This window comes from Mus musculus, chromosome 15 (assembly GCF_000001635.26).
Source record: "Mus musculus strain C57BL/6J chromosome 15, GRCm38.p6 C57BL/6J".
Lineage (NCBI taxonomy): Eukaryota > Metazoa > Chordata > Mammalia > Rodentia > Muridae > Mus > Mus musculus.
In genome coordinates, this window is record NC_000081.6 from 41,219,781 (window position 1) to 41,363,959 (window position 144,179).

Genomic DNA, 144,179 nt, shown 5'->3' on the forward strand with positions numbered 1-144,179 from the left:
CATTAGAGGAATCTGAGCCCAGACAAAATACTTGGGATGCCTTTAATTCTTCTTACAATAATGTCCTTGCAACATAGAAGCAGCCCTAGTCCACAATTTATTCTTAAATTTATATTATTTGATTATTCACAGTATTTTAAGGCAAACTTACAACACACACTCAACACATAGTAGAATGATTTTTCACATTGATTCCCCAACAGAAAGAGGAATTTAAACAATGAACTCAAAATGTAATCACAACTGCTAAGGAAGCAGATGAGAGACCTTCGCACTCTGGAATAGCCCCCAGAACTAACAGAATATATAAATAGCTAAGTGTGTTCATGCAGTTAATAGTTTGCTTGTTCTGAATTAATTGCCCAGTCCAGGTCATATAAGAAGAAATACATGGTTGATTGTAAGGGTCCACTCTTTGCCAAAGAATGATACCACAGACTCAAATAGTATGTAAAAACAAGGTGTATTTTTTCTGCAGAAATCCAGCATGTGGGGGTCCCTCATTCCAAGACAAATGGGCTTGCAGGCCTGACTTAAAGCACATTAAGGGAATTCTGGGGTAGGTGGGCTTTGTCTTATTCTATCTCTAGTGAGAATTAGTGCATTAGTGAGAAGTGGGGAAAGTACAGAACAAGAGTTCAATCTGTAGCTGACTGTGGACAATCAATTGAGATAACTCAATACCTTCCTACCAGCCTGTCTCATCCCTCTTATCCCCAACCCCTTTTCAGTCATGAGTCATCTTGAATCCTTGAGATGTTTCTATGGGTTAGTATTGTTTGACAGTCATCAATTGGACAGTGGAAATCCATTCTTTAACAAACATATTTAAAGCATTGATTATGCAGGGACCGCAGGTCAAGGCCAACATCAGTAGGATAAGAGGACCGGTTAGGGCAGAGACAAGGGTGGTCAGCCAAGGAGAACAGTTGAAGAGGGACATATACCCACCTTGAGACTGTTCTCTTTCTATTCTTCTGAACTGTAGTCTTTTTCTGACTAAGGTCATGGACTCTTTGACCACCTCTGAGTGGTCAACATAGAAACCAACACTCCTCACCTAAGGCTTCACAGAGTCTTCTCTGCTGCACAGTCTAGGCCTCTTCTGTTCTGTAAGACTGTTTCTGCCAGGGAGGATAGGGAATCCTGCAGAGATATGATGGACTTTTCCATCTCCTATGTATCTGCATCTATTGCCATCGATAAGACTTTGTAATTTTTATCTTGGAGTATTAGGGCTGAGGCCTCTACATTAGCAGCTCTGGCCATCCCTATGCCAAGACGAGAACATACTAACACAGTGGAAATGGCCACTCTTTTACTCGGTTGTTTGGAGGTGCTAGCTGGTTGATGACATCCTCCCCAGAGCAATAAGTCATTCTATGTACAAGCTGTACTAGAACACAAAAATCCTCAGTTGTATTTACAACCAGGCCATAAATGCATGAAGTAAGCCCCAAAGTACAAGCCCGCCAAATACTCTCTGGGGGAAACATGTATCCTACAATGGTAGGAGTTACAGTGCAGTTGCAGAGGTGAGAATAGGCTGAGGGTACCTTATTTCCAATACAGAATCCTGTTATTGACTATAGAATCAGCTTACTTCTGTCTGGTTGCTAGCATCTACATTGAGTACTATCTGAAGTTTGTGAATAGTCTCCAGGGATAGCTATTCCTTCATAGTAGAGAGGCTGAGCATTTAAGCATAACCAACAGTCCTGTGCTAAGTCCGGGTGGGAGGAGTTAAGAGCCTGGAAAGTGACTTATAATAATTACAGGGTCCTGACATGGGTGATGAAGTGAGTAATGCAGGAGGTGGAACCATTTTAGGGAGCAGTTGGTTACATGAAGTGAGACCTTGCTGGGGCGAAAGGGTGGTGGATACTGAGGAGGGAGTGATGGTGGGCAGACTTTGTCACATGGTTCAAAGCAATGGGGCTTAGGGGAAGGAGAAGATTTCTAAACCTGGCAGACAGCAGGCCAGAGTTGCTTCTGGACCCTATGGTGGGCTTCCAAGGATTTTAAAAACTTATGTTAATCACCTGGAGGTTAGGCAGCACATAAGGGGGACTCCCATATAGAATCTCAATGGAGTGAGACCTAAAGTGTAGGGGACAGTCCTGGTCCTATATAAGGCATAAGGTAGGAGAGATACCCAGTCACTGCCAGTTTCAAGAGTTAATTTGGTCAAGGCCTCCTTCAGGGTCTGAATCATCCTCTCTAAATGCCTTGAACTCTGGGGTCTATATGTACAATGTAATTTCTAGTTGGTCCCCAGAGCCTGTGCTAGAGACTGAGTTACTTGAGAAATGAATGCTGGCCTATTGTCAGACTCAAGCAGGGTAGGCAATCCATACCTGGGTATAATGTCTTGTAGAAGCTTTGTCATTGTGTCATTTTCTTTGTAGGATAGGCTTCTACCCATCCTGAAAAAGGATCTGTAAAAACTAGCAAATACTTATATCTGTTGGTTCCTGGTTTTATTTCTGTATGATCTATTTCCCAATTAGCCCCTGGCTATTGACCTCTGATTCTGATTCCAGGAGCTGCTCCTGTATTGGGGCTTGGGGGGTTCACAGCCTAGCAAGTGTGAGATTACCCGATCAACCAAATGTCCTAATTCAAATATTTTGTGCATTTCCCCTCACAGCAATCCCTTCAGTTTTCAGTGTTCCAGGTGTGAAGCCTGATGAATCTGATGGATGGGTTGCTTAGCAAACTTCTTAGGTAGGATGGTGCAGCCTTCAGGGGTTAGCAACCATCTGTCTTTTCTGTAAACTCTTTGGCATTTCACCTGATCTCATTTGCCTTCAGCAGTATATTCAGGGATGATTGGGAGTGTAGGGAGTGTCAAAGCTACTAGGATTTTGGCAGTAGATGCTTGTGGCTTTATTGTTTAGCCTACTCCCTTGGGCTATTTCTGATGTGCCTTTCTGATACCTGGGGCAATGAACTATGGCTACATTGAGAGAAAGCCATAATGCTTCCAATAAAGCAAGTATTTCTTCCTTATTTTTGACGGTTTTTCCATCAGTAGTCAATAATCCCCTCTCTTGGTATATGGACCCATGCACATGAGCCAAATAATAGAGTCCAAGGTCACTACAGCTGCCCCAGCTTACCTGATTCCATTTCGGATGAAGCTGCTCCTATCTGTGAAGTAGATACACTTCAAGTCTGACCAAAGTATGTCAGTCAAATCTAGTCTGATGTTCTAGATGTGCCCTAGAACTACAGAGCAAGCATGCTGCATGTCTGAAGATGGGTCAAGTAGCAGAGTGGCTGGGTTTGGGGCAGATGACGGGTTATATCTTATTCAAAGGGGATTCAAAAGAAAAGCCAGAAAGTGCACCAGTCTGACATTGAACAGCCACTGGCTGGGTGACTTCTTGAGGGTCCCCTCAACAGCACTGGGGGTGGTGATAACAAGTTCCTGCCCCATGGTTATGTTGCCAGCATCCTTGACTAGCAGAGCAGTGGCAGCTATAATCTGGAGGCAGGCTATTCATCCTTTGACCACCAGTTCCAGTTTCTTAGATAAATAACTCACAGTCTTTTCCAAGGTTCCAAAGCTAGGGTGAGCACTCCCTTTGCAATCCCCTTTCTGTCATCTGCATACAAGTGGGGAAGGTTTGTGAATGTCTGGGAGGGCCAAGGCTAGCATCTCCAATAAGGTTCTTTTCAGAGTCTTAAAAGCCATGTCCATCTCAGGGATCCATTCTATTTTGTCTTCCTGGCTTTATATAAAGGTTTGGCTATGTCAGTGAACCTTTACCCAAAGTCTACAAAACCCAGCAGATCCCAGAAATTCCCACAATTGTCTTTGGTTGATAGAATTGGGATACTAAGGATGGTTTGCTTCCGGGAATCCAACAACATGTACTACCCCCCTTAAGTATGTATTCCAGATAGGTGACATCAAGTTGACAAAGCTGGGCCTTAGCAGACACTCAATAGCCAAGATGACTCAGCCCAAGTAGCCTTCTGGTATGAGTTCAAGTCAAGAGTTGCAATCAGGATATCATCTAAATACTGGAGCATGGTTATTTGGGGGTTGGTTCACCAGAAGCCACCCAAATGCTTATGCAGTACCGTTTTAAAGATAGTGGATGAATTCTTGAATACTTGAGGTAGGTGTGTCTAAGTCTGTTGTTCATTGAGCCTCTCTCTGAGTCTTGACATTCAAAGGCAAATAGAGGCTGGCTTTTGGGTTTCAGGGGCAGGCTGAAGAAGGCATCCTTTAGGTCAAGTACTGTGAATGTTGTGCACTCAAGGAGGGAAGCTGCTCAGCAGGGTCTATGGTTTTGGAACTGTGGGATGGATGTCTTTCACCTGCTTATTTACCTCCCTTAAATCCTGCACAGGCCAATAGTCATTAGAATGGGGCTTTGTGATCTGAAGGAAATCAGATCAGGATTGTCAGGGAATCAGAATCCCTGCCTCCCAGAGTCTATTAATGTGAAGGGTGATCCCTTATGGCTTCTCTGGGAATTGGATATTGCCTGATTCATCCTGGGATAGCCCCAGATTTGAACTGAATTAGAACTGGAGCTCCATCTGGGGCGAGTCCCTTTGGATTTGTTTTCTGTCCACACCTTTGTGACTTCTACTAGGAACTTTTGGAGTAACATGCTTGGAGATGGAACTGGCTGAGGGAATAGTTTGTATTCCACTTCTGGGACCAAGGTCAGAACATGGATAAGGCCATTATTATCCAGCACTTATATTCCCTCTGAGTCAAAATGGATTTGGGGTCCCATTTTGGTGAGGATACAGCTTTAACTTGAGTGAGTATCCCATTAGCTCCCAGAACCAATTTCTGGGCAGCTCCCACAATTCTCTTTTTCTCCTATATTGTGAAGAGGACTTGGAACAACTGCTGACAGTCATTCCAGGTGGGCAAGTGAGTCAGCATGATTGAATATATCAGACTTGAGAGAGCTGATGGTCTATCTGAAAATGATGGGCTCTGCAATTTCCAGTTTTAAAGAAAATTATTGAAAAAATGGCACATACATCATGAACTGTCTCCCCTGAGCATCTGGGGATCCTATAGTCATGAGTGGGCCTTTTGGGCAGTCTGGTCCCAAGTGTGAGGTGAACTCCAAGTAGAGTCAGGAAATCAGGGGAGAAAGGGATTGCTCCTCCCTATGGCTATAAAGGTTGGTCAGGGAAAGTAGTGGCAGAATCCATAACATAGGAAGAAGGACAGAGATCCTTCTCAGTAGCAGAAAGGGGAGAACAAGACAGGTGGCCTAGGCTGATCTTCCTTTAGAGGAAGAAGGGAGGGTTTGGGGAGGCTAGTAACAAAAATGGTCTCATCCAAACAGGAGGCCACATGATGATATGTCACTTGGCCTGGGTGACCCCTGGTCTCATGAATTACAGCCTTTACCCTGTAAATGATGGGGAGATGAAAAGTTCCCTCCTTAGGCCATCCTACTTTATAGGTGGGCCACTGGTTCCTACAAAAGATGATGAACAACAGGGATAAACAACCAGACCTGAGTCTTTTGCGACTCAGTGAAAGTCCTTAAAATGGTACAGGACCAAGCCCAGTGGGGTGCTCTATGCCTGTCCCATCCTAGAAATTAAAGAAAAATGTGCATGAGAGGACAAAAGTACAAACAGAGTACACATGGACAAACACAGAAGGATGTTCCCAGGGAAAAAGAGAGCCAAAAGAAAAGGTTATCTCAGAAGGTTTGTAGAATCCAAAATAAATTCAAGACCACCTAGTCCCTTCTCCCTCTGAAGGGACTTTCCAAACTATACTAGCAGACCACGTGCAGAGCCAGATAAGGAAGCTGACTGACTAAACAATGATGAGAGACTAGGCCAAAGGTCACCCTTTGCAAACCACCAATGCCTGAAAGGGCTACTTGCTAAACCAATCAGAATAATCCAGCTAGCCCTGTTGCCTAAATCTGCCCCTTACAAGGTATAAAAAGTGTGTTCTTTGTTTGATCGGGGTCTCTCCTCTTGCCTCCATGCTGAGGGGGGGTCCCCAATGCTTTGGATCAATTAAAAACCTCTTGCAGTTTGCAGCAATGTTAGTCTCTGTGGTCTTTGTGAGTGAGGGTTTTTTGGCCAACTCCAACATTTGGTGCATTGGCCGGGGAAGATCCTCCTCAGGAGGACCCAGACACAGTGAATCAGAGGACTGCTCGAGCAAGGTAAAATGGGATCCCTATCTGACTGTTTCTGTCTGTCTGTCCGTCTGTTTGTCTTGTTCACTTGTGTGTCCTCCACTAGACCACCTTCTGATTCTGTTTTGCTTTCGGTTTGTCTGATAGTTGCCAGCTGCGGCAACGGGAGATGCAGAGGATGCTCTGGTCTCCTGCTGGGAGGAAGACTCTGAGAGGGTCTGTCTCCATCTGGGCAGGGGAAGTAATCATCCCCTGCCATCTGATTCGGTTTTTATTTTGTGGTGGTCCCCTGGAGGATGTTTTCTGTTGTGTGTCTTGTGTGCCTTGGTGTGTCTCTGTGTTCGGACTTGGACTGACAACTGTTTTGAGAATCATGGGACAGACATTACCCATCCCTCTGGGCCTGCCCTTTTCTCCTATCCACAGGTCTCCTACCTATTGGTACTTAAGCCCTCCGGGAAAAGTCTAAGAAGAAAATCCTGTCAGACCCTGATACTGACCTCCTCCTTTCAGATCCTCAGCCGCCACAGTCCTTGGAACACCAACGTGGTGGACCATCAGCCCCACCCGCAGACCCCACACCACCTTGGGCAGCCCTGCCCCCTTTCCTATCCCCCTCACGCTCACCTTTGGGCTGTGCCACACGTGCGACTTGGAACAAGGCGTTCACTGCCACAGTGCTTAGGGGTGAGCCTGTTCCCCATGCTGCTGTTGACCGCTGTGGGCTGCCAGAGCTCCCCAGCCACAAGGCCCCGCCTTGCCCAACTGAGAAGAAAGGTAGAGAATTCTCTTAGAGGCTAGGAAGAATGTCCGGGATGTGGATGGGAGGCCCTCTCAACTGCCTATGGACATGGACGACGCTGGCTTCATGGAAGATAGGGAGCACCTGAAAGTCTACCGCTCTAATGGTGGGTCTCCACCAATCTGACCAAGGTAATAGGAAGTTACAGAAGTTAGACCAATTGCAGGACAAGTTGGTAAGAGAGTTGTGCAGATTGATAAGAAAGTACAGAGGAGGAGAAATGAAGGAAGGAAAGAAAGTGCTGCTAAGAAGTGAGCTAAGAAATGAAGGAGGAGAAAGATTAAACCCATAGAGAATCTAGGCAAGGAGATCTCGAGGGTAAGGAAGAGCAAAGCTTCAGCAGACTTAGGAGAGATGGATGACAGTGGCTAATGGAGAGATTAGAGAGGGGAGAGACAGGCAAGAAGGGTTGCTATATAGAAATAGGAAGCATGATTGGCAGAAGGACAAAGCACACGTGGTGAGACACACAGACAAGCTGACAAAGACAGAGACCAGAGTCAGAATCAGAGATGTGCCATGAGACAGAAGAATAAACCAGGGCAGAGGCAAACTATGGGAGAGGATGGGTCACAGGATGGGGATGTGATAATTGGATAACCTTCAAAGGAAGCAAAGATAAGAAGGAGGAACAAGGGTATGGAGAGGGAGGGAGAGAGAGAGAGAGAGAGAGAGAGAGAGAGAGAGAAAGAAACAGGAGCAAAGAGAGGTAAATAACAAAGACTAGAGCAGAGCCTGGCAAGGTGGCACATGCTGATAATGCTAGCACTTGGGAAAGATAAGCAGAAGGAACAAGAAGCCAGGGAATTAAAAAGGGATGGGACAAGAGAGAAACTTGCATAAAATACTGGCCACAGTAGTCAGGGAAACTAGAGAGATTAGTAAGACAGTATTAGGCAACCACAGGCTAAAGATCAATGTGCTCACTGTAAAGAAAAAGGGCACTGGGCGAGAGACTGCCCCAAGAAGAAGAGGGGTCCCCTCGTTAGCAAACCCTTCCACCTGTTTGTGGCTGAGAATTAAGTGATAGCAAAAGGGGTGCTTACACAGAAGCTGGGTCCTTGGAAGATGACGGTGGCCTACCTGTCAAAGAAGCTAGATATAGTAGCTGCTGTTGCAATGTAGGTCCTGCATGACACATTACCAGACTGTTGCTCAACTCTGATAGAGTCATTTGCTGGCCCCCACCCCCGAAAATCTTAACTCAGCTACCCTGCTCCTAGACCCAGTCATAGAGCCCTCTGTCAATGACTGTCAGCAAGTTCTTGCCTAGGCACATGGGTGACATAAAGATCTGACAGACCAGACATTACCTGGTTCACATATGGGAGCAGCTATCTAGAAGGGAGACATGTTGGAGCAGCTGTGATAGACGGACACTGTCTTAGTCAGAGTTTCTATTCCTGCACAAACATCATGACCAAGAAGCAGTTGAGGAGGAAAGGGTTTGTTTGGCTTACACTTCCATACTGCTGTTTATCACCAAGGGAGTCAGGACTGGAACTCAAGCAGGTCAGAAAGCAGGAGCTGATGCAGAGGCCATGGAGGGATGTTCTTTACTGGCTTGCTTCCCCTGGCTTGCTCAGCCTGTTCTCTTATAGAACCCAAGACTACCATCCCAAACCACTAATTGAGAAAATGCCTTACAGCTTGATCTCATGGAGGTATTTCCCCAACTGAAACTCCTTTCTCTGTGATAACTCCAGCTGTGTCAAGTTGACACAAAACTAGCCAGTACAGACACCAAGTTATCTGGGCAAAGGTCCTGCCAGAGGACACACTGGCCCAAAAAGTGGAACTGATTGCCCTCACTAAGGCCTTGGAATTAGGAAAAGGAAAAATACTCAACAAAAATAGCAGATACACTTTTGCCACAGCCCATGTTCATGGCCATATATCAATGGAGGGATCTACTGACATCAGAAGGAAAAGAAATTAAGAACAAAGAGGAAATACTGGCTCTCCATGACCATGACAAGGTAAATACCATCCACTTTCTAGTCACCAGAAGGGAGAGGCACTGTGATAGCAAGGGACAGCAACATGGCAGACAGAGAGGCACAAGCGGTTGCAGTCATGGCCCTGCCGGTGCTCCTGGCAACAGAGCCTGAAGAACCCATCCCTGAGCTTGCCTACACGGCAGAGGACTTAGCCCTCATTTACAAGGATTCCATTCACCAGTTCAACAAAAATAAGTGACTGTGGTACACCTCCAGGGGAAAGAAAAATACTGCCACAAATACAAGCAGAGGCTATGATCAAACAGATGCACCAGTGGACTCATTCAGGGGTAAGCAAGCTCATCCAGACATTTTCCAAGACTAAGTGCCGTGTACCAGGTTTAAAACACCTTGTGGAGTAGGTGGTGCACAAGTGTGTGCCCTGTCAAAAAGTCAATGTCTGCTGCACCATGGTAGATCCAGGTAAGAGGTACTGGGGAGACAGACCTGGTGTCTACTGGGAGGTAGACTATACTGAGGAAAATATGAGTATAAATACCTTCTGGCTTTTGTGGATACATTCTTGAGATGGGTCGAAGCTTTTCTCTATAAAAATGAGACTGCTCAAATGGTCATCAAGAAGATTATTGAAGAAAATTTTCCAAGGTTCAGAGTGCCAAAAGCAATAGTGTCAGATAATGGCCCTGCCTATGTTGCCCAGGTAAGTCAGGGAAAGGCCAAGTATTTAGAGGTCGAATGGAAATTACATTGTGTGTACAGACCTCAGAGCTCAGGACAGGTAGAAAGGATGAATAGAACCCTAAAAGATACCTTGACAAAATTGAACATGGAGACTGGTGCAGACTGGGTGGTGCTCCTCCCCCTTGCCCTATTTAGAGCCAGAACTACTCTCTCTCTATTCAGTCTTACTCCTTTTGAGATTCTTTATGGGGCTCCCACGCCCCTCACTGATGATTTATTGGTAGGATTAATATGGTAAAAAATGGCTATCTTGCCGAAAGCAACCTACAGATTCAATGCAATGCCCATCAAAATTCCAACTCAATTCATCAGTGTTAAAAAGGGCAATTTGCAAATTCATCTGGAATAACAAAAAACCTAGGATAGCACAAACTATTCTCAATGATAAAAGAACCTCTCCTGGAATCACCATGCCTGACCTCAACCTGTACTACAGAGCAACTGTGATAAAAACTGCATGGTACTGGTATAGCAATAGACAGGGAGATCAATGGAATAGAATTGAAGACCCAGAAATGAACCCACACACCTGTGGTCACTTGATCTTTGACAAGGGAGCTAAAATTATCCAGTGGAAAAAAGACAGCATTTTCAACAAATGGTGCTGGCACAACTGGCAGTTATCTAGCCATACCTCCTTCCTTTTTTTTTTTTTTTTTTTCCATTGATCAGCACCAAGTTCAATTAGGGGTACCCAGACATGCATGGCTGTGGGACAGTCCACAATAAGGGTTCAAAATCACTGAAGGAAGACTCCAGACTCAGGTAGTATGCAAAAACAAAGTGTGTTTATTCTGCAGAAACAACCAGAATGGAGGAAGTGTGGGGGAGGAGGTTACTCAACCATTCTTCAAAATTGCAACCCCAGACAAAGGTGCACAGGACTTCTTATAGAGAACTGGAGGAATTTTCTAGGATTGGGTAAACACTAATGTGATTGGTAGGGGCCAAAGCAGTGACATTAGTACATTTTTGATTGGCTACTATGTTAGTTCTTCTATTTTTAGAGTGTGGATTAGGTAATCTAAAATTTCACTGATGGGTGCTGAGGAGGTTACATGGATCAGCTTCTGATTGTCTTGTGCCAGGTGGTTAGTGATGTGCATTTCTATGTCTTGAACATTTAACCACAGATTAAGATAGGGCTGCCTACCACAGATGGCCCATTCTGAGATAAGTTATTTTCCTATTCTTGTGGGTTATCTCGAGGCTGTTCTTTGGGAGGAGGTCTTATGACCTTGTTTCTGGAATTTATGGTCTGTTTCTGAAGCTGGTGACCTATGACCTAATTCCTGATATTTAAGGTCCATTCCTGGAGCAGGTGGCTTATAGCCTAGTTCATGGGAATGGTGACTTTATTTTGAAATAAGTCCTGGTCCTAAAATGAAGACAAATGGAGTTTATGTGATCTTTCCACACTGCCTGCATGGGCAATCTATCGCTAGCTACACACACAAAGAAGAGTGACTGCTCTGTCCTTCCCAGCCATCAACTGCCAATACCCACTTATTAGTTAATAGACCTTGGGAGACACTTCTGTCCTTGATATAGTTTCCACTGGTTTGAGTCTGAGAAGGTTTGTGTAGGTAATTTCAGTTGTGTGTTCATGTGCACAATGGCTATGTCATGTCCAGAAGAAAACATTTCCCAGCTGTCTTCCCCCATCCTCTGACTCTTGCATTCAATACAACGATTATTATGAAGAGTAGAAGTTGTTGGCTTATAGAAAATTCTCCTAGGTCCTGCCCAACAGCTTGTTAGCCACCTGCCAAACTGGAATTATAAGAGAGACTGCTCTCTCTCTACACTCCCTCTCATCTTCTCCCTCTACCTCTCCTCCCTCTCCCTCTTCCTCCCCTTTCTTCTCCCTCTTCCTCTCTCTATCTCCTAGTCTCTCTCTCCCTCTCTTTCCCTCTCTGTCTCTCTCTCTCTCTCTCCCTTGCTGTCTGTCTCTCTCTCTGAGTCTCTCTCTCTCTCTCTCTCCCTCTCTGCCTGTCTGTCTCTGTCTCTCAGTCTCTCTGTCTCTCTCTCTCTGTCTCTGTCTCTCTCTCTCGTTCTCAGCCAGCCTCTTCTCTGCTCTTTCTGTTTTTTTTTCTGTTTCTTTCCTTTCTCTGCCTCTACCTCTTTTCCATGTCCTCAATAAACTTCCTTTTATACTAAGCCTGTTGTACGAGAGATGACTCAGTATGGGCCAAGATGTACCTTCCCTCCACAGTATACCACCAATTTATAAAACACAACAGAAGCTGTTAAGTTGATTCCCTCTGAATGTTCTCATAAACATCTCAGAAACCACAACAATACCCCAAGTCTTGAGCAGACCTTGAGGTCTCTTGTGCTACTTGCCAACTTTTCTTGACTCTTGCAAAATTATCCTGCCTTGTAGCCTTCTGTGTTCTCCCATATACTGCTTCATTAAAGTGAAGAAGAAATGGGTTGATCTCCCTGATGGATCTCCCTTGCACCAACATTTCTGGCAAAGCAGAAAATCCAAAAACCAATAAAGTATGCAGTTGGGAGAATAAGCTATTCTTTCAGGCAACATTGAACAGAATGGAATCTAAGCATAATACAAACATTTAACTGACAGGGTACACATGCAGACAGATACATAGAATATCTAAACTGAAAGGGATTTCTAAAAATTTATTTTAGCTGCAGAAATAATCTCTGAAATAAAAGCATATGTTGCTGTATATAACAAGTTCTTACACCTTTTCCATTGCTAACCCTTCATCTCTTTCAATGTTTTTCATATGTATAAAGAGTTGGTAGTAGAAGTAACTATAGATGGACACACGCTTATTAATAAGCAGTCCTTGGAGAACAAGACCAGCTCTAATCCTCCTCTGTTCTCTGCCCTCTGAAGCCACTGGTAGATTGCTGGTAGTTCAGCCAACTTCTGGCCCATTTGTTTCTGATCCATGACACTTTCTTGCTTGAAAATTGAAAGATTGAATTTGGACATGATGTCTCATGATCCAGCCTACTATATCTGTGTTCTACACTACACTTATAAGAAAACCCCTGCTAACATTAGGCTGTTTTGTCTTCCACTGCTTCTAGTGCAGGTGAACAGCCATGGCTGTGATCACACCCTAGGTCTCTTCCTTCCTGATGAACTCAGGCAGCTCAGCCTTGGCCCAGTTGGCTCTAAACTTTCTTTCACTTTAACTCAGAAAAGCTGACCTTTAACACACATAAACTGACCTTCCTTTCTGTGAGCGTTGACTTTAGAAAATGTGTAATTAAAAACTCTTTCTCTGTCCCCTTGAGGTGTAAATCTTCTCAGAAGACTATTACCAGTTACATAACCCAGGAATGTCTTTGTCAAAGACCTAGGAAGCATTTTCTTTGAAATGTCAGCATGAAAGAACAGCACACCCCTATCTCCCAGTCTCCATGGGAGGGTGGAAGCCCAATTTCCATGGATGCCAATTAGCAAACACAGATGGCCTAATCACAGAGAAAAGCATTTGCAAATTCAGGAATAACTCCATGTGCTCAATACATCCTATTGATCAATCTCTCTGCTAATGGGTTGTGGGAGGGGAGTGCTTGCCCTCCAGTAGTTTTCCACCCGCTCATTCCTGTGCTTGCAAGCCCTTCTGCCTTTGGTGTTACTGAAATTGAGCTCCTTTTCTGTTTTATTGCAGTGGTCTGAATTAAGTTATCTTTGCCTGCCTTTGTGCACTGGGATGGTTGCTTGTATATTCTTTCACCCCATTTTAAATCTTACATTCTTTTTGCTCTGCTGGCTGAGACAATGAAGTGGAATGCACCAATCTCTGATATTTCTCTTGACTCAACTTTAAGGAGGTGGTACTGACCCTAAGGGCCCTAAGAAAAATAAAAACATAACAAATTCTAACTTCTTCAAATGAGAAAATAAAACCTAATTTAGCAGAGTCCTCCTACACTACCCCATCCTATACTTTGGTGTAATACCCAGTTCTACAAAGCTGACATATCCTATATACTGCCAATTATGGATCTGAAGCAAATTTCTCTTGGGTGTCACATTCTTCCTGACTTTTCCTTAGTTGGTCTCCACTGTGGCAAAATTCACAAGGCTCCACGGGAGACATGTTCTCACTCAAAAAGGCCACATCTGTCAAAGGGAGTAGGAAACCATGGACTCTGAGCTGAAAAGCATTTAGCACTGAGTCTCTGATTTTGGGGCCGAGCACACTGTTCCTCTATACAAAGACAGGTTTTTTTTCTTTTCCTCCAAGTCTTTGTGTGACTATGGAAAATGGGAATAAGCCTTCCATCCTAATGATGCCTCATGTTTGAAAGAAAACTACCTGGGCCCATAATAGAATGGTGGTTCAAAGATACTTCTTCCTTCAAGGCTTGATGGAAAGTTCTCTTTCTTTGATAAGTATATGTAGAAGCATTTTGGGTCCTTTCATTGGAGGTCAAGCTCAAGTTCTACTTCAACATTCCTCTTAAACACCAATTCTGTAAGTGAAAAAAGGTAACTCTGGTAGCCCAAGGATATAGACAATGTCTCTTGAAAGTATAACGTAAAAACAAAATTCTAAGCCCAGGCTTGGGAATGTGACCTCTGTGACTTTATGCTCCAAGGTATGCTAATCATAAAACAGATGGAAACATTCCTCCACCTACCCGCTTCCTGGGTTCAAAGAGTGTTCATTCAAAGAATGTGCTATTGTTAGGGGCTCTTAGAAACTGTCTTGAGAGATAACCTGAACAATTACCAGGTATTCCTTGTGACTCTTGTGACTTTGCACTTCCTTGTGACTCTTAACTGGTATCTTTGGTATTTTCCAACAACGCCCTCCCCACTTCCTTGAGTTGTGGTTTCTTCTTTTAAATACCCCCTTACCCAGCTACTCAGGGTGCCACAGTCCTCTACCCCTGCGTGATGTATGACCGTGGGCCTGAGAGCACTCTTGAATAAAAGTCCTCTTTCAGTTTGCAGCAAGACCATTTCTTGTGAGTTATTTGGGGTGTTGCCTCTCCTGAGTCAGAACGTGGGGGAGTCCTCACGTTGTGGGTCTTTCACTCTCTTTAGACTTTAGAATCTCCTCACACACCAGATCATCAGCATAGGATTGTGTTTATAAAACTAGAGCCATTGCTTCTCAGTAAGAAGAGAACAGCATTGTACCTATTCATCAGACTGGCCCAGGATGTCTGTTTGGGCAAGAGAGAAGTTGTTAGTCTTTTTTTTTTTCCTTTCAATTTTTTTATTAGGTATATATTTCATTTACATTTCCAATGCTATCCCAAAAGTCCTCCACACGCTTCCCCCCCCCACTCCCCCATCCACCCACTCCCACTTCTTGGCCGTGGCATTCCTCTGTACTGAGGCATATAATGTTTGCAAGACCAATGGACCTCTCTTTCCACTGATGGCTGACTAGGCCATCTTCTGATACATATGCAGATAGAGACATGAGCTCCGGGGGGTACTGGTTAGTTCATATTGTTGTTCCACTTATAGGGTTGCAGATCCCTTTAGCTCCTTGGTTACTTTCTCTAGCTCCTCCATTGGGGGCCCTGTGATCCATCCAATAGCTGACTGTGAGCATCCACTTCTGTGTTTGTTAGGCCCTGGCATAGTCTCACAAGAGACAGCTCTATCTGCGTCCTTTCAGCAAAATCTTGCTAGTGTATGCAATGGTGTGAGTTGTTAGTCTTAATGCGATAATAACATTTAAAGGGTTATTTACCACTCAGTTGTGGTGGTAAATAACAATGATCCAGGACAAATGAAATTTTACATTGATATGTGACTTACTATGGTTCAACATTTAATAAAGTCTTATCAATAACACCATAGTGTTTACTGAGAAATGATGAGGAATAGGAGAGGGGAAGATGATAGAATAGAAATTTCAATATGTTTGTTGTATCTGTGGCCAAGTTTATCCTGGACTTGCATTTCTATGTATGTGTTGTTACAAGCTTGTTTTTAATGAAAAAAGTGAGACCATAATGCAGACCCTATGTATTTCCTTTAGAGGTAAGCACATTGTCATCTAAAGGAATTTTAGGTCCATATAGATTGTAATGTGGGAATGTGTGATCTTACAGAACATAAGATGACCACTGAAAGACCTTGCAAGAATAGCACTCTGGGGATCTTCCACTAGAAGGTTGTGACAAACACTCCCTTTCTAGAATGATCCAGCAAAACAAGCTTTACAAGAAAGCCCTGACACAAGGCAGGTCCAGATAATGACAAAGAATGTTTCTGTTCCCTCTTCTGGTGACTAAGACCTCACCTCACTCAGGGCCATCAAGGTCATGAAACACTTGCCTCTCTGGAAGGGAGGTGCTAATTACCATTTCTTTCTTTTTTTTTTTTTTATTAGGTATTTTCCTCGTTTACATTTTCAATGCTATCCCAAAGGTTCCCCATACCCACCCCCCCAATCCCCTACCCACCCACTGCCCCTTTTTGGCCCTGGCGTCCCCCTGTACTGGGGCATATAAAGTTTGCAAGTCCAATGGGCCTCTCTTTGCAGTGATGACCGACTAGGCCATCTTTTGATACATATGCAGCTAAAGACAAGAGCTCCCGGGTACTGGTTAGTTCATATTGTTGTTCCACCTATAGGGTTGCAGTTCCATTTAGCTCCTTGGGTAATTTCTCTAGCTCCTCCATTGGGGGCCATGTGACCCATCCAATAGCTGACTGTGATCATCCACTTCTGTGTTTGCTAGGCCCCGGCATAGTCTCACAAGAGAGAGCTATATCTGGGTCCTTTCAGCAAAATCTTGCTAGTGTATGCAATGGTGTCAGCATTTGGAAGCTGATTATGGGATGGATCCCTGCATATGGCAATCACTAGATGGTCCATCCTTTCGTCACAGCTCCAAATTTAATTACCATTTCTAAAGGGGGTAAATGAAAAGGTCAGCTCGGGCCAACATTGAGCTTAAACCAACTCATGTTGTTATCAAGGCCTACCCTTAAACTGTATAAAAAGTGTGTGCTTAGGAGAATCGGGGTTGCCTCTGCCCCATTTTCAGGATGACCTCAGCATGCGGGATCAAGAAACCTCTTGCTTGTTGCATCAATCTCGGTCTCTGTGTTTCTGTGAGTGGGATATCCTGGATGTAAGGTTCTTTGGTTCTTACAGTAACATGACCTTCGCAAGATTTGGGTTGGCATTGATAGTCCTGTGGATTCTTATGTTGACTAAGGATAGGGCATATGTCTTTCATCTAAGAAACAGTAATTTTCAAAAGAGATATTATAACACTATTTGACTGTGCCCTGTAATAAAAACCCACTAAGAGCAGACTCTATAAACTGTCCCCAAGAGATAGATAATTTTCTCGATAGTGTGATCTCACACTTCTTTTATTATTTTTTTTTCCATTTTGTTTAAATCAATTTAATTCTTTTGTTTATTTTGGTAGTAGAGATTGAAGTCAGGTCCTGGTCCATGACATGCTCACACTCTACCACTAACCAATATTCTCAAACACATTCTCATTTTATATTCTTCCTATTTATTCTCTATGTTATAATCTAGAAGTGTAAAATTATAACTTTACCATCTTTAAAAATGTACTTGCAAGTTTGCCTTCTTTTATACTCCACTCTAATAAATCATTTCCCTGATGAGATACAAAGAATATTGGGTATTTCATAAATTCAAGCTTCTTTCTATAAGATTTCATCTTATAGTCAATCTTTTGGGCTTCCACACTATTGATAGCACAATTCACTTTTCAGCTTAACAAGTAATATACTCTATTATAGTATATAATATGGAATTATACAGTATACATTTTATAATTTGTAAAAATTGTTACAGACTTTTTCTGGGAACAGTTTACACTCTCTCTCTCTCTCTCTCTCTCTCTCTCTCTCACACACACACACACACACACACACACACACACATAGAAGAGTCAATGAGAGACATCACTGAAGTCCAACTTGGTGAACCAATAAGCTTTGTTGAGATTATGTGGTTGGAGATTACTTACATGAACATAAATGACTCAAAGACCTCATCTCCCAAGTCCACCCCAGCTCACAAAAGCTGAAAACCTGTAGCTCATTGCACAACTTTCAGGCAGTTTGACAAGTTGGAAGTTATTATTCCCCATTGGCTTGGTTAATTGAAGCCTTTTCCAGGTAACTTAACTAGTTTATGCAACTTTAAGGCTGCTTGTTGGTTCTCTGCTTCTTCTAAGGCAGCTGAGTATATCTGAGAGTAACGGTAATAATCTTTATTGTTTACTCTTGGGGAGGGAGGAGCCTAATAAATCTGGTCAGTTTCAGGGACTTGCTAGAACTATTTTGAGTTGTTCACTTCTTGTCTTAATGAGCTTCCCTGCAGGATAGAATGTTTCAATCTCAGAGGAAGTAGACTGTTTTTTCTTTTAGTAGGTCTTCCTCACTATCTAGATATTTTAAATATTCATTACTTATGCATAAAGTTAAGTTTACTAAGATATTATTGAATCTTAGTTGGCCCTTTATTAATTTTCTTGGTATCATAAGGTTCATTGATCTATTGTTTCAAAATTCCCATTCTGTTCAAGAACATTGTATTTCTTTGTATCTTGGAAGCCTTGTCAGTCACATATGTTCCTTTTTCATATTGCTTGGCTATTATCTCAGTAATTGGTTTCCTTTATTTATTTATTTATTTATTTATTTATTTATTTACAGTTTGGATGATCATTTTTCTAATTACAATCTCTGAAGGGTATATCTCAAATCTGTCACTCAATCAGAAACATTTACATTGTTGCTTTTCTTTTGCCCTTCTAGTGTAGGGTTAAGATCATAGATGCCCTTTCCTCTCATTTGTTTCATGCTACTTCCCCTTGTGTTCCAGTCTGTTCACTTGTCATCTTATTGCCTATTTCAGAGTCACTGTTATTAAGATTTTCCTTTAAGATGACTTTATGTAATCTATGACCTGTTATCTGGGGAGTCAACAGCTCAGAGTGTGCTACATTATGCTACATTTCATCAAGGTTCTGTTCTTTTTGCACACCAAACATGGACACACATAGCTGCCTCACTTCCCTGGTATTGTGTACATTCTTTGGTTGAATGTCCATGTTTGTTTCATTCTTCCCCTACAGATGCTAAGGTACGAAGGAAGCTTGAAGTATGATGACCTGTCACAATCAGGATGCTTTAACTCTGTACATTGTTTAATACATTTAAAATATATTAAATGCTGGTATATGCATATATGTTGCTTTTTAATAATACATTAAATTTTATTACAAATATATTTAAAAATGTCAAGTTTCTATGGCCCACTGATGGGCCTTATTGAGCAGCAATTCCAAGTAAGACATGCTTATTCTGTCTTCCCAACTGAATTTTGTATTAGAGTGTCATGATAGATACATCAGTATCTTCAAATATGTGAGCAGACCTGTGATGAATGCATGCCACTGATGGAGAAATGATCAAACCAAATGACTATAATTTGAATTAAGAAAATAAAATCAAGCTAACAAAAAAGAAATGGACAAAAGAATTCAGAGTATACTGGAAAATGAAATTGCTCCATCTTTTAATTATTACTTATATGAAGTGAAAACAATGAGAATGAGATCTACTTTAGGGTGTCTGTCCTGAAACTATTATACAAGTAGTAAATATCAGAACAAGAAAAAAGACCATTTAGTAGGCTTCTATTTTATGTGATCCCTCAGGTCACCTGTTGCCGAGGGCTAGCTTCAACAGGTCAGGTACTGAGGGGAATGTGTGGAGGTGGCAACTAATCACTCCACAGGTGTATTTTTCTGAGGGAACAAAATTTAATTCTCTGGGACACACACACTCACTCACTCACTCGGTGGATGAAGCAAGGCTCCAATAAGTTTATTTTAATGTTTATTCCTTTTATTACCACCAAAGACAAAAATTCTCTGTGTAAGAAAAAAAAATCACCTCATAGCCACAAGTTACTTATTCTCCAAAAACAATCACCACAAACATATATTCTTCAAACCTAAATTAAAATCATTACAAAGAGCAAAATTACAACATGATTACTGATTATATATTCTTAATTTGAAACCCACACCTAAGTGAACACATCCAATCTATCTTTCTGTCCGTAAATTCATCCTAAACCCAAAGCAGTAATTCTTTTATCATTGCTTCACAAAGTTTAAGCCAGCCAAGTCTATTACAGCTATTTTTTCCTATGTTAGCGGACACAGTTTATATTTACCAAGAAACAGATCATTTATCTTACATTTTGTTTTTCAAACCTTATTTAGCTAAATTGGCTAGTCATCTATTCTGTCTTTTTGAACTCATAATAGGATCATTTATTCTTCGTTCCTAACCCTGCCTTTTCATGGAATACACCAAAACCTTTAACCATACTCTTAGATCACAAGATCAAGCATTTCAGAAACAAGCTGCAATGAACGTTTTCTTTGATCATTAACCTGTCTCAAAGCGATTTTCATTTTCCACAAGTACAACTTGGTGCCTGTAATACATAAATGCTCAGTGTATTCCTTTTCTAGCCTGTACAGCCCTCGCGACTCTACAAGGAGGGGACACATTTGACTCTGTGTTGTATTTTTCTGTCAAAGCGACTTAAAGCATCCCCTGAACCTTTCGTATCAAGCACCACAGCTTCATAAAAAGATTGGAATCAAGTCAGGGATTCTTTAAAGTCATCAATTCATTTAAACCGCATTATTCTATGAAAGTTCATCCTCATATTGATCTGCAGGAAAATGACCCACCAGAGTGAGTTGTGTTCCATCAAGCAATCACAGCAGACTCTAGGCAGTGAGGGTCTCCCCATGCCAATTCACACCATGCTAGATAGAGTAGGAATATAGCAATGACAAACATGAGAAGGCACAGCAGCAGAAGCAATCCAGGGATGACCCCTGCCCTCACCTACTACCCCATCCCACCCGATCCCCAAGGCTGTTCCTCTCTGAGGTAGTGTTGCAGGATATTTAATCACACTGACATTGTGTTGTTTAGTGGGAAAAAAAAAACTGTTTCTAGTTGTGCTGTGCCTCAGTGCCAGCACTTGTTTTTCTGTTCATTGTAAACAGGATTAAATAAAGTTAACCATAGGTCAAGCATGGACCAAGAACCAGTTGAGAGGGAGTGAACACAGGAAAAAACTATAGCGAGGAAAGGAAGTCAGGAGGATGGGTAGAGAAATACACAGGAAGTAGAACGATGGGGCATTAAGCTTGTGGGGCATTTGAGACAGAATGGAGAAGGAGAATGTTTTTTGGGGGATGAAGGTCAGCTGGGTTCTTTCTCTGCCTCTTTGAGATAGCAGGCTTTCACTTCAGCATCTGGTAAAACTGGACATTTGAGATTTTGTTAAAAACAAAATCCCAGCTGTGCAAAATGGTGGACTGTCTCCAAGATTCTCCCCTGCCCACCATAGTTCCTCCTGCATGGCATCCCCCAAACTTTATTATTTTTTCAGTTATCAAGGTAAGCTCATGACAGCTTCCACCTATTAAGGAACACTTAAATATCTATCATTGTAAGACTCTGGTGAGTCTTAACTTACCAGAAGCCCCTGAGTGAACAATGTGGAGATAGGAATCTGTACAAAAGCAAGAGAAATTTCATTTAATCCAGCATGCTGGGGTCATCCTGCACATGGGAAGATAGTGACCATGTGCAGGCTATCCAGCGAGATTTTATACAGTTCTCAGGGTCCCTGCCATTAGGCACAATGTGATTGGCAGAACACTGTGACTTTTAAAACTGGTCTGTAGGGAATGAGGTGGCAAGGACTTCCCTTGCCTGAAGGTAGGCATCAGTCTGTCCTATGGAATGCTTCCTCACCTGCAGGTCTGTCCCTACCCGCATGTTGTCTGAGGAATGTTAATTAGCCACTCTCTTCCAGAGGGGAAAATGTTCCATGTTCTACACAAAATTCTTGAGCTGACCTTTTCAGCATCATTTTATAGGGATGACACTCCAATTCCTAATTCTGAAATTAATTAAAATTCTCAAAATAATGATTATTTGGAAGACTTTATGTTGATAATGAAATCATTTGAAACTTCTTCTGAAGTGAAAGAAGGAAAAATTCTGCATCCAACCTGAAGGTTGTCTGTTCCCCTTGACCCAAGTAAGGAAGTTTTGTCAGTCTTCTGGATTGTCTGATGCGTGCTAAGTGCTTCCTAAGACTTGAATGGCAGGAAATTAGTACTGATAAGAAAAAAATTTTTTTAACATTTTCTTTCCTTTTCTCCTTTTAATCTTTTCATATAAACTACTTGATAAAGTAAATACCTAGCAGTTAAGGATCATGGTGTTTGCCCAGAAAGTAGTGTCAGGGTAATTAGGCTTTTGGTTGTGGTGGTGGTTTTGTTTGTTTGTTTTAAAAAGTTATGCTGAGTAGCTTGGTGTTCTTATGGGACCCTAACAATAGGAGCGTGCTGTCACTGACGTTTTGCCTGGTTGTAGGACCCTTCTTCTGGGTTGCATTGTCTAGCCTTGATGTGATGGTAGGTGCTTGGTCTTATTGGAGCTTGTTATGCCATGTTTGGATTATGTCTCTGGGAGGTCTTTTCTTTCTGAGGGAGGCTAAGTAGGGGTGAATCTGGGGCAGAGGAAAGGGAGTGGGGAAGAGAACATGAAGGGGACAGTCTGGATGTAATCTATGTGAGAATAAAAAACGTTAAAAATTAAAAAACAAAGGATAGTGTATTCATCTACATATTGTTTATGAAATTGCTTGTGAAATACCAAATAACCACAATAGATAGCCAGAAAAAATTATTAGGAAAAAACTTTAATTTAAATACTGCCTTTGGTGGGTCAAGAAACACCAGTTCTATATTTTTTTCCTTAGAGAATAGAAGATGAATTCCTTTTAAAAATTTGAGCTCTTTTATCTTTCTCAGCAATAAGTAAAAAGGCATTCCTTTATACTACTAACCATGCAAATCCTTCCATTCCTTAGACTGTAGTTACTGGCATCTAAGAGTAAAATGTGCAGGAGAACCACTTGTTTAAGGAAAGGTAGAGAAGTATTATTCCTGGTTTGATGGAAAAACACTCTTAGACCAGTCTTTGGCCATAGTGATAAGTGGTTTATTTTCTACATTTCAGTCTTCTCTGTCTCTGTCTCTGTCTCTGTCTCTGTCTCTGTCTCTGTCTCTGTCTCTGTCTCTGTCTCTCTCTCTCTCTCTCAATAGATCTTGCCTAAAGTTTATGTGTAAAGACACCATAGGGCACTGAATATCTACAATTAGTGTGTAGGTAGGTTGTGTCACAGCTGTCCATTTGTCTTCATATTGGCAGACCTAAGCCTTTTCTATGGGCTCTTCAAAGAGGTCTGGGCACCTTTGGGAGACAGAGAAGAAGCCTGGATCTACATTGGAATTGTGCCCTTTGTGTTGGTTTAAACCTCGGGTATTGGCTGACAGAGTCCAGGACCCTCGGCCCTGTGGCTTTGAATCCATTTCCTGAGCTTGTTTACAGCTGGGGGCCCCTCGGCATCTTGGGTTTAATCAACTTAGGCTTCTCGAGGGTCCTGACGGCCTCTGCGAATTCACTCAATGCCTTTATGTTGTTTGTCTGCATCTTTTTCAGACTTTTCTTGATGTGTTTCTTGTCAAGGCACATTTTCTTCAGGAACATGGAGTCAAACCCTTAAGTGATTGGTATCTTTGTGACTGGAGTTTCTTAATATTATTTCTGCACCATTTGCAGGATTGGTTGTGTGTGGTATGGTGCTTGGACTTTGCCATGTCCTCAGTGTAAGCCATAGCTTCCAAAGTACCTGGAACTAGAAGAGAAAGGGTAACATCTCCTTTTAAATTGGTGAATATTTAATTCATCAGGACATAGTTTCCTTATCAGCCACTGGTTAAAGTGGATCTGTCAGCCACTCATTAGCCATTCTGCACTTCAATGGCTATTTAATGATGTCAGGAATCAACGCTCACTTTGTTGTAGGTATTAAGCCATGATTCTCTAAGGACGAACTTAAAGAATCTACATAAAGCCCTTAGGGCAAAACTGGCAGAGAGACATTTCTATAGACCTTAGTTATCTTTGTACACTTTAATATTATTAATCACACTATTTATTATTATTATAATTTCTATTATAATCGCTAAGTCAGCGTCCCTAAATACATTTAGATAGTAATAAAGATTTCTACTTATTATATTCTCTAAAATGTTGATTGATGTTAATTCATTTCTTTATCTAGTTTTCAAAAAACTGGGTTTCTCCTTTACTGATATCTTTAAGTCTCTACCTATCCCTCAGCATCGTCTCATTCCTCCCCTTTGGGTCCTTCTTTCCTCTCTTTCTACAGTTAAGTATGTTTATCTTGTTTATATTGATTTTGAGCTGGATGTTTTATTCCTCCTGTGGTTTCGCTCCAGGAGTTCTGAATTTCACATTTGAAGCAGTTGGCACAGAAACTCAAACTAAACAAAGTTCCTTTTCTTGCTCCAGATATGCTTACAATTTATACTTTCTTGTGTTTTGGCAATCAAGCTTTTGCATCAATTCTCTGTCAAGAGGACAAATACAATGGCTGTGGATTCAGAAAATTGAGGCCCAGAAAGGCTGACCAAGTGCTCCTCTGCCAACTTAGAGTGCATATGGAAACTGCTGCTGGGCTTCAAACAAGCACTGCCCAGTTCTTTCAGATCTACTAATTTTCAAATATAAATTAGAATACTGAAAGCTTTTACAAAACATACAAACAGTTAAGTGGTAATAACTTATCTGTAAACACTATAGCACCTCAAAATATGTATAAGACCTGCAAAACACTTGTCTTGACACATAAGATGATGGCAAAACATCATCAATTTTGTGAAATTTTTAGCAGGGTTCCCAAATGAATTAATGAAGATGCACAGAAAGTACTTAGCAAAGTGTTGTAAAAGAGTGAGAGATCAGGTGTCCGCCTGGCTTGGGAGGCGGCCTCAGCCTCAGCAGCAGCGGTCGCCATCTTGGTTCCGGGACTCAGCAGAACTTAGGAAATTAGTCTGAACAGGTTAGAGGTGCGCCAGAGAACCGGACAGCTTCTGGGACGGGCGGAAGCACAGAGCCGCTGAGGCAGCAGCCTGGGCGGGCCGCAGACAACCAGCCACCATCCGGACCAGAGGACAGGTGTCCGCCTGGCTTGGGAGGCGGCCTCAGCCTCAGCAGCAGCGGTCGCCATCTTGGTTCCGGGACTCAGCAGAACTTAGGAAATTAGTCTGAACAGGTTAGAGGTGCGCCAGAGAACCGGACAGCTTCTGGGACGGGCAGAAGCACAGAGCTGCTAAGGCAGCACTCTTGGCGGGCCACAGACAGCCGGCCACCGTCCGGACCAGAGGACAGGTGTCCGCCTGGCTCGGGAGACGGCCTCAGCCTCAGGAGCAGCGGTCACCATCTTGGTTCCAGGACTCCCTGGAACTTAGGATTTTAGTCTGCACAGGTGAGAGTCTGCACCACAGAAGCTGACAGCTTCTGGGAACTGCCAAAGCAACACAGCTTCTGAGAGAGGCCCTGTTTTGGGCCTTCTTCTTCGACCAGGAGGAGGTCCAAAAACAAGATATCTGCGCACCTTCCCTGTAAGAAAGCTTGCCAGCAGAGAGTGCTCTGACCACTGAAACTCAGAGGAGAGAATCTGTCTCCCAGGTCTGCTGAGAGACAGTAACAGAATCACCAGAAGAACAATCTCTAAACAGAGTCAACTATAACTACTAACTCCAGAGATTACCAGATGGCAAAAGGTAAACGTAGGAATCCTACTAACAGGAACCAAGACCACTCACCATCATCAGAACCCAGCACTCCCACTTCGCCCAGTCCAGGGCACCCCAACACACCCGAAAACCTAGACCTAGATTTAAAAGCATATCTCATGATGATGGTAGAGGACATCAAGAAGGACTTTAATAAATCACTTAAAGAAATACAGGAGAACACTGCTAAAGAGTTACAAGTCCTTAAAGAAAAACAGGAAAACACAATCAAACAGGTAGAAGTTCTTACAGAAAAAGAGGAAAAAACATACAAACAGGTGATGGAAATGAACAAAACCATACTAGACCTAAAAATGGAAGTAGAAACAATAAAGAAAACTCAAAGTGAGGCAACACTGGAGATAGAAACCCTAGGAAAGAAATCTGGAACCATAGATTTGAGCATCAGCAACAGAATACAAGAGATGGAAGAGAGAATCTCAGGTGCAGAAGATTCCATAGAGAACATCGGCACAACAATCAAAGAAAATGGAAAATGCAAAAAGATCCTAACTCAAAATATCCAGGAAATCCAGGACACAATGAGAAGACCAAACCTACAGATAATAGGAGTGGATGAGAATGAAGATTTTCAACTCAAAGGACCAGCAAACATCTTCAACAAAATTATTGAAGAAAACTTCCCAAATATAAAGAAAGAGATACCTATGAACATACAAGAAGCCTACAGAACTCCAAATAGACTGGACCAGAAAAGAAATTCCTCCCGACACATAATAATCAGAACAACAAATGCACTAAATAAAGATAGAATACTAAAAGCGGTAAGGGAAAAAGGTCAAGTAACATACAAAGGCAAGCCTATCAGAATTACACCAGATTTTTCACCAGAGACTATGAAAGCCAGAAGAGCCTGGACAGATGTTATACAGACACTAAGAGAACACAAATTCCAGCCCAGGCTACTATACCCAGCCAAACTCTCAATTACCATAGATGGAGAAACCAAAGTATTCCACGACAAAACCAAATTCACACATTATCTCTCCACGAATCCAGCCCTTCAAAGGTTAATAACAGAAAAAAACCAATACAAGAACGGGAACAATGCCCTAGAAAAAACAAGAAGGTAATCCCTCAACAAACCTAAAAGAAGACAGCCACAAGAACAGAATGCCAACTTTAACAACAAAAATAACAGGAAGCAACAATTACTTTTCCTTAATATCTCTTAACATCAATGGTCTCAACTCCCCAATAAAAAGACATAGACTAACAAACTGGCTACACAAACAAGACCCAACATTTTGCTGTTTACAGGAGACACATCTCAGAGAAAAAGATAGACACTACCTCAGAATAAAAGGCTGGAAAACAAGCAAATGGTATGAAGAAACAAGCTGGAGTAGCCATCCTAATATCTGATAAGATTGACTTCCAACCCAAAGTCATCAAAAAAGACAAGGAGGGGCACTTTGTTCTCATCAAAGGTAAAATCCTCCAAGAGGAACTCTCAATTCTGAATATCTATGCTCCAAATACAAGGGCAGCCACATTCATTAAAGAAACTTTAGTAAAGCTCAAAGCACACATTGCACCTCACACAATAATAGTGGGAGACTTCAACACACCACTTTCACCAATGGACAGATCATGGAAACAGAAACTAAACAGGGACACACTGAAACTAACAGAAGTGATGAAACAAATGGATCTGACAGATATCTACAGAACATTTTATCCTAAAACAAAAGGATATACCTTCTTCTCAGCACCTCATGGTACCTTCTCCAAAATTGACCACATAATAGGTCACAAAACAGGCCTCAACAGATTCAAAAATATTGAAATTGTCCCATGTATCCTATCAGATCACCATGCACTAAGGCTGATCTTCAATAACAAAAAAAATAACAGAAAGCCAACACTCACGTGGAAACTGAACAACACTCTTCTCAATGATACCTTGGTCAAGGAAGGAATAAAGAAAGAAATTAAAGACTTTTTAGAGTTTAATGAAAATGAAGCCACAACGTACCCAAACCTTTGGGACACAATGAAAGCATTTCTAAGAGGGAAACTCATAGCTCTGAGTGCCTCCAAGAAGAAACGGGAGAGAGCACATACTAGCAGCTTGACAACACATCTAAAAGCTCTAGAAAAAAAGGAAGCAAATTCACCCAAGAGGAGTAGACGGCAGGAAATAATCAAACTCAGGGGTGAAATCAACCAAGTGGAAACAAGAAGAACTATTCAAAGAATTAACCAAACGAGGAGTTGGTTCTTTGAGAAAATCAACAAGATAGATAAACCCTTAGCTAGACTCACTAGAGGGCACAGAGACAAAATCCTAATTAACAAAATCAGAACTGAAAAGGGAGACATAACAACAGATCCTGAAGAAATCCAAAACACCATCAGATCCTTCTACAAAAGGCTATACTCAACAAAACTGGAAAACCTGGACGAAATGGACAAATTTCTGGACAGATACCAGGTACCAAAGTTGAATCAGGATCAAGTTGACCTTCTAAACAGTCCCATATCCCCTAAAGAAATAGAAGCAGTTATAAATAGTCTCCCAGCCAAAAAAAGCCCAGGACCAGACGGGTTTAGTGCAGAGTTCTATCAGACCTTCAAAGAAGATCTAATTCCAGTTCTGCACAAACTTTTTCACAAGATAGAAGTAGAAAGTACTCTACCCAACTCATTTTATGAAGCCACTATTACTCTGATACCTAAACCACAGAAAGATCCAACAAAGATAGAGAACTTCAGACCAATTTCTCTTATGAATATCGATGCAAAAATCCTCAATAAAATTCTCGCTAACCGAATCCAAGAACACATTAAAGCAATCATCCATCCTGACCAAGTAGGTTTTATTCCAGGGATGCAGGGATGGTTTAATATACGAAAATCCATCAATGTAATCCACTATATAAACAAACTCAAAGACAAAAACCACATGATCATCTCGTTGGATGCAGAAAAAGCATTTGACAAGATCCAACACCCATTCATGATAAAAGTTCTGGAAAGATCAGGAATTCAAGGCCCATACCTAAACATGATAAAAGCAATCTACAGCAAACCAGTAGCCAACATCAAAGTAAATGGAGAGAAGCTGGAAGCAATCCCACTAAAATCAGGGACTAGACAAGGCTGCCCACTTTCTCCCTACCTTTTCAACATAGTACTTGAAGTATTAGCCAGAGCAATTCGACAACAAAAGGAGATCAAGGGGATACAAATTGGAAAGGAGGAAGTCAAAATATCACTTTTTGCAGATGATATGATAGTATATATAAGTGACCCTAAAAATTCCACCAGAGAACTCCTAAACCTGATAAACAGCTTCGGTGAAGTAGCTGGATATAAAATTAACTCAAACAAGTCAATGGCCTTTCTCTACACAAAGAATAAACAGGCTGAGAAAGAAATTAGGGAAACAACACCCTTCTCAATAGTCACAAATAATATAAAATATCTCGGCGTGACTCTAACTAAGGAAGTGAAAGATCTGTATGATAAAAACTTCAAGTCTCTGAAGAAAGAAATTAAAGAAGATCTCAGAAGATGGAAAGATCCCCCATGCTCATGGATTGGCAGGATCAATATTGTAAAAATGGCTATCTTGCCAAAAGCAATCTACAGATTCAATGCAATCCCCATCAAAATTCCAACTCAATTCTTCAACGAATTAGAAGGAGCAATTTGCAAATTCATCTGGAATAACAAAAAACCTAGGATAGCAAAAATTCTTCTCAAGGATAAAAGAACCTCTGGTGGAATCACCATGCCTGACCTAAAGCTTTACTACAGAGCAATTGTGGTAAAAACTGCATGGTACTGGTATAGAGACAGACAAGTAGACCAATGGAATAGAATTGAAGACCCAGAAATGAACCCACACACCTATGGTCACTTGATCTTCGACAAGGGAGCTAAAACCATCCAGTGGAAGAAAGACAGCATTTTCAACAAATGGTGCTGGCACAACTGGTTGTTATCATGTAGAAGAATGCGAATCGATCCATACTTATCTCCTTGTACTAAGGTCAAATCTAAATGGATCAAAGAACTTCACATAAAACCAGAGACACTGAAACTTATAGAGGAGAAAGTGGGGAAAAGCCTTGAAGATATGGGCACAGGGGGAAAATTCCTGAACAGAACAGCAATGGCTTGTGCTGTAAGATCGAGAATTGACAAATGGGACCTAATGAAACTCCAAAGTTTCTGCAAGGCAAAAGACACCGTCAATAAGACAAAGAGACCACCAACAGATTGGGAAAGGATCTTTACCTATCCTAAATCAGATAGGGGACTAATATCCAACATATATAAAGAACTCAAGAAGGTGGACTTCAGAAAATCAAACAACCCCATTAAAAAATGGGGCTCAGAACTGAACAAAGAATTCTCACCTGAGGAATACCGAATGGCAGAGAAGCACCTGAAAAAATGTTCAACATCCTTAATCATCAGGGAAATGCAAATCAAAACAACCCTGAGATTCCACCTCACACCAGTCAGAATGTCTAAGATCAAAAACTCAGGTGACAGCAGATGCTGGCGAGGATGTGGAGAAAGAGGAACACTCCTCCATTGTTGGTGGGATTGCAGGCTTGTACAACCACTCTGGAAATCCGTCTGGCGGTTCCTCAGAAAATTGGACATAGTACTACCGGAGGATCCAGCAATACCTCTCCTGGGCATATATCCAGAAGATGCCCCAACTGGTAAGAAGGACACATGCTCCACTATGTTCATAGCAGCCTTATTTATAATAGCCAGAAGCTGGAAAGAACCCAGATGCCCCTCAACAGAGGAATGGATACAGAAAATGTGGTACATCTACACAATGGAGTACTACTCACCTATTAAAAAGAATGAATTTATGAAATTCCTAGCCAAATGGATGGACCTGGAGGGCATCATCCTGAGTGAGGTAACACATTCACAAAGGAACTCACACAATATGTACTCACTGATAAGTGGATATTAGCCCAAAACCTAGGATACCCAAGATATAAGATACAATTTCCTAAACACATGAAACTCAAGAAAAATGAAGACTGAAGTGTGGACACTATGCCCCTCCTTAGAAGTGGGAACAAAACACCCTTGGAAGGAGTTACAGAGACAAAGTTTGGAGCTGAGATGAAAGGATGGACCATGTAGAGACTGCCTTATCCAGGGATCCACCCCATAATCAGCATCCAAACGCTGACACCATTGCATACACTAGCAAGATTTTATCGAAAGGACCCAGATGTAGCTGTCTCTTGTGAGACTATGCCGGGGCCTAGCAAACACAGAAGGGGATGCCCAGAGTCAGCTAATGGATGGATCACAGGGCTCCCAATGGAGGAGCTAGAGAAAGTACCCAAGGAGCTAAAGGGATCTACAACCCTATAGGTGGATCAACATTATGAACTAACCAGTACCCCGGAGCTCTTGACTCTAGCTGCATATGTATCAAAAGATGGCCTAGTTGGCCATCACTGGAAAGAGAGGCCCATTGGACACACAAACTTTATATGCCCCAGTACAGGGGAACGCCAGGGCCAAAAAGGGGGAGTGGGCGGGTAGGGGAGTGGGGGTGGGTGGGTATGGGGGACTTTTGGTATAGCATTGGAAATGTAAATGAGCTAAATACCTAATAAAAAATGGAAAGAAAAAAAATAGAGTGAGAGATCAAGGTAGGCTCCTTGATTGACCGGCCCATATATTCTATGGCAATGTTATTGCTATGTGCTCACTGCAATAGAAGTTCCCAGAATCCTTTGCAGTTAAAATAAAACCAACAGAATTTCAGTGGAACTAATAGTTCCCTATATTCTACCCAATGTAAAGTTTTTCCATGTTTCTTTTCCTTCCTTCCTGGCTGATCAAAATTGAAGCAAATTTCTTCAGTATTAGAGTTTAATGACCTCTTAAGATATCATGCTAGCCTGCTGAGAAATAAAAGATTGTTGTGTTAACAACATGACTAAATGTGCTTTAGATAGTATTGCCACAGTAAGACTTAAAAATTTCTAATGGCAAATTGATTTTATTTTAAAACTTATTAATAGTTTCTTGTGGGATGTAAATCCATGCCAGGAAGTTTGGTAAGGTAGATCAGGTCGAGTCCTGGAGACTCAGTGGGCTCACACTTGAGGCTTAGTTGACTCCCAGCTCTCCGCCAAACTCTTGACTTGAAACACACGTGCCAGGCTTCTCACATAAAAGAGACATAACCATAGGTCATGTAGGCTCAAGCCAGAGGTCTCCATGCTAATGTGGTAACTAGAGGTCCGGAGGACACAGCCAATATGTTTTCCTTCCCAGACATTCTTCCCTGCAAAAGTTATTTAATATCAAGCCCACCCTGAGAAGTGGGATATAGTTTTATACATCCATTTTCCATTATGACAATAAATGCCTTAAAACCTTGGACTGCCTTTTTGTATCTTGATCCACCATGGAGATGACCTTTGCCTACAGAGCTGCCATCTAATTCTCCTGTAGAAGGCTTCTCTACACTCTTGGCCATGAAGCCTGTTGCTGCCAGTCAAGCCAAGGACTATCCCCATGTGACCCGCTGGAGCTTCCCCCAACTCCCAGAAACAGACTAGACTCAGTCTTGGGCACCCACTCCATTCTTAGCTCTTCTGAGACTCCCAGTGATGCCTGGGTGTCCAAGAGTCTGAGAACCCCACGGCCCAGACCCAGAGACCTCCCACCACTACCCTGAACCAGCTCAGGATTTCCCACATCTCAGACTGTGCTTTCCTAACCCTGGAGCAGTGTGTCATGGTGTTTCCCTATGGGCCAACACCCGATGGTATGTGCAGTCAAACTCCCATATCCTGCTTCCCCAAGCAGCCATACCCCATGTCTGAGCGGACACAGGACCCACAACCCTACAGTTTTTTATATAGAAGAGCTATCTGTTTATTCCAGTATGAAACATTTTATCTGCCCTTTTCCTAATCAGAGGAAATTCTAATTTCTCATTATTTCATTCACCCCACTTCTCAGGGTGGGCTTGATATTAAATTACTTTTGCAGGGAAGAATGTCTGGGGAGGAAAACATATTGTCTGTGTCCTCCGGACCTCTAGTTACCACATTAGCATGGAGACCTCTGGCTTGAGCCTACATGACCTGTGGTTATGTCTCTTTTATGTGAGAAACCTGGCACGTGTGTTTCAAGTCAAGAGTTTGACGGAGAGCTGGATGGACATGTGATGGACAACTAGCCTGTTTACATGTTCTGGCTATTGTGAATAGAGCAGCAATGCACACACCTCAGAAGGAGGAAATAGAATTCTTTAGGCATATGCCCAGAAGAGGTTTATTTGAGTCATATAGTAGATCTAATTTAGTTTTCTGAGTAACCACTATGCTGGTTTCTAAAGTAGTGACTCCAGTTTGTCTTCCCACCACCAGGACATGAGAGTTCTGCTTTCCCTAGATCTTCACCAGCCTTTATTTTCTTTTCTTTTCTCAACCTTAACGTTTTCTGACTGGGGTGAAATGATTAAAGAATCAACATTCTGGAATATTATATTCTAAAGTCTTTCAGTTCCTAACTCTTTCTTCTCAGTGATTACCAAATGATGTCAACCATAGCAAGATTCAAGTTTCTCTAAACTATTTATTCATAAGTCTTATTTTTAAAAGGTAGGTACAGTAAACATATACATTTCCAGTGCTTCCATAGTAATCAGTTTTCTTTCATATTACTATGGCTTGGAAATTTTACTCTTTTTGTTACCTATATTTCAAGCTTAAATTTCAAATGATGCTAAAATAAAGTCAATCATAAAGAATACACTGTCCTCTTCACCTGGGATTTTTTTTATTATTCTAGTTATAGTTCTAATGATGTAATATAAAGAACTGATTGGCTAGTAGGGTTCATATCATCAGCCTGTTTGGACATAATATAAATAATCAATTTCAATTAGGGAAATCAATGATAATGTCTGAAATATTTTAATATTAAAAGTATCCAAATGATTTCACTTTTCATATTTCAAATGATTATTTCAACTCTCTTGATATTTTTCAGTTACTGTCTTCACAAAATGTCAATGACTTTTTATTTTTTTGGACATCATCTCATTATGATGTTGCCCAAATTAGCTTCAAACTCATGATCTGCTAGCTTTAATTCTACAAGTCTAAAAACTTTTAAACATCCAATTGATAACCTTTTAAGACAACAGAGAGAAACCCAAAGTTAAACAGAGAACAAAGAAGAGGGACTATGCATTCCTTAAAATTATTACAATGAAATATTGAATGAAAGAATAATATGAAAAAAATAACATTTACATGATCTGGTAAAGCAGTGTAGATTACAGAATGCTTCAATGCTCAAGACAGGTGTTTCCATCTGTTTCTGACAAATCAGTTAATGAGCAAGGAAATGAGGTTGAACACAGGAGTGTGAGGCTGGAGGTATGGCTGAGCAAGACACTGGTTGATACCCAGCACTGACATGGTGGCTCACAACCATCTGTTAATTCAGTTCCATGGGATCTGACTGTCTGTTTTGTCCTCTCTGGGCACCAGGTATTTATGTGATACACGTTATGCTTTCAGGCAAAATACTCATACATATAAGGTCAATATAAAAAAGAAAAAGATAAAATAGGGCTGATGTGTACAAATTATACTTTCCTGTCTGAAATAGAGTAGACAAGATGTCTATAAGACTGATATTCCTTCCTACAACAGTAGAGTCTAGTCACTCACTGGGCCATCCAAAGGTTGTTTTGTAGAAGAAAAATATATCTGTTAAACAATAAAATCAAATGGTCTGTATTTTTTACCGAAATGGTTTTTCTGATGTATTCTTGTTATTACTAGAATTTCAGCACAAACTTGAGTTACTATGGTGTGATGAAACACTATGATTAAAGCAACTTGGAGAGGAAAGCAGTTATTTGACTTATGCTTCAACATCACTGAAGGACTACTGCCTACTGACTTTACCCTTATGGCTTGTTTGGCCTATTTTCTTATAGCACCCAGAGTCCAGGGGTGTTCCCACTCACAATGGGCTGGGCTCTTTCCCATCTATCACTGATTAAGAAAATGCCCTACAGGCTTGCTTATAGGCTGATCCTATGGAGGCATTTTCTCACTTGAGGCTCTTTCCTTTTTAGCTTGTAACAAACTGACACAAAACAGCCAGCACGATGTGTAAATAGTGGCACTGAGCGACATCATTTAATATGTGCATGTATGTGTACACATATACACACACCATACACATCTCTGATGTCTTAGCTAAAGTGAGCAAACCATAGAATTCATCTGTGTTGAATTCTAAGCATCAAAAATATTGACAACTAAAGTCATAATTCCCAGTCATGCCTTGTGTTCACACTGGTAAGTAGAAAGCCTTCTGAACTTTGCAGAATAGTGCAGATCTTTCAAGTCTTTGGGGGATCTTTTGAGTCTGAAATAAAAATCCTTTAGACAAAAATGACTCCCACAGCAATAAACCTCTGCCCTTGAAAAATCAATGTATTATTAATTCTTGAAAGTTTCAAAGTCTTCAAAAACCAAATCTATGAAGCTGTCATTTCCTGTTACTCAGGTCAAGACATAAATCATATTACAAGTGCTGATCAATTTTTGAATTTTAAGTAATACCTAAATAATAAAAAAACCTTTTACTTTCTAAAGAAAGTCCAAATTTCAAATTGCATTATAATTTCACAGGTAGTGTCTTATTTTTGATTAATAATGGAGAAAATATAGTCATTTGTGGGGGGAAAAGTCACTTATGCCCAACTAACAAGGTATATAACTCATTCATTCAAGGTGAAGAATTTTTCTGGTCTTTCCTGATAGGTTAGTATTGTTTTCAGTGACCTTAGTTTCAAACTGGTCACCTGAATAGCATTACTTTATTTAATAAAGAAATAATACAAAAGAAGTAACAGTTTCATGATCTGGTAAAACCGTATCCAATACAGAATGTTTCAACTCTCAGGCTCAAGACAGATGTTTCAGTCAGATCAGTCAATGAGCAAGAACATGAGGTTGAACAGAAAAGTGACATGGTGTGAGGCTAAAGATATAGCTGAACAATTTAGAGTATTTGTTGATCTCCCAAGGACTCTGGTTGATACCCAGCTATCACCCATGGTACACAGCTATCTATAAGTTCAGTTCCATGGGATCTGACTCTGTTTTGTCTTCTCTGGGCACCAGGTACTCATGTGATACACATACATGCATATTACATACATATATACTTCCAGATAAAACACTCTATTCATATAAATATACCTTGTACTTTTCTCATATAGAGCTGATGTGTGCAAATTATACTTTCCTAGCTGAAATAAGTTCTCTATAAAATTGGCATTCCTTCCTACCACATTAGAGTCTAGTCCCTGACTGGAGCTTCTCATAGGTAGTTTGGTGTAAGAAAAGTAAATCTATTGACTATTCAATCCAAGTGGTCAATATATTTTTTCCAAAGTAGTCTTTCTAATGTGTTCTTGTTATTTCTGGAATTTCAGCATAAACTTTTGACATGTGTCTTAGTTAGGGTTACTACACTGTGAAGAAACACCGTGACCAAAACCACTCAGGGAGAAAAGGGGTTATTTGGCTTATGCTTCCACACTACTCTTCATCCCTGAAGGAAGTTGCAACAGAGACAAGAAAGAATGGTCTAACAATCTCTCCAGTGTTGTTTTCATATACTCTTAGGGTTTTACCAGAGCTGAAAGTGAGTTACACAAACATAAACTCAAGGAAGTAGGAACATAATTTAAGTTTCAGCACAAGCCTAAAACTTCAGCCAAATCGTCCATTCGCTCAGGATGTACAAACCAACAGGTTAATCTGCAATTATTGTAATGCCCTTACCACATGTAATGTGAGAGGCTAGATATTACAGGTAGATATTAACTGCGAGCGGAATGTAGGTCTAATTAAGCCATATGCAGGTGCAGCAACATCATGGACTGCTATTTTTAGAAGTCATTATCCTTACCATTTTAGTCTATCATTTACAATCCAGATGGCAAGAAAGAATAAAGATACTTTATTACCTTTCACAACTGTGTAGGGATTCTAAAATGGCTACTCTCTGATAAAGTAGTGTTAGTTTTAATTTCAGAGTCGCACCAATAATACTCTTTGAAATGGAAAAAAAATCCATTAAAATGACTTCTTTTAATATATACCAGGAATCAAGGAAAATAACTGTAAGTTGTGAAGTAACTTGACAATGTGATGCTGCTCAAAATGTTTTTCAAAATATCATAAAATTCTTTTAAAAACTTAATATTAGTTTACGGAGAGAATGAAAAATAGGCCGCACAAGCTATTTCCAACCAGGTAGGCTAAAAATGTTGATGACTAGCTCATGGGTGAAGCACATTTAACATTTAAGTTAAAAACGAGGAAGCAAAATGTGTAGAGACATTATGCCACAGTGATCTTTCTGAGTGGAGTCCATCTTATAATACAGTTACTATTTCAGTACACAGGAAAAAACAAACACCCCCACAACAAACGAGCAAAGAAAAAAGAAGAGTAGAGGTGATTCAAAGGGATCGAGAACATGTTTTTAAATCAAAATTTTGTTCACATACAAAAATTATTTTCTTTTTTTTTAGGTGATACAGCTCACTAATGGCTCATATTATATCTAATTTATTTAAAAGAGAAAAAGTTACTTAAGGAGTTTCTATTTCAGTATTTTAATTGAAAGTAAAAAGAATACAGCCTAACTTAGTAAAGCAGGCATTGGGCAGGCTGTGACCTGAAAGTTCCACCGCTGGACGGCCTTCTAAGCATGCTGTGGTTGTCTCTTCTTCTTCAATGATCAGATATTACATGAAGGAATTCCAATGTTTGGTGCAATCTATCAAGAAAGTCAGTGGGAATGAAATGTTATCATCTTGTGAAAAACTGTCTCAGGAGACATCAAACAGACATTGGAAGCTTCCTGGAACAGTGACCTTGAAACCCATATGATGAAGAATGTCTTAGAATGTCAAAAATTAAACTTTGTTAGCAGCTAAATAAACACGATTTAGTAATTTCCAGGAGATAATGGTCTTGCCTTTGAAACAAAAAGCAAATGAGGGTGTGATAGAGATTTAAAACAATAAGGAGAGTCTATGATGCCAAGGTCAAGTTGTCATCAAATGTAATGCAGGGTCAATAGTTGGCCATCCCATATAAAATAATCGTTAGTAGCAATGTGTATTATAATCTAAAATGAAAGAAGAGTCTGAAGAAGGTCAAACAAGGTCTCAACAAGGCATCTAAGGAAATAGCAATCTGTTCTCACTGCTGGGTCTCTTCACTGCCTGCTCATTCTCACCTTGCCTGCTTGCACAGTACACGAAGCACTCAACCTTTTCCTTATGAGCATGCACCCTACCATCCCACTGGAGCCCATAAAGACATGTTTGTGGAAAGAGGTATGATCAATGAGATTATCTTTAGCTCACAGAGATGCCCACTGTAAACAGGACCTTGGAGCTACAGAAATGGAGAACCAATCAAGCACATGCACCAGGCCCCCCACTTTCCAAATCTGTGAGCCCCCAGAATACTGTGTGCCAGGAGATTTACTTTTACTTCAGTGTCTGTGGGAACTGTGTGTCTGCAATCTCTGCCATTTCCCACAGTTTGAAATAGTCCTCAGAAAATAAATACGAAAAAGAGGCTGGCATATTTCTGGGTCAATTTTGTCTTAGCTATGCTTTACTAAGATAAAATGCATCCATCAGTTCTGATCTCAAATCCAAATATTATGGTGGATCCTTTTAACACAGGCACTCTGGAGGATCGTGCATTCCAGGCTGGCCTAGGGGAAAAAAACAAAACTTTGTGCATACACACACACACACACACACACACACACACACACACACACACACACAAATACCCTGAGACTTGTCAAAGATAAATACTCACATGTAAACATATTTACACAAACTTACTTGCTTTAGTAAGTTGGATAGTGAGATTATTATATGCATGTTCATTTTTAAAGATAGCACAAAAAGGCACATTTTGAAACACTGAGACTGAGCCTAAAACAAATCCTCCATCTGTTTGCCCCTTTGAGCTTATGTTTTATCCATAGCTAAGAAATTTGTATTTAATAGCAAGATATGGAGTGGTTATAGGTGCAACAATTGGCAGCCTCTCCTTTCCAGATTTTTCAACTGCATTTATCCCTATTTATTCATCTCTCTTGTGTTCCCAAACCATGACAGGCATGACAATTATTATAGAGTTTAATTCTTATATAGTTTTTAATTGTCCCTGAAGATACAATAAACTTGTTCCAATTGTATTGAAAACTGGCATGTCGAGTAACTTTTCTGATCAATACATGATCACTGAGGAAGTAACCTAACGTCATTGAAATATCATTTGAATTGAGTTTTTGATATCCCTCCCCAGCACACATGTGTGCATACATCACCACCTCCCTGCTGCCATTACACATACAAAACTTTCTATTTTAATAGACCATGGGAAAATAATCTAAAGAGAAAATCTACTTGATTTGGGAGGACAAAAGACTCACCTTATCCTATGACAATGCTACCTATCTCATACTTACTCTCAAAACCTTGTTTAAAATTCACAGTGCAGAACTCAGTGAGCTTCTCCTTCTCTTTGGAGGAACCATTTCCACCACTCCTTGGAGGGGGTTCATTGCTTTCCTATGTACACTTTTTTCTATCATTTGTTTTTGAGATTGTTGCATAGTTACATCATACCCCACTTCCATTTCCTACCTCCAACTCCAGCCCTGTAGAAGTATATATTTTAATAAATTCTGGTGGAGTTGTGTTCTTCGATATCCACCCCAATATTCTGGGTTCCTGAATGAAAGACACACACACACAGCCTTTATATTTTGATATGCCTAAAACAGTTCAATTATTGGACTACTTCTAAACCACCACCACTAATCTACCTCCCTCTGATATTCTCAAGATATTATTTACTAAATCCTATATTCCATCTTGGCTGCTCTGGAACCAGTTCGGCAGCCCTCATGGGCCACTTTCCCCTGGCTCCTACGGGGCATCTATGTTCTCTGGCCCTGCCTTCTCAGGTAGGGCATCTCTCCTTCTCCTGGCATGATGGATCTCCTTCATCTTCTTTCCTTCCTCTCTGTCACTCACCTAGGAATCCTAAAATTCCTGCCTCTGGCTGCCCTGCCTAGCCATTGGCTATTGGCATCTTATTTACCAATCAGAACCAACTGAGGGCAGGGTCCCTGAGTGTGTTATGTTCAGATGTTCATGTGAGCAGTTTTGGGTACGCAAATTAACATAATACAAGCGGCTACACAATCCCACCCCTTTTATTCCTCTCTCTTTCAAACTCATGGCCTCATTTTTCACTAACTGTTGTTGCATGCTTATATGTATGAACATATGTATTCCTGAATAGAACCTCCCAGGTATGTACATTTTCAGGGATGATAATTTAGCATTGGCTAAATAAACTGCTGTGCTCTCCACTGGGGAAGATTATTTTTTCCTAAACTTTTGCTTAAGCTCTTATTTGTCTTCTTTCATTGAGAGGGTGAGAGCCAGGTAACAGAACATTTCCAAAGTCAGATTCCTCTATGACAATTCTTTTGTAAATTCTATTTTGTGAGGTGAACAAACAAATACTGTGAATTATATATTCATTCTTAGTGCTTTTATTAACTTGGTGTAGTGTAGTATGCAAAGTTGAGCCCTTCACAGGGTAACTGCAGATGCCACTGCTGTGAAGAGCCTTCATGATTTGTTTGGAAACACTTAACTGACTTAGATGAAATTTGGCATAGTGAGGACAGAGATGTGCTGCCTTCTAAAAAGTTGTGATTTGTTTTGGAAACAAATGTGAAGTCATTTTTCCTAACTGTAAGACCTAAATGAGTCTCTAAAAAATAATTTCCCTCACTATAGTATGTTTCTTTAAATTATTTTTCTATCCTCTGTGAAACTTTTCTTATAGATGAATCAAATATGGAAAATCTACCATTATTTCTCTCTCTCTCTCTCTCTCTCTCTCTCTCTCTCTCTCTCTCTCTCTCTCTCAATGTGTGTGTGTATAATTGTGAATTATAAGTCAAAATGACATTGACATTAAACTTCTTACCTTCTGATAGTTGCAATTATTGGACACTCTGACATTTTCATGAATATAATTTCTATACTCAAAAAAATCAAACAACAAATAGCAACAAAAGGTGTGTGTATAAATTACTTCTTTCCAGAAAAATTACATAGGGTTAAGAGCATTTGTGCAATCATGTGGACTGGACTTTGGACCTCCAGCAACCATATAACAAGCCAGGCATCCTGTATACACCTGTTACCACATCTTTGGGACACTGAGGCAGGAGGATTTCTGAGGCTTGCTGGATGGCAGGTGAGAAAGTACACACCTCATGTTCACAGGAACATCCTTCTCCAAAGGAGTGAAGGGAGAATAAAAGAGGTGAACACCTAACACCTTCTCTGCCTCCCCACATAGGCACATACACTTGCACACATACATGAACACATGTACACACTGTGATGGTTTGTATATCCTTGGACCAGGGAGTGGCACCATCTGAAGGTGTGGCATTGTTGGAATAGGTGTGACCTGATTGGAATGGGTGTGTCACTGTGGGTGTGGGTATAAGATCCTCACCCTAGTTGCCTGGAAGTCAGTCTTCCACTAGCAGTCTTTGGATGAAGACATAGAACTCTCAGCTCCTCCTGTGCCATGCCTGCCTGGTTACTGCCATGCTCCCAACTTGATGATAATGGACTGAACCTCTGAACCTGTAAGCCAGCCCCAATTAAATGTTGTTCTTTATAAGACTTGCCTTGGTCATGGTGTCTGTTCACAGCAGTAAATCCCTAACTAAGACAGAAGTTGGTACCAGGGACTGGGGTATTGCTGTGATAGGCCTGACTATGCTTTTATTTGAAAGAATGTGGATTTTGGAATTTTGGATTTGGGAAGCAGTGGAATGCTTTGAATGAGGCTTAATGGGTCATCCTAGTAGGAATATGGAAGACTTTGTTGCTGGGAGTGATTTGAACTGTATTGACCTGGCCCAAGAGATTTCAAAGGAGAAAAATTTCAGAATGTGGCATGAAGACTGTTTTTGTGGTATTTTGGTGAAGAATGTGGCTACTTTTTGCCCTTGTCTGAAAAGTCTGCCTGAGGCTAAGGTGAAGAGACTTGGATTAATTGCATTGACAAAAGAAGCTTCAAAAAGCCCAGCAGAGACTTTGTTCTCTGGTTAAGTCTTATGAAGAGAAGTTTGAACAAGCATAGCAAGCTTAGAAAGGCAAAATATAAAATATATGGTTCAAGTATTAAAGGCATACCAGGAAGTGAAATGGAGCAAAATCCTGTGTTCTAGGGGATAACAGATTAAGGGAGTGGGACCTTGGGGCAAGACCCTACCCAGCTGAATTTAGAACCAGGCATGGTGGTACACACCTTTAATCCCATGAGACAGGCATGCTGATCTCTGCATTCAAGGTCAATCTACAGAGCAAGAACAAGGATAGCCAAGCTTAGGCAGTGAAGGATTTAGAAAACAAAAAGCTAGTGATAATGTAATAGTACAAGGGGATCATGTTCTAGTTCCTCTAAGCAGCAGAACTCGGCAGTTTCAGCCATTGTGGCTCTGGCTATAGAGTTAAGAATGGAAGGAACTACTGGGAAAATTTATGCTGGTTAGCTGGAGCTAAGGAATTAGCAGTAATTAAGAAGAGACCAGCATCACAGAGGTGAAATCTTCTGGAAATTGTTTTCTGGGAGCACAAAGAAGCTGTGTTCAGAGATACCCAAGGTTGTACCTCATGCTGCGGCTGGACTTGGTAATGTGTAAGAGTCACTCAGGTGGTACTGCTTGTGAAGGAATGAAGGGATCATGGAGAGAAGCTGAGGCTTAGCACTGTGAGAGGCCAGGGAAGGGCATTGGAGAAGGTGTAGTCTCAGCTGAAGTTGATGGTCTAGGACTGAAGGGGTCATGCAAAGGATTTGAGGCTTGGCACCCTGAAGAGAGCCTATGAGAGGCTATTGGTGAAGCCTAGTTGGAGTGGAACACCCCAGTGTATTGGAGATGTCAGAACCATGGGATGATCACCAAGAACAGCAGCTGTAGTGGAGTGGATCAACCTGAGCTTAGAGTGCTACAGAGGGCAGAGCTGGAAAAGTGATGCCAGCCCTTAGGAGGAGTCCAAAAGATCAAGTGGAATCCCAGACACTGAAACAAGAAGCTGTAACATTGAAATTGCCTTGGAGACTCAAAGATGTTAAAGATGCCAGAGCCATGGGATACATGCTGAGGAAAGCTGCTAACAGGGAGTGGAACAAACCCAGGAGAAAGCAGTTTGTTTCAGTCAACAAAGATGAAAAAGGAGTGGAGAACTGAAGACCGCTTTGACATCAGCCACGGAGATGCAGAGTTTGGAGTTTGCCCAGCTGGTTTCCTGCCTTGCTTTGGGGATTACAGTTAATTAAGTTGAATGAACCTCAGAAGTGTCTGTTCACAGCAGTAAAACCCTAACTAAGACACACACACACACACACACACACACACACGGAAACCTTAAAAGCAGTAATAAAAAGGAAATGGCAGGTAACATTTCAGCCTGGGATGGGCACTATTTGTACCTGTTTATGGCTGGCAATTGCAAAATTATGTGAAATCAGTATAGCTAAACCAACACAACTGCCTTTATTACTATATGTATTCTCACACTCTATTATCAATATACAATAAGCAATATTAGCCAATTCTCTGTGCATTATGTTTGCTATATTCAGCTGATTCTCCAATTACCCTAAACGGAACTATCCCCATTTGTAGCCCCAATTCCTGAAAAGGAAAACACCTATAAGAATGCATACGAAATTTGACTAGAGGGACACAGCTCATAAATAATGAACTGTAGTTCCATTAAGGTTCTCTGAATCGAGCTATGCCATAGGGTCACAGTAAAAGCAAATAAAGAACATAGTCACATTAGGGACAATAATCATCTCTTTAAATGTCTCTGCTTCTTCGAAGGAAAGAATAACACTGAAGCACTACCTGACGAGTTCTGGCAGAGGGTGCCTGTTCCCTTACCTGCTGGCCTGGCTGCATTAGATATCTCTAATAAACAGGTATAACAGCTCCCTTCCTTCAGTTATACACTGGCTTGTAAAGAGGGATTAGAAATGGCTTGCCCATCTTCCATTTGCTTTTCCAATAGCAGGTTCATCTTAAATGTGAAGCTTTAAAGTCTGGGAAGTAGTAAGAGCCTTTGTAGAGAAGAGTTAGCACGAAAGGGTCTTTCTAATTTAGCAGAGCTGTGCACATCAACTGAAAAGAAATTCTAGGAAGGCAGAGCTATGGAGAACCCATCCCAGTGCTCAGCGATGCCCTTGCTGATGAGCTGGGACTAAGGTGATGGCCAATGAAATTGAGAAACAGCAGCCATGAAAGATACATCAGGGACAGACCTCAAAGCCTAAGCATAGAGAACAAATAGGCGTGAAGCAACAGAAGTTCTGCTTCCAGGTGATTCATCTGTATTTGCAAGCATTCACTTTGGCTTCTGTGGACACAAATGGGGTTAGGATGGAATGAAAATGATCTTGTCATATACTTACATAATATTCTGTTCATGGTTCTGCTGAAGTGAATTGAGTCTTGGCCTGCCAGGAAAGGAAAACAAGCAAAAAAAGTAAAACCACAGAGAAAGAAAGGGTGTCTGCTTTAAGGAAGCCCAGAAAGTATGCTAGGCCATGGTCACCTTGCCTTTGAACCGGTCCTCACCATCTCTCCTGACCCCCTCATTAAGGAATTTGATAAAATACTAGATACCATTTTCATTTTGTATTTGTATATGCCTGGCACACTTTTGTTGTTAATTTTAAATAAATCTTACTTATTTAAGAAATAAGTAATAATTCCCCTCACTATAGTGTGCTTTCTAAAATTATTTTTCTGTTGTCTCTCTGTGTGTAGATAAGTGAGTGTCTATGTATATAGAGAAGCTAGAAAAAAAAATCACCATGTATCCTGGTCTATCATTCACTGCCTTATTCTTTTGAGATGTGGTCTCCCACTGAACCTGGAGCTCAATGAGTTTGTTGTTTTGTGTTGTTTTGTTTGTTTTGTTTTCCCTAGGATAACCCTGTGATCCTCTTGTCTTCTTTGCCTACACTTTCCCCAACAGTAGGTTTGCATGTGCATAGCCACAGCCAGCATTTATTTATTAGCTGGTTGCTGAGGGTCCAAAGTCAGGCCTCCATGCTTGTGCAGCAAAGGTTCTGCTTCACGATCTCCCATCATATAAATAAAATCTTAAAACGTAGTACTTTTTTCAAATTTTGAGGATTGTGTATTCTATAGTCTGTTCTGTCCTTGAACACTATATAGCTGAGGATGATCCTGAAATCCTAATTCTCCTGCCTTTACCTTCCAGTGCTGGGATTGTGAGCATGTACCATCATAAGGGGTTTCTGCAGTGCTGGGGGTCAAAATGACAGCTAGTCAGTGCTAAGCAATAACTCTACTGACTCAGTTATGGGGAGATTGTTTGTGGTGGGCAGTGACTTGGCATCTATTTGTCGTGGACAAGAAAAATGTCACAATTTGAAAAGGGGCAATAAAAGAATGGTGTGCTTGATTGCACATCATTAATTATAGTCTAGATAAGGAAAATAAACTCAGATATTTCACCTTCTGTTTGTTTTTCAGCTTGCAGAAAGAATCTTGGTGACTCTATGTGTTATATCTATAACAGGGTCACAATGTGGGACACAGAACTGAATCAATGAAGGAAAACATAGCTAAGTGGCTGATTGGCTCTTGATGAAGGCTGAATAGCTTTGCATTACCTTTCATCCATATCCACAGAGCTGCAGCTTTTTAAAATGCTCCTCTTCTCAAAGAACATTGGGTGCTTCGTTGTCAGTTTCCCTTCTAGCAAATTCTGCCCTCTTTTCTTTCTTAATCCTTTTTAAAATAAGGACAAGGAGTCATGGTTATTCATCTTACTCTCACCTTCTGTGAATCATCCTGGTGAAGTGTCTGTCCTTCACTAGATGATACAGCCTCACCTTCCCCACGGCCCAGGTGCCCCAGCTGCCTCAGCTGCACGCTCGAGGCTGAACCTGACCACTAACGGGCAGTGTGCTTCTGGGTATTCAAAATTCTTCCTGTGAGATGTTTCACTTGTTTTAAAACAAATGTGCTTTTAAATATGTACATTTCCTACATGCACACTGTTGACACCCTCAGGTATGTAGTTAGTGAGGTACAAACCTCAGCTTCTCTTCTTTTATGAAATAGTCTATAAGTTTTAAGGCAAAAAGAAAACACATTTTTACATAACCATATCTGTGTCATATATGTAATATGTTTATTAGTACATGTGTTGTATGTACATAACACCACAATCTGAATTTCTTTAATGACATTTTCAGGACATGTTAATCTCCCGCACTGTCTTTGTACTAAAAAGAGCTCTTTGTAGTTTTGTTGTTGTGTTGTTGTTGTGTTGTTGTTGTTGTGGTGGTGGTGGTGGTGGTGGTGGTTTCTTGTCCCCCTGACAGTTGTAATGCTACAGAAATTCCTTGTTTGCCTTTTCAGGTTCTCTCCCAAGATTGAGTAGCCTGAGGGTCTAACCCACTGGTTTTGCAGTGGGGAACACCATTGTGTCCCTAAAATATGAGCTGGCCTCTTCCTGTTGTTCTGTCCGTTAGAGCCATCACCATGATAGGCCCAGGCTTTGTCTATGTCTGTTCTCCTGTTAATTATAGCTTCTCAGGATAGACCCAGACACACAATATCCTCTTCTATACCTTACACTGACAGTGACAGGGGAATGAGGAAACTACAACTCTCCATGCAGCTGGATAAATAAGAGTACTTGGAGTCTACTTTCAATAGACTTCCCCTACAGCTACCATAAGCTAATTAATTTATCAGGATCACTTTTCAAGGTATTGTCTTCTTTTATTGTTTATTTACCAGTTTTGTTGTTGTTGTTGTTTGGTTTTTGGTTTTTGGTTTTTTGAGACAGGGTTTCTCTGTGTAGCTCTGGCTGTTCTGGAACTCACTTTGTAGACCATGCTGAGCTTGAACTCAGAAATCTGCCTGCCTTTGCCTCCCAAGTGCTGGGATTAAAGGCATGCACCACCATGCCCGGCTATTTACCAGTTTTTGATTAACATATTAGCACTCACTAAACCAATGGCTTGATTCACTTACTAGTCTCTATCCTGTCTATTTCTAGTTTTTTTTATATGTTTGTGAAATTTTTTAACTGCCTTGCACAATTTTATGAGCCAGAAATATACAAAATTGTACCACAAAGTAGTAATGATGGGTGAGAAAATAGTCATTATATGGTGGTTTGAATATGTTTGGCCTATGGGAGTAGCATTATTAGGATATAGAACCTTATTAGAGGAGATGTAGCCTTGTTAGAAGAAATATGTCATTGTGGAGGTAGGGCTTTGAGGTCTCGTATATATCTATAGCTCTATCAATTTATCTATCTATCTGTATTGCTCATGTCTGGCTACTGTGATCTAGAGGCTCCTTATGACTGCCTTCAGATCAAGACGTAGAAATGTCTGCTCTTCTAGTACCATGACTGCCTGGACACTGTCATGCTTCCCATGATGATAATGGATAGAACCTCTGAAACTGTAAGCCAGCCCCAGCTAAGTGTTTTCCTTTATAAGAGTTGCCATGATCATACTGTCATTCACAGCAATGAAACCCTAAGACACGTTGTTATGTTTTTAGATATGTTATGTCTCAGTTTAAGACAATAGGTTCTGCACTAGAAATTGTCTTTCTTTCTACAAAACACTCCTCAAAAGGATAAAAAGCCAGGGAGCAATTTAACCATGAAATGAAATAAGCAAGAATAGCAGTAAATGCTAGATTAGGGCCGAGAAAAGCAGCCTGTTTTGATTGAATAAGGCTTGCTCCGGAAACCCAGTAGAGACCCAGTAGGAAACTCTACAAGGGACAGAACAGTGAGCCACATTCCCAGAGACAGATGCCTGACACCACAGAGCCCCCAACTCCATAATTCTGTAACTATAAGTCACGCAGACAATTTCCCAAGCTTCTGTCATTCTGGATAGACTCCACCCCCACAATTACCTGACTATAGTCAGGTATACTCTTCCCCACAGTTACCTGACTATAGCCAGGTATACTCCTGCCCACAGTTACCTGATTAGAGCCAGATATGCTCCTCCTCACAGTTTCCTGGCAACAGCAAGGTAGCCCAGCCTACTATAAAAGGGGCTGCTTGGCCCCTCCTCTCTCTCTTTAAACTCTCACCTTTCTTACTCTCATCTCTAGCCCTCCTTCTCTCTCTCCCTTCCCCCCTCTCTCCAGGTAGCCATGGCTGGCCTCTCTCCCTCTTTCTACCTTCTCTCTTTCTCCCTGCCTTTCTACAATAAAGCTCTGAAACCATAGACTGCCTCTGCTCATCAAGGCCTGCTGTGCTTAAAGGATGGGATAGGCTTTCCCCTAAAAGGCTGCGTTTAACCTCCCACCAGAAGGACTTCTTGTGCTCCAGCCACAAACTGAACCAAGGACTCTCACCCACATGGGAACCACCCAGCACCACCTCTCTCCCTGCCCTCTCCTCCCTTTGGGCCACTCCTGGGGCCCCATTTTGTTCTCAGCTCTTCCACAGTATCCAGTGGTGTCTGGGATGACTGAGCCTGAGAACTTGTTATCTATCTCTGGCCTCTGTGAGGCCCAGAGACCTCAGACTGCCCCTTGTCCACCCCTGGAGAGGTGGGGTTCCATGGCTTCCCATAGCAAGACACCCACCGGGGCCTCGTGGAAAGGGTTTGGTAGTCCTCCCAAGTCTGCCAGCCCAGAGCACTGGAACTCTGGCAGGACATGGGTCTTCCCCCACACCTACTGCCCTGCAAAAAGTACTTGGAAAATAAACATTAGCAAGGAGTGTTGGATAATACACAAGGGAGGAAAGACGCTGATTTTAAAAGATGTTATAGGAAATATGTTGGCAAAAGGAATTCATAACCTATGCAGAGACTAACGGAGAGACTCTTTATCAAGAAGGGTAAATGGCAATACATTGGCCCAATTTAGTTAAATGATTTTTTTTTTAACACAAATAAAGTCTTCTAAAAGCTCAATAACCCATTTTCTTGGGTGGCTTTCCAATGGCTGTGTGTTAAATCGAAAAGGCTGAGGTGTGGTATCTGAGGCCTTATCTCAGTTTGGGAATGGAATGTATCATAAATGGTCAGGGAGACAAGCAGGACTGAAAGGAGAGAGTAGTTGAAGATATGAATGCTGTTGACCATTCACACACTTTTCATCTCTCACCTTCTTACACTGTAGATGAGTGGACATCCAACAATGACTGTAAGACTGAGAATTGTATTGAGCTAAAGAAGGAAAAAACGGCTTTTGGTCTTGTACTTTAAAGATAAAAAGAGAATAAAAAAAAAAGTTACATCCAAGATCATTGTCTTAGTTAGGTTTTCATTGCTGTGAAGAGACATCATAACCATGACAACTTTTATCAAAAAACAAAACAAAACATTTCATTGGGGCTGGCTTACAGTTTGAGAGGTCCAGTCCATTATTGTCATGGTGGGAAGCATGGCAAGGTGCAGACAGACTTGGAGCTGGAGGTGCCAAGAGTTCTACATCTTGATCTAAAGGCAGCCAGGAGGAGACTGGATCACATTGGCCTGACTTGAGCATATATATGAGACCTCAAGGCCCCATCTCTACAACAATACACTTCTTCTAACAAGGCCACACCTCCTCTAATAAGGTCACACCTCCTAATATGGAATTGCTACTTTCCACAGGCTAAGTATATTCAAACTACCACAATCATACAGAAGTTATAAAATATTATATTTCTACCCTTTAGTGGCAACCACTCTCTTACCAATTACACCCCATTTCTCTTTTGAAAAATTGTTTATTCCTTATGCTGCTCAATTATTGAACCTTAAATACTCCACAACAGCCTCAGTTACCTAGCTAATGCCACTTCTAATTCTAATTCAGAAAGAGCAAATAACCCAGAACTCATTACTGTTTCCCTCAGTTCCTCCTTTGAGTAATAAAACTTTATGAAAAACTTGTCCCTCCTCCTCAATGGCCAGCAGAATTCTTGTGGCGTATGCCTACTCAATATGAATTACTAGGCCATATTTTATGAAGTCATGACTTATTTATTATAGATAATCTGTATTGGAGCAGTGTTTTTAACATCTAACAATAGTATGATTTCAAAAATACAAGAACATATAATTCTAAGGTAAACATACAAACATGTACCATAGGTATATAATTCAGGATGGGAGTCTGACTTAGTGGTGGTAGTTCTTGTGAGTTTCTGACTGTGGTTCAAATATGATGAGTCAAGGAAAGCAAGCAAGCATGCAGGCAAGCAAGCATGCAAGCAAGCTACATGGGGGAAATCAAATGAGAAAAATGCAATGTTGTCAGAGGATTAGTTTAGTTACAAAACAGATGAATGTATTTTGTCATCATTTCTTCTACTGGACAAAAAATTAACTACATCTTTAATGAATGAAAAATTAACCTCTACCCCCAAGGAGTTTTAAAATAGCACACTCAATAAAGTGCAAACCCCAGAAGAACACTAAAAGAATACTTAATAATCTCTTCTGCTGCTGTGATGTTTCCAGTCATTTCTCTTATGAAGCAAATCACAGTGGGGACAGATGATCATCCAGTTCTTAGAAAAGTATTGAAAGAGGACTTTTCACTTATTTGTGATAGTCTCTATATAATCTAGAAAAATATCTGAGGAAGATGAGGAGAGTATTCAATGTGACAGAGTCCAAACCACTTTGCTGTTGGCATTCATAAAAATCCATGACATGATGGTTCATTACATCCTGGTAAAGCTGACAGGAGATAATCTGAACATATGTATGTAGTCAAGGTCCTCATGTGCTTTACTGCAGATAAATAAACACTTGAAGATAGTCTGGTTTGGAAGCAAAAGCTATATTGAATAAATATAAGGTGGATCTACTGGTATAGGCTTTTCATCCTTACATTTAACTGTTTGAGGCAAGAGGAGCAAAAGTTCAAGAACTGCTTTCACTACAAAATGACCTAACTAGACAAAATGTTTTTGTTAGAGATTCAAAATTACTGGGTATGAACAAAGAAGGACAGTACCTACTGAAAATAAGAAAAGACTTCTGGATATGAAAAAGAATGAGGCAGAGAATGGGGATGACTGCTAAGAAAATGAACCTCCTAGTTAAACAGGATGGCTGTATCCATGGCATCTCAACTCTCTGATGTGCATCATGACCTCTCAGGGAGGTGTGGCAAAGTAGATGGGAAAACATTCCACAAGGTCCCATTCCCAGATGAAGAGCTACAGGCAATCAATGACTGCCAACACAGTGAGAATCACTTTTATCTAGAGATGAGCATGCTTATAAGTTTATCAGTTATAAGTGTGAGCCCTAAATGCATGCAGATGCAAGCAAAATTAACTGGAATTAGGGGATTGTGTGCATGTGATTGTGTGTGTGTGTGTGTGTGTGTGTGTGTGTGTGTGTGTGTGTGTGTGAATAACTGTAATAGCTAAAGAATAGATCACAAATTCAAAAGAGGGTAGAGGGTTGGGACACAAGAGGAGCTGGAGGAGGGAGAAGTGGGAAGATATAAGTTTAGTGCTCATGTGTAAGATTTTCAAAAAACAAAATAAAATTGAAACAACTAAAAAAGATTCAAAGAAAACCTTAATAATTAACAGACTTGTTCAGGAATATAGAATACAGTTTCAAAGATATTAACAAAATTGTGAGACAAAAATATTGAAGTCTAACTTTGAGCCAAGAGAACATGTAAAGGAAGAAAGGAAGGGAGAAAGGGAAGGAGGAAGGGAGAGAGGAATGGAGGGAGAGGGAGAGAGAGAGAGAGGCACTAATGAGGCAATGATTAAATACTTTCCAGAGCTGAAGGGACATGTACATCTTTAAACTATCAATATGCAATGCATTCTACAAAATCAGGTTTCTGCTTCTGCATAGGATGTAGGAAGCTGTATGGAACATTGTTCCTTTCCACATGAAGATTCAAATGCCCATATTTTATTGAATTTATCCAAGAGCTGGAGTGACAGAACCAGCTGCCTGCTCCCTTTTAATGAGACTGACTATGAAATCTGTCTGATCTGTGACAGAGCAAAGCATGCAAAATCATTAACAGACCAGGCAAGTGGGTAAAAAGAGAGCATCCAGAGTTTTCAAATTTTGATGAAACTGAAACGCTGAATCTTGCAAAGCTTTTAGAAAACACCAACACCAGAGAGCAAAAAAAGGCCTCTACAGAACATCACTAGATACTCATTTCAAGATAAGGAGGGAATAGGAGGTCCAAGATTCATTTTCTTGCCATGGAAAGCAAATCAGATGCTCAAGGAAAACATCCCACCTTCCGGTCTCTGTCTGCCTCCCCCCCCCCCCCCCCAGCTAACCCTGTGGCACAGCTTTCCATACCCAAATCCCACCAGGAGAGATCTGTTCTCCCAGGATTGCTGTCACTCCTAAGTTCACAGGTGAGACCACCACTACTGCTCCAATAACTGGCCAAAGAGGGATCCACCAGGAGCCCACAGGGCACAGGAACAACAGAGCAGCCAGGGACAGAATCCTTCCAATTTGTATGCAAACCCAGGAGTTAACCCTGTGCCACAGCTCTCTGCACCCCATTACCATACAGAAAGAGCTGGTTTCCAGGAGGGTTGACACTCCTAAGATCACAAGCTCACAGGCACACAGGGAAAATAAGCTCCAGTCAAAGACAGCAAAAACAGCTAACACCAGAGATATTCAGATGGTAAGAGGCAAGTACAAGAACCTAAGCAACAGAAACAAAAGCTACTTGGCATCATCAGAACCCAGTTCTCCGAACACAGCAAGCCCTGGGTAACCCAACACACAGGAAAAGGAAGATTTTGATTTAAAATCACATCTCATGATGATGATGGAGAACATTAAGACTGACATAAATGACTCCTTTATAGGAATACAAGAGAACACAGGCAAACCGATAGAAGTCCTTAAAGAAGAAACATGTAAATCCCTTAAAGAGATACAGGAAAACACAATCAAACATGAGAAGGAATTGAACAAAACCATCCAGAATCTAAACATGGAAATAGAATCATCAAAGAAAACTTGAACGGAGACAACCATGGAGATAGAAAACCTAGGAAAGATATAAACAGTCATAGTTGCAAGCATCACCAACAGAATACAAGAGATAGAAGAGAGAATCTCAGGGGCAGAAGATACAATAGAAAACATTGACACAACAGTCAAAGAAAATGCAAAATACAAAAATCTCCTAACCCAAAACATCCAGGAAATCCAGGACATGATGAGAAGACTAAACCTAAGGATATTAGGTACAGAAGAGAGTGGAGATTCCCAATTTAAAGGGCCAGTAAAAATATTCAACAAAATTATAGGAGAAAATTTTCCTAACTTAAAGAAAGAGATGCCCAAGAACATACAAGAGGCCTACAGAACTCCAAATAGACTGGACCAGAAAAGAAATTCCTCCAGTCACATAATAATCAAAACACTAAATGTACAAAACAAAGAAAGAATATTAAAAGCAATAAAGGAAAATGGTTACATAACATATAAAGGTAGACCTATCAGAATTATATCAGACTTCTTACCAGAGACTATGAAGGTCAGAAGATCCTGGGCAGACCCTAAGAGAACACAAATGCTAGCCCAGGCTACTATACCCAGGAAAACTCTCAATTAACATAGAGAAACCAAGATATTCCATGATAAAACCAAATTTGCACAACATTTTTCCACAAACACAGCCCTACAAAGGATAATAGTTAGAAAACTCCAAAACAAGGAGGGAAACTACACCCTAGAAAAAGCAAGAAAGTAATCTTTCAACAAACTTAAGGAGATAGTCACACGAGCGTAATTCCACCTCTATCAACAAAAATAACAGGAAGCAACAATCACTTTTCCTTAATATTTCTTAACATCAATGGACTCGATTCCCCAATAAAACAACTAACAGACTGGATGCATAAAGTGGACCCAGTGTTTTGCTGCATACAGGAAATGTACCTCAAAGACAAGACAGACACTACCTCAGAGTAAAAGACTAGAAAAAATTTCCCAAGCAAATGGTCCCAAGAAACAAGCTTTCAACCAAAAGTTATCAAAAAAGACAAAATAAAAACCTACCAAGATGAACTCTCAATTCTTAACATACATGCGTCAAATGCAAGGGCACTCACATCTATAAAAGAAACTGTACTAAAGTTGAAAGCACACATTGCACCTCACATAATCCTAGTGGGAGTCTTCAATACTCTTATCAATGGAAAAATCATGGAAATATAAACAAAACAGAGACATGGTGAAAATAACAGAAGTTATGAACCAAATGGATTTAACAGATATCTATAAAACATTTCATCCTAAAACAAAAGAATATACCTTCTTCTCATTACCTTGTGGTATCAAGGAACTCCACATAAAACCAGAGACACTGAAACTTATCGAAGAGAGAGTGGGGAAAAGCCTCGAACACATGAGCACCGGAAAATTTCCTGTACAGAACACCAATGACTTATGCTCTAAGATCAACAATTGGGACCTCATAAAATTGAAAAACTTCTGTATGGCAAAGGACACTGTCAACACCACAAAACAGCAACCAACAAATAGGGAAAAGATCTTTACCAATCCTACATCTGATAGAGGTCTAATATCCAATATATACAAAGAACTCAAGAAGCTAGACTCCAGAGAACCAAATAACCCTATTAAAAATGGGGTACAGAGCTAAAGAATTCTCAACTGAGGAAACTCAAATGACTGAGAAGCACCTAAAGAAATGTTCAACATCCTTAGTCATCAGGGAAATGCAAATCAAAACTACCTTGAAATTCTACCTCACACCAATTGGAATGACTAAGACCAAAAACTCAAGTGAAAGCAGATGCCGGTGAGGATGTCGAGAAAGAGGAACACTCCTCCATTGCTGGTGGGATTGGAAGCTGGTACAACCACTCTGGTGTGAGATAGAATCTCTCGACTTGTATTTAGACCAGTAAAAGAAATACCAATTTTCTAAATACCTTACAAGTCAAGAGTAAATGTTGATATCTTCATCTTTGTGTAAGTTTAGCACAAGTGCCTGTATTTGTGTATTGTATAAGGAGATGCAACCTAAAATAGTAAAGAAAACCTACCAAGCATCAGATACTTCTAGGCAGGTGTAATTTAGTATCTGAATAGATCAGCTCCATACAGAAATATTTTTCTTTGAACAAAATTACTCTCAGAAAAATTGAAACAAATGAACAAAAATATCTTTCACTATTGGATTAACTTACAGTGAAATTTAATGTTCTCCCTCAAATTGGCAGAACTTGCGGTGTACATGGGAAATAACGATCTTGCTCTCAGGAACTCTGACAATGATGAATGTTGCATCTTTAAGCATGTGAGCCCTTACATGTGTGTGGCTGCACACAGCTTCCTGACTCTCCAGATGTCCAATAAAGCAATGACTTTGTATGCTTTTGTTCCTTTCATTTGATGATTCTGAAAAGACTTTTTGGATAGGGACATTGTACCAAACTGATACCAGGTAGTGGATTTCAAAGTGATGTCATCACTGCAGGGAAAGGCTGAGCACTCTCAAAATATGGCTTTCAGATAGATGCTCAAGGCTTCTACAGTCTTAGAACACACACAAAGGGAGCCTAATTAGCATGCCTGAGTTATAGATCTTGTAATCACCATGATTCACAGGTTAAATTAAAATTAAGAACAGCACACAATTGCTCAGCTGTTGAAAGAACACAGATGTAACAAACAGTGAGGAAGGAATAAAAACAGCAACTGAAAGAACAAACTGGATGGCTTAGGGATGGGCTTGGTTTTGTCTTTCTTTCTCCCACTCTTCCTTCATAGGCTCCTGGGTGTTCTCTCTTCCTTTTGCTATTATGTGAGTGACACCAACAGCTCTATTTCCCTTTTGAGGAAGTCTACAAAAGGAGTCTCTGAGAACTGCTAACTCATTTCTATCAGAGATGATTCATTTGACCCTTAATATTTCTCTACTGAATGTAGCCAAAGACACAAGGTTCCTTATTTTTATTTAGTCTCCTGGTAAGATATGATGTTCATTGTATATTTCAAATATTAATAAATACAGAAAAGAATAAAAGATAAATGCAGACAAATATTCTCCTTTCCATTTCCTCAGATGTCAGTAATAATGTAGGTCTGGAAAATCACTGTGGTACATTTAGGATTGAGTAAACAGGCATGCTTAAGGTCTTTGGATCAAATGAGACTAATGAAAAACAATGAGCTCCCAGCCCAGAGAAAGGCGACAAGGATTTTACTGTGTAATTTGTTGCATAACTTTTGAAGGATGATGAATTTACTTTGTCATTTTGTATAACAGAAGAGATGATATTTGGTCAAAATGAAATATTCTGGGGACTAAAAAGCACTTGCAGATTGCTTGGTTGCATATGTTAACTGACACACAATGGAATATGAAAGCTGTATATTCCATTCCTCAAGTTTGCTTCTCGGTATTCTCCAGAAAGTGCCTGGCTTGTGTCAATGTCACCTGCTCAGAGGTTCCTGGTGTGGTAAACATTAGGTAGCTGTTTTGATCCTTCTGTCCACACTTAGGTTCCTTGACAAACATTCCCAATCTCCCAAGAAAGGCTTAAGCTGTCCATGTGCCAAATCATGTGGTTCATCTGACTCCAACTGATACCTACTGAGGGCTCCTTCATGAAAAAGCCTGTAATTCATAGGCTGCCAAAACAAAATACTCATTAGCAAGGAGAAATTAAGCGTATATTTTGTTCAAGTTTCACACACTCAAACCAAAAATTACTCAGAATAAAGTGACTGTATAAAGCTTCAAAGAAGCATGTTAGCTGATTGACAGCTGCTTTGAGGATAGAATCAGAGCTATTCTGTGAGTACCTTTATGTGGGAAAATATTAGGTCATAAAACAGAATCATATTTAAATACAAATTTAGTGTGTATTCAATTGCACATTTAAATGAATTGATTTGCTTACTGGAAGAGAATAATTGAAATCAGGAATGAATCACACAATTCAACATTGGTTTGCTAGATACTAAGAAAGAAATAGAGAGAAACAGAGAGAGGAAGGAAGGAAGGCAGAAAGGAAGAGGGACAGAAGGAAGGAAGGAAGAAAAAAAAGAAAAGGAAATAAAATTAAAATGATCCCCCTTTATTTGCTCAATTAGATCCTACTTCAGATATTGTAGTGCTTCCAATTTGAAGCCTATTCTGGACATAAAGGCTTAAGTTTCCTCACAGAATTTCGTGTTCAGCAAATGCTTATGAGACATGTATACACATGATGTTATTTAAAAATAGGCTAGCTTTTCTAATTGAAGGTCTATGTATAGCTGCCACTTCTTCATTACTGTATAATCCCTTAAACTAGAGACTCCTGTGTTTCTAAAGCAATGGTGTCTATAGCTATCATTTGTATAGCTTACTGATGATAAATAGAAGAGGATGTATGAAACGCATACAACAAAGAAATACTGAGCACATAAACCTCAGGTGTGCTCCTTGAAGGTAAGCAGTCCATAGGCCAATGATCCATCAGGGCCATTCTTTGTGGCTCAAAGATTAAGATACTCTGCCTTAGATTATAAAAAAGTCTAGTCAACAAACAATCAGAAGGAATAATTATGTATAAATGACAGCTATTTCGTTTCTCTTTCCCCTTCCTTGTAGGCAAGCTGAGTTCAGTCAGGGCTAGCATAGGATTTTCACATTCTAGAATGAGACTCTAAGTACTGAAGTGATCAGAGAGGCCTCATGGGTCACAGGAAACCTTCATTCATTCGGAATTCCATTCACATCATAAGAGCCTAATGTTTTTGTTCAAATGCTGACTTACTTCACAGCTCAAATCCCACCAATATCATTCTTTGTCCCATTCCTCAAGGCCAGACAAGGTTAGAAATTGTCATTTCCTTTTTCTTACCTTAAGCTTTGGTATGACAACCCACAGAGAACTTAATAATCACCAGTTCCTGAAGCTAATAATTATGGATTTAAGATCTATAAAGTCATGCCAGTATAAGCAAGCAAAAAAAGCCCATTTTTATTAAAATTATATCTTTTTACTAAGAATAAGAACATCTAACATATGCTGTGGGAATATAAAATGAGACAGATGCTGATTTTAATTATGCTTAATTAAAAACTGTACATGTGCAACTATGACAAAGCAAAGCATATTTGGCTTCAACTCCTTTTTTTTTTCTTCTAAAAGCAGGTAGGATGAAATCCAACTTTTAAAGTATGAAATCACATAATTCCCAAAAAGTTGTACAGAAATAAAACTATTTAGGTGCCACTTTCAAATACACAATAAAATGTTCATAGGTTTTCCTTGCAAAGTAGTTGCAGAATTTGAATCCAGAGGTTTGAAGAGGCTTTTTTGAAGACCTTTCTCTTCAAAAAGTCTAGAAACATCATCTATGAGCAAGGCACATCTTTTATCTACACTGAAGGCTTAATTTGAGATAAAGTTATTTTAACAGCAGGAAGAAAAGCAGAAGAAAGAGGACAAATGTTTGACATAAAACACGTTGAAAATTATTATATTTCTTCAGAATATCCCAGACATCAACACTGTTACACTTTGGAGAAGAAAATAATACAATTAACTCATCTATCAGTCGTCAAACTTTTCATTCCCACACGCAAAAATATGTTCAAGAGTTTCAACCCAGTAGATTTATCATAGAAATATATGCAATGGACTGTCCATGCTGGGAACAGCCCTGTGCATAGATAGTAGTATGTGGCTGACTATTCTCTGTGCCTTTATAGAATTTGCTTACTCAAAGCCATCATGTTTGTCTATATATTGTGGCATCCTCTACTTGGCCTTGATTTTGCAGTGGTATACCTTTTTTTCATTTCTTACCAGTAACCCATGAGCTTGGACTTTGGCAATTAACACTGTAGTTGCTAGAAAGTATATCAGGTACTTTCTTTTTCTTCAATTTTTGTAAATCACCCCCTGGAAGTGTGAGTATAGACATGAAATAAAGACCCTGTAGGAAAGACCACTTCATCTACAAACTATAGCCTCTTAGAAGCATTCTTACAATCATTTAAGTCAAGGGAAACCCTAGAGATGGTCTCCTGGACAAGTAGGGGGGACATGGCAGTGCATGAATCAAGTGAAGTTCATGACTCTTCAGTTCCCACTATGGCTTTTCCTGAAGACCCCATGGTAAAGGAAGAAACACCTCCCCTGAGAACAGAGATGCCAATATTTGTCATTATTTATCTTAGATAAAACGAAGTAACCCAAGATGAGAATATGTGGAAGAACCACTGGAGTTGTGGCTTGTCTGCATCAGAAGAAACCTAGTCATAGTGTTTGGAAGATGGTAAAAAGGTGTGGAGAAAAATCCATGGTCTACTGGAATAATATGCAACTGTTGCCTTGTCTTTCCTCAATGTCTACCAAAAAGTGCATTCTGAATAGGCAGCATTCAACAAGAGTGGAGGATGACTTGGCCTGTGGATGACAACCAGACAACCATTCAGTTCCTAAACAAAGGCTTTAAGAGGATGCTGCCTGAAATGTAGGCTCTGAAAAGCTTCAGAGCTCAGATGTCATTGCTATAAGGCTACTGCTTCTTCTGAATTCCTAGTAGAGCCTAGTAGAGACCTACATACTGAGCCATCTTCTCACAACATAAAGTCTAATTCTGGAGAGATGTGGACTACACAGGCACCTCATTACTCTAAGTCAGGAGGGCGCCACAATTGTACCTTAAAGAAAATCACAGGTATTTCAGAGGAGGAACTACATTTACATCCCCTGCTCTTTACTGAAGCAAAGACTTATGGAACACCTGTGAATCAAATAATTTGCTCACATGGAATTCTTATTGAACATCATCTCAGACCAAAGTCTTTGTTACAGTCAAGGAGGAAGAAATGTGAGTTACATGACCATCTGACCTGAAAGCAGCGAGCCAAACACTGACCAGAAACTGTATTAATTCTAAGATGTCATCTGAGGTCCCTTGAGTGTTTGGGGTTTTCCTTGAGGGTATGGCACATATGTTAGATCAGTGATCAATACAAAGTTCTGAAGCTAAATATAAACTGCCCACAGCTTTCACTGGCAGAGAACTAAAGATGAACATAGAGTTGGGCCTATTACTGTGACTCCTAGGGAAACAAATATAGAACATAAAATATGTGTTACGTGTTACTACTTCCTGCTCTACAGACCTCTTTATGGGAGACTTTGGGAAGAGTCGGGAGATGGAGCATTCTTCTATCAGAACTAAATGTTCCTTAGACTTGGAGCCAGCGTTCTGTTTCCTCACACCAGCAAAGACCTCCTGCCACCAAGAGTGCCTGGGTTTCTGCCACAGAGTTATTTGTGCATCTCTAATGCTTTAAAATCCAGCTAGAACTCTAGGCTAGTGGTTACACCAACTGTAGAGACAAAATGAGCTCTAGCTCCATTTGGAGTTGAAAACAAGTTTACTCTTGTGGACAAACAACTTATATCTGCTGACATGTCGGCTAAGTGAGAGTGAACAGGAAAATGTGATGTAAAAACACATGACAAATTCAAGTAACTGCATTGAGACATTGGGATTCTTTGTAGCCAAGGGACCTCTGTGTTTTTATTTTATATTTTTATAAATTGCCTCACTAAACATATAGTCTCACTTCTAGATTATCTTATTTGGAAACAAGGATACTTTCAAAAGCAATCATTTAAATGAGGTCGTAATGGAATTGGATAAAACCATAATCTAATAAGCCTTGTATGAAGAGAGGACATGTAGACATGAAGACACAAGGGCAGAAATGAGATGAAAATACAGAAACAGCTGTAGAAGAACTGAAGCATACACTGTAGATACACTATAAGATAAAGCACACCCAGGAGTACTGGAATCTGGATAAGAAGTGCCATGCGCTCTGGTCGAGTCAGCTTGACAAGCCGAGAGGCTTGGAAGCTACTCAATGAGGCAGAAGAGTTTCACAGAAACTCACTCCTGGAGTCTGGCGTTCTCTCTAACCCATACATTAATTTTCCATTCCCACGTTAGTCTAGTGTATGGATCCATGTGCTCTCTCTTAGTATTATCCTATTATAAGTGCCTTTTAAGATTGAATTCTGACATAGCTAAAGCCAGTGTTCCAACAGTTCTAGAACATCCTTGAGCAAGACCTTGGGCTTGGAATTCAGTACTGCCCTATCACTTTGAGTAAAAGTTAGGTCACTGCCCTTCACAGGAATCTACCATCACCAAGGAAGAAAGAAGTTTCTGACTGTAGGAGAAACCAGAATAGATACTTAGAATTATAGCTGAGTTACACCCATATACAGGAATTTACAATGGTTTAGGAAGTAGATCTAGTAGGGCTGTGGTTTTAGAATATTGCATTATTCATGAGATGGTTAGCTAGAACGGAACTTCCTAGTTAGAACCATGACTTGGGTGTGAAAGCCCTTGCCCTAGGAGTAAAAAGATCTCATACCTGGCTTCTAAGACTATAGCTGACCTTCGATAGGGCTGACTTTGTCTCAGTTATTTTATTGCCCAGTTCCTGCCATTCTTTGCATTTTCATTCCTCTGTTCTGTGTAAGAGTCATTAAGCATCCGGTTACCTCATTTGTACCTTGTGGGTATGTCACCCAACTTCCTTATTGTCTTCTTCATAAAAAGTCTGATGTTCGATTTGACAAAATACATTCAGATCCAACACAACCTCTCCTGTGTGCATCTGTCTGTCAATTCATCCGACGTTTTGCCCACCCGCGACTAGAGACCCATTCCATGCAGACAAAGGGGCCCAGAGGGTCTGCGGCAAAGAAGGATCCCAGCCCCCCACCCCCATCTTAAGGTGGATCATAGGAATGGTATCCCTTTATTTTTGGATTTCTATGCTCAATTACTGCACAAGAATACATCTTTTTAAGCCATCCAGTATATAGTTATTTGTGACAATCACTCCAGGGAAACAATATACCAATTGAATCGAATGAATATGAATTTCAAGGTTATATGGTCAGTGTAACATACTAGTGTAAGGAATGGGCCATGAAGATGCTACTGCGTACAAGCTATCTGTTCTTGTATTTAAAAAGGCATATATGATATACCTAGCAGTATAAGAAAATCAATGCACTAATCTTTTACTAATTGATGATGGCAGCAAGTAGCTAAGGCTTCCACTCCCATGTCTAGTGTTGAACATCTAAAATGATTTCTACATGGTTCATCAGAGCATCCACTGCAGTAAGCAGACCAAAGGTGAATAAGTCTTAATGTCTTTTATGTCTTTCCCTGCTTCCGTTTTTTTTTTCTTTCATTTGTAAAATTTTCTAGGATCTCTTCTCAAGTTTAACTTACAAGAAGTGAGCAGTCCTTGCTACTACCCAGGAATCCAAGATTAAAAAACAGGAAATGAAGCATTTGGAGGGGGGTATTTTAAAATAAGCCCTAGTATAATATCTTCCATATAATAGTTCTTTTATAAATATTATATGTTATAAGAATAAACAGACATTGACATTGAACACTTACTGCACATTATATAGATATAGACAATTGCATATTATATACTATACACTATACACTTTACACTTTACACTACATACTACAGACTATATACTAAAAGATACTATAATATCTTTGTAGTGATATAAGCTATGTGTCTTTTTCTTGCCAGCATGAATACTGAAAGCAAATTTATTTAAAACAGCAAGACAACCCTGCCGTGGAGAGTGAATCATGTATAACCTTACTAATATCATTAAAATAAAATTAGATTCCTACTGTTTACATAATCTCAGAGAATCACACAGATTCCAGATCTTCACCTCAACAGATGACTCCTGATAATAGATCATGTGTCTTTTCTGACCTTCTGTTTTTTAAAGTCAGCTACTGTTTTATTAAAGGTTACAGAAATGATTCCATGAAAAAACTCTTCCATATCCTAAAAGGAATTTCTCTATCTCTGCATACAATCATCTAGAAAAAAAAAAGTGGAGTATAAATGAATGGGTGCAGATTCTCACTAAAATGGCATTGTCCAACATAAGTGTGTCTGTTGAAGCTCAAGCTGAAACACATGGGGTTTAGGCTTCCTCTCTGTCATTCTAAATAGATGCAGTACTCTGGAGTGCATCAAATGATGATAGTTATAAGGAACTCTGTCCCTGCCATGCTGTGAGATAAAAAATGGGGCCCGGTGTCTGCTTGGGGCTAGGGCCGCTGGGCGAGGTGGGACACAGGAAGTCTGACTGCATGGAATCCCATGGAACTGCTGGGAGGGTGTTGGACTCTGAGAAGCCGCAGGATGCCACTCTAGGGGTGAGGGTGGCACAGTCTGAGGTCCCTACAGACCTGCTGTAGTCGGGCTCTGACTCTTGGGCACCACAGACCACTGAGCACTGTGTAAGACCCGGTTCTGGGTCCATTGGCCACATGGAGGCCAGGGATGTCAGTTTCTCATTCTTGGACATCCCAGAATGTATGTCATGGAAAAGCTGAGAACAAAGTGGGCACCCTTGGGTGGACTCTGCCTCCAGGGGCCAAATAGAAAAGGGTAGGAGGAGAACTCTGGAAGGTTACCCTGGAGAGGAAAGAGTATGGCTACCTCAGGCAGCTTGCTTGGCCAGTGGCTTGGGTTGGTGGCAGCTGTGGCTGGAATGCAGGGAGGCTTCCAGGTGGGAGATTAGATGTGCAGTTCCTTAGAGGGAAATTTGCTCCATTGCTCCAGCATGGTGGGTTCTGAGGAGCAGAGACAGTCCATGGTTTTAAGGTGTTTATTGTAGAAAGGAAGAGAGAGGGGGAGAGTAGAGAAGCAGAGGCTGGCCATGGCCACATGGAGAGAGGAGGGAAAAGAGGAGTAAGAGAGAGAGAGCATGGGAGCAAGGGAACAAGAGTAAGAGCAAGAGGGTAAGAAAGGCAAGAGTGTAAGAGAGGCAAGAGAGCAAGGATCTCCTTTTATAGTGGGCTGTGCCATCCTGGCTGTTGCTAGGTAACTGTGGGAAGGATCATACCTGGCTATTGCCAGGTTACTGTAGGGGTGGAGTTCAGACAGAATACCAGGAGCTTGGGCCATTGCCTATGTGACAGGTGGCCACACACCTATCTGCAGGGGGTTGTGGGAGGCTGTAGCTGGAACAGGAGCCAGGGGCCCAGGAGGCACGGCTGAACTCCTACTGTCCCATGAAGGCAGAAGTCACTACCCACCAGGTCTCCAGGGTTCCAGGCCTGTGCTCAACCAGGACCAGGCTGTTTATACACAGCTCCCTGCCCCCATACCCTGCTCTATTTATTACTAATGCCATGCTGCCCCAACTTTCTATCATTGTGTTTTCTCCTCATTCTCAGTCTCTTAATGTAGGAGAAGTAAGATCTATTCTCTGGTTTTCTAAGGAAGGAGTACCCTCACATGAATAAAGTTTCCCCAATGTACTGACATGCTACCACTGCACTGACACACTGAGAAACAGGCAGGGTCTTCAGGCTCACCAGCTTCACCAAGTCATGCTTCTATCTGAAGAGGGCCATCAGCACTTAATGAATTTGCTCCTTCTCCTCTAATGGTGCTATGTTTTGAGTGTAAAAGGTTCTCCATTGGCTCCTATGTTTGGACACTTCATTTGCAGCTGGCAGAATGTTTTTGAAAGGTCCAGGAAACATCTGAACATGGGGCCAAGCTCTTTCATAACCTGGGCTTACAAGTTATAGTCAGGACTAACTTTCCTTTGAGCATTGTCAGATTTTAGGTTTACAGTGATTAAGAAAGCATGGGGAAGGCTCCCACTGACCCTGAGAAGCTGGCATGTTGTACCTGCTGTGGTGAACTGTTTCTCCTCAAACCATGAGCCAAAATGGGTCTTTCCTTCCCCACTTGTGTCACTGTCCTATCTCTACCAGGGGAAATCAGCTCATACAGTTGGTCTTTGTATATAAACCAAGTAAAATGTTGAAGACACTTCATGATAAGGGGAGGGAAAAGAATGAGGCATCTAAAATTTGAGGAGGAAAGATTATGATTGGGTAGTTTTATTCACAGATTGATTCTTTTCTATGCACGCATAACTCTTAACCGTGACCCTAAGTTGCTGGATGACCTTGCTTTAACTATTGCTTAATAGAACACTGTAGGCTGGTCACACTGGGTCTTCAGACAGGGACAAATGGGAATGGTACTATAGGATGTCCTAAAGGTGTCATGGATTCAAATTAATTACTTGTCCTTGAACATTCACTCAAAAGACACTTATAAAGTTTCACCAACATGATTGCCTAAACATAGGCTGAACAAGAACGACGATAGACATGCTAAAGTAGTAGACATGGCAAAGCCCATGAGGCTTCAACACTATACTAGTAAAGAACTAGTATAAAGAACTAGCCAATTAAGGCATAATGAGAGCAGGAGAAATAGTTTTCCCCAGGAGAGAGAACACCAACTGGTTATCCAGTACCAAATGGCGAGTTCTGAAAATAAAGATACAAGTAACATCATACAAGCAAAGCAGGTTGCATTTATGTATTGATTTATTGATAAATATACTACATAATATATACATAATATATAATATATAGGCATATCATATATAGAGAGACATAGAATATATACAAAAACATATATTTTATATTTCTCCAAATAATAAATACACTAATATACATATATAAATGATAAATACAACCTACTTTGTTTATATGATATTACTTGTATATATATTAATAAATATTCAGGTGACAACAATTAATGGAAAAGGGGCCATGGACTTGAAAAGGATCAAAGAGAGGTATACAGAAGGGTATGGAGGGAAAACGAAGAAAGGAGAAATTATGTAATTGCCTTATAATCTTGAAAAACAAAAGACATAGTTAACTCCCCCTAGAAATAGACAAATTAGGAAACAGATGAAAAGTCCAGAATCATGATATAATCACAAGTTAGTGCTATTGATAAGTTAAATGAAATACAAAGTATTTTTGTAGATATTAATTAGGTAACTTGAAAAAATAATATGCAACTTGATAAAATACAAATGTTTTTTTTGTTGTTGTTGTTGGTTTGGTTTGGTTTGGTTTGGGTCTTTTTGGTTTTCCGAGACAGGGTTTCTCTGTGTAGCCCTGGCTGTCCTGGAACTCACTTTGTAGACCAGGCTGGCCTCGAACTCAGAAATCCACCTGCCTCTGCCTCCCAAGTGCTGGGATTAAAGGCGTGCGCCACCACCGCCTGGCAACAAATGTTTTTGGATGTGGTCATTCCAATCTCAGAAGTTCATTTTAAAAATAAAACCCATTTACTCTTTTTCCACAAAGAAACACAGTACATGTATAATGACTAAATGTCACAAAAAGTCTAATTGCTTAACATTAGATGATATAAGTCAAACACGTCAGATAAGCTGCCTGGGAGGCCGGAAGAGGAGTCATCTGCATGATGAGGAAGCATAGGAACTTTTAAAGCTTTCTCAGTACTGTTTGGAAAGGCTAAAGATGGGATGAATAACTGGTTCTTCTCAAAGCAAAGCCCAGATGCCAGTAAAAGCAAGACAGAACAGCATGTGGCCTGTCACAGAGCTAGGCAGGATTCTGGACCATGCAGAGATCCTCAGCACAGGAAATAAATGTGGACTGTATTTAAATTAAAATGTAAATCGATCTGTTTTTTGAGCTCAGTCCCACTGCTGTGGAGAAAATGGATTAGAGAATATCCAATGGGGCAAAATGCTTATGGTTTCTGTTAAATAACAAAACTATGTCATCCACTGAACTACCATCTATCAGATAATGAATATCACTGTATCTCTTCTGTTTAGGTGGTCTTCCTAAACTATGTAGCTGGCCAATAGACGACAGTCAAGTTTAAAAAAGACTTGCCAGAATTTTTTGGACCAGCCAGCAGGTGAAAAATGACACACAGAGACTTACTAATTTTATGATAGCTTATGCCTTAGCTTAGGCTGCCTCCCAGCTAGGTTCTCTAACTTAATTAACACCACTATTCTAGTCCCCATCCCACTACATGGTCCGGTACCTCTCTCACTCCAGGTACATCTGACCTCTTGTCCTGCTGACAAATTTTCTCCTGCCTCATTCTTCTCTCAGAGATCCTCTCTCAGACCAGAAGTCCCACTTTCCCTTTCCTGCCCAGCTATTGGCTGTTTATATCTCTATTAAACCAATCAGAGGCTGAGGGATGAAGAATGTTTACAGGATATGGTGCAGGTGCAGAGTCATAAGTAAACAATAGCAAAGTCTGCCAGTACTCAGCCCAGAATTAACAATTTAGTACTTAGCTAGCAAATTAATAATTGGATAATACAAAGACAACCCTCACACAGTACACCCCATCCCATGACTCCCAGAGAACCTGCCATTTGTGTATGCACCAGTGGCTGTATAAGAGGACTCTGTTCAATGTCACAAACTTCCTTTCCTTTTAAATTCCATGGGATGGATTTCTGCTCAGTTTTCTATGTCTAGGGCATTCCTGAGATGGAAAGCATAAGGAAGGGCCTAGTGGCCTAGGATTCTACTTTGCTTGGGCTCTGCACGCACCACTCTCTAACAATGCACCTAGCAATCTTAGACTCCCACTTCCATGATGCTGTACGTATACCAACTTCAAACAGTGGCATGGATTCCTTCCCCTGGCGAACCAACAGTTACCCTTTTCCCATTCACACCCATACCCTTTTCCTGTTCACACCCATCTGGAAACACATTCCAGGACGATGAGTCAGTCCAGCCTGGGCTGATTTGGTGAGTATGAGCAGCAAGACAACTTTTGTCATCTGTTTGAACTTTTTGACTTTTGGGGAACTATATTTACTATCTTATGCATAATCAGATATACATATAATTAACATCAGAAGCGTTTTTAGGAAAGGACATGGGCAGTACAGATAAACTTAAATAATGCAAGCTTATCAATCTAAACAGACAGTCACCCTCTCTATGTCTCCTTCCAACCAAACCTCCCATTCTCCTGAACTCCATGAAAGGAAATTTCAAGCAATAACTAGACCTCAGGATTCCTTTCACACTCAGTACTTCTCTGCTCACCTGCAAGTTATTTCTGACCCATTCTATCATTTTGCTTTTAAGTAAAGATTCCTTAGTGCCTTATAATCTGTGTGCCACTTCTCTAAGAGCCTGGGAGTAACTGGTTTAGACAGCAACCACCACTCTCAGTTACATCAATGGTGTGGGTTTTCAGTTACCTTGTTTTTTGGTCTTTTTGTTATTTTTGTCTTTTTTATTTTTCAGAGCTGAGGACTGAACCCAAGGCCTTGTGCTTGCTGGGCAAGTGCTCTACCACTGAGCTAAATCCCCAACCCCGAGGCCTGGGTTTTCTAAACCTCAAAGCCCACCACTAATGACATACCTCCTCAACAAGGTCACACTGCCTCCAATATGGCCACACCTCCTGATCCATCTCAAAAAGCCCCCCCCACCACCACCACCAATTAGGGACCAAGCATTTCAATATGTGAGTCTAGAAGGGCCATTCTCACTCAAACTACCACACAACTATTTGCCTCTTTAAAGACTAAGATTAAAAAGAAACAGTTTTTTCTTTATATTTAAAAAAAGCAGTTAATGTCTTCCTATACTCATGACTTTGGCTTAATTTGACAGCAAATACTTTTCTCAGCTTCTTGGGGAATGGTTGAGAGGAAGTTAATTATGTTTCTATGGTGGTGGACCTTTGGGAGGAAAGAAAAACCTTATATCTGTCTCCCTCATTCTGTAATATCCTTTCTAACTAATGATACAAATTGACCTAAATCAACCAAATTAGCAGAAAACATGTAGGAGGTTAGAGTATATGCCCTTGTGTGATTGCTACTGCAAAATTATGAAACACATCCAATTTTAAACCAAACTTGAAGTGAGGTGAGTAGATGTTAAGTAATTCCGTATACCCTCTCAAAATGTTTCAGTGACAAATTCCATCTTAAACAGTTAGATGATTATAAACCCTGAAATTAAATTTCAGGATGAATAATTAAGCACAGTTCTTCAGAGTCTCCAGAAGAAATCACATTTATCTACAGCACAAACACTTGAAGTAATCGATTGGGAGTCAATTGGCAAGGCACTGAAGAATAATTTTCAATTCTGAAGGAGCCATTTTCACTTCAGCTGGCATGATGTGCCTAATAAATAGCCCCTCTTGGTTCCATTTGGGAGTGAAGGTGGATTGTTTCCTTTGTTCTGGAAGTGTTGTTTTGTTTTTCAATGTGTGTGTATGTGCGCAAATGCATGTGTGTGTGTGTGTGTGTATTTGCATGTGTGCCTGTGTGTGTGCATGTGTGTGTGTGTGCTCATGTGAATTCAGGTTCCTGTAAAGGCCATAAAAATGTGTTTTATCCCTTAAAGCTGGAGTAACAGATGGTTGTGAGTCACTAATTATGAGTGCTGGGCACCAAACTTTGGTTGTCTGCAAAAACATTATCTGATCTTAAAGCTGACCCACCTCTCTAGCCCTTGTTCTGGTATTGCTCCACAATGTGGTGAGTAAGTCCTCATTTGCCTTTAAAAAACTCTTGTATAAGACAGTTCAACCTAACTTGTAAAACCGTGTGAACTGTAATTTCCTAAAAAGGCCATATGTCACACGCCTTGAAGATTCCTGAAGAGTGGGAGGTGTGAGTATATATCCATAATTGAAGATTTGGAATTTTTGCAGATCCTGAACAAAAACACCTTGGGCTATCTTCAGTACCTTCTATTGACACTTACTGGCAATATAAGTAAGTGACCTATAAGACCTAGTATCATTTTAAATATCAGGTAGAACTTTTAGAATATATTAACTTAGCTGACTACTAGTTTCTTCTGGCCCTTAACCTAAGACTGTTACAATGTAGAAAAGATTTCTTGTCATTGACCTTACCTCTGATACCCACCAAAGTATTTGTAGCTTTACTTTTTTCGGTGGCTATAACCTCATCTGCAGTGGAACATGTCATTTGGGACAACATGAATTTATTCTCAGGTCATACAGGTAATACATAGTTGACCCAGAAGAAACCATCTCTTCTCACCTTGAGGGCCATAGGTAGGTTCACATCACTGATAGCAGCTGAGATCAAAGTCCTTCCCATTTACATGACTGTCCTTTTAGAGCTACGATTAAAAACAATGAAAAGGTAATGTTAAAATTTTACTCTAGAGTTCAGGAGATAGCCAGTGTGATAGTATTACCCAGAGCACAAGTCATGACTTTTGAGAAAAAGAAAGCAAAACAAAAGAAATAATAATTTAACTGTGACTCACAGCAACTGAGTTAGTTCATTGGTCTAGTTAGTAGGGAAGTAGGGAAAGAACAAAAAAAGATTATGTCACAGTTTTTACTTTATAGGAATAGTCACTCATTGTATTTATCCCATGGACATTTAGAAAAGAGCTAAACATGGACCACAGGATCCCATGTCAGCATCTATATCAACACTAGTCCTAACTCTAAGTTACCTCAGACTAGTAACCTTCACTCTCAGTTTTATTAGTTATAATATAGAAAGGGTAAGTTAGCTGTGCTCACCCTTCCTTCTGGCTCTTCAAGGCCTGTAATTCTCAGTGTACTGGTTGTCACCAAAGGCAAAGAGAGCATCTGTCCTTCTCCATTCCTGGCCTCTTGCTTTCTCCCTGTTCTGCAGTCCTAGTGTTCACAAAGTGACCAGTGTTCCCCCCTGCTCTGTTCATTGATTCTGCTCTTCTGGGAGGCCAGGATCCCACAGAACCACAACAATACACAGCTCTTCTACATCTTTGTTTTACTGGTGTGAGAACTGTTTTGGACTTTTCACTGGTTAGTTTTTGACAGCTTGACATAGACTAGAGTCACTTGGAAAGAGGGAACATCAGTGCCTCCATCAGCTTGGCCTAAGGGCAAGACTATAGAACATTTTTTTTTCATTAAAGATTAATGTGGGAGGACCTGGTCCACTGTGGCAGTGTCGCCCCTAGGCAGACAGCCTTGTATCATGTTTGAAAGCGAGCTGAGCAAGCTATGGAGAGCCATGCCTCTACAGTTGTTGCTTCCAGGTTCCTGCCTTGGCCTTTTGCCCTGACTTCCCTCCATGATGGACTTCAAACAAACTCTCACCACCCCTAAGTTGTTTTTTGGTAGATGTTTTATTACAACAAATGCTAAACAAGCTAGGGCAGATCTCTACATCTATACGGAATAGATGTACAGTGTCTGAAGCCATTAGCTTTAAAGTAACCTGGTAATACTGGTTCTCCTAACATCAGTGTAGTACCACTATTGTATATGCAAAACAGTTTGCTGTTTTCCAAACACGTGCTTCCTTCTAAATGTGGAAAAATAGGGGAAATGGCTGTAGCCATGAATTCCATTTTCTGGCCTCTTGAACCTAGCAAAGCCATGCAATCAACTGTGGTTTCTTCTTGTGTCAAAGTAATTTTATATATATATACACACACACATACACATATATACATATATGTATATATATTCTAATTATACAATATAATGTAATATATAATTATATTGAAGTATATACTATATACTATATAAATAAATCATATATATATATGTATATATATATATATGAATGGCTTGAGCAATATGTGTAAAGGTTTACTTCCAAGGCAGCAGTCATTTTTATAGCAGAGGCATTGTCTGTCACTAAATTCACATCTGTTGCATTTTACTAGGCAACTAGCTGGAAGCATCCCTCCATATTGTCATCCTTTTATCTCTTCAGGAAATTGCAAGTGTTTCCTTAGCGATTTATAGGCCTGCCTCTGAGAGTTACCCCTTTAATATCCTCTAATCTTCCTGCTGATATGATCTATAAATGCTCCAAAGCCTCGGGGCCATCCATTACTGAACTATGAAACCACTAGATATTTCAAGCTTTTGACCTGGGGCATCCAGTATGACAGTAAATAGGATTACAGCAAGTTCCAAGAGGAAGAAGCTTGGTTCTCAACTGCTGCTGTCATGCATGGACTGGACCCCCTGGCGTTGCCTTTATTTTACTTAATGAGGCTATCACCACATTATGTGAGGCTATCCCCTCTCTGTTTGTCTGTCCTTCTTAGTATTCAACATGATTTACAGATGGTATGTGAATACAAGCAATTACTTCAGTAGGAACTGTAAAAAATGGTGATTTAAAAAAAAACCAAAATATTAGTCTTCCAAGGAAAATTATGTCAGTGAATATCACATGTCTGATGCACTATACAGCTATGATTCTGTACAAACTCTGTTCAGACTCTGAGTGCTCTCCTTTAGGGCCAGAAACATGTTATAGCACAGCTATGAGCCTCAGGAATGAAGAATTCTACTCTTAAGTAAATTTTGGAAACCTTAAATGTTAATGATTTTAGCACACTGCTTTATTTAACTTTATTGGAATTTTTTATATGTATTCAAACTAATATAGTCAAATTGTCCAAATATATTTGACCATCTATTTGCACAGGTACATGTAAATATGTATAGTTTTTACACACACACACACACACACACACACACACACACACACACCCATACCCCCCACCCTATATATACACTCATCATTTCCTAAAACTTTCTATAGATTTCTTACTGGCAATGCTTAGCTGGTGGATGAGATTCTTTCTGGTATATTATATATAATATTTGTTGTTTTTATCTCCTTGACTGATTTGCTTTGCCTTAACTGCCTATGTATTTTCAAAATTAGAAAAGTAGAAAATCCAGGAGTATTTTCTAGGTTACTGTGTTGATTTGTCCAAGGTTTCAAATATTTTGAATTTTGTCTTTTGAATTCAGTGTATATTGAATTCAAATGAACAGTATTCCAGTGCTTTTGAGTCTGGTATCTCCATGTAAAATCTAGAGACAATGTCTATCAACTTGCCTGGTAACACTGCACGCTGTTGGTATATTAATATTAACTTTCAAAGAGACATCTTTACTATGAATAAATTGATTCACAAAAAAACTAAAAGAAAGAAAATTAGAAAGTAAGATTGAAGCTACACAGGACCCAGCAGTAGAGAAAAAGAGTAGTGTTGTAAGCAGCTCTGTTTCTCTGGCTGTGAAATTTGGTAGAGTACTGTCCCTGCCTCTGCAATCTAGTAGGTTTGTGCTCCTGGACATGTCCTATTTCAGTTTCTCCTCTGTGAAATGAGGAAATAGCCTAATTTATAAGTAGATTATGAAAAGTGAATGATAGTGTAGGCTAACTACACAACATCTGATTAGCAGGAGATGGTATTATGTACTCCTTTGATTTGACTTCTCTTACCAGATAAGGCATTTATAATGGATCTATTTTCCATAGTGTCTAGAAGATGGTGCCTCACCATAATTATACATCTTCCTTTTGTGTAATTGGCTGGCCTAGCATCTATTTCTGCAGCTATTTCTTATCTGGCTTTTGTTATACTGCACATTCTGATTCTAGAGTCTCCAAAATTGGGAATCTGCATGTCCAAACACTGAAGGTCCTTGTCCCCAATTGGTTTTTGATCCATCAATAAAGAGCCACTGGTCAATGGCTGGGCAGGTAGACTGAGGCAACACCTTTGGATTTGCAGGGGCTAGGAATGGGGGAAAGGAGGGAGAGATCACCGTGTCTTGTAGGGAGATGTATTGGATTGAGAGCTGCAGAAGAAAATCCATGCAGAATGTAGGTGGCCATATAGGAGGGGTTGCCCAGAAGGGAGCAGGGAATCAAAGATAAAACATAGATTTAGAAGATATTGAGTCAGGAGTACTGGAGGGAAATATATGCTAGCCAGGCAGAGGATTAGAATGGCCCCTCCTTTAAGCTATGTATAGTATAGTGTGTGTGTGTGTGTGTGTCTTATGTGCAAATCCAGATAGCACATGGGACCTGTTGGGAACACAAAGCTGTTTAGCTAATTCACTGCTACATTTGAGTTTTAGTGAAGCATAAATAAGAGTAAAATTACATTATTTTCAGGAAAATAGATTGAACTGGATATCACTATAGTAAATGAAATAGTTCATTCCTTCAGAGAAGGGCCACATGTTTTTACTTTTATATATGGCCTTGGGATAGGTGGGAAATACTAAGGACATAAAAGTAGCAAAATTTCTCCATGATTATCAAAAACTATTCCTGATATTAAGGGAAAACCATGATGTGAAATGATGGGACAGGAGAAGGGAGAGGAAGAGAGGGAAAGGGAAAGAATAAAGTATAAGAGAGAAAATATAATCAAATTATATTACATTTTGTGTGTGGAAATACAATGATGAAATGCTTTACCTGGGTCAATCTACATATGCAAATAAAAATAGAGTATTTTCATTTTCATACTGAATCTAAAGTCATTGTAGGTGGATTAGGTGGATTTACTTTGTCTCTGTAATGAGGAGATGATTGGCAAGTCAAGTTAAACAAAAAACACCTACATATGTGATCCACAATGATGAGAATTGTGTCTTTAGTAGGACTCAGGAGCTGGGAGTTCTAATTGTGTTCTTTCATCTAGACATAAGAACTGGTGGTCATGGTTTTCCCTTAATATCAAGGATATGTATTTTTTTTTTATAATCATGGAGAAATTTTCTGTAATCCAGAGGCAAACATTCTGTCAAGGGCTTTTGTAATGCTAGCATGTTATCATAAGCAGAAAACCCAGAACTAAGAATGCAGCAAGTTCATCTACAGCCAGAACTGCATCCTGAAGATGGCCTGTTCTATACAATATTCCAAACCTATAAATCACGCAGGTTATACAGTTGCCAAAACCTCTGGAGAAAAAGTAGTCATGGAAACAGCATACCCGATGGTTCAAGAGGTATATAACAACCTCTGAAATCAAAGTCTGGAGGAATGCTTGGAAAACATGGGGAAAGGTAAGAGCCCTTGCTTGGGAGCTCCCGATCATAGATGCTACACCAAATGAATGCACATAGATCAAGGCAAATATTCAACCCCCCTGAGAAGGCTTTGTAGGCAAGATCCTGTTTGGCAAGGACCTTACAATGTTACAGTCTCTCTATCCTGAGCTCTCCATGCATGGTGGTGGATGACTGTTCAGCTGCCATCAGAGCTCTTAGTTCATGGTTAATCTAGTGTACCTCCAAAAAGAGTGTGCCTCTACAAGTACCTCTAGAATACTCTCTAATGCTAGCATGGGACTAATATTTTTTTAAAATAATAAACAGTTTTAAAATTCTACAGATCCTGAAAATTCTTATTGATCCTATAAATCTATAATGCTTAAAATCAAGATGATAAGTTATCTTGGTCTGCATTTGATATTCTTAATGACTATTTTCTATTGATATTTACTTATATCTGACCTGGTATACTTTTGACTATAAGTAAAATCTTTGGAATGTGTCATTTTAGCTGACTGCTAGTTTTCACCAATCTCAAAACAAGAATTGTAGCTGTCCAGTGGCCATGGACAAACTGGGTCTCTGAAAGAGGGGCTGGAAATGAAAAAGGAACAGGGTGAGGGAGGGGGATGAAGCCAAGACAAAGGTTCTGATTAAGGTTCAAAGTTCAATTTTCAGCACTGTGTTTATGCCCCCCCCCCATCCTTTGTTTCAGCTAGATTATATTGCAAAGCAAACTCAGTGGGCAGTCTGCTCCTGTTGGAAATTGCAGCTATGGCAAGGTGGAAGACTCCACCTGGGTTTTTAAAGTCCAGCTGTGGTGAGCACTTAGAGTTTTTTTAGCTTGCTCAAGAATGGGGGAAGGGAACGAAGAATGTTTTCAGGTAACATCTAAAGGGATCACAAAACTGTTACCACCAGACTCTAACCCATCTACCTAATGCTCCAACAATGTTTTCAGTAAATAAATTGACTGCTCACTTTGTTTTGTTACATGCTGATAGAAATTTGTGTAACACATTGACAATGGAATGTATCATTCCTATTTGACTCATGCCTTTTGGAGGAAGAGTTATTTCAGATTAAAAATTGGAAAGCTTCACAGCTTGCCTTAGCACAGTTACTGTCAAGCAGGAAAGATGACTTTATCTTTTTTTATTTGCTTTATTTAATTGCAATCAAAACACATGGGTTAACTGATTATTTGAAAAAGCAAATTATACAGAGTAAAGGATAAAAGTTATCTTTTCTATCGATTAATCTTACAGTTTTCCAAGACACAAAGTTAGCCACCAGCTCTGTGTATAACTTTTAAGTTCCTTGTTCACATCTCTACCTTAGCCGGGCAGTGGTGGCACACGCCTTTAATCCCAGCACTTGGGAGGCAGTGGCAGGCGGATTTCTGAGTTCGAGGCCAGCCTGGTCTACAGAGTGAGTTCCAGGACAGCCAGGGCTACAGAGAAACTCTGTCTCAAAAAACCAAAACAAAAAACAAAACAAAAACACATCTCTACCTTAGGTGTCTGTGCTCGTACACCATTTTGAGGCAAGGTTTATTGTTGTTTCCCACCATGTATGTCAGATTATCTGCCTGTGAATAAGAGCAATCTCCTATGTTCACCTCCTACCTCGTGGTAGGAAAGCTGGGGTGGTTGATATACTACTGTACTCACATGTTCTGGTGATCTTCAGAACATTGGTCCACATACTTGTGTGGCAAGTGCTTTATCCATGGAACCATCTCTCAAACACTTAATGGATACTTTCTATATTAATGGCAAGCTTTCTCCTTTTCAGAACTTTGTGGTTCTCACTGTTTATATTCACATATAATTGTTTTAAGGAACAACATAGACAACCAGACTTCTGTCTTCTCAAATTTTTTTTTTCCTGCAGGCTTTCCTTCATTCACTAACCCTTGGCCACTCTGAACTTCTTTCGCTTTCTTAGGCCCTTCTAGAGTTGGGTGTCTTCCTTTACAACTATACTTTTTTATGGTAGACTATGCCTCCCAATCTCTTCTCTATGACGGTCTTCTGAGCATTAGCCAGGCCTCAGTACAGATGTCACACCACCCCAACATGTTAACAGCCTATCTGATCCTACCTTGTCTTTCTCTAATACATCTAATACATCTTTATTTCATATTAAGGGTCATATGTTGTTTCTATATTTCATGGTTTCAACTATATGAGAGAATTTCCTATGCTTATATCTTTTAGAAATTGGACATAGAGGAATAAGTTTAAGCTTTGGAATAAATGCTGCTGTCAAGAAAATGGTAAATGAATAGACAACCAAAGTAGACTATTCTGTTACATTTCCTGCATGCAATCTTCTGGTTACTGAGGCACAATGTTTGCCTGGATAGTGAGATTCCAGGTGAGAATTGGAGTTTTGAGTTCCGTTGTAATATGATTTTGTTTAATTAAGCACCACATATTCCTCAATTAAGTAAATCTTCCTCTCTGTTCCTAGTGGCTATGTTATGATTTATCCAGAGGCCTTCACACTAGCTGGTTAGAGCTCAGAAACTTATAAATAATTCTAGTGTGGGGGAAATTCTAAAATACTTTTCTGAAACAATGAACTATTGCATTATTAAATATACTGCTTTCCTTGCTAAATACTGATCAGTTGTGGTACTTGGTAACATTATTATAGACATAACTGATCATTTTAGCTCTGTTGTATTAAAGTATAACATTATGAATGAGATGGTTACATAAACAGTGATTTTAATGTATGTACCGGGAATACAAGACCTTCATTTACATGCATTTCTCCAAAATTTTGGCAAAGTAGAAAATAGTAAGTATTAATAAAGGTAAAACATTAAATTATCCTGGGTAAAGGATTGGATTCTATTTCTTCAAAGTTTCCTTTTCCTTGCCAACAGCTCCTAATTGCTTCGAGCTTTAAAAAGATCCATCTGCACCAGCATTTCCCTGATGGCAATCCTGTTCTGAACATACTGTTTGAAATCACTTTAAAAGTTGTTTAGAGAAAAAGATGCTATTTTATCATAGCATAAGAAGTAGGCCCATTTTAAAACGTTTTAACCATTAATTTTTAAGCCAAACCTTATAAGGAGGAAATAAGATTATTTTAAATCAGCACAAGAATGGATTCTGCAATCAGAACAGAACTGTTTCTGATTAGGGGATAACCTTACTAACATATTTAGTCTTTTGATCATTATTTTTAGAACTTGGGACTGGCATATCATTGAACCCATTCACAGTATTTTTTTTAAATTATTATTTAGCTTTTTTTTACTAGGGAAGAAGAAACAGTGTGCTTTCAAACTGTTATCTCCAGGGGTGGTGATAACACTCATTATTAAAATAATTGTGACTACTTCTCAGGTGCACAGCTATGCTAGATAGAGTGCTAACTAATTTACCTACTTGGTTAGTTCAGTCCACACCCCGGGGAGCAACCACGTTATTCGAGTTTGTGACTGAGAAACTAATTGCTTTGTCAGGTTAATAATTGCCTTGCTCTAATGGCCAGCCGTGTCAGCATTTTGCTGTACTGGTCTGGCTCCATTTATTGGACACTAACATACCTGGGAAGTAAGGTTTCAAAACTTCCATTTCCTTGCCCACCTGAGAATGCTAAGACATGCAGTAGAGGAAAAAAAAAGGCACAGGTACAAAGATGAACTAGACATCTAGAGTAAAAGAAAGTGGAAGTCATTTCTTCAGCAAGTGAGAGATCACTAAAGAAAGAAAGACTGTAAAATACTAAGAAAATCTATCCCACACAAGTTGCTTACATGTGGAAATCATAAACACAGAGGAGAAATGGAGAAGTTATGAGTGCCAACTCCATTTTAGAATAGCGCATCTGCAGGAATCACTTCTGTTTACGTGACAGGGCTGCTGTACCAAAGGAGTGACTTAGCCCACAGAAGTGCCACACTTCTGAAAAACTCTGGGTCTCAGAAGGGATGGTTGTTTGGGAGTGCTGTGAGGAATTGATTAGCTCCAAGCTCTCTTCTGGGTCTGTAGTGGACATCATTCTGTATTACCTTCATTATATATTGTTCAAATTTCTCCCTTATATGGAGAATTTAAAAAATGACATATAAAAATCATTTTAGATTAGAGACTACACTAACAGTATCACTTACATTTTACTACTTTGTTTACTGTCACCAAACAAAGTCACTGTTGTGGTTAATCTTTAAAAATTTATAATTGCTATTAAAATATACTTACATCATTTTTCCATTCATTTTCTCCTGCTACACCCCCATACTGATTCCCTCAAACCCTCCCCATGGCCCCATTGCCTCTCAAATTAATTTTTCTTTATTATTGTCAAATATACAGAAATGCAAATAGAACCTGCCGAGGATATTTAGTATTGCTTGTGTGTATATGATTCCAAGGCTGACCACTTGATATTGCCTAACCAGATAGGAGACACGTCTCTGAGAAAGACCAATTTTCCCTCCTTGAGTAGTCTGTAGACCTTTAAGGTAGGAGCTCTTGAGAGTTCCCCCATTTGGTCTCACACTGTGACTGCCCTTGCTTCCCCACTGCCATGGACTGTGAGAGGAAACAAACTCTCTCTCAAGTTGCTTTTGTTAGATATAATATTTTTCTCACAGCAATCACTAAGTAACTAATGTAGTTCTTGTTTGAGATTATAGGGGTTAGGATTTTAATATGAAAAAGAGGGGGCGGTTACAGTGTAACCTTTCATCTTAGAGTTTAAAAAGTAACAAAGTTTACTTATTTGTATAGATGGAAAATTGTGAAACAGCTTATAATAAGTATATTTAGGAAGAGTTATAGAGTAAAATGTGACAGATATAAGGCTATAAACAGCTCTAACCTGCAAGCTTCAAATCCAGCAAACATCTCCCAAGACCGGGACACTAGCTAGGAATCAAACATTGAAACCTATGAGTCTGTGGGGGACATTTCACATTCAAACCATTACAATAAAGTAGTATCTTATATAGCAAGAGCCAAGAAACAAAACCAAAAGTTGATACATTCCAAATAAAAGTGTTACTTAGAGAAGAGCAGAGCTTTATGAGCTCATCACAAAACTGTGGTTTCATCAGAGAAAACGTGGATTGGATAGTGTATCCCAAGACTTCAGCTTTTAATTATAAGCACTACTGAGCTATTTAATTAAAAAAATTAAGAAAGAGCCAAATAGCCAGATAAGGTAACTTATTGATTATACATTAATTGATTCTATGACTTGGTCTAGAATCAAGAATCAAATATAACTGCAAAATAAGAAAACCCTTCCCAGAGTAAGCAATTTTTTTTTGTACAAAGGGTTTTTATTCACATCATATTTTAAGAAATAATAGGGAACTGCTAGAGAGAAAAATAAAATTCTTAGGAATGCCAGGAGACATTTTAAACTTAGTACTGAAGGGGAATTTGGGATACTTATGAAGTTTATTTAATCCCTTGAATGCATGAAGTAAGGTCAACATGGATTTAAGTCTGCACTGGTATCTCTATACTGTATGCCATTCTTACTCTATCCTTCATCTCGGTCCAGTCTCCTGTGGGTTATTCAGAGGTTCGGGTTGCTTAGGCCTGATGGGTGTCACAGGTTCTTGTCTCCGGAGACCCAGAGTACAGTACATCATCTTCATGGTGTCTTCTTGAAGTGTGCTTGGAAGACTCTTGTTTATTCCTATGAATCCAGGGGACTTGGAGTGAAAGGTTAGAGAGTCTTACATCTTCAATCAAGAAAGACCCAGCAGGAAGAGTATAGGAGTGGAGGAAAGGCTGGACTTGTGAGTCTATGCCTTTGTTGCCTTTTCTTGCCTCGGAACTTTCTTGTGACATGATCTCTCCTCTAAGATGCTTTCCCTAGATGTACCAGAGCCAAACTCTGTGGTTTAACTGCCTCAGACAGGGATGGCTACCTTTCTAGTTTATAGTATGATTTTTACCTTCACCATCAGCAACGTTTAAACTCTGAACATTTGTATAGCAGTTAAGAAGCATTGGTGACCTGAAGCAGGCAGCAGTTGGTCTTTCAAAATAAAATGTAAACAAGCAAAACAAAACAAAAACAAACAAACAAACCCAAAGAATGGTAAGTTTTAGAAAGATATGTGAAAACCAAAACAAACTTGTTTCTGGGAAGTATTATGATTGGAAGTTAGCTATTTGTTTTATTTATGTATTTATGTATGTATGTGTGTGTGTATGTATGTATGTATGTATGTATGTATGTATGTATTTATGGGGAATGTGCATATGCTGCAGGACCGACAGAGAGGCTAAAGGACAACTTGTAAGAGTTGGTTCTCATCTCCACTCCTGTAGGATCCTGATGGTGGACTCAGGTCATCAGGTTTTACAGCAAGCACCTCTCCATACTGAGCCATCTACTCAGTAGCAGCTACTGATTAAAAATATTAAGAAAAATATAGAGGAAGATGTTTAGATAAATGGATAGAAGCTCTTTTTGATTTGGTTCCTGGCTGGATAATAAAACAATAATGGTTACTTCTAATTATACTATTAATAAAATTGTTTACAAAATCACTACAGCATATGCTCCTCTTACTGTTGTTATGACTGGTTTATAAATGCAGAAAATATAACTACTTCCTAAGAGGCCTAAGGTAATGTGCTGGAGAAGCTGGAATTAAACCTTAGGAAACTCACATCCTGGCAGTACTGTCTACCATTATGCTATATAATCATAGAGAATAAGTCATATATTAAGGGTCAAAATAATTTTAAAATACAACCCAGAGACTAATGAATCATGGGGAGACCAGTCTTGATGGATACATCTTACTCACAAGTTCTCCTGCTCAGGGTTCATTGAAGAAGAGGGGTTGTAAGAGGCAGAATACCAGGCTGTCCTAGAACTGACTGACTGCCTAAAGAAGCCTGGAACAATAGCCATATTAATGGGCCTGTTAACATGGAGGGGGAAAAATATCATAGGATGTGACTCTAGACAAAGAGCTACAGACACCTACTGCCTGCTGAGAAAAGGGGACAATGAGCTTCTCCTACGTGTGAGTCTTACTGGTTATCCAATATTCAGCCCTGAAACCATCTGTGAACAAACAATAAAAATGCTCTCAGCATGCTGAATTTATACATATATTTATATATACTCATACAAGTCTTGATGACATAAAGAGACCCCTGATTCATGAAATATTGCCATTAAGTATGTCTTCTTACAAAAAAACAAAAACAAAAACAAAAAAAACAAGATCACGTTGTTATTGAGTAATTTTAATCAGGGATACTTACTTGATATGTTTTCCAGTTATAAAACAGATCCCTTTTCTCAGGAATACCACAAAAATAGTGTCAAAGTATGCTAATTTGCTTGCATTTATCATTCAAATATGCTCCTTTTCTGAATAATAATTTGCTGATGATTATAACAGTTATTTGAATTTTCTGCTGCCTGTGAATTAGCTGATGAACGATTTGATTCCAACGCATTTAACTTCCAGGCGATTCTCATGAGGACTGTTGAGAAGTTCTAAGAGCAAAAGTACAAAAATGTTCTTGAATGGAGCTCACATAAGTATGGTGCACAGAGTTGTAAGTGGAACCCGTGCTGGATGCTTGCTGGTTGATGCTCGAGAGAGATAGCCACCCCGTCTTCAGAAGTTTCCTCATTCTTACCTCTCTGGTGGGCCATCGTCTAAATTGTCCCACGAGGACTCCTGCTCCTCATCAGTAATGTGTCAGCCTTACACTACAGCAGGAAAGCTCTATGTAGCTGGGTAGAAATGTTTACTTAAATTGATCCACAGATCATCAGGATGAATATCTTAACTAAATATAAACCAGTCTTTCAGACCAATCAAAGAAAATATGCAAATGAACTCCATTACCCAGAATCTTACTAAGTTCCCAAATGAGGACAACATTACCATACAAAATCCTTCCACCCAGCAGAATGTGACCTCGATGACAGAAGGTAATAGACTCTGCCTCTCATGATCCAGACATTACTAGAGAGACAATGCATGAGAAATATAAATCGACCACTACTCTCCTTTATTAAAAGGACAATTGCAGACAAAATACAACGAATAGAATTTAATTAAGCGAAGACCTGTGAATTTCACAGCGGTAGAACAGGTACAGAGCAACTCCACAGCTGCGACATGTTTGAATTGTATTTATGGCCAGAGACCCAAAAATCATGTGCAGAACTAAGATATGATGGCGTTCAGAGAAGGAGCGTGGGCCACTCTAGCTGTTCTTACAGACAGAGGATCAGCTTTCGGGTCCTAAGTAGGTTCAATGAGGTTGTCAGGTCGCTCTTGTTTGTGTGAATACGTAGGACTAGATAAGAGTGTTGGAAGTGCCGGGCAGTGGTGGCGCACGCCTTTAATCCTAGCGCTTGGGAGGCAGAGGCAGGTGGATTTCTGAGTATGAGGCCAGCCTGGTCTACAGAGTCAGTTCCAGGACAGCCAGGGCTATACAGAGAAACCCTGTCTCAAAAAACCAAAAACAAAAACAAAAACAAAAAGAGTGTTGGAAGTGAAACTCTAGTTTGATTTGACAGTGTACATCCTCCTTGATATGGTCAGAAAAGGAAAGTCAAGAACTTACAGTGACTAAGACAGTTGTCTGGGATTTGAAGACTAATAGTCGCTGCGGAGGAGAATAGTGAGAATAAACACATTCCTTTCTGAGACAAACAGGAGCAGGTCATGTCATTTTCATTCATCACGTAGGGTAGAACTTACCCGCATAACAGAAAGCTTCAAAGGCACTTGGCTTAGTCAGCAAATGTTATTCTTCCAATAGGACTTACTCAACTTTCATCCGGTGATTTTTTTTATTCCACCACTGAGTCTTCCATCATCATAGAGTCTGCCAGCTTTGACAACACACAGTCACACTGCACCCTATGTGATCTGCTCACGTTCTTTCATGTTCTAGGCTCCATTCAAATCCAGCAGCCTTGACTTGGTACTCCGAGGCAAAAAATGTGTTACCTCAAACGTCAAAACCCATAGTGCTTCCTGCAACCTTTTAGTTCTTACTTGGTGGCCCTGACTCCTGCCCATCCCTATCTAGGTATATATATAACCTGGGAGAAAACAGTTTATACTAGTTGTAGACAAAAGAACCATCAAATTGGTGACTCACCCACCAGACATGCTGTATAATTCGGGGCGGGGGGGATTAAATGAGAGAGAACATGATATGAATATATTTACCATGTGGCTGATTGTTTTTGGATATTACCCACCATCAATTATTTAGTATTTCAACTCTTAATTTCTCAACTTGTAAACAATGCTGGTAATATCTTCCTTCAAACCGTCTGTAATGAGAAAGTAAACAGGAAAATGTTGAATGCTTATTTAATAATGGCAGGCATTTGATGCAGTAGAGGCACACTGGCGGGATATCAAACACAAATGCGAGAAATGCAGTCAAAGAGGGATGTTTATGCCATTTGCTTATTGCTGTCTTTAAACGAAATAGCATATGCAAACGTACCTGTCAAAAGTATGTACTTCCAATTCACAGCTACACAGGACCTCACAGTTCTGCAGATGTCCTTAGTGAGCTTGATATTGGTATATGAAAACATAGAATCAACAGAATTTATATCTAAAACCTGAACTTTTAAAAAGAAAAACAAGAAAGAAAGAAAAAGTGAATTCCTGTCTATTTGGATCCAGTTGACTGGCCAGACAGTGGAAAAAGTTAAAGCTTTGTCCTTCTGAGTACTGGTGAAGGATGAAACATCACCTGTAAGTGTGGTCACTCTAACGACTGAGTCACAACTGCTGAGAATGGCTAACTTCTGCCAGTGTGCAGCCTTCAGGACAAAGCTACCCAGAACAACAACCACTGCCAAGCCCTGTAGGACAAAGGGCCCACAAAGTGTTCAGAGCACAAGCCTCAAATTCTGGCCCCTCTACTCTCTTACCAGTCAACTAGATGATAAAGACAAAAAAACTTTATGGACAGGAATTTAGGTTTTTTTTTTAATTTTTTTCTTCCTAAAAGCTTAGGTTTTGAATAGAAACTTGGTTTATTCTATATGTTTTCAAATAAAAATATGAAGCTCACTAAGTAGAAATGTAGAACTGTGGAGGCCAATGTAGTTGTGAATTGGAAAGCAATTTTTGATACGTTCTTTAACATATATTGTATCATTTAAAGAAAGCAATGCAAAAATGGTATTTATTTCACATACATAATCTTGCATTTAACTTAAATTCATTGTTTAGAGTGCTTGTTTAGAACAAGGATCAAGGACCTCTGCCCTTGAAAGCTCTCCAGAATGTTAAAACCTTTTTAAAATTAGTATTGAGAAAAGAGGCCTATTTTATATTGCAGATGACAATAAAATTTAAAACATGGTGATTATTGAGAAACCTTCTTAAAATTCAGAATGGATTATCATAATAAGTTGACATTACTACATTGTTTACTAAGTTTATATAGCAATGCATGTGAAGTTTCATGTATGTCTAGTGATTGTTTTTTAGTAGTCAAACTATACTAGTTACATTCCTCACTGTGATGATACACCTGACCACAGCAGCTTAAGGAAGGGCTCATGTGTGTGTACTGTTGAGGGGAAGTTCATCATAGTGAGGAAAATATGGTGACAGGAGGGTGAGGTTGATAGACACATGTGTCCTCAGCCTTAGAAAACAGAGAGCTGTGAATGCTTACAGTTAGCTTTCTAGCTTACAGTTAACTTTCTATTCCTCAGTGTTACTCAACCCAGGACCCCAGTCCATGATGGAAGGGTACCAGGTACACTTAAAGTGCATCTTTCCACCTCAGTTAACCTAGTTAATCCCTCACAAGCATGACCAGAAGTTTGTCTCTTAGGTAGTCTAGACACTGTCTGGTTGATGGTATTTATTATCACATACGTATTCAATATTCACTCATCAGGAAACTTCCTTTGTATTTTCATGGGACCAAAAACCATAATTGTTTGATTTCAATTTGCCACTTATTCCTCTTTTGTTAGTTTCACAAAGCTAATTCTTAAATAATAAATAACAAATCTCTGTAAGGACCTTAATCTCATGCACAGGGTGGGATACCTCAGAGCCTTCCACATTATATTTAGGGCTGGAATGATTGAGAAAGTCAATAAAAATTGAGTACCTTGAGGATTTTGCTTCATTGCCAATATTTTTTTTCTTTGTAAATCACACAGTGGATAATTGGTTTTTATCTGTTTCCTGGGCATTTTGTAGACATCGTATCATTTGGTCATTACAATAAGCTCTCAGTGTGGATGAAGATCCCTAAGTTAAAAAATAGGAAAACCTTCTGGAAGGATGGCAGTTATTGATTAAAGCACAAAATCATTATATCTCTCCACCTAAGAGTCCATGAGTGATATTCAGAATGTGAGATCAAAGCACATTCCTTGAAAACTTCTCAGTCAGGTATTTGAGTTCTCATGAGTGAGAAGTATCTATTGGTTTTATCTATTTGTAGCACTATATCAAAGTCACGCAGGCTGGGGCGTTTAAAAAACAACAACCGTTACAACAAGGAAAAAAAATGTTAGAACCTCATTTCTTACAGTTCTGGTGACTGCCCAGTCGAAACCAAGGCATCCATAACTGCTATCTAATGAGGACCTTCCTGTCTTCACAGGATAAGAAGGTAGAAGCCTGAGAAAACAACTGTTCCTTAAGGGTCTAAATATCATTCATGGGGTGGGGGCGGATGGAGTACCATAGCTTAGCACCTCTAAAGGCCCCAGTTTTGAATGCCACCACACAGGCACATCTGAACTGAAGAGGAGCCAACACGATTATACAAAGTTAATTCTCATTTTACACAGTGTATTATATTATTATTTTTTAAATGCAATTATACAAGACATAAGAAGCTCTCATGGAGTCTGCTTAGACCCAATACAACTCAAACACCAGGTCAATGCAAATGACAAAAATTTATTGTAATCAAGCTGCTACTTATGGATCAGGGCTACAGAACACACTCGGGAGTTGAACTGCGACCTTCAGCCAGAATGTTACACAGCTTGTCCTGTGGTGGCTTGATGAACCAGCATAGGGGGTTGCTAGAGTGGGGAAGCAGGAATGGGTGGATGAGTGGGGGAGCACCCTCATAGAGGCAGGGGAGGGGGATTGGATGGGGGATTTTGGAGGGGAAACTGGGAAAGGGAATAACATTTGAAATGTAAATAAATAAAATAACCAATAAAAAATATCTTTAAAAAAAAGCCTGAAAACCACAAATATCTGTGTCAACAGATATTTGTTACATTTTTCCACCAATCAGGGTTTAGGGATAGGGGATTTCCATAGGAACAGGTACACTTATCTTATTCTCATTGGTTAGTTTATTCAACTGTGGCGAGACAACTTGCCTAGTATTCATGTCTCAACTTGCTTTAACCAGGATGTCAGTTACACATGCACGTGTCTATTTCTGCCAAGCAAGCTGTCAGTTGCCCAGGGATATCTTGGGAATTTTAACTTTGTTTAGCCAATATTCAAAATGGAAGCTTTATTCAAAGTGGCTTCAGTTTGGTTCCTTCTTATAAAGCCACTTTAAGTGTCAAGATAGCATTTAGGAAGAGCTTGGTGTAAGCGAGTTGGGATGCCAATAGCTGAAGATAAGCTTTCCTTAACTGCCTTTTTCTGCTCACTGGAGCTGGTAGCTGCATATGCATGCTGATGAAACTAGATGCAACTAGATTAATGAAAGTATGTTTACAGCAATCATCTGACATCTGTGTATCACCAATTCTTTGGAAACATTCTAAAGTGGTAATTTTGATTTCTAGTGTTAAAAGTACTATGTAATTCTAGAAAATCACTCTTGCTGAGGCCCTTCACAAGCTTTATTTGTGAGTTAAGCCAATTGTATGTTAGTTTGTGTTCCTATAAATACATTATATTTACGTGTGAGCTGAGTGAGAAAAAAACAATAAAAACTGAGTATCTGGATGACATAATTTCATTGCCAATATCGACTTCCCCTTTATAAATCATACAATAGATAATTAATATGCATTTCTTAATGCCTGTCTTTGGAAAGCTGTTATAGTGGATAATTTGGGTTTGGGGTTTTCTGTTTGCTTTTTGTTTTGTTTTCAAGACAGAGTTTCTCTCCATAGTCCTGGCTGTCATGAAACTTATCATGACAAGGCTGCCTTGTCCATAGACAAGACTTCATCGGATTCACAGATATCTCCCTGCCTCTGCCTCCCAAGTGCTGGAATTAAAGACATGAGTCACCACCATCTGGCTTACAGTGGGCATTGTGAAGACATAGTATCATTTCGTCTTTACAATAAGCTTTCAGTGTGGATGAAGATCACTCACTTAAAAAATAAGGATGTTAAGACAATCTGGAGCTAAGATTCATACCCAATAGATTGTAAACACCACATGTAGCAGGTTTACCAACATGACCTTAGTACCTAACTAAAAAGCCTGATACAGAAAGATTTGATAAATGTTACTAAGGGAAGAGAATGTCTTATTCTACAAAGACGGAGCTACAGAATCTAAATCCAGGAATACTGAAGGGTCTCTGATCAGAAGACATCACAATAAGTAGGGACTTTAGAGAAAATGCCAGCAAAGTGATAAAGTATGATTCCTACTACTGTGTTATGAATTAATCCTCTGGATTCACCCTTTATTTCAAATGCTGAGGCTGATTTAGTAAGTTTTGTTGGGCTAGTGGCCATGAATAGAAAATATGGAAAATGAAAAGTCTGCTTTATGAAAACATGTCATAAATTATAGCATCTTTACAACACCTCTCCAAAGGCCAGACAGAAAAGTTAGAATAATGGAATGAGGAGAATGGCTGGCAGTGTCCTCAGTTCTCTTGGAATGTGTTGATTTTGCCATCCAGAGGTGACCAATAAACAATGTTGCTTTGTGGTCTTCAACCCAAGACTGTAGGAGAAAATGAGGCATGACATGGTGGAGTCAAAACACTGAATTCTGAAGAAGTGTATAGCCAGTAGCTGGCCTGCAGACTAGTCGGCATTCTCTACATCCTTTAATGTGCTTTTTCTGCAGAAAAACCTTGGTGGTATGAGCGCTTGCTGTGCAATCTGAGGTAATGTGCTAACCAGTCACATCATTAGGTTCCCACTAGATAAGTGGCTGCTCACTTGAAATAAAGCAGACACTATTTCCTGAGAGCATCTCTGTAGTCTTTTATCTGCACACCCGTTGCCAACCCAGGGGCATTGCTGTCTTGGTAGGGGATGCTAAATAAGAATGGCAAGAGACACTTACAGTTACAGGAGCAATGTGAGCTTTAAGCTCATATATGGGAGTGTTTGATAGAAAACCTATCCCAGGACTAACAACAATGAGCAGAATTCTTTATCTGTAAACATTTATTGAGCATATGTAATATATACATCTGCTAGTCAGGCAGAGCAAAGAATAAAGTAGAAAACAGCCCGGGATTATGAAGTTTCGAATGTGGAAAAAAATAAAAGGTTAGCTAAAAAAACTAGATAATTGCTGGTTGGGAATAAGTGATTTGAACAAAATTAAAAGTAGAGCATAATTAGGGACAACTTCACATAAGATAGCATGGATATTGCTCTCCAAGGAGAGGAGATCTGGATAGTAAGAATGCACCAAGCAAGCAAAAATCTATGAAAAGAGCATATTGAGGGCAGAAAAGCTACAAAGAAATCCTTTCTACTAGTGAAGTACTAGGCCTGTTCCAATAATAGGGATAAGGTCTTTTGTTGGGAAGGAGTCCAAATAAGTTAGGGAGCGATGAACTCAGAATTACATAAGAATTATATTGTAGAAAGTCAGACAGAGTATAAGAGAATAGAGTACTAAACATTTTATGCAAAGGCTCAGTGAGTAAATACCATAGGTGCTGACCCAAATGAACATGACTGCAACTCAAAAGCAGCCTTGAAAAATATATACATGAATGATCATAGTTGTGTCTAGGTAAAAGCCATGGTCCTATGGAAAGGACAATTAATAGTCTAAATAATTAGAAAGTCTTTTTCTTTAATGTGTATATAGATGAATAGATGTTTTTAATACATGTGTCCATGTGTTAGGTGTGTGTGTGTGTGTGTGTGTGTGTGTGTGTGTGTGTGTGTGTGTGTGTATGTGTGTGCTCGTGCGTGCACCATCCCCTGGGCCTGCACTGCACACCTCTGAATTTTTATGTGGTCTCTGGAGATCAACCTCAGCTTCTGTGTGAGATGAACATTACTGACTTAGCTATCTATCTAGACTAGCCACAGGGAAGTTTTAAAAAGTGGTTTTTTGGTTGGTTGTTGCTATTGTGTTGTCTGTTTGCTTACTTGTTTTAGATGGTTGCCATGGTTAGAGAAAACAGAAGTGTGATCATTTTCATTCATGGTGTTAATACACTTGTACTGCAATGTCTTATGGTGGATCTGGAAACTAAGGATGGCAGATGTTAGGTGCCTAAATTTCTGTTGTGTGGCTGTGATTAGACACCATGACCAAGGAAACTTATAAAAGAAAGTACTCTTAACTGGGGGCTTGTTTACAGTCAGACAGTTAGTACATGATGCTCACAGTGGGGAGTGTGGCAGCAGGCAGACATTGCATGGGACAACATCCTAATCCACAGGCAGCAGGGAGCGGGGCAGCTCAGGTATGGGATTTGAAACTTCAAAGCATCCCCAGGGATACATCTCCTTTAATAAGGCCACACCTATCAATCCTTCGCAAACAGTTTCACTAAATGGAGATCAAGCATTCAAACATATGAGCTTATAGGAACCATCCTCAATCAAACAACCATAACAGGGAAGGACAAACAACCAAGACAGGAGGGACAAACAACCACAACAGAGAAGGACTAGGTAGCTGATGGGTTTTTGGAGTGAAAGAAAATGCACTAAATGAGGATGGTTCTTAAGTGATGGCCTTTAACAACAAAGATAATTTGGAATTGAGCAAGGATTGATATAGAATTTAGCTTTAAGCATGTTGTATATCTGAGATGCCCATAAGGCAACTGATGAAGATACAGCACTTATACTTGTGCATATGGATCTCAGAGACGGGGTTGAAGTTGTGGCTGTCAGGCTGGATCAAGGGATTGATAGCATACCTCTGAATTTTACTTTGAAAGACATTGTGCATGGTTATATCTAATTTAAATTTGAATCAAGGAGAATGTGTTGCAGAGAAATTCTAAATATAAAAGGAAAAAAAAACGTACATTTTTGAAGTCATCAAGAGTCAAATAGATGAGGGGAGCCAAGCAAAGGAGATGATGGGGGTTGCCAGTGGGGGTAGAGTATCATGTCATATAAGCTCATACATGAGAGACTCGTAGGGATAAATTCAGCCGAAAAGCTGAGTAGTAACAGATGAGATCAGTACATACTGAAGCTGACAACAGGAGAGATATGGAGAAAACAAGCCAAGCTGGGTAGAATTAAAGCATAAATAGGGGAATAATAGAATAAATAGAGTAAATGAGAAATCATAGGCATAACAAGGTTTTCTTTGAAAGTTTTTTAAATGAGGTTTAAAAGCTGGAAGATGGGGACTTTGTGTGTGATTATGACGTGTGAAAGCAGAGACACAAAAGCATAACTCAATATTACTGGAGAAATGAGTCACTTGGGTGTCTGAAAGCAGAAAGTAATTAAGTCGGTAGAAGTTTAAGGGGCCTAGAAACAAGCTAAACACAGCTAAGGGTCCACTCTTTCAGTGATTGTTCACAGTGGACACCTGAGTGATTCATGCTCTAAATTTTGAGTGTCTGTATGATCATGGCCTAGTCCTGAGAGATGACAACAGATGTGTCAGAAGAGAAAAGCAGTGTGCTTCCAACAGAGTAAGTGAAGATAAACTATAATTGTGCACATATCTAAAATAAGCATCAGAGAATAGAGTATTGGAAATTTGTTATAAACATAGCACTCATGTATTCTATGATATGAGCTAATCAGTTCACTCTATTCTTTGTATACCAGGACAGGGAGGAATACAAGTTCCCCCACTAGTCTGTGTCAAGCAAATGAGTGGATTACTACTAAACAAAAGCATATTCCATTGGTAGTAAAGAGGGAAATTAGAAGATTAAGAAGTGAATTGTGGGTATTAGAATGTCATTCAGTCCACAAATCCCAGATGCTATTGAGAATCTTTAGTCAGGGCATGCTGACTGCGTCCTTGTAGTGATGTAAAGAAAGTCACACACATTGATAAATTAAACTTCAGGAGTGATCTAATACATACATGCCCTGGCCCCTAGTACACTTAGCTCCCCAACTATCAGACTACTAATAGGTAGCAGAACAAGGAATTTCTTTTTCCTTCCTTTCAATTACCAGTGCATACACAATAAACTGATGGCCAAGTCAAAACTGTAGTTCTCTCCTTTTCAAGTTCTTCAAAACCTGTCTACGTTATCTCTAGAGCTGTGTCTGAGCAAGTAGAAGTTTGCAGGGCAAGCAGAGGGAACAGCAGCCACAGACAGGGAGCGTGTGATAGGGAGCTGGAGTGATAGGACTGTGAGTGTAGAAAGGCGGGGTGGATTGGGCAGAGCGCAGAAAATAAGGAGACAGGGGCTGGGTGGAAGGCTGAACAGGGTTAGACTCAGGGCCCCAGTCTTAGATTCCAAGTCTATCTGTGTGAGTGTGAACTGGTTCTTTAATACTGTGAGTCTGTTTACTCACTTGAAAAACTGAGGACAACCGTGACACTCACCATGAAGGATGGGGAAGTAAGGTCATGGTCACAAACTTCTAGGAGACATTCTGGCCACAGGAAATAGTCACCACAAGTTAGCTGCTTGGAAAAAAAAAAAAAGTGAAACAAAACAGTGGTGGGGCTGCATCCAGAGGCAAATGTTTGCCTCTTGGTGATTAAATAGCCCCACTTTGATGTCATCAAAGCATAAAAGGTGCGTATTCCGAACTATTTCCAAATGGTCCATGACTCTTCAAGAGCGAGTGGGAGGCTCGGCTGAGTCACAGGAAGTGCAGCTGATTAGAGGCCTAGAAAAGAAGTTCATTAGCATCAAGCTGGCCCAGAATCACTCTGGGACAAAGTGCTTTTGCTTGATGGATTCCACTCAGGGATAGAACTTTGAAATCTTCCTTTTGGAAGTCTCTTGAAACAGGCTGTATTCAAGATACAGTTCACCCAGTTCTTATGCATTGCTGTTTAAAAGCACATTTTAAACTCTTAGATAATATATGCATTTTAACAGAAATGACATTTGACTAGTTGCTGCAGGTTGGTGTCAATCTGAAGAGGCAGGGCCAGCATGGCGTTCTTCACTAGCACATAACTCTGTGATGTCAAGAGGACTGGAGACCCTCCCAGGAGAAAGTTTGGCATTAGAATGTTAACCTACAAGTTATCCTTTTATAAAAGGATGTGTGTGTGTGTGTGTGTGAGAGAGAGAGAGAGAGAGAGAGAGAGAGAGAGAGAGAGGGAGAGGGAGAGGGAGAGAGAGAGAGAGAGAGAGAGAGAAAGAGAGAGAGAGAGAGGGAGAGAGAGAGAATAAATATTACCATGCTTATTAACATCACATAAAACAGAATAAATGTAAATATGGGTATTAACACCTTTGCAACTTCATACTACATATGATTATTTTTAAATGTTTGACTGGTATAAAATAATTTTCATTCTTTAAGAGGTTTAATAAGCTGACTTACCACAGAAATGCTACATCAAAATAATTAGAACTTTAAGTCAAACATATTAAAATTTATCCAGTGGCAAGCAGGTAACTTCTCCGTTTTTCTTTGAGGTGAGGAAGAGAGAAGGGAAGGAAAAGAGGAGTGAAAGGTGAAGATTTGCATGCATTTCCCCATTGTAATTGATTATTCTTTTTTGAATGAGGGACTGGAGTCACATCAAACTGACCAAGTGCCACACACCACTGAAAGTCTCCAAACAGAATATTCATTAGATATCAATGAGCAGGCTCATGAAGTCTAGAAAAGAGACAAATAGTTAACTGCCTCTCATTTCTTATTAGCTTTGACACAAACTGGTCGTTGTTTTATTTAGGTTTGCCTTATACATTTGAAGGAAAGGTCATGCTTAGTTACCTCCATCTTGGAACATGCACTGGTTTGTTTTGAGAGAAAGCCTGTACCCTCTATAACTATAAGCTATTAGAAAAATTCACTAAGAGATCCAACAACAGCCAGCATTAAATATCTGCTGTGAATAAATGAATTCACTGTTGTGGCCATTAGCATCATGACCCTGTGTGAGAGAAAGAAAAAGATATGCTTTTTAAAAGTATCCACTTACGAGAACCTCAATAGAGAACTAGAGAACACAGCTGAAGGGAAAGTTCACTAAACTAGGCCCTTTGCCAATTACGAAACTCTTACAATTGCTAAGGAAACATTATGATGTAAAGGGAAATTTATAAAGTAAAAATATCTATAAATATATCATTTTAATTGAATGTTTTAGCTTCTTTGCCAAGCTCTACGTGGGTCTCTTTGACTTTCTCACATACCGTAGAATCCTGTACGTTTAAGAATTCAAAGACTATCAGTTATATCATGCTACCTTGTATATTTGAGTGTTTTAAAAATATCAAAGGGGAGATACTTTACCATTGTAAAGCATACCTTAGAATTCAAAGGCTATCAGTTATATCATGCTATCCTGTATATTTACGTGTTTTAAAAATATCAAAGGGAAGATACTTTATTTACCATTGTATCTTATGAAGAATATCTCCCTTATAGAGAGATCAGTCTGAAGTAGCTACAACCATTTTTTTAAGTTACTTAAGGTTCAGAATATCATTATAATTATTTCAGGGTTCTACCAAAGGGTGGAGGTGGGGTGGGGTGGAGAGGTCTGGGGGCGCCGTAAAGCCCTGCTCCAGATGACTTAGACCCTTCGTGCTCTTCTCTAGTCGGCCTTCTGTAGCTCCTGATGGTTGATGATTCTAAAAACTAGAAGCATGTGGAAGTGACTGTGTTCAAAGAGAGCAGACCTTTCTGGCTGGTCTACTATCATGAGCAGTCATGCAGGGGTTTACAGTGCCTCCAGCCTTTGACCCCAGAGGGGCGCTGCTTCCCATCTGAGCTTATGAACTGGAGCTTGCCCTGTAGTTGGAATAGAACAGAAGTATAAGGTTCAGCTGTCAATCTTCATGAACTCTTTTCTGCTTGACAGTCCACGGAAATTTTCCTTCTGCGTCTGGATGTGCCTCGAGCTCTAACTTCCCATGTCAACATCAGGTGTTCTTGGCTGTCATTCAGTTCAAATGTCCTCTGAGGCACACTATGTAGGCTACATCATCTTGTTCGTAGGAACTAGAGGCAATTGTCTCTTTAATTCCATCTTTCCTAACCTCGGTTCTCTCTTAATACCTATGTGAGTACTGCTGGCTGTGCAGACAAGTTATATACCAGTATCCTCATGCCAGACAGGAGTTTACCATTGAGCACAATTGTATAGTATGGGCTAGTACAATTATTTTAAGCCTACATTGCTTCATACTTCCATAGCAAATATTCAATATCATAATTATATAATTTCCAATCCAGTCGAAACATTTATATAATGCTCCCTATGGGATTATAAACTACTGTCTCTCCTTGTGATGTTACATAATTTGCTGGTTTAGAGAAAAAAACTCTCTGGTACAATGCTTCCTGGCCAGTGGCAAGTCCCATGACACTCCAGGGCTGGTGAGAAGAGAAAGAAGGGAGGTCATGAAGATTAAGTGGGAATATAAAGCAGATAAAACACAATGTGCTTGGCACAGGGTGGGCACTGACAGGATTGGCTGTTAGAGCTGTCAAACTTGTACCCCATAGACAGAGCTCACTGACTATTTTTACATATGTTTTGCTTTGCAGATATTTTCCTGCACCGGGAGTGGAGGCCTCTTTGATCCCAGCACTTGGAAGGCAGAAGTGGATCTCTGTGAGTTCAAGGCCAGACTGGTTTCCATAGTAACTTCCAGCACCACTGTAGGATTGTGGGTCCCAAGTCTGCTCCACCACAGGTCATGGCTGCCTGGGGAGGCAGGACGTGGGAGTTGACAGACCTTACCCATGCCATAGCCCGGTGGGTGCTGGGAAGTAGGGAAGTCCCAGGAAGCTCCAGGAGTGGGAAAGAGCAGTTTGAGGCACAGGACAGCCAAAGCTCATTCAGGGGTCCTCAGGTCTGGGCCGCCAGGTTCTCGGGCTCTTGCACATCCCGTCACCACTGGAGCCGTGGAAGAGCTGAGTGGGCCCCCACCCCCCCACCACCCCCTCACCCCCCCCACCCCCCCCCCCCCCCGCTAGATCTAGCCTGGGCCAAAGGGGAAAGAGGGGAGCTCCAGCTGAGGAGAGTTCTTGGCTCGCTGGCTGGCAGTTTTGGGCTTGATGGCAGCTATGGCTGAGAGCACAGAGAGGCCTTCTATGGGAGATTAGATTGTGGCTCTATAGGCTAAGGCCTTCTCCATGGCTCACTGTGGATACTGACAAAAAGAGGCAGTCCATGGATGTTTTTGTTTTTTGTTTTTGGTGTTTTTTGTTTTTTATTTTTGCTTGTTTTTGTTTTGGATATTTCATTTAATTACATTTCAAATGTTATCCCTTTTTCTGGTTACCCCCCCCCCAAAAAAAACTCCCTATCCTTTCCCCCAGCTTCTATGAGAGTGACCCCCTCTCATTCCTACCTCCCCACCCTGGCATTCCCCTATACTGGGGCATTGAGCCTTCACAAGACCAAGGGCCTCTGCTACATATGCAGCTGGAGCCATGGGTCCCCCCATGTGTACTCTTTGGTTGGTGGTTTACTCCCTGGGAGTTCTGGAAAGTCTGGTTGGTTAATATTGTTGTTCTTCCTATGGGTCTACAAATACCTTCAGCTCCTAGTCCTTTCTCTAGCTCCTTCATTGGGGACCCTGTGCTCAGTCCAATGGTTGGTTGCAAGCATCAGCCTAAGACATTTATTGTTATGGCAGAAAGTGGCTGTGTAAAAACATACCCAACTTCTCAGGGTGGACTTGGTTAAATAACTTTTGCAGGGAGGAGTGTTTGGGAAGGAAAGCTTATTGGCTAAACCCTCCAGGCCTTTATGTACCTCATTACATAAAGATCTGTCTTGAGCCTACGTGATCACAGGTCATGTCTTCCATATGTGGAGGGGTTTGGGGTGTTGCCTTTATATGAGTGATGGCCGCAAATCTATGGGTTGGCTGCAGCTAGTAACAGGGACCTGGTGTCTTGGAGAAGGCAAAACTCCTAACATCCCTTCAGTGTCTTCAGGTCTCAACCGGAAACCACACTATCTATCATGGACGCCAACGGGGCTATGTAGAAAGACCCTGTCTCAAAAACAAACAAATGAACAAACAAACGAGCAAACAAACAACAAAATGCCTCAAAAATGTCTAGAAAGAGTTTCTGTTTGATTTACTCAATTGTGACTTCTGACTTAGAGCCAAAATGATTTCACAAAAGGTCATACTGATTTCTCATGTCACAAAATTATATCAATACACTAGTTTTGAAACAAATATAAATAATGTTAGCATTCTTGCTATGTTGCTGAATAAAATATGGTGTTTTAGCTTCTCAGACTGATAGCAAGTCTTTTATTCTATTCTGAATAATCACATATGCAAGTCATTTTAGTTCTGATAAAGCAAAATGAAGATGCAACTCTAGAAATGCAATGAATGATATTAAAAAAAAACCTGAATATTGGCTTCTTCTTGGTATCTAGGATATATTACTGTCTATAAGTCTTCCAGAAGCCCATTGAGAGCAAGTGCAAATATGACTGTGCTTTACTTATAATCATTTAAATATAAACTGATGGAAGCTAGATCAATTACTTATCCAAACAAAAATATAGGAAGAATGTTTGAAAATAATACAGATTTTTTTATATTATTGATATCAATTGCTTATATGATAATTTTCAAATTGTTAAACTGTAAGATGATCAACAATATGTATTGATGCCCATGAGCTCATTTCTGTGGGCTGTCTACTGCTAGGCATGTAGCTTACCCTCAAGAGTAGTTTGTTTCCCTAGTGATACATCCATGGAGAAAACTAAATTTTTATTTGAAAGTTGTTATCAACTGGAGATAGCTTTTGGTTTAAGGATGAATGCATGTGTTCACATTACCTTTCAACTCTAGGACTCCATCCGAAAATGACCCATGCCAGCCCTGCAGATCCTTCCTCATTCTGAGTTCAAATGTGGTTGTATTCTGTCGGTTTAAAAGGCTTTGTTTCCATGATGATCTCCACCACCTCTTGCTCTCACCAGTTTTTCCTTCTCCTCTTCTGCAGGGTTCCCTGAGCCTGGAGAGGAAGGATTTGATGGAGAGTTTGGCCTGAGCATTCCAAGATCTCTCATTCTCTGAATATCGTCTGGCTGTGGGTCTCCGAATTTGTTCCCATCTGCTGTAGGAGAAAGCTTCTCTGATGATAGCTTAGCAAGGCACTGAACTATGAGTTAGGAAAAAATGTCACAAAGACTCATTTTATTGCTATACTCTTTTAGTAGAACACTATAATTTGGAATCTATCTATCTACCTACCTACCTACCTACCTATCTAGTTAGGTTTTTTTTATCTAGTCTTAGGTTCTTGACCACCTAAGCAGGGTTGGGTATGAGTTCCATCTCAGTAGAGAGGGCCTTCATTCAAATCAGATATTGGTTGGTTGCTCCCACAAGATTTGTGCCACCATTGTACTAGTGTAATTTGCAGACATCACACCGTTGGTGATCAGAGTGGTTTATAGCTGGGTCTCCTTTACAATTCTCTTTTGGCAAGGTGCAGAGTACCTTTCTGTACCAAGGTCACTAGCATATAGATGTGAAGGCTCTATGTAGATACTAGCTCAACTTCACCATGTTCAATGAACTATGTAGGTATTGTCTTCATCGATTGAGGTCTTGCTTTTAGTTTTGTTGAGAGACACCAACAACTTTGGAAAAAAGTCTGGTTGTTTGGGATGGGAATCTCATGGGAACAACAACTCAATTATATGTACTCTTTTTCTAGTGTTGGAAGCTTCATTTGGTGACAAGAAATGACAAGTTGGGACTCTATCTTCCCCATCAGTATAGACAGTTTCATTTAAATTGTTTTCCTATCTATCTATCTATCTATCTATCTATCTATCTATCTATCCACCTATCTTCTACTGTATGAGGTTTCCACACTAACCTTCAAAGACCCTTTATTTTAGCTACCTCTTCTTATATACCCCCTTTAGCCCTCTATTCACATGCCCCCAACTTGATCCTTTTGTTCCAGCCACCCCCATCCATCTAAAACTGTCAACTCTATTTTCCTTTACTAAGGAGATATATCTATCTGTCTGCTCAACCCACTTCTCTTACTCTATACCTATACTCATGGTTTTACAAACTATATAGCCTGGTTATCATTGAATTAACAGCTAATATCTACATATAAGTGAATACATAGTGTATTTATCTTTTTGAGGCTGATTCTTAACTCAGAAAGATAAATCTTTCTTACCATGATTTTAGTAGTTTTATCCATTTACCTGCAAATGTTATGATTTCTCTTTTTTTAATGACTAATTAATGTTTTATTGTATATATGTGCCAGGTTTTCTTTATCCAATTATCTGTTGAAGGACATCTAGCTTGTTTCTAATTTGTGGCTATTATAAATAGAAAAGCAAAGAACATGGTTGCACAAAAGACTCTAAAGTAGGATGAAATATCCTTTGGGTATGTGCCCAAGAGTGGTGTAGCTTGATCTCAAGGTAAACAGACTCCTATCTTCTGGAGAAAGCCCCACACTAATTCCATAGTGGCTATATGAATTTTTACTTCCACCAGCAATGAATGAATGCTCCTGTTCCTGCATATGCTTGCCAGCAGGAGCTGCCATTTGTTTTATTGATCTTAGCCATTCTGACTGGTATAACATAAAATCTCAAGTAGCTTTGTCTAGCAGGTCCAGTTACTCGAGGGTCTCGAGGGGACCTTCTCCTAAGAACCAAATGGGGGGAGGGAGAGACGAGAACCAAGTGCAATGAACGACACACGGAGGCAGTCTGATTAGCATCAAGGTCTCACTGTATTAGCAAGGCTCAAGGCTTAAATGCACAAGCAAAAGGGGAAGTACTTCTCAGCAGGAGGAATGGGGCAGCAGAAAATTTTCTTTTGGCGACTACACAGGGAAGCAGGAACTTGGTGGTATCAGGGTACATCTTGTGGTCAGGACATCCAGCGCTGACTTAGGGCTGGAACAATCTGTGGTTGTTCTAGGAGCGGTGCGTTGGTGGCCTGCTTTTGACCCCCTTTTCTTCTCGGGGGTGGGGGGGTGGGGGAGAGAGGCCCAATTCAGAGATCAGGACAATAGTGTTGTCTTAATAGCTCCCAACAGTTTTGATTTTTATTTTTCTAATGACTAAATATATTTAAATATTAATTTGAATCTTTGTTAGCTACTTGAATTTTCTCTTTTGAGAACTCTGTTTATATCTGTACCCTGTTTTTAATTGGGTTATTTTCTTGACATCTACCTTTGGAGTTCTTTATATACATATTGAATATTAGCCCTTGTTGTGTCCCTGATTTTCATGAATTTGCCTCAAGTTTCTCTCCATTTATGTTGGTGTTAGTTATGGGCTTTCTGCTTTTATTATGTTTAGATATATCCCAGGTATTTATAACCTCTGCAGAATTTCTATTACAAATTATTGTTGAAATCTGTCAAAGGCCTTTTCTGCATCTAATGAGATATTCTTGTGGTTTTGTCTTTCAGATTGTTTGCATGGTGGGTTGTGTTGATAGATTTAAGTATGTTAAACCATTCTTGCATCTATAAGGTGAAACTTACTTGATCTTGGTACATCATCTTTTTGATGTGTTCTTGGATTTTGTTTATAAGCATTTTATTGAGAATTTTCGCATCTATGTTCACAAGGTGTATTAGAGTTTCTATTGTTCTGAAAAGACACTATGCAAAGGCAAACATTTAATTGGGGCTAGCTTACAGTTCCAGAGGTTTAGTCCATTATTGTCATGGTGAGAAACATGGCAGTGTGCAAGCAGACATGATATTGGAGAAGGAGCTGAGAGTTCTACATCCAGATTGGCAGGCAGCAGGAAGAGACAGACACATTACAACTGGCTTGAGCATCTGAGACCTCAAAGCTCATACCCTATGACACACTTCCTCCAAAAAGGCCACACCTCTTAATATAGCCCCTTCCTGGTAACCAAGCATTCAAACACATGAAATAATTGGGCCAATCCTATTCAAAACACCCTCATAGGAGATATTGGCTTGTAATTCTCTCCTTGTTGGATTTTTATGTGGTTCGGGTATCAGGGAAACTGCTACCTCATAGAACAAATTGGGAAGTATTCTTTCTACTTCTATTTTGTGGAATAATTTGAGAAACATTGACATTAACTCTTCCTTAAAAGCTTGGTGGAATTCTGCCATAAAACCATTTGGACCTGGGCTTGTTTTGGTTGGGAGATTTTCATGACTGCTTCTCTTTTCCACAGGGATTATAGGTGTGTTTAAGTTGTTTATCTAATCTTGATTAACCTTGGTAAGTGTATCAAGAATATTATCTATTTTTATCTTTAGATATTCCAATTTGGTAGAACATAAGTTTTTAAAGTAAGTCCTTATGATTTTCTAGATTTTCTTGGTATGTATTGTTATATCCTCCTTTTCATCTCTAATTTTATCAATTTGGATCATTTCTCTGTGCCTTTTAGTTAATTTGTATAAAGGTTACTCAATCTCATTGGTTTTCTCAAAAAACCCAACTCTTTGTTTCATTGACTCTTTGTATTGTTTTGTTTGTTTGTTTGTTTGTTTTTGTTTTGTTTCTACTTTATTGATTTCAGCCCTGAGTTTGAAGATATTTTGCCATCTTCTCACTTCTAGATGTGGTCTCTCTCCCTCTCCGCCTCCCCCTCCCCCTCCTCCTTCCCCTCCCCCTCCCCCTCTCCCTCTCTCTCCCTTGAGTTTTCAGGTGTGCTGATAAGTTATTAGTATGAGATCCATATTTTATTTTATTTTTTATTTTATTTTATTTTATGTAGATACTTAGTGCTATGAACTTGCCTCTTAGAAATACCTTCATTTTTTTCCCCATAGCTTTAGGTATGTTGTATATTCATCTTCATTCAATTCGAGAAAGTCTTTGAATTCTTAGTATCTGTCTTGACCCATTTTTCATTCAGTTGTGAGTTTTCAGTTCCCATTAGCTTGTAAGTTTTCTGTTGTTTCTTTTGTTGCTGGTATCCTGATTTAAACCATGGAGGTTTTGAAATGGGGACAGGGAGGGAATAGAAGTAGCATCAGGTGGCCTGTTGCAGATGTGGGGTTAGACTTGGGGTTTGGATTTGGAGGAGAGGAAAGAAATGCCAAGATCTACAGTTAGCCTACCTGCTTCCCTGGCAGAAGTGCTATTTTAGCTCTATAAAATAAAATGGTTTTCCTTGTTGGAATTTCTGGTTTATATTGACTGTGACAACTGAAAATGAATCTCATTACTACCACCTGTCCTGGGAACCTTTGAAAATGTGCCAACTGAATTTCAGAATTGAGAATTTATCTTTTATAACTTAACTGTAGGCAAGATTCATGGGCCAATCAAAAGCATAGTGTTTACAGCTATTTTCTCTAGGAAAATTGATCTCTCTCAGAGTTATGAGAATTTTTTCAAGTACACACAAAAAGAGTAAACTCATATACTGAGACCCATGAAGTGAGACTGTGTCAAGGGTGACTAAAAATTATGCATAAACACATGCCTTGATTACTTGATTGATTACGTACATATGATGACTATTTGAAAGTAAACTGAATAATTTGTATTAAAACAAAACTTATTTTAAGGAAAAACGAAGTCCAAAATTGGTAAGCTCCCTTGCTAGTTTGAAAACACATAAGAGAATAAATTGTCATGAGGCACAATTGTTGGAGCATTGAGGAAGGAAATAATTCCAGCCTCCTTAACTTTCATGACTATCTTCCATACTGAAAGCCAAATGACAGAAAGAAAAATAGCTTCCAAGATACATGGATCAATCCCAGACTCATTCCTCAAACACTTGGTTGAGTGGTGTGCACTGAAACAGGTGCACAGAGCTCAAGAGTGTATCGAGGTCCAGTGCCTGCTCTCATATATTCTCATGAGGAAAACAACGTGCACACAAGTGATGGACACACAGCATAGGTAACCTCATGCAAGGGCACAAATGCATCTCACTCAGCATTAGCACTCTTCTCTGATATTTCACAACACACTCGGGACAAATTTCTTTTGCCAAATGCACATCATTGGAAGAAAAGACACCTGTAACTTCTCTTGTAATATCAATTGACGAGGAAGACATTTGGAGCCCATAACACATGAACTTGACCTTAGATCTGTTATATGTAATGGAGGAAATTAAGGGTTGTGATTTCAGACTACAGAGATGGAATCCAGCATCTATGCACTATGATAATAGCATTGGTTTTTGAAGTACAACTTAGATTTTAGGAGAATGTGAATGTGCATCTATATTCACATTTGTAGTGCATCCTTAGAAAAGAAAAACACTCTTTGTATCAAGTACCTGGCAGAGAAGCCTTGGTAGAAGGTTTGCTGCCTAAATCAACTTCCTTAGCCTCCTTTCACTGACTCATTCCTGCTGAATCAGTATGCTTTATCAAACAACATTGTCAGAATGCCTAATCAATGGGGTCTTCTGAGGCTTTTGAAAAAAGTTTAAAGTCCAGGTTATAATCCTATTAGGGGTGCTATAATTACAATACTACAATATATAGAGATACAATTATCTTTTACCCAATATTTTACATTATGTATATGTATAATAAACACAATATATACTTAATAAAAACATAGTTTATATTAATTACATAAATTTAGATAATTAAAAAATTATCTGCCCTCTAAATTAAGATAGATATATGCTAAGTATATTTTATATATTTCTATTTACTCTTCTCTTCAACATCGAAATGTAACACAGTTTTTGGTGCTTTGTGGATATTTGATTCAGTGTTTAGAACAAATCTTTTTTAAAAAAAACAAAATGTATGGCTATGAATGACAAAAATAAATCAAATCAGTAATAAACTTTTTTATATTCTTGAAAGCTTAAAATATTAGGGGAAATGGATATAAGCTTTAGAAAATAATATATAACTTTTCAAAACTAAACATCTCTGTGACATCATGGAGCTGACAAACATTTCCTAACCAAATAACTTATGTTATTTACAAAGAAGGAATGAAACTCACACTGTTGAATAAATGGACCAAAGATTCGTGAAACCAATAGAGTGTTGCATATGCTATTAAAACAAAACAAAAACAAAAAGGCAAACAAAACCAAGACCTTGCTTAATCTCTCCTACTCCTTTGGGGAGGCTAACCTCACTACTTTAATGGGTAGTATTTTTTGATTCATGTGTAAAATATTGCAAGATATAAAATTCCAGACAGGAAAAAAAAAGGCTTTATCCTGTAATGGTTCAATAGGTTCTTTTTTGTTAAGTCTAGAAACAAGAAAACCCATTGGAAACAGAAACAAGAGACAGAAACAAGAAAACCCCTTGGAATCTATACTTTATAACCCCAAGACAACTGAGATGTGTTTTGGCTACAGCATCCTATCCTTGGGCCAAGGGTGTGAACCAGCCTCCTCTGTGCAGTCTCCTCTTTGTTTGCTGTTTTCAGAGATTAAAGGAGGAAATGAACCGCTCATGATTTAGCTTGTCTCCACGGGGAGCTGTGACACTTCCCCGCACACAGCATTTTAGGAGATCATACTTAATCCTAGGCAGACTGTCATGCTGATGATGAGCAGGAACCTGTGGATATGATTAAGGGATGGCCTAGGCAGCTCCGTGAAGATTTCTCTCCACTTACCGTCAGCGTTGTGTTTAAAAAAAGTGATGGAAAAGAAAGGTGACCAGTGGAACCTGGAGGAACACTGCACAACGAGCTCTGAGAGAATTGTCTTGACCTGGTTCCCCGGCATGGAAGACATGCGTGAACCTTGAATCACTGGAACAGGTGTGCTTTCCCAAGTAGTACATGACATAGTTACTAAAGAAAGAATCAATTCAACTTGATAGTTACCAGGGCCAGGAAGCTAGGTGAACATTGTCACTACTGCCAATCTTACGAGAGTGATGTCCCCATAGAGCCCAGATGGCATATTTGAATTTGAAGCTGATTATGCCAAGAGGTGAGTGTGAGAGAGCCACTCAGATCTGTGAGCAGGACCATGGAAAAACTGCTATGATCCAAGAGCGTGAAGAGAGATAGACATGAAGAGGGATTTAGAACTCTCTAAAGCACCCGAGGGAATCAAAAGAACCGACGACGTACACATCCAGTGTAATAGTCATTCCCCTTCCTTTTGGTCTCTTCTAGTTCCATCGAAAATAACCGGAAGAAATCCCATCTGTTTAAAATGCACAACACAGAGTTAAGGGCATCAGAAACAAGTTTTCAGTGAAGATGCTTGCCTGCAAGATGAAGACAAAATTTGCAAGAAGTGCTAGAACAATAAGTAAATAATAAATAAAGTCAATTCAAACCAGGTACAAACCAGATTTGCTTCAGGAGCAAACCTAAGTGTGATATTGTATCCATTGTCTTTTGTGTGGTTCTGATACTGTGGATGGCAGCTTCTGGTTTTAGACTTGTGTGGTCAGTGTTGGTTCATTCAGTGCCAGATGGGTATCTAGTACCAATGGTGGGTAACCAGTACCAGTGGTGGGTATCCAGTACCAATGGTGGGTATTGAGCCAGAATATAAAAAGCTTTGCTGCAACTTAATCATCTTTACTTGAATCTCTGCTTCTCTCTGGGAAGCAGTGTAAACTTCCACACCAGCAAACCCAGCAGAGGGCAGAAAGTCCAATGATGTGAACTATCTGGGTTCCTCTAAACCGAGCCTTCCTATGGGCTAGAAGCACTTTGGGATTCCTCATATTAATGATGAAAGCTCACTTAGAAATTTTGAGTATATTAAGTTACACAAAAATGAACTTAAATAAGTTCTTGACGATTCACATAGAGGAAAGATTAAATTCGATCCAGAAAGTTGAATCTGAGAAATTTCATTCAACTGTGCCTTCAAGAAAGTTTGTGTATATAACTTTGCCACGTTGAGGCTGGAAGAGAATCTGCTGCAGGCCTGTCTCTGGGGGGTGTAGGTGTCAGTCTTTGTGTCCAGTGGTGGGATACTTAGAATAACGAAGTACATATTACAGTCTGACTAGAGTAAAGATGATTGTTAATTTCTTGTATGTGTGATCGACACTAGTTTTCAGTTTTGGTTTGGTTTGGTTTTTCGAGATAGGGTTTCTCTGTGTAGCCCTGGCTGTCCTGGAACTCACTTTGTAGACCAGGCTGGCCTCGAACTCAGAAATCTGCCTACCTCTGCCTCCCGAGTGCTGGGATTAAAAGTGTGTGCCACCACGCCTGGCTAGTTTTCAGTTTTAACACAGAAATTATATACAGCCATGACTTGAGAAAATAGTAGAAAAATGTAGTTAAACTTGTAATGATAAAAATGATTTTCAAATTCAGTGTTTATTTATAACATTTTAGTGAAATGATTCATGCTGGAAATATTCAAAAACGGTGATAATGAAAGCGCTCACTTCAGCTTGATAATTCTAGAGATACCGAAGTTCTATCTTGGCCACCAGAGGGCGATGTACATCACTACCTTGTAAAGAACAGCTGCATTGTAAACACAACAGAAATTAAATTTACAAAAATAAAAACGTATATAGTTGTATGAATAATTAGCAATTTTTTGAACATGTTCCCCTAGTAGACTCTAAAAACACGGTATGTGTGTTCATATTTGTGCCAAGGTGTATGGAGATCAAAAGACAACTAGTGGGATTTAGTTCCTTCCTACTAAATGGGTTCTGGGGACTGAATTTTGGATCACTGGGCTTGGTGACAAGTGTCTGTACCCACTGATCCATCTCGCCAACTTCTCAGTCACATTATTAATATTCTACCCAACAACAGCAGAACAGACATTCATTACAAAACTCACAATGCCCAGAGGAAGATGGAATATATTCTGAACTATTAAACATGTCTTCAAAGATTGTAAAGCATTTTAAGACATGCAAACTGTTTTACCTGTGAAGTATTTGGTGATAAATGAAAAAAAGAATCCATGTTAAAATATGTGGATTTTTGATAAATCAAAAAATAGGAAAAATTTTAAAGTAACAGATGCCTTACTCAGAAACTAAATCAGGTCTCAGATCATTAAATCGGCTTCCCTTTTAAGAAAGAAGATTGTGTAAATAAATGAATAAGTAACTAAAGTGAGTACAGGAAAATAACATGAAAGGAAAGACAAAATGTACAACACAGAGACCGGGCAAGGTGGAGACAGGGCCAGATAGAGATTAGGTCTGGTGGTGGAGACACACAGCTTTAATCCCAGCACTCACTGGGCAAAGGCAGTCGGATCCCTGTGAGTTTGAAACCAGCCTGGTCTACAGAGCGAGTTTCAGGACAACTAGCACTACACAGAGAAACCTTTTCTTCAAAACCAAAAATAAACAAGAGGGGAAGGGGGAAGGGGAGAGGGGAGGGGGAGAGGGAGAGGGAGAGGGAGAGGGAGGGAGAGGGAGAGAGAGAGAGAGAGAGAGAGAGAGAGAGAGAGAGAGAGAGAGAGAGAGAGAGAGAGAGAGAGATCTGAGACAGAAGGGAATTATTAGGTGAGATCATTTTATGGTTATTAAATCGATGGACCGAGGCAGAAAACCCATGACATCACCACAGATCCCAGAGGGCTGCTGTCTATCACAGCACTTGTAACTGTAACCTGTGAATGAACAAAAGAATAGTTGTATGGTCACTGATCTTTCCTATATGATGGTGATAGGACTTTTTGTCTGTTTCTTTTGTTTTGTTTGTTTCCTTGGACTTCTGTGTTATTGAGACAGGATCTTATACTGTATCCCAGGATAATCTGATACTATGTGCTCCAAGCTGTCCTAGAACTTGTAACAGTTCTCCTGCCTTAGCCTTCCAGCCTGCAGTTAGCCTGGCTTCCAGGTATGATAACCACACCTAGCTTTCATCCACAAGATTTGAGAATTTCTCTCTGGGGCCTTCACTGAATCTTTTACTTACACAACAGTGTTGTGATACTATATATGTGTCCCCCTTGTCCCTACTGCAGACAAAGCCTCTGCAGGCATGTGCTAGGAAGGTGTGGGGAAACATAAACATCAAGCACATTAAACTAGTGATGACTAGCTTCAGACAAAACAGATCAAATGCTAGCAGAGTCAGTAAGTTCACTCAGGGTAAATTATTGGGAGCTTGATGGTTTTTCGAAGGAAAAACCAGCCAAAAATGGAAGAAGAATGGTTTCTCCTATTATCAAGAATGAACATATTTTAATTACATTCCAACCACCTGAAATTCCTCTTTGCAGTATCTCTGTATTGGGACCAACTTTTATTCTTACTGTTTTCATTATGTTTTTACCTCAAAAAAAAATCTATACTTTTAAAAAATCTTTTCCTGAAAAGAAGTATTCCACAATTTCTGAATCACAATAAGAATCAATGTCTGGAGACTTATGACAAGATAAAATCTCATTTTTTCTAAGATCATTTTCTCCTATTTTTATATCTCTATTTACATAAATTGCGTCATTCTCATTTTTAAATGATGTATTCTAAACAGAATTCTACATATATTAAGTTTCTGGCAAGCACTGTGCTAGTCTGAAAAAAGAAAAGCTGATATCCCACATATGTATCCCTTTCCTAATCCCTAGAAGCTGTGAATGTTACCTTACATATCGAAAAGTGAACATCCATCTTATCTTCAATATAACTCTTTATAGATGTAAGATCTTCAGACTAAGATGTCATTCTGGATTGTTCTAGGATCTGGCTGTCATTACAGTATCTTCAGGAGAAAGAGGCAAAGGACAGCTTTGCACATAAGCACATGTGTGCACACACATGCAGATACACTGCTTACATACAAGGCTTTATATATAAACAAATACATATATGTACACACATGTATGCACACATGTTTACAAACAAGGTTTTATATATAACCAAACACATGTAAGCACACACATAGGCACCAATGCACAAGAAAGTGAATTAGAGTCAGAGGAGATTGGGTAACATGAAGCAAAAAAAAACAAAAAACAAAAAACATTAATTTCAGGGTCTGGTAGTCAGAATCATAGGCCAAATTTATTGGAGTTTGTTATAATAACTCACAAAAATTATTTTAGCTGTTTGATGTCTTTAATTTAAAATTTAAAAATATATCCAGGAGGAAGCCTTAGTAGCTAATATATTCATGTCTTGTCATTTAGAGGAAGAGCTGAACTAGTAATTCAATCCACTAAGATTTGTTTTAGATTGACATTTTTAGTAAGTCACATGAAGGCTGAAGGCAAATCAATACAAATTATATGATTCCAGTTTGAAATCCTGAAGTACTTCCAGCTCAACTGCATGTTGATCAGCAACCAGTAAAGTCAGTTGTCACTGAGGTTCCCAAATGGGTGAGCAGCATATAAAAGTCTTACCAGTTTCAATTACATACAATTTTGCTTAGCTTATTGTATATATCTACTAATTAAAATGTATGATTGGAGAGAATTTTTCAATAATCCAACTAAACTAAAATTTTATTTATCTATATTTTCTAATTTATAGTCATTCTGAAATTAATGTTTGTGTTGGCTTCCACTGTAATGAACACCAAAGAGTTTGTCAAGCTTGGACAAGGACATCTTTCACCAGCCATTTATAGACCTCATCTCCAATCCAAAGTCAATTTGAATAGTTCCATATTTGCATCTTATAAATGAGGTAAATGAGAACTTGGAAGATAAGGTAAATTTTCTGAATGGAACAAAGTTACTGGCCAGTTTAGTTTAGAAGTTTAAAGTCCTTTGACCTCTTAGCTTCCGTAATCTTTACACTAATCAACCTTCCAGTAAATTCTGATACCTGCTGGCTAATGGGGTTTCAATATTGCTTTTGTTTTTGTTTTGTTTCAGGGATACAGGGGTTGAGGGAATGGGTGAGGAAGGACAGGAGAGGATCTGGGAACATTGGGTGTAGTCTTGGATTTTTTTCCACAACTTACTTTATTTGGGGTTCTTAAACAATTCTACATCCCTCTAACCCACCAACCAGAGGTAGGGGAAAAACAAGGTTAATAAGTAAAGGTTGTTGGGGACCAGTTTAGAAGTAGTTCCTTGGGGCTATGCTACTCTTCATGGTCAAGATACCAGCAGTTCTGTTCAGTAGTAAACACCAAACACCAATCAATAGTGGCAGCAGCCTGATTCAGCAGAAACAGCAAGGTTCTGCTGAGTCTGAATGAGTCAGCAAAAGCTGTCAGAATTAGCCAGAATGCCCCGAGAAGTTCTTTTGTGCATATGCTTTCTATGAAGTGAAGACCAGTAAAGACCAACAAAGACCATCAAAGACCAATGAAGCACTGTACCGCAGAGCAATGCAATAGCATCCTCTCACTGTTTATGGGGTTCCATTTATATTCTTTCTAAACATCACATGCCTTCTCAAGTGTCTGATTTCAGCAAAATATCACATGCCTTCTCACAAGACACTTTCCAGAAAAACATCATGTGACACAACTGAATTGATAAAGAAACCAGAAATTTCTACTTCACTGGGAGAAGAGAAAGTAGGATCAAAATATATTGTATGAAAAAAATTAATAAAATAAAACAAATAACTTGCAATAGAGTGGGACTTGAGTCTGTCTTTGGCCTTTTCTCTTTCTCTGTTCTGAAATACAATACAGGGCTCAGGGATACCTGGAGATCCCATGCCAATTTCTCAGGGGAGATCCCATCCCTCTGAGAAAGCACAACACACAACTGATCTGGATAAAAGGGGACGGAAAGAGAGCAAGGACCTGGAGAAGGGGTAGAGGCAGGCAGACAGGAGCAGAGCCAGAGGGCAGAGAAAGAGAAGTGAGGCAGAGAAGGACAGAAAAGAAGGACAGAAAGGGCAAGAGAGAAATGGCCAGGAACACTTGGGAACAGAGAAAGAGAACTGGAGTAGGAAACAGTCCTTGTATATGCTGCCCACACCTGGCAGTGGCAGGTGATTGCAGCTGATGATGATGCAATCCATTGCTAGGACCCTGGGAAGAGCCTAGTGGAATGTTGTGTAAGCCAACACTCTACCTCGTATCCCATCTCTTCTCCCTTCTCTGCTTTTGCCTTCAAAGTGTCGTTGAGTTGGCCTGTGATATGTTATTCTCCACCAGTAATATGAGCCAACTCAAGTCAGATTAATGTACATAAAGGCAGGTTTATTGTGAATTCACTTTCAGGCTGGCTGAAAGACAAAGACAGGGAAAAGAGGCAAAGAAAGAAATAAAGTGTGAATGGAGAGAGAGAGGGAGAGGGAGAGGGGGGGAGAGAGAGGGAGAGAGAACAAAATTTCTATATTATATAGGGAAAAGTTTCAGAAGGAGTGGAAGCCAAGCCCCTGGGCTGAAGAGTTCAGGGTTATGGGCAGGGTATTCCAGGTAAGGACTAAAGGATGCTGGGAAAACCTGGAGCCCAGGTCTACTTTGGTACATTAAATATGTACTTCAGATATTTATCCATATCGGAAATCCAACATCCAGTATGTATAATCAGTAATGTATCTAATCACAAAAGAATTAGGAATGAAGTTACATTACTTAGAGTAAATACTACATGTTCTTACTTTATCTTATATGTTCTATTGTGCCTCAGATTATCTCATTCTAAAACTGCCAATTTTACTTAGGAAATTATTATCTATTTCTCTTTTCTTTTTTTATTATCAGGAGTGTTCATTTTCTAGGTGTCCAACTTAAAGTATCTTCATGTCATTCACAACTCTTTCTCATATCACCGTTATACAACATGCACACACAACTGCTTACCAAATTCAATCATCACTCCTATCTAAAATGACAGTCTAACTGTTAAGTTGGTTTCACAGACCTATTAAAAAATCTAATAGACAATCATTCCCTACAGTGCATTGATACACAAATGTACATAGGGTTTCACAGAGGTCATAGATACCATGAAACAGAGCCTCACTCCCCAGACTCAAAACCTTTCTCTTCATTGAGCATTTTCTCCTTCTGTGTCAGATGTTGCCACCCTTTCTGTCATCTTTTATCTGCTCTTCCTTTTGTCTCAAGTATATTTATTAAGAAGATTTAAATATAAACATTCTAGAAGAAACCTCGGAGCATTCCAAGCCCTGGACATGGCACCTTGCAGTCAGCACACAATCTGCAAAGAATTACATATGCCCTATGTGTCTCTTCCCAGCTCAGTCCAGTGATCTCAGATGGGCAGATTGGTTTGAAGTCTCTATAGTGAAGGACTGTAAACCAAACTGATTTCTATTATATAAAATTTACCAGCACAATACTGCCTGTATTTTCAAAGGCTCATGTTTCACATGGCCTAAAGTCAAGTTTTACAGCATGTACAACCTCTATAATCTATCCTTAAACTTCATGTCTAGCTCATTTTGCACCTTTCTCTGTGGACTGTATACCATAGTCCCATAATTCAGAAGCACACTGGGCTGCTTTCCCAGTTGGCTTTTCGCATCACAACACAGCATGTGCCAGGCTCAACACCAACAAACCCTCCTCTTAATGCCCACATCTGCTTTACCTAGTGTGAACCAAAGCATTGACCTTTCTTCCATCTCTTTCACTCAAAAATCCATCCATATTTAGAGACTAATAACAACACTTCACTCTTCTCATGGCCTTTACCAACTGTTTAAAAGACTTTTACTGAGCCCCAATCCAGGCATTGACAATACAGCTCTGTCTACTCTAATTTTATTATAAATTCCATCCAGGCAGTGACTGCATTATTAGATTATCCAGATTTACCTTCCATGTATAGATGTTTCTCTATTATAGACATGATATGCAATAAAGTTTGTTGAATTTAATCAAAAGCCTTTCTGGTTCTTATACAATGCAATATTCTTTGTTTCCTCTTATTTTTCAGTACTAAATACCAAACCCAAGCTATCATGAATTCTATTCAAACACTCAACCACTGCCTAACTCATTAGGTAAAAGTCTAGGCAATAAAACAGGAATGAATGCTAAATATGTGCCGCTGCTAAGATTCAGACAAGCTGAACAGTAGATGAACAGTGAGCAGAGTAGAAGCCTATGCCTTTAAGTCAAGCAGACAACCTCTGGGTAAGTAATCCCTTGAAGGTTAATTTGTAGCCTCTGTTTCTAACATCATTTGATTCTGAGCTGTGACCTCCTACTGAGGACAGTTTTAGACCAAGTTACTTTTAGAAGCAGGTCTGAGGATCTATGCCTTCAGCCGGCTTTGGTGGATATTAACTGAATTAGATATAACATCTTCCCTGTGACTCATTCCTCACCAGAGTCAGGAAGAAGTATTATTTCTATTCCTAAATTCCCAAAGAGGAAAGTAAGGCAAGAGAGGACTGTGTGGTTTGCTTCCATTCAGCATGAAATGTGGGTAGCATATGTACTGACACAAAGCAACCAGACAGAGCTTTAATTGCTCATCTAACCTCCAGAAAGAGTCACCATCTGTGAAATTCTGAAGACTGTAAGATTATAAAACATGACAGAAAAGCTGAAAGCACCAGATAAACCAAGTACCTAGTCACCGATCCTAGAAAGGATCCACAGGAAAATATGACTTACCAGGTCAAGTCAGCCAGGAAAGCAGATGGTCTAACTGCAGACCTCTACTACTCCTCCTGCTCCTCCAAAGCCCACAATCTCATCCCTGCCCTTTCTCCCACTTCCAGAAGATCACACAGATCTCCTCCAACCTCTTTTCTGACTCAACCTATTGTCCCAGCTCCCAACCCCAACAGGCATTCCTGGAGAACCCACTACCCCAGCCTGCCAGAGAAACAAGTAGGCCAGCAAAGTGGATAGGTGAGCTTCAAATCTTCATTTAGCCTCTTCTCCTCCAAATGCAACCCCCAAGTCTCATCCCCCAACTATGTATCAAACTAGGTATTTTGCCCTCTCCACATTCTTTGCCCTCGATCTCAGGTAATAAGCATATCCTATTGGGACACTCTGCTTCTCTGCCTCCTGTGGATCCCCTCCACTGCTCTTCTCCAACTCATCCCTATACCTGTCAACTCCCTACACAGTCCAGCCTGACCATGATAAGGAGGGTGTGACATGGTTCCCACCCGTGGAACAGTCAGCAGGGAGTGGGCCTACACGAGTGTTGGTGGTTGCTGTGGGTGTAAGGCTTGTTTGTATAATAATGTACACATTTTCATGTTCCTCCTTTGATTAATGTCCTCTCTGACAAGATTAATGACTCCATGATAATTAGAGACAGCAGGAGTCTGGGAAGCAAGTGTGTGCCTGTGATAGAATATCAGGAAAATGATAGAATGCTGTGGCCTTAAGGAGAGCCCGTAAGGCTGCCAGAAAGGATGCTGAAAACATGAGTTCAAAAATATACAATTTCTCAATGATGTGAAACAAAAGGATGCAGTATGAATTGTAAAAGGAGCTTCACGGGTCTAAAAGAACAGTACACCATGAGCCAGTTTGTCAGATTGATACAAAAATGGCAGATAAAAAGACAAGCAGATGTATGAGTTTAAGGTCAGCCTGGGAGAAAGGCAGTTGAGGTCCAGACCCAGGTATGGTAGGAGTGGCAATTTCAAGGAGGTCCTATCCAGCTGGCTTATCATCTGTGTTTAACAAAGACAGGTAGATCTCTGAATTTTTTGAAACATTTAAAAAATATGGAAATAAAAAACTTAGGAACTAGCAGGAATTTCAGAGGCAAGTCTCACTGACAGACACAGGAAGCAGAAGAAAGAATCTCAGGCATAGAAGACACAATAGGAAAAATTAATACCTCAGTCAAAGAAAATGTTAAAGATAAAGAACTCCTGACATAAAACATCCAGGAAATGTGGGGCTCTATGAAAGACCAAATTTAATAAAAAAATAGAAATGGAGGAGACAAACCCATGTGAAAAGCACAGAAAATATTTCCAACGAAGTCATAGAAGAAAATTTCCCTATCTAACCTAAAGAAGGATAGATAGGCCTATTAAGATATAAGAAACAAAGCAAATAGAATGTACCCTTCCCCCCAAAAAAAATCCCCACATTCCCCTCGACACATTACAACCAAAACACTAAACATGCAGAATGAATAGAAGAAACATTAAAAGCTGCAGGAGATGAACTAACATATAAAGTCAGACCTTCTAGAATAAGAACATACTTCTCAGTTATGACTAGACAGCAGGAAGCTCATGCACAGTTGTGCAGATCTAAGATACTGCTCATGCTAGTCCAGCTGTTAGAACTAGCAAAACCTGCAATCACAATTGATGGAGAAACTAAGATATTCCATGAGAAAAAAAAATTCGAGCAATATTCATCTAAAAATTCTACCTCACAGAAGGTGTTAGAAGATGCTAGAAGAAAAACTTCAACCTAAAGAGGTTAACCATACCTAAGAGGACACAAGGAATAAGTAACCCAGAGAAGCAAGTCAAAAGAGGGGGAAACACACACACACACAGAGAGAGAGAGAGAGAGAGAGAGAGAGAGAGAGAGAACATTACCACCACCAGCACCACCACAACATCAACAATACATACAGGAATCAGAAACACTGCTCATAGATAACTCTCAAAATCACTGGTCTCAATTCTCCAACAAGAAGACAGAAACTAACAGAATGTATGAAAACAGGATTCACCCATCTGCTTCACCTTAATATTAGACATAGATATCACCTCAGGATAAAATGAAGGAAAATACCTTCCAAGAATGAATCTAAAAAGCAAGCTATTGTAGTCATTTTAATATCTCATAAAATAGACTTTAAACCAAAAACTAATTGAAAGAGATAGGGAAGGAAACTACATAATCATTGAAGGAAAATTCTACTAAGAGAACTTTGTAATTCTTAGCATATATGAAACCAAACACAAGGTTCATAAAAGAAACATTACTACAGCTTAAATTACATGTTAAGCCTCAGAGACTGATAGTGGGAGACCTCAACACCTCAGTCTTGCCAATACACTTGTCACCCAGACAAAAGCTAAACTACAACAACAAAATTGTTGTAGCTAAATGATGTCACAAACCACATGGACTTTACAATCAAACACAAAACAATATACCATTTTCTCAGCACCTCATGAAACTATCTCTAAAATTGACCACAAACATGGACACAAATGTAGTTTTAACAGATAAAAGGAAATGGAAATAACACCCTGCATCCTATCTGACCATCATGAATTAAAGCTGGACACCAACGACAGAAACAACTGAAAGCTTACAAACTGATGGAAACTGAAAATCTTTTGCATGGCAAATGGCACTGTCATGTGGACAAATCAGCAGCCTATAGAATGGTAAAATTTTTTTTACCAATTACACATCTATTAGAGGGCTAAGATTTAATATATTTAAAGAGCTCCAAAAGTTAGTTATTACAAAATCAACTCAATTAAAATTGGAGTACATATTTAAACAGAGAATTCTCAAAGGAAGAAACTCAAACGGTGGAGAAGGACTTAAAATGATGCTGAATATTCTTAGTCATCAGGGAAACACAAATCAAAGCTACTTAGAGACTTCATTTTACACCAAATGAAATGGCAAAGATCAAGAAAACAAATGACAGCTCATGTTGATGAGAGTATTGAGTAAGGGGAACACTTATCCATTGCTGGTGGGAGTGTAAAAATTATACACTCACTATGAAAATAAGTGTGGCAGTTTTTCAGAAAGACGGTAATCTATCTATGTCAAGATTCAACTGTACCACTATTGGACATATACCTCAAGAATGCTCCATCCACCAACGATGTTCAATGTTGTTCAACTAGGTTCATTGCTGCTCTAAATAGCCAAAAATTGGAAGCAACCTAGATACCCTTCAATAAGCAAATAGGTTTTAAAGGGTGGTACATTTTCTTAATGGAATACTACTCAGTAACTTAAAATATGCAATCATGAAAATTTCAGCTAAATGGATGGGACTAGAGAAAACTAGTCATCCTGAGTAAGCTAACCCCAATCCAGAAAGACAAATATGGTCTATATTCCCTTCTATGTGTCTATTAGGGGTTAAGTCAATGATAATCAAGCTATTATCCATAAAAACACAGAGGACAGGTATAGAGTAAAGTACTGAAGGTTGGGACATATATCTTTCAACTAAAAGAAACTAGAATAGATCATTCTGAATGTATTGACAAGAAGAGAGGAATTAGAAGGTCAGGATCAAAGAGGGAAGAGAAGTGAAAAGGGGATGAAGGAGGGATGTAGGAACAGACAGCTAAATTTTATGGCCATTTGAGGGGTAATATTGGACCCTAATATAGTAGAAGCTTCCTAAAATATATACATGTATGAAGGTGATCTAATGAAACCACCCAAATAAGATGGGGAGTGACAAAGCTTCAGTTAGACATTTCTTGTCATAAAGCAGTTTCCAGTAATGTTAATGGGTTATATATAACTGAGTTGTTGTCCAAATGGTTCTATGGCAATTCCCCCAAAACATGAGCTATTGCCAACGTTAGCAGGGGCACTTCAGAAACGGACAGCAAGGCCCCATTGCTGAAAGCAACACCTACATAACTCAAGAGAATGATGAAACCAAACCGGTGCCTAGACAGAACCTTCCCATCTGTTCTAGAGCCTTTGGTGGAAAAATATTCTCTGCCTACTACCAAAGGAGAAACACGCCGACACAGGTACAAACCTTTTCATCTACTGTGGTACCCTGCCTGTAAAATATGTAAGTGCAATCAATATCTGATTTGTCATAAACCCCATAAGATAGAACCCATACCCAACACTTCTTGGAAACCAAGAGCCTGAGTCTAGGCCAAATACTACTGTTCTAGTAAAAGAATCTAGGAAAGAAATGACTTGAATGACATTTTTCTATCCTTATAAATCAGTGCCTTGTTCAGTCATCAGTGAAGCTTTCTTCTGCAGAGATGGGAACAAATACAGAGACCACCAGCTAGACAATATGTAGAGAGTGGAAAACCTTGGAATACTCAATCCCAAATGGTGTGTTTCTATAAATCCTTCCCCTCATGGCTCAGGGAGCCGTGAAGAGGAGAAAGAAAGTGAGTATAAGATACAGAGAGGATAGAGCACACCAAGGAACCAAGGTCCTCTAATTTTTTTTTTATTACATATTTTCCTCAATTACATTTCCAATGCTATCCCAAAAGTCCCCCATACCCTCCCCCCCACTTCCCTACCCACTCATTCCCATTTTTTTTTTGGCCCTGGCGTTCCCCTGTACTGGGGCATATACAGTTTTCGTGTCCAATGGGCCTCTCTTTCCAGTGATGGCCGACTAGGCCATCTTTTGATACATATGCAGGTAGAGTCAAGAGCTCCGGGGTACTGGTTAGTTCATAGGGTTGCAGATCCCTTTAGCTCCTTGGATACTTTCTCTAGCTCCTCCATTGGGAGCCCTGTGATCCATCCAATAGCTGACTGTGAGCATCCACTTCTGTGTTTGCTAGGCCCCGGCATAATCTCACAAGAGACAGCTACATCTGGGTCCTTTCGATAAAATCTTGCTAGTGTATGCAATGGTGTCAGCGTTTGGAAGCTGATTATGGGGTGAATCCCTGGATATGGCAGTCTCTACATGGTCCATCCTTTCGTCTCAGCTCCAAACTTTGTCTCTGTAACTCCTTCCATGGGTGTTTTGTTCCCAATTCTAAGGAGGGGCATAGTGTCCACACTTCAGTCTTCATTCTTCTTGAGTTTCATGTGTTTAGCAAATTGTATCTTATATCTTGGCTATCCTAGGTTTGGGGCTAATATCCACTTATCAGTGAGTACATATTGTGTGAGTTCCTTTGTGAATGTGTTACCTCACTCAGGATGATGCCCTCCAGGTCCATCCATTTGGCTAGGAATTAACATGATCCAAGCACACATGAGCTACAGAAATTGTCACAGAATGTACTGGGCATGCCTGGGTCCATGCCAGAGAGAGTTCTAGAAGCTGGAAGGAGAAATGGACATCCCTAATCTAGACCCTACCCTCAATTCATAACCACTGGCAAAAATATAATACTAATTAATAATTAATTTTTTTCTTTAAGCCAATTTCACTGGGGAAACAAACTACTCTTAAGAGTAGGCTACATGTCTAGCAGTGAATGGTCAACAGAAAATGAACTCAGTGGCCTCTTAGGAAGGTGCCTTGTCCCATTATATGGTGTCAGATCTTTTTATCTTTTTAAACTTTATCCGATTCTTATATTTGTTATATTATAGATCCATTCAATATATATTACAGCTTCCAGCTGGTAGGTTTGAAAAATGAAATTCTTGACGGTACATATGAGTAGGTCTATGCATCTATATTTCTTTCTTTTGCTTTTTCTTGGGCTCTTTTACTTTAGTTTTGTCCTATTATGTTAGATATTTTCTTCTACATTATTATATTTTCTTATCTCTTAGAAGCCTGTTTGCACTCTGATGAGAGACAGAAATGTGGTGGGTCCAGATGGGAGGGGTTGTGAGGAGGAACTGGGAGGAAAAGAAGGAGAGAAAACCATAATCAAGCGTCTTTTATGGTACAAAAATATCTATTTTCAAGGAAAAGAAAAAATGGGACTTATCTACATATAGAAGTGCAGTTATTATTAATTAGAGAGAGTTCTGAGAAGCCTTCTCTTGGGGATAGCACTCAAAAGAAGCCCATGTTAGATAGTTCACAATGAAAGTGTTTCTTTTTTCTTTTTATCTCTGTCAAAGGGATGCCCTTCTCATCCTCTCCACTAAGTCCTACTCTATGCTTACAGTACTCAAATATTTATTACAAGGATTAACTTCAGTCAAGTTAGACAACATTTTCCCAGAGTAAAGAATCAGTAGAAATATACATGTTTGGTCACAAGTCAGTTGATATCGCTGTCTCTGTCTCTTTCTCTCTGTCTCTGTCTCTCTCACAAGTATATGAAGGAAGGGTTTTATGTAACATTAAATTGTGAATACTAAAATTAGTGTCAAGAACCCAGGTTTAAGGTACAATTAGTTAAATTCTTTAAACCTGCTACTGAATTAGAAATTAAGTAATCAAAGTTTGTACCATTACATTATGATTGACTATATAATAATAAACTATACTTGAAATTCCATCAGAATGTCTGTCTATAGCCATCAATCAATGAATATTTGTTGATCATAATAGCAGCCAATATCCCTTTGTGCATTTTAAATGCCATAATGAGTCTCTTTATTCTTCACCAGACTCCCATTAAGTCAATGATGTTAGCTTTCTCCACCTGAATTTAAGGAAATGTCAAGTTATTTATTTATTTATTTATTTATTTATTTATTTATTTATTTTGGTTTCTGTTTGGTATTTTAATTGTGGTCAGTATCATAGCTAATGAATCTTAAAGCTGACATTCAACCCAGGCAGTCTGGGACCAATGCCCACACACTCAGCTACTGTTTAAAATCTGAATAAAATTGTTCTGCTAAGTTTCAACTAATACATGAGACATAATAACCCTTTTACCAAAGTTGTTATTCATGGTCAGTTGTGTAGTTATAGCACTCATGACGTTCTCAAATGCACTGGATACATTTGTTTCTAATTACTAGACTCAACGGGTCTACCATGAACCGGGAGAAATGTGTTGCTGAGGGTCTGAAAACGAATATAGTGCAATTTCGAAAAAAAAAAAAAAAAAAAAAAAAAAAAAACAGAACCAAAACAAACAAAAAACTAAACCTCTGTTCTCTGCTGACAGCAATGCCTAGACTTCGAAGAGGCTCTTGGGAGAACACAGAGTGCGTAACACATGACCTGGGTAGTGATGACTAAAGGAAGCCAAGCAGTCAGTTGGAGCTGATCTGTGTACAGACACTACTGGACACTATCTGCGGAGATCTGTGGGGCTCTAGTCAGGTCAGAGGGGCTAAAGGGTTGCACTCTCTAAAGGGGAGGAAGAGTCGACCTTCTGAGGCCCTACTGCTCCATATGCCTGGCAGAGTCAGATCCAGGAGAACTGCTACATTCACTCCAGTGAAATCTGCTTGACGGGTTTAGAAACCTGGAAGCAGTCCCAAGGCAAAGGGTTTCATGGAAACTTAGCCTCCTGGAACCTTGCCATTCCCATAGCCCATATACTCAAACCCTTCCCTGTGTTAGTCTGGTGTATGGATCCATGTGCTCTCTTTCAGTATTGTTTTATTATAAGTGCCTTTAAGGATTGATTTGGACATATAGCTAAGCCTTCGCCAGTGTTCCAATGTTCTAGAAAGTCTTTGAAGCCGACCCTGAGCTTGGAATTCAGTAAGAATGTTACCTATTCAGTAACATACAAATTCACTTCTAGTAGAGACAGTGAAACTAATTAGCCATTACATTTTACTTGAACAGAGCTAGAAAAGCTCAGGGCTAGTAGAAAAGCTCAGGGCTAGTCTACATAGTAATTACTTAGGACAACAGTCCAGTCACACCCAAACACAGGAATACATAATGGCCTAGGAAATAGGTGGGTTGTAGTATTATTCATGAAAGGGTTAATACAACAGAATTCCCCTGGTGCAGGCTTTTCACTAGGCCCAGAAGAATAGCATAATCAGGTATTTACTAAAGGATCCCTGGTGGTGGATTTAACAATAGACTAGCATTGTATCAGAGCATTCACTTGGCTCCTGTGTTTATCTGATCTTAATTAAGGGTTGTTCCTATTCTCAGTTGTAAACACGGCCTGGCTCCCGCTATTTTTTATGTATGCATTTTCTTTGTTTTGTGTAAGAACCAGTGTACCTTGGTAAATGTATTCGCCTAGCCTTCTTGTTTTTCATCTGTAATATAAGACTGGTGCTCAATTTGACAAATTACATCCAGATACAGCACTCCCTTATGTTCATATTTGTCATTCATTTCTCGCTGACACCTTGCTCACCTGTACCCAGAACCCTGTTCCCTGCATATCAAAGACCCAATTGAGGCTCCTCTGCAGCAGAGAACTGCCATACGTCTTCCATGGTTGCCACTGTTCCACACTATGCAGCAGGCCAATGGGGTACAGTGAGCTGGCAGAGGGGTATAGCGAGCTGACAGAGGGGTGCAGTGAGCCTTCCAGATACAGCAGCTAGGAGGCAAGGTCAGGGCCACTGACTGTGGTAGGCTGGAGCAGCTTCCAGCTGTGAAAGCTTTGGGAGAGAACTCTTCCCCCAAGTGTTACAGCTCTATATGGCATACACTCTCAGATGGTCTTTAAAGAAATAACTCCTGTGTGATTTATTCCTTGCAGACAGGGTCTTATATACATTTTGGGGTGGGTTGGGGTCTCAAGGCAAATGCTTTCTATTGGCTTTGTCTGAGATGTTAGGGATGCCTCATCTACATGCGGAGGGGCTTTAGGCACTGCCTTTTTGTGACTGATTGCCATATTTCTCTCCATGGAGTGTCTGTTGTGGTCACATGTCCCAGGAAAGGAACCTGGTCGAGAGTAGATGAAACACCTCCTGTCTTGAGGTATGAGGGTACCAGGGTTTCTAAAACCACTTGACCATTGGTTGTCCAATACCATAGCTGAAAATCAAAACAGAACAAAACAAACAAAAACAAAAGGCTTCTCTTGTTCCAAAGATGTCCATGGAAACTGATGGTGTATACTCAACCTCTCTAAGACTCTTCAGATAAATTAAGGATCCTGGTTGAGATTATTCTGAATTACCCCAAAAAGTCGAACATGATCATAAGGGAAAAAAATAAGAGAAACATCTGTGAGGACATGAATGTGAAGGCTGTTTTCGGTCATCAAGGCCCTTTAGGTCACTGGATAAGCCCAAGGGCTTAAAATTATCTAGGTTTGCAAAAGATGTAACATTCTTGAATATTTTTCTAAAATCAAGAAAGTAGAAAATAGAAGGGAAAAATCCTATTGGTTTGACCAAATACCACTCTGCAATGGGTATGTAAAATAAAAATGAATGCAGTTGAGATAGGTTTCTCATAATTCATTCCACTTGTTTGCTCAGCCATCTTCACTGCCACTCTGTCCCCAACAGCTAGGGAATGAAAACAACTGAAGTGTCCTACAACTGATGAACATATAGTGAAAATGTGGTACATATACACCATGGAGTCTCACTCAACTGTAAAGAAGAGATGAAATAATAAACTTTGCAGTTGAATTCATATAACCACAGAGATCATATTGTATAAGGTAACCCAGACCCAGAAAGATAACTGTCACAAGTTGGGCATATATTTAGGATGCATGTTACTACATGTATAATATTTTGTTATGTCATTTGACTTTAGTATATAAATTTATTTAAAACATGTACAAATCAATCTTATCATAAGAGATATCAGTCCAAAATATTTTGAAGTGCTACTGTGTTTTTTAAAACAAATGTTTTTAAGATAAGTATGAATTTTTGTTTTTTGGGGTGTGTGTGTGTGTTTTTGTTTTTGTTTTTTGTAACCTAATTTCAGCACATTCCTCCTCACATGGTAGGTGACATACAGAATACAGAATCATCAGCATGAATGCACCTTTCTGCAAAGGAAACAAATAGATTTTGAAAAAGTAGAGAGACATAACTAGGAGTATACAAACTTTGATTCAGGCCTTACCTCCACCAGAGTATCAGCAGCAGCAGCAGCAGCACTGTAATAATAATAGAGATAATTACAGCAAGTCTGAAAACCTCCCTATCCCCTCCCCCCTCTCCATGCTCACTAACCCACCCACTCCTGCTTCCCTGTCCTGGCATTCCCCTACACTGGGGCATAAAGCCTTCACAGGACCAAAGCCTCTCCTCTCATGGATGTCCCAGAAAATCATCCTCTGCTACATATGCGGCTGGAGCTGGGTCCCTCCAAGTGTACTCTTTGGTTGGTGGTTTAGCCCCTGGAAGTTCTGGGGGTACTGATTACTTCATATTGTTATTCCTTCTATGGGGTTGCAAACCCCTTCAGCTCCTTGGGTCCTTTCTCTAGGTCCTCCATTGGAGACCATGTACTCCGTCCATGATGGCTGTGAGCATCCACTCCTATATTTGTCAGGTACTGTCAGAGCCTCTCAGGAGACAGCTTTATCAGGCTCCTGTCAGCAAGCTCTTGTTGGCATCCACAATAGTGTCTGGGTGTGGTAACGGTATATGGGATGGATCCCCAGGTGGGGCAGTCTCTGGATGGCCTTTAAAATCTTCAGTCTCTGCTCCACACTTTGTCTCTGTAACTCCTCCCATGGGTATTTTGATCCCCCCCTCTAAGAAGGACCGAAGACTTTGGTCTTTCTTCCTCTTGAGCTTCATGTGGTCTATGAATTGTATTTTGGGTATTCTGAACTTCTGGGCTAAGAGGACAAATTGAAAAGGGGGTAACATTTGAAATGGAAGTTAAGAAAATATCTAATAATTTTAAAAAAGTGAGAAATCAAAGTAACAAGTGCATGAAAGTTATTTTTACTATGCTTTTTTGTTATTGAGAATTTCATACATAGAATAAAATGTGGTCACATACAGCTGTATTCCCCTACCAGACACGCTCCAGGTCTCTTTTAAGCTGAAACCAAAGGCTGCATAATATTTCAGGTTTTCCAGCTTTAAAACCTGGCTTTGAATTCTTTTAGTGGGATTTGTTTTGTTTTCCATTATCAATCAAAATGCGAACAAAAGCAAAAACATTTAGAATTTTTAACACCTTTGACTGGGGTACAGCCTGATAGAATATATTTCTCTTCACCTCCTAAGGAAAATCTGACTTTTCCAGGCAATGTCCCAAGGCTTTTTCTGTTGCTGTTTTGCTTCTTTCTGGTTGTTTTTACGGCTCTGTGCACATCACATCAGGCTCAGCTAAGATAGCTTAGGTTTTAAGGGTTAATCTAACACTACTGAATGAATGTGTACTCTCTTGATCTTGGTAAATTTGGATTTAAAAACTCACATTTTAAAAAACATCACATTTTAAAGACATCACATTTTAAAAAATATTTCAAGTCAACAACATGTAAATTTGATTTTAAATAATTTAACTGCTAGCCTTAGATATGACAGCTCTCATGTGTAACACGTGGAAAGTTTGTTTTCATAATTCTCCACATTTATCTAACTTCATCTCACTGGTACTTGCTGAAAGTCCACACGATAAATTAATTTAGACCTGTGTCCTGTTTACAACTCATTGCAGTACAGCCAGCTAATACATAATTCAATGAAATCTCATTATTTTCTAACTCCATTATTTTGGAATATGAAGAGGTTCAAACAGGTTGAGCTTCAATTTATCTTCCTAGATAATATTAATTTAAATTGGTAAGTTTCAGGGGTATAAACAAGGGAACTATTTAATCTTTTTGAGAGTAAGGGTCATCCAATTACTTAGGGGATTCACATACAAGGTGAAACTGATTACAGTATTTGCAGAGAAATACTGTAAGGGGACTAGCTAAGGGTCCTCAGCGGTGTGTCCAGTTACTATCTTAATATCTATAATATTTAAAAGTAAAATCTTATAAGTGGCATAAGGCTTAAATGTACTCATATACATATATATGCAATCATATATATATAAATCATGTAGCTCTCCCCTAGGTGTCCTACATAATATATTTGTTTGTTTTCCTATATCTCAGATTCTCACTGTAAGAATTAGCTATATAAAAATAGTCCAAAGGCAAGAAAAATGTAAACATATACGAATATTATTTTACTTGCTAGCCTAAGAGTACACAGTGAGAAACTAGAAAAATATGTCTGGGGAAATTAATTTCAAAGGAGGTACAAAAAGCAAGGTGCAATACCAACTAGGTCATAATGGTAATAAAATGGTTCTTTATACCAAATACTTTTATTATTCCTCAATAGGCAAAAAGGTCAGCATCATTAACTGTAATGGATATGTTGGTATTTTCATTGAACATAAAGTGTTGGAGAGATAGTGGGTTGTAACACTTAAAATTTACATTAACTTAATTTGCATATGAACTAAAAACATGTATCTCATACATATATAATTGCTTTCGGTTCTCACTATAAAAATATTCATTTTAGCTTCAGGTGATCAAAACTCAGCCAGGTATAAAATTTGGAAACCTAAATACAAGAGACACAGTCTGCTATTGAACACAGAACAGCTTGATCTTTTTGTCTCTTGTTAAAGTGAAGCTTGTTTGTCACACAGGGTGATTTTGGGGCTGTAATTTGTTTAATGTCTCACATGTTCAATGTTTCTGTCCCTGCTTTTGAACTTTTTCCAACTGAACTTTGCATGGCATCTGGGTCTACAAGGTCAAAACGTGTCAGTTTTCAGTAGCATTTCCTAAAACTTGAGCTAAGCTAATTAAAAATCAGAGTTGTCTTTTGAGCTTTAACTAAATTTTGCATGTATTTTTGTAGCAACTTTATTTACATATTTAAAATTCAAAGAAAAGCTTGATAATATGTAGACTGTCTTTTCGTTTGTTTTAAAGATGTATTTATTATATGTGCAATGTTCTGCCTGCATGTATGTCTACAAGCCAGAAGAGGGCACCAGGTCTCATTACGCATCTGCTTATAAGCTACCATGTGGTGCTGGGAGTTGAACTCAGGACATTTGGAAGAGTAGCCAGTCCACTTGGCCTCTGAGCCATCTCTCCAACTGATAACATAGAGTCTGAATACAGACAAATAATATTTCAGAAATGAAGAGGTCAAAGCTAGCAACCTAATTCAACATCTGTATATTAAAAACAATGATCAAATAGCATTTACTCTATGTATTTAAAGTTCTTTGATTATTATACTAAGTTGTGATTAATGAAGAAACTTTGGAAAGCACAAAACTCAAGGTACGGGGAAATTGAATATGCTTGCTTTTTTTTTTTTTTTTTTTTTTTTTTTTTTTTTTTGGCATAACCAGGAAGGCAGTCTCTATATTGCAAATTTTATTTTTAACATTTTATTATAGTTTTTCTTAACCTTGCATTTTGTTTGTTGAAATGATTTAATATTTGGAAAAATGACAATGTATACACCAAAAGAATAAGAGGAAAAATTTAATCATTGTATAGGATTGTAATTTTCAACGCTACTTACTTAGTTTCTGTTCTCTTTCTGATAGCCAAGCTTTATGCATCACTTTGTCTAACTTTATATGTCACCATCTCAGGGAAAACATATTGCATATACCTTATCAGTGCCATTCAAAACACATGAGAGCAATACAGTTTCATATATGTGAAAGTATGTTTTCTTTTATAATATTTAGCTCACTCCTGTTTCAGACATACATTGCAATTGTCAGAAAGGAAGGGTTCACTGGGATTGAATTTTTGAAAAGGCTGCATCACACTTCATTCTTTAATTTTTAGACAATTTTGTTACCAAGTACACTGGGTATGTAAACTTGAAAAATTAGAGTTATCTGAAAGGTGGGAAGCTTAATTGAAAAAAAAATGACTCCTTAAAATGTAGTTGTATGTTGTATGGCATTTTTTAAATTAGTTATTGCTGTGGGAAGGTACAGCCCATTATGAGAGGTTCTGTCCCTGAGCTGGTGGTCCTGGTTCTATAAGAAAGCAGGCTGAACAATCCAAGGAGTGCAAGCCAGTAAGCAGCACCCCTCCATGGCCCCAGCTCCTGCCTCCAGGTTCCTGTCCTCTGTCCTGACTTCCTTCGATGATGAACAGCAATATGGAAGTGTAAGACAAATAAACCCCTAACGTGCTTTGGGGGAATGGTGTTTGCAAGGCAGCAATAGAAACCCTAATGAAGACACCGGGATTCCATCACCCTGGTTAAGTTGAAGAAGAAGGTCTTTACAGACACATTTTATGCATTGATCCTTTAATATCAAGAGATCATTGCTAAGGATTTAGACAGAACTTTAAAGAATGCATTGAATTTCTATCATTAGGGAGGTGGTCAGGCTGAGTTCCTAAAACAGAAATTTAGATTTCACAAAGCACAGAAGTTGGCTTTTCTTATGTACCTGCTAAGGTACATAGTAAGGAGGTATGGGAATGTCCTCCGACTGAAGACAGAAAAATGATTCACTGTGAATATTTGAAGCCTCGCCTGTCATTTTCATGAAATTTAGAATATTCTGTCTTTGTTGATGATACATATGTATATAATGTCTCAAGATTGACGCAGGATTTTCCCTGTACGATTACATTAGTGCAGAGGAGGCCTGTGATTGGACAGGGAAAGGGAGGCGGAGCTAAGAGTTGCAGGGACAGAGAGCATCTCAGGGTAGAAGGAGAAGAAAGATGGTGGCAGTCAGCAAGGTTAGAATATTGGGATAAACTTTTGCAAAATCAGTTGGCTCTGAAATTATTGTATTGGCATCTTGTAAATTGTGATTTTAATGATACATAAATCTGATTGGTTAACAAAGCTTTAAGAGTCTTGATTTTACTGGGTTACCAGGAATTGTGATATGCAGCCAAGAGGTTGGAGGTTCCATTTGGTTACTGGAATGTGGGATTGCCTACTACATGGGTTTATGGCTGAGGAAGAATTAGCGTGGTGCCAGGGACAAGTGAACAAGAGCTGGGGAGCACAGCAATTGAAGTGTGGGACCACTGGTTACAGGGGATTACAGCAGAGAGGGAACTAGTGGCTCCCGGGACAAGAGAGCCAGATGCTGCGGGGAATCGCTGGAGAGAGTGGCGGTTCACTTTTTAATATTTCCTGCAGCACAAGATTGCCTATTTTAATGTTCATTGGTTTTTTTTCACCTCAGTTTGTAAAATGAGTTTGACAGACTAGAACTATTAGCTTTTCATGTGAAACATGCATAATGTTTTAAATTTGGGGCATTTAAATATCCGCAGTTTATTTTGTACCTTAAGAATATTTCAAATTTTAGTTAATTAAATAGTTTAACTTCTCTTTTATCTTTATTTTCTCGGTCTTAGTTTAAATGTAATTGGTTATTTAAGATACTTAACATTTTTAATCATATTGAATTAATGTTAATTTATCTGTATGATTTAAGTGATAATTTTTATTTATTCTACAAGTAGTCAGCTCATTCATCATAGGTTAATAGTTTATTTTTTTATCCATTGCATTGACTACATCTGAAGTAGAATTTTGTATATGAATTAGTTCTATTCTGGATAGTTTCATGTTTCTATGATTTGCATATTATATAACAATTTTGTGTTGACATGGTTGCAACTGCACTATTTTTAGTAATTCTACATTTGATAAGAAAAGAAATTCATATTGTTCTGGTGCTTCATTTATTTGACTATAGTTCAGAGTTGAATTTTTAATCTTATTCTGTCCAGGTTTCTCAACCCTTATCAAAATTTTCAGGTATTATTTAGTGAGATACGAATTATGAACTACTGAGATTATAAGTAAAATTACTCTCTTAAGGAAAGCCCTACAGTTTATATTTCATCTTACCATGCTAAGAACTTCTAGGCCCACAAGTCTTTCGTCCTAATGAATTATTAATAATCAGCTGGGTTTGGATTTTTGAGGGACTGACTACTTTTTCCTAGTCAACTGTTGACAGTTGTTCTGCCTTGAATTCATTTGTGAATAAGATATCCACTATCAATTCCCCCCCCCCCCCCCCGTCTCCTCTGTAGACTATCTATCCATTGAATAGATGCTTACCAGCTTGGAGGTCTTTTCAGAATATGCTTAGGCAGTCGTACATTGGGTACAGGGAAGAGCCCATAAGTACTGTCTGGAGCTTACTTGTCAAATGGTAAGTTGAATCTTCTTCAGATAAAATAATACTTATGGACATACATTTTCATATGTGTTTAAATCTTCTCTTATGGTCTTTATTTTGAATTTTTCAATTATTTAGGATCCATTTATTAACTCCTTCGTATTTTCAATAATAAGTATTCAGTATTTACTTCCCTCCTTTCTTTGACATATTTCTTCAATTTGGTCTTAAGGGTTTTAAATCAAATTTACATTTTTCTCCATTTATATACTGAATTTTTCATTTATACAAGTCAAGCTTAACTTTAAATCTGTCCTTGCTTTTCTCTTCATTCTTTGCCCCCCCCCCCCCAAGAAGCTCTGATTTGTTCAAAGTGTATTATATTTGTTCTAACTGGTCTTTCTTGTTTAGGTGCTTGGTCTGCAGAGATGGATGGATGGATGCTTTTCTCTCTCTCTTCCTTACAGCTCTGCCAACTTTCAAGTCTTGTAAGTAGTGATTTATACAATCATGGTTGAAAGTTATCTTTCCTGAACTAGCTGTTCTCAGGAAGGTCTCTGTTCTTTTCTGGTTTTGCTGGCTCCACCTTGAGAAATGCAACCTTTCCTCCAGTTCCCACTTGACCTGTGTATTAATGGGAAACTGTCAAATCGGCTTAGGGATGGTGAGACTCCCTACACACTTCTCCTTGAGATGAGTTTTTAGTAGTATAGACTACTCTCATATCCCCCACTGGGGCTCTAGTGTTTTTATTCAACTGATTTCTAAGCACATAAGAAAGATATCTCACTATCATTTTCGTCAGCAGCATAGATTGTATCCATGGTGGTTCTTGTCTGTTTATTGGACAATGTAGCCAGTTGTATCAATACAGCTAAATGGCCTGAATTTATCATTCAGAGACCTGGAGAAAGAAAGAAAGTAGCTGGGGCTACTGTGTTCCAGAATACCTTTTCCAAATATTTCCAAAGGCATTCCTCTAAATGTTCAGTGTGGTCCAGAAAGGTCACCAATTACGCCAGCTTCACCTAGTGCTGCCTGTGACAAACAAGGTTCTTATTCAATGCTTACAGACTGAATGAGTAAGACACTGACCTCTTCCAGTTAGTAACCAGAACCATGCTTTTTTCCTTTCTTGTTTCTGAATTGAGTTCACACTCAATTGGAAAAACACTTCCAAATCAGGAACTTGCTCTACTTTAGTTATAGCTTCTTCCTCATTTTCCCTCCCAACTCAGACCAAATGGAGCTTTCCTCAGCCTGATGACTCACTGACTTCCCTTGGGTCTGTTGTTGATGAACTGCAGTCTTCTTGTTCTCCACACATCTTTTCTTCTTAGTAGGGCCATGCTTACATTTCCCTAGAGCAATCTTAGTTCAGTGTTGCCATAAAGCTAGACAGCCTCCAGGAAGCCATATTGTTAGAACGAGATGAGCAATGTATGACCATCATGTTCACAAGATAACGTAAAAGCACATGGTGGATTCTTTTCTCTGCTATTGTCACTGAGAGAGCTGGAGAGTATTAAGTTATTCCACAGCAAGGATCAGGGGCATATCCACTGTGCAGGTGGCATATTTGCATTCTCAGAGGATAACTATTCTAGTTCATAACATATATACCCAAAGGTGAAATGACAATATGTTCATAACAGATATATCTGAAGATGAAATGACAATATGTTCATAACAGATATATCCAAAGGTGAATTGACAATATGTTCTGGACTATTTTTACCAGTAGCTTTCCACATAGGTTAAAGAAAAGACTCTCATGCAAACTTCTCTTCCCTATATATTATGCTCATTTTCTGTCAACTATTGTCTCTCTACAATGCCAGGAGTACTCACGTCATGGAAAGTTTTGAAAAACCCTAATGTCTAGGCCATACATTACCCAAAATATCTGAACATAAAATCTATGAATACCTACTTTCAGTGCTCCCTAATGGCTCCAAGGTACAGACATGATTGAGCTCAAAGTCTTACTGGTTCCTTGCTACTCAAATGGATGGATGAAATTAATCTCATATTCATGACTTGTTAACTTTGTGCACACATGTGAAAGTGTACATGTATCTGTCTTCATTGTTGTATGCATGTGTACATACACATGAGTATAAGCTAGATGCTGATGATGAGTGCTGTTTTTTTTTTTTTTTTTAATTGTTCTCTACCTCAGTTTGAAGGATAGTGGCACACACCAGTTCTGCTTGGAAGCTGATGGTAAGTTCCAGGAATCCTGTTTCTGTCTCCAGTAACAGAGTTATAGGAGCTCACCTCCCCATCAGGCTTCTTGTGTGAGTATTAGGGATTTGAAGAAAGACCCTCATGTTTATGGTATATAAACTGACAACTGACCCATCTCTCCCATCCCTGACTTGAGAACTTGAAAAGTGTCAAATCCCAGGTACACTCTTGAAATTTCTATGTTAAAATCTACAGTTGGAAATATCCTATGATGTCAAATATTCTTAAACTTGAAAACCCAACATTGAGAACATATAATATGTAAAAGATTATATATATGTATATATATACATATATATACCACATTTAATATCCACTGCAGTTATTAAACACATATATCATATAACATAAAAATTAGTCCATTCTTTTTAGTCTCTTGCAATAAAATATATATGTATATGTATTTTATGTACATATATATATAAATCTCATGATGCAGGAGAAAACATTAAAACTGATACTGAGAAAGTTGAGTTTGAAAAACAGGCAATAGAATTTTCTGTATCTTTTTCATAAATGCTCACTGAATGCTTGCAATGTATTCAGTGCTAGAGCACTAAATAATAAAAAAGGGCCTTTATTAGTAAGAAGTGTGTAAAAAAAAAAGATAATATAGATATATTCTAATGTAAGTGCACCAGAGATTAGATAGTTTTATAGGTAGATGATAGATAGGCACTAGCAACTTAAAGTGAAGACATTTAAAAAGATAAAAGTCTAGAATCTGCTTATAAAATAACTCCTTGTTTTATTAAAGCTATAGCTGAGGCCTAAATAGATTTTCATCAGAAAAAAAACAAAAAACAAAAAACAAAAAACAAGGAAAAGACTTGGAAAAAGGGATAAATTATGTCAGAAAAGCAGAAGAATTTCAGACTGCTGGAGAACAAATTAGAAAAGGGACAGAAGAGAGACCCATAGGAAGTAATTACAGACACAAGCATGGACCACTTATGGAGAGTCCTGAAGACCTGATTGGGTTAGGGAAGGTGACCTTTATTTCATGCAGAATGGAAAACTCACTACTAAGACCTACTGATAATGTTTTACTGGAGTAGGAGGAGAAGGTGTGCCCTCCTCCCAGCCTTGAATAGGCTAAACAAAACTCCAAAGGTTTTAGCCTCACCTTATTTGCATTTCCCTACCACAGCCTTGAGGAGTTGATCGCCTGCTGAGCTTGCCTTGCAACAGAAACCAGCTGAAACAAAGAATTGCTCTTTGGGGTTTACCCATATAAAGGCAGAGCTGAAAATAAAACTTTGACCCTGGATCAGAAATCTTTGTCTTGCCTTAATTCTCTAGCCTATCCCTTCCCTTTTTCATACACATCCTTCCTTTCTGGTGTACCCAGTTCTCCATGGCTTCTGGAAAGCTACGGGAAAGGAGAGAGGAGGGAAGGGAAGAATTCAGGATATAGAAAGAACATGAGAGAAGGGGGAGTGGAGGGGAGGGGAGGGGAGGGGAGTGGAGGGGAGGGGAGGGGAGGGGAGTGGAGGGGAGGGGAGGAGAGGGGAGGAGAGGAGAGGAGAGGAGAGGAGAGGAGAGGAGAAGAGACAAGCTTTTATGAGTTCTCCTAGCCTTCAGGCAATGGTGCAAAGATCCATGCCCATTCCATTTTATGCTTTTGCCACATTAAAACAAAAACAAAACAAAACAAAAAGGAAAAAACAAAACAAAACAAAACAAAAAAACAAATCATGGTTCCCCAAGCTACATTATGGGAGAAAACAACCCTGAGCTTCACATGTCAAGAGCATTTTTGTGCTGTGTGACTAGGGAACATAGCTTTTTCATTCATTTTTCTTTAGTTTTAATACTGGGGGAGGGGCTACTTCTAACTGCACAAGAAACTGCATTCAATAAGGACAACCGCCAGGTTCAGTGACTAGTTGGATACCTAAAGTTAAACTTTTAACTAAAGTTAAATTTTTGACTTTTGCTAGTGGCTGTCTATAGGACAAGATACAAAGTTCACATCATCAGATCTCTCTACAACTCTACTCTTTTTTTTCCCACTGTCACTGTTAAATACTACTATTGCTAAAAGACTTCTGATAGTGTCATTTTTGAACCACAAACCACACCAGATATTCTGCAGATCCTGACACATCCTCACTTCTCTATGACACCAGATCCTAACATCCCAACACAAGCTTGGAAAATAGCACTATGGGTTAACAGTACTGCTCAGCCTCACTGTGACCACTTCAACCATGTAAATTAGTTTGATTGTGTGAAGTGATGGTAAGAGCTAGAGTCCATACATCTTACATAAATTGGATGGATGGTATCCTAAGCATATAAAACAAGTATCAGAAATGTGGAACCCTGATGAAATGGGTTCTTCCACACCAATTTAGAATTTTCCTACATTCATGTAAAAGACAACATGTCTCTTACACAAACAACAACAAAAACCATAGTAAAACTGCCTATCTTACTTACTGATGAAGGGATTCTCATCAGCACAGAACCTTTTTGTCAGTGTTTCAGGAGTGTCTTAGTTAGGGTTTTACTGCTGTGAACAGACACCATGACCAAGGCAAGTCTTATAAAAAACAACATTTAATTGGGGCTGGCTTACAGGTTTAGAGGTTCAGTCCATTATCATCAAGGTGGGAGCATGGCAGTATCCGGCAGGCATGGCACAGGAGTAGCTGAGAGTTCTAAGTCTTCATCCAAAGGCTGCTAGTGGAAGACTGACTTCCAGGCAACTAGGGTGAGGATCTTATACCCACACCCACAGTGACATACCCATTCCAACCGGGTCACACCTATTCCAACAAGGCCACACCTTCAGATGGTGCCACTCCCTGGTCCAGGGATATACAAACCATCACAAGGAGCAACCTCATATACACTATGTGATGTGACATAAACAGCAGTTCCAAAAAGTAAATGTCCATGAACCCATTCCACAGACAAAACAGATATCACAGTGTTATTTAATTGCTCACAGACAGTAAGGAACTGTCCTTCCAGAAAAGCTTTGTGGGTTTTGAAGCACTCATTCTCAAACAACATGCCTATCTTGTCTCCTACCCAGTCTAATCTTGAGGTTTTCCTGTCAGGAGATTCACTGCTTGAAGATATAACAACCCCTTGCCCCCTAACACACACACACACACACACACACACACACACACACACACACACACACACGAGCTCCCTATTGCTGTTTTTCTTGACTCTGATTTTCTGTCAAGGTTGTACTTCCTGTTCTAGAAATGAATTCTCTTGTAGCCCAGGTTAGCTAGGTGGACTGCTGGGTTCTTTAGCAAAGCCTGTACCTCGTGCTTGTGCCCAGTTCCCAAGCTTCTTTGGTCTCTAGACGGGTAAATATCCTGCCTCCCATAGTCTCTGCGACTGTTCCTGAGATGTTGCCAGCATCACAGTGGTAGATAATGTTTATCCTGCTCTCTTCCTGTTTTCAGCGTGCCAAAGCCCTTACTACTCTTTAAAATCGCAGTTATGGAAGGCAACACAAAGAACAATAATGGAGGATTCTGGAGGGTTCTGGGTCTAGCTTTAGCGCTAGCTATCTTATAAGCTGAACATGTTGCCTAACCTTTCCAAGCTTTAGTGTCTTCATTAAATAGGGGCAGAGTATGGAGGATTTTGAATGATGCATGTAGAATGAGCATATAGCACCACTTAAACAACATGTTGGCTTTGGTTTTGCTCATCATGACCCCTGTTGTAAGATAAATCTGTCCTGATCACATATGTCATGTGCCTAGGCAGTGTTACTGTCAGGTTTTTCACGGGAGAGACTTTATGTCTAGTTATTTGTCTTCTTGTCACTTAACCTTGAACACATTGAGAGGCCCTTCAGGAAAAGTACGTCCCATTCATTATTTCCCCTGAACATCATTAGATATTCACACTTTTTTCTCTCCTTTCTTTCTTTCTTTCTTTCTTTCTTTCTTTCTTTCTTTCTTTCTTTCTTTCTTTCTTTCTTTCTTTCTTCCTTCCTTCCTTCCTTCCTTCCTTCCTTTCTTTCTTTCTTTCTTTTTTTTTTTTGTTAGACTGTGGAAGACTATGAAGTCAAAATGCTTCATTTTGGACATAAGACAATGGAGGCTTGGTTTAGCGAACGTGCTAGTGAAGTCAGTAGAGCAAGTTAAGGGTGAAATTGAAAAGGAGACTGAGACACATACATCATGTCTGTTACCATTGCTCTCATCCAATCCAAGAAAGGCTCTTCTCTTCTTTAAGCCAGGCTAATCATTCCTTATGTCCTTCTTCTAGACATTTTCCCCAACTATATTATGTTTGCTCATATATTATTTTAATCTAGTATCTAATTCCTCTACTGTGAAACCACAGATGTCCCAGGATTATACTCAGAAATCTGTTCCTCCCACAGTATCTGACGTACTTTCTAAAAATAGAAAGTTAACAAAAGAATGTGTGTTGCATTTAACTAGAAAGGGTCAAATCCTATTTATATGCATCTGAACAGTGTATTGCTGGCTGGTCCTGTCATGCAAAAGGGGCAGAGAATAACATGAAATTTCCCTGGACTCTTACAGCAAGATAACATTTGTTAAATTCTTCTGAAGTTCAGTGTATACTAACATCTTCAGCCACAGCACACAAATGTCACTGGTCACTGTGGCTTGGAACAACCAGAGAACTGCTCTGTACACAGACACCATACATCAACAGACCACTGAGAGACTATAAGAACATCACTGGACACTCTTAGTCATACATTCTCAGAGAACCCCAGACTGTCAGCTATATGATTGGTAATCACTCTCTAGGTATTAACATTTGGCAAGTTCAAGATTTTTCAGAGCTTGTGTCCACACTGAATATATTTATATCCCAGGTGCTTGAGATGGAATTAGCCAAAAGAGAGTGGAATCCATTGACAAATGAATAATTAGGAAGGGGAATAAATAAATATAAACTAAATAAATAAACAAGAGATAAATAATAAATAAATATGTAAATAAACATATACACATATAAAGCATTCCTCCTTGATATCTTTTAAAATATTTAAGTGCCAGTTATATACTCATGTACTTATAAGTATACATCTATTGTGGTTGAAATCTCAAAAATTGTACTGGGAAAACCTAAGTTTATCATTAGTCAGAGAGTGAGCCCAAATTGGAGCTCTCCATCAGGTGTCTCCCCTTGGAACTCAGGGAGCCTCACTGAAAAGAATGAAGAATTATAGGAGCCAGATGGGGAGAGGATACCAGAACATAGCCCACAGAATCAACTAACCTGAGATCATAAGGTCTCATGGAAACTGAACTGACAACCACGGAGCCTGCATGAGTCTCCCCTAAGACCTTTGTGTATATGCTAAAGTTATGTAGCTTAGTGGTCTTTGTGGGACTCCTAACAGTGGGAGTAAGGTCTGTCTCTGACTCTTCTGCCTATTCTTGGGACCCTTTTCCTCCTACTACATTGCCTTGTCCAGTCTTTATAGGAGGGTTTGTGTCTAGTTTTATTGTATCTTGTTATGCCATATTCAGTTGATATCCATGAGCCCTTGCTGTTTTCTGAAGGAAAATGGAGGAGTAGGTCTGGAGAAGCAAGAAGGTATGGGGGAGAGGGTCACTTGAAGGAGTAAAGGGAGGGGAAACTGCAGTCAGGATGTATAAAAAATTTAAAAACAAACAAACAAACAACCCTTTAAGTTTGTAAGTAACTACTCAGCTCATGATTGCACAGATCTAGCTTTGTCTTTGCACTAAACCAAGCAAGCCTTATTTCTTCAGTATCCACATGGAATGTGTCACAATTTGTCTTTTCTTTCTGGCTTTAATATCTGACTCAGTTATTTTCAATTGCTTGAGCAGTCTTTCTTGTTAATGAATCCATAACTTAAAGGCTCAGGTCTCAAATGTTTGGTTTCTTTTTATGTTTTGTTTGGTAACATGGTTTTATTATGTATTCTAGACCTGCCTGGATGCTCCTGTGTAATCCAGGGTGACTAGGAATCCATGGTGACTGTCTTGCCTCTGCCTCCTGAGTGCTGAGGATACTGGTGTGCACCACATCAAGACTATGTCTAGAATTTAGCTCATATTTACGTTGATGTGGAAGTGGTTAACTCAACAATGTGCAATGTGCTCCTCATGATGTAGGTTGAGAAAAACAGGCAAAGAAAGGAGAAAGGAAAAGAAAGTAAAGGTGTTCTAAAAGTCAAGAGAGAAAGAGAGGAAAAGGAAGGAGTGGGGGATGGGGAGGAACTAATAGAACAAGAGAGGAGGGTAGAAAATGGAGGAGAGGTGTTGGACAGGGACAGGAAGGCAGGGATGGGTGATGAAGGAAGTGCTGCCATTTGCTATGCTGGTGGTTATCTTACTGCTGTACAGCAGTAGAGACAGGAGGAAGGGTAAGTGAGTCTGCCAAGCAGGATCAGAAATATAATCAACGCCAAGGTGATCATTATAAGGTTGTGCTCCCGCCTTGCCCCATTCCAACTCTTGTTTCATATTTGTCAGTGGAAAACCCATGTGAAGGATTGAGGACTAGTGATGATGAAACAACAAAGTGCTAGATAATAAGATCTCAAGGGCTCTTGTTTCTTCCTTAATCGTAATGTCTTTTACAAAAATTGATGAATATTGACTGATCTTTCCATTAGAACTGCAGGGGACTAATTACTGAGGAGTACTCAAGCAATGTGATAAAATATAGCAAATATCACAAAGTTTTTCCTATCATGCTGTGATAGAATCCAATTATTAAATATTGATGTAATTTTTACTTAATTCTGTCAAAATTGTTAGGGATTTTAAGGGTATTTTAAATCCCCAGAGTACTGAGTGACACAGAATATTGGGCCTATGCCAGAAAGAATATTTTGTTCCTTATTTCAGATTCATTGCTATCAAAATACTAAGCATTGGCTTCTTTAGATCCATCAAAGGAAGTGAGAAGATACAGAATATATATATCCATCTACAGGCTGACAGTGATGTGCACAAAATTGTCAATCCATAGCTAGCATCCAGCTTCCTGAAGAAGCTGACTCACTAGCAAAGGAGAAGCAGCCAACTGACTGTCCTTTCAAAGCCCTATTGATCACAGTAGCTTAAGACCCTACCAAGAAGTGTATAGCTGAGGACAGCCTCAAGCCCAAACAAGTAGTGTTGACTAATTTGTATTTAGACATGGATGGTAAAAAATTCTGTCTTCTGTCTAGATGCATGAAGTTGGTTTTGTGTTCTGGCTAAAGAAACTCTTCCTTCTCTACATTCCATTAGGTTATCATTTCACAGAGCATTCCTATGAATCTTCCCTTCCCCAGAAGTTACAGAAAGACATATGCTATAGTGGCAAGATTTTCTACCACCACTGAATAGGAAAGCCTTCACATTTTACTTCAACAGACAAACACTAGACTAAGGAAAGAATCTCTCATCCTTTTTAACACTTGAGTGTTCATATAACAAATACTAGGCACATCCCTAAATTATTCATTGTCTCTGCTCTCTTTCTCTCCCTCGCCAGCTGTGTCTCTGTTTCTGTCTTAGACTCCATCTCTCTGTCTGTCTTTGTCTGTCTCTGTCTTTCTCTGTCTCTGTTTGTCTGCCTTTCTCTTTCTTGCTCAGACGCCATCTCTATGTCTCTGTCTCTCTCTTTCACACACACATCAATGTAGGAGAGTTGAAGCACTTTCCATTGTGCAACTCTTTCACACTTCTTTATCCATCCATCTCTTATACTGCTTACAGTGTAACCTCTGCTATATATGACTACAGGTAAAGACCAGTTGACCTTGTCAGTGAATGAGTGCCAGAGGAGTCCAAGAAGCTCACACACTGTAGGACATACTTGGAAAAGGTTACTTTTCTCTTTTTTAAAGCATGGCTGTTGCTGTTGGGTTTTGTGGGGTATTTTGGAATTGTTGTTGTTGTTCTTCTTCTTCTTCTTGGAAGTGGTGGTGGAAGTGGTGGTAGTGGTATGTTCATTGTTGAAGTACTCACACCTAATCGAAAATCTAACTCATTTAACCACACAAAGTAAAACATATGTGTTAGATCAAATCTCTCTCAGATTTCACCAGGACATTGATGATGGTAACATCTATCATTTAAATATCAGGTTCAATCTGCAATTTGTTTTCTACATGGAATGAAATAAAGGGACAGTCTATGGGAAAGATTTCCGTAATTGGAGGTGAAATGCAAATACAATTTGTTTTGATATAAAATGCTCCTGGGGATAAGATGGAGATTCTGATTCAGGCTGTTTGTCTAAAATAATATCATCTGACTTTGTTCTGATCCACAGAGAATTGTCCTCTTAAAATGATGCACGAGGAGGCCGAGTGCCAGATGCTTTGACATTTGGGGAAGAAACAGTTTGCAGACATCCTGGCCTGGAGCAATGCCTGCTTCTGCCTGAATACTCACTCACCCAGGACTGCAACAGACAACTCTGTAAAATGTCATAGACAAGAAAGAAATTAACAAAAGGCCAATTATCACTCGGAGAAAACAACCTGATGGTAATGGCAACTCCCAAAGAAAAATACTCAAGGTAACTGTTTCTCAGACTCCAAGGTGATCACAGAGGCCAGGAAACCTATTGAGAGGAGATGGAGTTAAGTTTAATATTCTCTCTTTATGGGATAAGTATTCACCAGAGAGCTTCAAAGATGTCCATAGCTTCTTATGCTCTAGAAATATACCAAAAGTAACGTGTGATTAATGTCTGTTTACTGCGGTATCCAACTTGGCACAGACTCCTTCTGACAGGTTGCTTGAATGCCTGCTTCCCGAGAGTGATTGGAAATATTAGACACGAATCCCTTTATATCTCTCTCTGTCCTTCAATACTCAATAAGGACTTAGACATGGATGCTGCTACCTTCTGATGAGAATGGTAAGCCTCCTTTATCTTCACCAGGATCCAGATTCAAGTCCATTCTGCTTTCCCAGCATTGTAGATTTTCTGCTCAGTGTGAAATATTTAAATGTAGTTTGATGTTTATAACTCGACACACCAGGCATCTCAGATGGTCTGCATCCTAGCCTTTCAGAAACATTATTCTAATGCTTTTCATAGTCAGTCCAACTCAAATCATTCTCAGAATTCCTTTCATGCTTTTAATAATATATGCTCTACACATATAAATCAGTGTTTCAAACAAAACATAATATTATCATCTTAATCTCACCTCTTCTTTTCAGTTTGTGCATCTGCCTCAATTATATCCATGGCATCATTTTAATTTCTAGGATACAGAATACAGATGCTATTATCAGTTCCTCTAACACATGACCTAGTCTCAGCCCTCATACCCATTTATTTACCCCAAACTCAAGCACAAGACACTTTCTCAGATGGATAGAAAGGTCAGGAAGAGTCTTCCCAGGGATGCCAATGGTCAGACACCAGCCCTTACAACTCTTCACACACAGTAATAACTCTTGTGTTTAACCACTTGCTCTCATTCTTATCGACTGTGTCCTCTGCATACATTTCCATTTACCCATCATCAACACCTCAATCACAGTCTCTTCCTAATCAAATAACGCCTTTAATCCCAGCACTCGGGAGGCAGAGGCAGGCGGATCTCTGAGTTCGAGGCCAGCCTGGTCTACAAAGTGAGTTCCAGGACAGCCAGGGTTATACAGAGAAACCCTGTCTCGGAAAAAAAACCTAAATAACTAAATAAATAAATAAATAAACAAACAAACTTCCATATTGTTTCTGGAGGCAACAGTTCTAAAAGAAACCAAATTCAGTTATTTATCTATTAAAAATTACATTCAGTTCTTCTTCACTGCACTCAAGAAGAATCCCCATTTCTTCTTTACCCATGCATCTCAACACAATGTACTTTGTCTTTTCCACAAAAATTAGTATGCATAATTACCTAGACACGATTTAGATGATGGGAAGCACAGTTTCTGCCTGTATAACATCTAGATTGAACACTGTGCAGTCAGAAGCAACATTAAACATGATATTCCCCAAATCTAGGATCACCATGGAGTAGCAATAAAAAAAAAGCCAAGCTTTAGATAGCGGTTCAAAAGTCATTCCAGCCAATACAAGTTATTCTTACAAAATATTACCAGAAATTCAATTTATATCCTACTGTAACACTGTACAAAATACACTTTTCTCTCTTGTCCATTAAAATCCCATTTTCTCTGGAAAGAGCTTATTATTTGCTAACTCCTTTACCTTCTTCCCTAGTGTACCCAAGTAGCACTGCAGTTTTCCTCTCAGACTTCAGATTTCAGGGTGTTCGTTTTGTCTTGTGTTGTAATCCATTATTCCTGTTCTGCAGCAAAAAGAACACCCAGAAATGGATCCTTTTCTGTAACCTGGCTAGTTCTGACAGACTGCCTTGGTTTTACAAACAGACAAACAGACAAAAAAAAAAAAACTGCAAGAGTAGTGTTGCCACACAAGGAAGCCACTTTCAGTTGAAAAATGGAAGGAAGATGTTTCCAAATATTCACTTATTAAAAACATTGTATGTGGGGCAGTGTATCATGATAGGATTTATAGCATATACAGAGATGTGCATAGATACATCTATAACATACACAGAGGTGCATACATATGCCTATAACACACACAAAGAGGTGCATATATGTGTGTTATATCACACACACTTATGTGTATATACACATCTATAACACACACATACATGCACACACCAATTTAAAAAACACAGAAATGAAAACAAGGAGATATAGCATAGTTTGATAGTAGTAGAGGATTACTTTGCATACACAAGACATGTATTTGATACATCACAAGAAAAGGAGCAAGCTATTCAAGATGGGATACAAAAACACAATAGGATGAACAGCAAAAGAGAAGGATACCAAGAATGAGTGACCTGTAGTAAAGAGCTTTGTGTGTGTGTGTATGTGTGTGTGTGTAGAATACAATATAACAATATAAGTATAATTGGAGTCCCAGTTAAGGAAGAGAAAGAAAAGTAGGAGTAAAACATGAGTCAGTGTTCCCATGGCTAACGTTTGAAAACACCACAAACACACAAATATGAGAATGCTAGCAAACACCACATAGCTACACTTAAATGGGGAAAGCTAAATGAGAAACATTTTTAATGGAAATAAAAAATTATAATGATGGGATTACGTGAAAATAACCATGAACTCCCTAAGGTTGGATTTAATTCTATCTCAGAATGAGGTCTTCAGAACTAAGTTCCCTCCATTTCCATTAGTATCCTGTCCATCCCAATTGCTATGTGTATAAATTTGAGTAAGTTATTTCCTCTCTAATTCAACTTCCCAGTGATGACAATGTCAGAAGTTATTTCAAAAGACTATTATGCAGATTATAAGAGCTAATACATGAAAACAATGATGGGAATAGCCTTGAACATATCAAGCACTTACATCTAATGTTAAGTAAAATTTTAAAATTGGAATAAAAGAAGTAGAAAAAATTCAGGCATAAATAAGATGTAAAGATGGTATAGAATTTTGAATTATATAAAAAAATTAATGTATTTTTTGAAGCAGGGTCTCTCTATGAAACATTGGTGACCTGAAACTTCCTATGTAGTCAAGGCACTTTTCAAACTACAAATAGCTGCCTGCATATTCCAAGTGCTGGGATTAAAGACTTGGGCTACTATGACCGGATAAATGTATTTTTTTAATGTAAGTTTTCTTATGTCTCAGCTTCCCTATCCTAAAATTTGTCAAAACTGAGAGGGTAACACATGACAATTCTATATTTTCATCTTGCCAATGTTATTAGTATTTAATTTATCATTCAAAAATATATCTTTACACAAAATATGGCAAATCTGCAAAATATTTATTACTTGAAAACTCGGTCTTAGTGACAACAAAAGGAGGTCAAAGGGAAACAAATTGGAAAGGAAAAGTCAAATTATCACTATTTGCAGATGATATGATAAGTATACTTAAGTGACGCCAAAAATTCCACCAGAGAACTTCTAAACCTGATAAACAACTTCAGCAAAGTGGATGAATATAAAATTAACTCAGACAAATCATTAGCCTTCCTCTACTCAAAGGATAAACAGGCTGAGAAAGTAATTAGGAAAAATGACACCCTTCACAATAGTCACAAATAACATAAAATAACCTTGGTGTGACTCTAACCAAGCAAGTGAAAGATCTTTACGACAAGAACTTCAAGTCTCCAAAGAAAGAAATCAAAGAAGACCTCAGAAGATGGAAAGTTCTCCCATGCTCGTGGACTGGCAGGATTAATATAGTAAAAATGGCCAGCTTGCCAAAAGCAATATACAGATTCCATGTAATCCCTATCAAAATTCCAATTCAATTCTTCATAGAGTTAGAAAGAGCAATTCTCAAATTCATTTGGAATAAGCAAATACCTAGGATAGCAAAAATTATTCTCAACAATAAAAGAACTTCTAGTGGAATAACCATCCCTGACCTCAAGGTATACTATAGAGCTATGGTGATAAAAACTGCATGGTATTGGTATAGCGACAAAGAGGTAGATCAAAGGAATAGAATTGAAGACCCAGAAATGAGCCCACACACTTAGGGTCACTTGATCTTTGACAAAGGAGCTAAAACCATCCAATGGAAAAAAAGACAGCATTTTCAACAAATGGTGCTGGTTCAACTGGTGTTCAGCATGTAGAAGAATGTACACCGATCCATTCTCATTTCCTTGCACAGAGCTCAAGTCCAAGTAGATCAAGAACTTCCACATAAAACCAGACACACTGAAACTAATAGAAGGAAAGTGGGGAAGAGCCTTGAAAATATTAGCACAGGGGAAATTTTCCTGAACATTTACAACTTATGCTCTAAGATCAACAATCAACTAATAG

At 39.4% G+C, this 144,179-nt stretch overlaps 2 long non-coding RNA genes across 3 annotated transcripts; both read right to left on the reverse strand.

Annotated features, from left to right (window-relative positions):
* Positions 1-37,107: 37,107 nt before the first annotated feature.
* Positions 37,108-80,481, reverse strand: Gm33557. 2 transcript variants are annotated; one of them, XR_875321.1, is made up of 6 exons: positions 79,886-80,481; positions 79,218-79,264; positions 69,577-69,658; positions 45,245-45,362; positions 44,012-44,056; positions 37,108-37,238 (listed from the first exon to the last, which is right to left on the reverse strand). It is a non-coding gene; the product is annotated as a predicted gene, 33557 (long non-coding RNA). The 2 variants fall into 2 exon arrangements; XR_384067.1 differs by lacking the exon at positions 79,218-79,264.
* Positions 80,482-85,516: 5,035 nt separating this feature from the next.
* Positions 85,517-97,660, reverse strand: Gm41312. The gene is made up of 3 exons (XR_875322.2): positions 97,486-97,660; positions 92,074-92,154; positions 85,517-85,641 (listed from the first exon to the last, which is right to left on the reverse strand). It is a non-coding gene; the product is annotated as a predicted gene, 41312 (long non-coding RNA).
* Between the last annotated feature and the right edge of the window lie 46,519 nt (positions 97,661-144,179).